The sequence below is a fragment of the Hemiscyllium ocellatum genome, chromosome 31 (genome assembly GCF_020745735.1).
Source record: "Hemiscyllium ocellatum isolate sHemOce1 chromosome 31, sHemOce1.pat.X.cur, whole genome shotgun sequence".
NCBI classification, from domain to species: Eukaryota; Metazoa; Chordata; class Chondrichthyes; order Orectolobiformes; family Hemiscylliidae; genus Hemiscyllium; species Hemiscyllium ocellatum.
In genome coordinates, this window is record NC_083431.1 from 15,302,644 (window position 1) to 15,446,822 (window position 144,179).

The 144,179-nt window shown below is 43.2% G+C and overlaps 1 protein-coding gene across 1 annotated transcript; it reads right to left on the bottom strand.

Annotated features, from left to right (window-relative positions):
* Positions 1-473: 473 nt before the first annotated feature.
* On the bottom strand, positions 474-84,640 carry ccdc92ba (coiled-coil domain containing 92Ba). The gene is made up of 4 exons (XM_060848319.1): positions 84,472-84,640; positions 65,743-65,890; positions 38,587-38,634; positions 474-4,217 (listed from the first exon to the last, which is right to left on the bottom strand). Exons 2-4 carry the CDS (start codon positions 65,870-65,872, stop codon positions 3,487-3,489), a joined length of 909 nt encoding a protein of 302 aa, XP_060704302.1. The 5' UTR covers positions 65,873-65,890; positions 84,472-84,640; the 3' UTR covers positions 474-3,486.
* Between the last annotated feature and the right edge of the window lie 59,539 nt (positions 84,641-144,179).

Here is a 144,179-nt window from a genome sequence, read left to right on the forward strand (position 1 = left end):
GTAAATTGTGAGCATTTAAAATGTACCTCGGTGAAATGTGTTGTATAGGGAACATATTTATTGCACTTTCTGTTCATTTCAACTTGAAATGTTTTGCCTGCAGGCTGTATACCTGACATAGCATGCATTTTGTCAATATTAAGACCGTTACAGTCAAATTAAGTGGAACATGTTGCCTTGGGGTGTGTTGAATTTTCTTGCAAATTATGTAATATTCCAGTTGAAGTATTTTTGCAATGATTTTGCTTCATGACTTTTATGAATAATGTATATGTTTGAACATAATACAGGATTAATGTGATAAATTAAGTGTTTTCTGACTTGTTTAGTTATTTCAATCACTTTAGCGCAGTGAACTGTGCTTTCACCCCTGATTCAGAAAGTTGAGAATTCAGATCCCACCCCAGGAGTCTTAGCCAAAGAGCCTGATACTCCTTTACAGCACTGAAGATAGCTGACAAACCAAGATCCCATTTGCCCTTGGAGGTGAATAAAAAAGACCTGTAGTTTTGTTTTGAAGAAGAGTAGGGAAAGTATCTTTGATGCTCAGGCCAATATTTGTTCCGTACTCCACAATGCGAAAACAGACGATTTGATCATTGTCACTTTGCTGTGGAAGCGTGCAGTGCTCAAAACAGCTGACACATTTCCGACATGACATTGGAGTTTCCTGGAGATATGAATGGTGACATATAGATGCAAATCTTTCTTGAAGTAAATGTGAAATAATATTTTGTCAGGTTATAAGAAAATGTGAATTTGTTTTATTATTTACAATCTTTTTGAGTCATTGACTCGAGTGAGTTCGATTCATTCTAACAGCAGGGCTGTTTTCTCTGCTTCAGTTTGCTACTAAGGGTCCTTTCAAGCTCATATCATCTAATCATTGGTCAGTAACTAGCACCAAATCGTTATTTGTGAAGGGTGAGAATTTTTTGTAAATCATGTCGTCTAGGCCAAAAGCAGTCAATGATTGCTAAACATTGTTTTCCATCTGAAATAATGTGAGGGGGTTACACAGCATGTGCTGAATGCGTGCTTTATATCCAGAATTCTGAATCTCTCATGATTAATTAGAAGCTGCATAGCTTTGAAAGGATAGGATGTATGTTTTTTATTTTTTTTTCCAGTATGCAAGCATTGCTGATTAGGCTAGCAATTAAGACTTAATCTTAACTGCCATTGAGAGAGTAATGGTGAGTTGCTGCAACACACGTATGTGATGCACATATACTGGTAATACTGTTGGGAAGGGACTTCCAGGATTTTATCTCACTCAGAGTGTTGGGCTAGCTAAGTAATTCCAAGCCAACACGGAATGTGACATATGTTATACCTTCACAGGATGTACACACAACTGGCTAAGCCAGCACTTAATGTCCAGAGGGCAGTTAAGAATCAAACACATAACACCCTGTAGTTGTTCAGGGAGAGGTGGGCGCCGCAGGGAGTGGAGTGTATTATTTCCCCCTCCAACTCTATTTTGATTTAATCCCTGCCCTCCCCTTCACTGTTTGATCACACAGCATTGCCCTTTGATATGAAGGGCACTGCTTGTCACTGGCCAGAGGACACAGCTTAAAAATACGGGGTAGACCATTTAGGACAAAGATGAGGAGAAACTTCTTCACCCAGAGAATGGTGGCTGTGTGGAATGCTCTGCCCCAGAGGACAGTGGAGGCCCAGTCTCTGGATTCATTTAAGAAAGAGTTGGATAGAGCTCTCAAGGCTAGTGGAATCAAGGGTTATGGAGATAAGGCAGGAACAGGATACTGATTAAGGATGATCAGCCATGATCATAGTGAATGGTGGTGCAGGCTCGAAGGGCAGAATGGTCTACTCCTGCACCTATTGTCTATTGGCAACTCGGGTGTTTCCTTTCTTCCTGGTGGTGGAAATTTGAATAAAGATTCGTGAACCTTGTGTCTTTCACTGTGTCTCACACCTGCACACACATAACATGGGTGCTGGGGAAAAAAAAATCAAACACGTTGCTGTCGGTTTGGAGTCCCATATAGGCCAGACTCAGTAAAAGCAGCAGATTTCCTTCTCTTGCCAAATTAGTGAACCAGATAGGTTTTTACAACAATCGCTAGTGGTTACAGCTGGCTATTCCAGACCTTTACTAAATTCAAATACCACCTTCAGCCATTGGATTTGAACCCATGCCCCTGGGTTCTGGATAGCAGGTCCAGTGATATTACCATAATTCCCCTTTAGAGAGGAACTTTAAAGTGGTGGCGTTCTCATATGTTAGTTGCCCTTGAGATGATAGAGGGCATTAGTTTGGATTATGCTGTTTGAGGAACCTTGGCTAATTGCTGCCATTGTAGTTCCATGGTAGAGGAAATGAATGGCCAAATGAATTAGCTTTTTGTCCTGGATAGTATTGATCCTTCTGAACATTAATGGAACTACATTCATTCAACTAAGCCAAGAATGTTCCATTATACTCCTGACTTGTGCCTTAAAGATGGTGGAAAGTTTCTGGGAAGTCAGGAGTTAGGTTGCTTGCTGAAGAATGTCCAGTTCCTTACATTCTCTTTACATGGCCAGCCCAGTTTCTGATCCAAGGTAGCCCTCAGGATAAATAACAGAAAAAGTAGAGAAACTCAGCAGGTCAAGCAGTATCTGTGGACAGAGAAGCAGGATTAATGTTATGGGTCTAATGTCACTCTTCTGCAGGACCTTCAGATTTGCATCTGTAGCATTTTGCTTTTATTTGAGTTTTTGGTTTCCAGGATGTTGTTCGTCATGGATTCAGCTGTGGTAATACTAAAGCATGTCAAGGGGAGATAATTAGCACTCTCTGCTGGTAAAGTGTAGGCCCCTTATCCCTCTAAGACTTTATCGATAGTCAATCAACACTAGGTGAGTTCATACAGGACTCAGTTAAGTCATGAAGATAGTGTGTGTGTGCTGTTTTCTGGAGCTGGAGACTGTCTCTAAGTTCCACATGATTACTTTATTGCCTTGTATTTATGTTTTAAAAAGTAAGCCAATGTTTGGAATAGGGTAACCTGCAGTGTGTGTGGTATACAGGGTCTGTGCCTCGAATTGTTGTACTGAGGAGATTGGGTAAACACAACAGTTTCAAAAAAAAACTATTAAGCAGCTGGATCACCCACTGATTTGTTTGAATAGAGGCTCAGGTTCCTGAGATTAATAAGAAAGCTCTGTATATTACTTGCCTATGCTCATCTTGCCTATTCTTCACCTTAAATAGTCTGTTTCTTCCAAAATGTTATTCGCAGGGGCTGAAGCTCGGCTTGGGGTGTTGTAGATGGGGCTGCAGCCTCAGTGAATGGCAGGAGAGAGGAGCGGCAGGTGATTGGTCACCCCGTTGCTATGTGCGGGGCCTCGCTCGGTGCAAGGCGGCTGCTGCATTTGCCTGCACGGTGACCAATATCGCATGCGAACGCGTTTCGGGGTGTGAAAAGACGCGAGTGATCAAAGCGAGTTCCTTCTAATCGTTAACCCCGTGCTCTACTTCCGAACGCTCTCCCGCGCCTTTTGCAGATCCTCGCCGGCGCTCTCCTCGTCCGTGAGGGGGATCTCTGTCTCGGCGGGAGGTCCCAGAAAGTTCGAGCACTTGGAGCCGCCCTCCGCCACAGTCCTGGGCACGAGCGGCTGCGGCTGCGACTGCGCAGGCGCGAGGCCGCCGCTCTCCAGTCTGCACTCGTGAGTGACGGGCGCCGAGCCGCCTGCCTGGCTCTGCCGCCCGCCGTGATGCCACCTCGCCCGCAGGAAAAGCGCAGGGTCGGGCATGGGGTCGAGCTCGTCCAGTCCTGCCCGGCGCCTCTGCTGGCTCTCGGTGCAGATTCTATCGGTCACTTTCGAGTGGACTTTATGGTGCCGCCTCAGCGAGACTGATGTGTACACCGGAGACGTCGGGATGGCTTTATCGGCGGGCTTGTCCGAAGGCCGACCGCCCTGCCTGGAGTTACTCAGCTTCTGTTTGACGCTGTGCAACTGGAATGCGAGCTGGGCCGCAGTCTCCGACTGCTTCTGCAGTTCACTGTTCAGGAGGGTCATCCTGTGACTCCGTCTCTTGAGCTCCTCGAGGAAGAGCCGCTCCCTCCGCCGCAGGCTGTCCTCCAGCGCCGCTATCAGCGCCTCCTTGTGGCGGAGTTCCTTCCTCAGCGCCGCGTTCTGCAGCTCCTTCTGCCTGATCTCAGCCTCGAGGGGGCCACAGTCCTCCTGGTGCTCACAGTCCTCTGCAAAGGCAACGAGAAACACAGGTCACACCAATGGACCCCGGACAGGCACCGTTCAAGTAAACGTATCTCTCTCTCTCTCTCTCTCCATTGCCTAATGGGAAAAGTTGTTCTGTTTGGAGCCTGACCCCCTGCACTACCACAAATGGTAGCTGAAAATGTGTTGCTGGAAAAGCGCAGCATGTCAGGCAGCATCCAAGGAACAGGAAATTCGACGTTTTGGCATAATCCCTTCTTCTCCTGAAGAAGGGCTTATGCCCGAAACATCGAATTTCCTGTTCCTTGGATGCTGCCTGACCTGCTGCACTCTTCCAGCAACACATTTTCAGCTCTGATCTCCAGCATCTGCAGACCTCACTTCCTACCACAAATGGTGGCATAATAAACCAATAGAAGGACCAACACCTCATCCTTTGGCACCTTACAACAGACTAAGCTCAACCTTGAACTTATGGGTGGCACAGTGGCTAGCACTGCTGCCTCACAGTGGCTACCACTGCTGCCTCACAGTGGCTACCACTGCTGCCTCACAGTGGCTACCACTGCTGCCTCACAGTGGCTACCACTGCTGCCTCACAGTGCCAGTGACCCGCGTTTGATTCCAACCTTGGGTGGCTATCTGTGTGGAGTTTGCACATTTTCCCCGTGTCTGCGTGGGTTTCCTCCGGGTGCTCCGGTTTCCTCCCACAACCCAAAGATGTGCAGGTTAGGTGAATAGGTAATGCTAAAATTGTCCATAGAGTTAGGTGCATTAGTCAGAGGTAAATATGGGGAATGGGTCTGGGTGGGTTACTGTTCAGAGAGTCGGTGTGGACTCGTTGGGCCGAAGGACCTGTTTCCACACTGTAGGGAATCTAATCTAATTATAGAACAATACAGAGCAGTACAGGCCCTTTGGTCCTCAATGTTGCACCAACTTGTGAACCATCTAACTTACACTATTCCGTTATGATCCATACATTTATCTAATTACTATTTAAGTGCCCTTAAAGTTGGTGAGTTCTACTGTTGCAGGCAGGGCATTCCATACCCTTACTATTCTGAGTAAAGAAATTACTTTGATATCTGTCCTCTATCTATCGCCCTGCAATTTAAAGCTAGCCATCACACCTGATGAAAAAGGGTCTCACTGTTCACCGTATCTAATCCTCTGATCATCTTTATGTCTCTATTAAGTCACCTCTCAACTTTCTCTCTAATGAAACAACCTCAAGTCTCTCAGTCTTTCCTCATAAGACTTGCCCTCCATACCTGACACCATCCTGGTAAATCTCTGCATGTCATTCCTATAATGCGGTGACCAGAACTGTAGGCAATACTCCCAAGTGTGGCTGCACCAGAGTTTTGTACAGCTGCAACATGAACTCATGGCTCCGGAACTCAGTCACTCAACAATAAAACCTAACACACCATACGCCTTCTTAACGACCCTATCAACCTGGGTGCCAATCTTCAGGGATCTATGCACATGGAAACCTAGATCTCTGCTCATCCACACTACCAAGAGTCTTACCATTAGTCCAGTATTCTGTATTCCTGTGCATTAAACTCCTTTTACTACTGTTCAGCTCAGTTCTGCAGCTTATCAATGTCCCTCTGTCACCTGCAACATCCTTCAGCACTATCCACAACCCCACCAGCCATTGTGTCATTAGTAAATTTACTAACTCATCCAGGTCGTTTATAAAAATGACAAATAGCAGTGGCTCCAAACCGTCCTTGCGGTACACCACTCGTAGCTGGATTCCAGGATGAACATTTCCCATCAACCACACACTGTCTTCTTTCACCTAGCCAATTTCTGATCCAAAACAGGAAAAATCACCCTCAATCCCACAGCAATAACCTACTTTGTGGAACCTTATCAAACACTTCATTGAAATCCATATGCACCACATCAACCACTTTACCCTCATCCACCTGTTTGGTCACCTTCTCAAATAACATGATAAAGTTTGTGGGTACAAACCTACCCTTCACAAAACTGTGTGACTATCCCTAATCAAATTATTCCTTTCTAGATGATAATAAATCCTATCATGTCTTATAATCCTTTCCAACACTTTATCTACAACCGAAGGAAGGTTTCCTCTTTTTGAACAAGGGGACAACATTTGCTATACTCCAGTCTTCTGGCACTATTTATGTAGACAATGATGACATAAAGATCCAAGCTAAAGGTTCTGCAATCTCCTCCCTAGCTTAACAAAGAATCCTAGGATAAAGCCCATCTGCCCCAGAGGACTTATCTATTTTCACACTTTCCAGAATTGCTAACATCTCCTCCTTATTAATCTCAATCCCACCTAGCCTAATAAATTGTATCTCAGTATTCTCAACAATGTTGTCATTTTCCATTGTGAATACTTTTGAAAAATATTCATTTAGTGCTTCTATCTCCTCAGACTCCACTCACAACTTACCACTACTATCCTTGACTGATCCTAATCTTACTCTAATCATTCTTTTATTCCTGACATCCCTATAGAAAGTGCACGGTGGCACAGTGGCTAGCACTGCTGCCTCACAGCGCCAGAGATCCGGGTTCAATTCCCGCCTCAGGCGACTGACTGTGTGGAGTTTGCACGTTCTCCCAGTGTCTGCGTGGGTTTCCTCCGGGTGCTTCGGTTTCCTCCCACAGTCCAAAGATGTGTGGGTCAAGTGAATTGTCCATGCTAAATTGCCCCTAGTGTTAGGTAGGGGGTAAATGTAGGGGTATGGGTGGGTTGCGCTTCGGCAGGTCAGTGTGGACTTGTTGGGCCACAGTAATCTAATCTAAAAAGCTTTAGGATTTTCCTTGATTCTACCTGACAAAGACTTTTCATATCCCCTCCGGCTCTTCTTAGCTCTCTCTTTAGGTCTTTCCTGTCTAGCTTGTACCTCTCAAGCACCCTGAGCCTTCACGTTTCATCTTTACATAAGCCGCCTTCTTACTCCTGACAAGAGATTTAACTTTTTTAGTAAACCATGGCTCCCTCGCTGGACTACTTCCTCTCTGCCTGATAGGTACATACTCATCAAGGACACGCAGTAGCTGTTCCGTGAACGAGAACATTTCAATTGTTAGCCCAACCCCTGTAGTTGCCTTCCTCATCCTAAATCTTACTTAATCATAATTGCCGTTCCCCCAGCTACAACTCTTGCTGTACATATATACCTATCCCTTTCCATCGCTAAAGTAGATGTAACTGAATTGTGATCACTATCACCAAAGTGCTCATCCACCTCCAAATCTAACACTTGATCTGGTTCATTACCTAGTACCAAATCCAATGTTGCCTCTACTCTTGTTGGTCTACTTATATATTGTGTGAGGAAATCCTCCTGCACACACTGGACAAAAACTGACCCATCTGAAGTACTTAACTGAGTTCAACAATTTTACACTGTAACTCTGCTCGCATTTTAAGTTTTTTTTGTTACTTTAGTTTCTTTTCTCTCTTTCTCTTATTGTTTGGTTTCAAGCAATTACTGTTCATGATTGTGCCATTCACTGCTCCTCTGGACACATCTAGTTGTTTCTTTTTAGTCCTGAGTAAGAGTCGCAAGCGACTCAAAACAGTAACTCTCACGCAACAGATCTGCTGAGTTTCTCCAGAACTTTGTTTACCTTACTTCAAGTCACCAGAATCCAGTATTTTGCTTTTAACTTTTTTTTTTAACTATACAGTTTAAAACTAAAAATTCTCCCCTTTAAGACAGAGATGAGGTAATTTTTTTTTGTCTCAGTGGGTTGAGTGTCTTTCGAACTCATTTCCCCAGAAAATAGTGGAAGGCAGTTCATTGGAGAATTCATGAGGTCGCGGTAGGTGCACTCCCGAACACCAAGAGAGTCAATATTATTGACAGTAGGCAGAAAGTGGAGTTAAGGCCACAGTCAGATCAGCCATGTTCTTATTTAATAATAGCACAGGCTGAAAGGACCAAATGGCCTACTCCTAGACCTAATTTGTACTTTTGAACATATGTTTACTGCACGCTTTAGCCCCACACCTCCGGATTCTTTTTGCCATTTCATCTCTCCCACTTTCTACTCCATCACAGACTTTCCAATTGTGGGGAGCCTGTGGAATTCTCCGTCACAGGATGTGGTTGAGACCAAAACATTGACTGTTTTCAAGAAGGAGTTAGATGTTGTTCTGAGGGCTAAAGAGATCAAAGGGAACAGGGAGAAAGTGAGAACAGGGTACGGAGTGATCATTATGAATGGCAGAGCAGGCTCAAAGAGCTGAATGGCCTCCACCTACTATTTTCTCTGTTTTTGTGTTATTTTTCTCATCCCACCCATTTTAAAAAATTCACAGGATGTGAAAATGGAGGTTTTTTTGGAGTTTGATGTATAGACCAAATGGTTTACTTTGTTATTTAATTTTTGCTCTGCTGAAGTTATTATATCATTAACAAATTGCTAAATCTTCTGTTTAAGATACAAAACAGCGTTGAGAATTGATTATTTGCAAAGTCTGAGTTTGATTATTTAAAAGTCTGGTTCCAGTGGTTCCTAATAAATTTTGAGGACCTTTAGGGGTTTTAATTTTACTGTCACAAACAAAAACAGGAATTGCTGGAAAAGCTCAGTTCTGTGGAAGGGTCACCGGACCGGAGACGTTTACTTCGATTTCTCTTCACAGGTGCGACCAGACCTGCTCAGACCTTGCAGCAATTTTTGGTTTTGTTTCTGAATTACAGCATCTGCAGTTCTTTTGGATGTTATTTCATTTTAATGTGTTGTGAATACAGAGCTAGAGAGACTGGTTTGGTTCAGCTGTCTGTCTCCATGTCATAACAATGTCTTTGAACCACAAATAAACAAGAACATCCAATTCATTGCATCAGTATATTCTTTTGAAAACATTTTCTCTGCTAGTTCTCCTATACTAAAGTGATATTATCAAACTTTGGGCTGGGAACTGGATTGAGGTTGTTCAAACTTGTTGTTGGCTGTGGCAAAGTATTGGTCACCTCAATCACCATTGGCATTACATGTTAGACAGCACTATCATTGACACTCTCTTTGCCGGTCACTCTGGGCTACATTTAGAGTCAGAGACTCAGTTTTTATAGCATGGAAAGAAACTCTTTGGCCCATCATGTTCATGTCAGCCATCAAGCATCTATACATTTTTTCCCATTTTCCAGCACTTGTCTTTTGCTTTGAATGCTACGGTGTTTCAACTGTTCATCATAAATCTTCTTTGAGGTTCCCACCTCTACCATCTTTTCAGGCAGTGTTTTCCAGATACCCACAACCCTCTAATTTAAAAAAAGTCACAAGATAATCAGAGGGTTAGATAGGGTGGACAGGGAGAGCCTTTTTCCAAGTATGAGGACGGCAAACACGAGGGGACAACTTTAAAGTGAGGGGAAATAGGTATAAGACAGATGTCAGAGGTCGTTTCTTTACACAGAGAGTAGTAAGGGTATGGACTGCTTTGCCTGCAACGGTAGTAGATTCGCCAAGTTTAAGTGCATTTAAGTCGTCATTGGACGGGCATATGGACATACATGGAATAGTGTAGGTGGGATGGCTTCAGATTAGTATGACAGCGCGGCACAACATCGAGGGCCGAAGGGCCTGTACTGCGCTGTAATGTTCTATGTTCTATCTGTTCCACTTTCTCCTCTCCTTTTTGTTTTACAGTAATATACCCATCACTTTTTCAGTTCCAAGGAAGCATCATATTGGACTCAAAACATTAACTCTTTCTCTCTCCACAGTGTGGCAATACAATGGCTTTAAGAGATTATGATGTCCTTTATTTTTAAAGAGAGGTTTTAAGGCAGAGGTGCTGACCCATCTATCAGAACCACGAATTAAACAGCTGGTGAAGCCTGGGATTTTCTTTTCAAGTTGGAACAATAGAAGTAGCCTGAATAGGTGTGGTCAAGCACCAACAGAACTAGGATTTTTAGTCTTAGCTTTCAGAAATTGTTGTTGGGGTCTCAGTGGGTTTGGAAGCTGCTTCACTCTTTCAGAATTTTCTCGATTTCTTTTTTGTCCAGGACTATTGAGGTTGCATGTGAGACAATCTATTTTCTGAATTTGCCTTTTGCAAGGGTGTGTTTATGTAATGTTGCTATATAGGAACAGTTGATTAGTAACAGTTAGTGTCTCTATTATTCTGTTACATTTTTCAGTACAGTTAAGCTATTACCATTCCTCTTTCTTTTGTTGTATTTTAACTATAGATGATAAATAAAGTGTGTTTTGCTTTAAATCTGGTTGTTTGACCAATTGAATAGCAGCTGAAATGCAACACCTTTCAAATGGGACTAGATTAATTTAGGATATCTGGTCGGCAAAGATGAGTTGGACCGAAAGGTTTGTTTCCGTGCAGTATATCACTATGACTCTATTTGGTTAGAGAAATTAGCCCAATAAAGTAGAGACCATACAAACCAGATCGGGTGAAATTGACAAGCTGTTTATTACAAGCCATATTGCTGTAAGGGAAATTGACTAGGCTGTCACAGAACTAGGTAAAAACAAGGACTGTAGATGCTGGAAACCAGAGTCTAGATTAGAGTGGTGCTGAAAAAGCACAGCAGGTCAGGTAGCATCCGAGGAGCAGGAAAATCGATGTTTTGGGCAAAAGCCCTTCATCAGGAATAGAGGTAGTGTGCCTGCAGAGTGGAGAGATAAATGGGAGGGGGTGGGGAGAAAGTAGCACAGAGTACAATAGGTGAATGGGGGTGGGGATGGAGGTGATAGGTCAGAGAGGAGGGTGGAGTAGATAGGTGGAAAGGAAGATAGGTAGAACTGTACAAGTAGATCAAGGGTTTTCTTCCTCAAGCTAAGGATGAAGTCAGGTTTTATAGGAATCTTGTACAATAAGGTTAATTAAAATGGGGAAAGATACAATGTACTTGGAAATTGAATAATCCAATTACAACGATGATAATTGAAAAACAGTTGTCAGAAGAATGTCCCGATTGTCGATACATTACAACATCCTGACAGTATCAATGGGAGCAGGAGATTCCAGCTCTTTGCAGGTAGGTGAGAATGTCTCTCCATTGTTCCTGTCCTGGGAGCAAGGTCCTTGGTAGTGCCTCTCCATCTGACCTGTTCTTTGTGGGGCTTTGGTATTGCTGGGTTATGAGACAGTCCTTGGGGCTTTGGGACAGCTGTGTTGACCGGGTATAGTTAGTGTGTTTTGGGAAGTGTATTCCCTTGTCTGCGAGTGCTGTCAAGTTTCACTTGTCAGCCTGTTTGCTCACTGCTGAGGCATTCCGGGCGTTTCTGGTATAGTTTGGCCAAGTTTGCTTTCCGATGTTCTGTGTGGGCCTGCTATGGGTAGGCAGGGTGGCAGATCTTTTCCCACACTATTAAAATAAGAAAAGGTTAGGGTCTAGACTATTCTCTGAATATTTTGAGGGGGTTTGGTCTAATCCGTAACAACAGACGCTACCAGGCCTGCTGAGTTTCTCCAGCACTTCCTGTTATTACTTCAGATCTTCAGCATTTGCAGTATTGTGCTTTTAGTCTCATCTGCATTTTGTTTACTGTTAGATTATTTTAGGATTTGTGGGATTTGAAAATGTTTTTGTCAATGTGACAAACGATATATGAGGGAGAAACTGAAAATCTAATGCACAGCTCAAAAATGGCTGGCCAAAGGCAAGACTGGAAATGGTCACATAATAGCTGAGGGTTTCTGGGTAGGGATAGGTAAAGGCTGAGGTAGGGGCAGGGACCATCATCATGGAGCCGAGTGTTGCTCTTGGCCCAGACACCCAACTGAGTAGCGTGGCCCCAATACTAGCGTCTTGGTTATACAGTTGATAGAACGCCTGTCCTGGGACATGAGTTCTAGGCTGAGATATGGACTAGTGTGGGACAAAAACCATCAATAATGTTTCTAATTTGCATTCTGAACAAGTACACGAACGATTGCTTCATGGTCTTTTGATCGGATTAACACAAACTTCCTAACACTTGACAGGACGATACAGAAAAGATGGTTCCCCTGCCTGTAGAACCTAGAACATTGGCTCACAGTCTCAACAGAATGGACTGAGGTGAGAAAAAATATTTTTCCTAAAAGATTGTGAATCTTTTGACTTTTTCACCCCCAAATGTACTCGGTAACTATGATATCAAGACACAGTTCAATAGCATTTCAGGAACTACAAGATTTGGGGGAAGTGCAAGGAGGTACAATTGAGGGAAAAGGTCATATTGAACAGATTTAAAAAGTTCAAATGGTCTACTCCATCTCTTCTTTATCATATTATGATGTTCTTGTATATTAAGCATAAAACAAGGATTCTATGTCATTATCTGGAAACACATTCCAAATTAGCAAAATCATAAGATATAGAAGCAGAAGTAGGCCATTTGGCTCTTCGACTCTGCTCTTCTGTTGATCCTCATTTACTGCTTTTTCCCCTATTACCCAGGATTCCCTTAATAATTAAAAATCTGTCTACCTCAGCCTTGAATATACTTAACAATCCAGCCCTTGCAGTTCTTTGCAGTAATAAATTCCATGGATTCACTCCCCTCTAAGAGAAGAAATTCCTCCTCCTCTCTGTCATAAATGGACAACTGATTAGATTAGACTTACAGTGTGGAAACAGGCCCTTCGGCCCAACAAGTCCACACCGACCCGCCGAAGCGAAACCCACCCATACCCCTACATTTACCCCTTACCTAACACTACGGGCAATTTAGCATGGCCAATTCACCTGACCCGCACATCTTTGGACTGTGGGAGGAAACCGGAGCACCCGGAGGAAACCCACGCAGACACGGGGAGAATGTGCAAACTCCACACAGTCAGTCGCCTGAGTCGGGAATTGAACCCGGGTCTCTGGCGCTGTGAGGCAGCAGTGCTAACCACTGTGCCACCGTGCCACTGCTTACAGGTCAATCTGCTATAGCGAGATAGTTGTGTTCCTCTGCAACCTGGCACATTAGAATAACGCACTATGGAAAACAGCCATAGCAGATTGCTAATAGAAAACTGTTATGCCTGTTCAGTAGAAGGTTCACATATCCAAACAACGTCGACAATTCGTCAATCGTATTATAGCCGATTCACACCGATGAAACGTGCGTTATAGCAGAATGACCTATACTCTGAAATTATTCCTTCTGGTCGTAGACTTTACCACAAGGGGAAACAACCTCTCTGCATTTATTGTGCAAAGCCCCATAAGAATCATTTCATTGGGGTTGCGCCTCATTCTTCCACGCTCTAATTCTAAACAAATTCAGCCCACTCTTCATCTCCTCAGGAAAATCCCTCCATACATGGGATTAACCTATTAAACCTATTCTGGAAGGTTGCAGGGGACCAGAACTGTTCATACTTTTCTGATAGTGTGGTCCCACCCCTCAATGCCAGCAGTCCATTTGCTTTCCCTATTCCCTACTCAACTGCTAGCTTTCTCTGATTTATGCACAAGGACTCCTAAACCCCTCTGTTCCATAGCTTCCTATAGTCTTTTTCCATTTCTACAATATTCACCTCCTCTATACTTTCTTTCAAAGTGCGTAACATCACAATTTCTCACATTATGTCCCCTCTTGCACTTGTTTGGCCCCTGCTATATTCCTCTGAAGACTGTGTACCATCCTCACCACTTGAATCAAAGATAAGAGAAGCCTGGACTTGGCTGGTTATCATTCATCTCTTTGGCTGTCAGGTTTGCAACTAATCTTACAGGCCAATACCCCATGCAGCCAACTTATATAAATCAAATCAACAAAATACTTCAATCCTCAGTCCTTTATTCTAAAATCTAGATTTATTTAACATTGTCACTTGTGATAGGTGTATAGTATCATCATATTCTGGCGCCATTTAGATTACAGAATAAATTATATGACTGGTAAAATGCTGAATAAATTAAATTTAAATTGACACTACTGAAATTGAAACATGTGAACTGACACTCAGAGGCAGATGGAAATGGCCATGCTGTAAGTAAGAGGGAGATGAGTGGCATGTAGTGTTGGGGGTCATGTTACACAGGAAAATTCCTAGATTATATTGCAACACTGACCATACTTTAACAAGTACTCTCTCCGTGACATTACCATTGAAGAATCCCATACTATTAATGACCTGTGGCATATCACTTGATCAAAAACTGAACTGAGCAGCCATAAAAATACTGTGGCTATAATTCAAAGTTTGTGCGAAGATTTGTAGCTCGGGTGCTCGTTGTTGTGGTTCTGTTCGCCGAGCTGGAAGTTTTTGTTGCAAACGTTTCGTCCCCTGGCTAGGCGATGTCATCAGTGCTTTGGAGCCTCCTGCGAAGCGCTTCTTTGATGTTTCTTCCGGTATTTATAGTGGTCTGTCCTTGCCGCTTCCGGTTGTCAGTTTCAGCTGTCCACTGTAGCGGTTGGTATATTGGGTCCAGGTCGATGTGTTTGTTGATGGAGTTTGTGGATGAATACCATGCCTCTAGGAATTCCCTGGCTGTTCTCTGTCTGGCTTGCCCTATGATAGTAGTGTTGTCCCAGTCGAATTCATGTTGCTTGTTGTCTGCGTGTGTGGCTACTAGGGATAGCTGGTCTACATTAGTTTTGCTCATTGCAAAATACCACGCAAGGACTGCACAAAACACTATATAGGACAAACAGGAAGACAGTTAACAATCCGCATACATGAACATCAACTAGCCACGAAACGACACGACCAGCTATCCCTAGTAGCCACACTATAAATACCGGAAGAAACATCAAAGAAGCGCTTCGCAGGAGGCTCCAAAGCACTGATGATGTCACCTAGCCAGGGGACGAAACGTTTGCAACAAAAACTTCCAGCTCGGCGAACAGAACCACAACACTGTGGCTATAAATATGGTAAGAGGCCAGTCATCTCCTGTTGCCTCAAAATCTGCTTACCCTCTAGAATATGCAAATCAGGAGTGTTTTGGAATCTCCCCACTTGCCTGGATTAGGGTGGCTCCAATAACATTCAAGGAGCTTGATACCATCCAGGATGAAGCAGTCTGCTTGATTAGTATCCCATACACCACCTTCAACATTCACTGCCTTTACCACCAATGCACCATGCCAGAAGTCTGTACCATCTACAAAATGCACTGTAGCATCTCATCATGGTTCCTCTGACAGCATATTCCAAATCCACAACATCTACCATCTAGAATCAGAAGGACAGCACATACATAGGAACATCAGTACCTGCAAGTTCCCCTCCAAGCCACTCCCCATCCTGATTTGAAAATATAATTGCTGTTCCTTCAGCGTCACTCAGTCAAAATCCTGGATTTGTCATCCTAACAGCATCGTTTGTATCCCTACACCACAAGGTCTGTAATGGTTCATACACTATACAGGGCAATTAGGGATGGGCAATAAATGCTGGCCTAGCCAGTGATACCCACATCCCGTGAGTGAATGCAGAAAGCTTAATTGATTGGCAAGGGCTTTGACAGGAGGTCAACAAAGTTGCAGATTTTTATTTGTTTAAAAAAAGCGATTGTCATAGTAACACACAGCCAGGAGCGCAATGCTTCAGAACTGTGAATTGGTGAATATCTTTTTAAAGACCTTCACCAAATAAGGAGGAGTTCACTTTTAATCTGCTTCGATGCCATAATGTCACACGCTCTGATGTTATGGAAATGAATGAAAGCTGTTAGTAATGACAGAGGAGGAACAGGGCACACTGTAACTACAGTTTCCTGCCTCGAATGTAATGAACTACAATGCCTTATGAATTAAGGTTCTGCTGGCTCTACCCAAATATGCTTTTCTGAACTCGCATTAATCTACAAGCAATTAGTGAACTAACAGAAGTTAAAGTGAATTAATTGATCTCAGGAATCTAATTTCAGTTTCTAATTCCCCTTTTGAAGTGTCATGCTTATTAATGAGGAAACATAGGGATTAATGACTGCTGGTAACAAAGAGCTCAACCACCATGGTTCCTTAATGTCTGACTTTCCTAGTGATGCTAGTGGCTGGTAAACTTAAATGGTTAACGTGTGGTGCTAATAATGCCAAGGTCACGGTTTCAATCCCCATATCGGTTAATGCTGCTGACCTCTTCCTCAGATTTCAACTCTGAGGGCTGCTGTGACACAGTGGTAGTGTCCCTACTTCTGAGCCTGGAGACCCAGGTTCAAATCCCAGTACTCCAAAGTTGAAGTTCCTTGAAGTTTTATACCTTGACTATGTAAAGATGGCATATTTTCAATTTCTGTATTTTTCATTGTGAACTGAAACGGGGAAAAGATGACTTTAAAAACCAAGGCTTGTGGAAGCGATTGCTATGTTTTGTAAAAGCAACATACTGGCACACACTGTTAGTCAAGATGCACTGGCTCCAGGGGATGCTTACAAAGTAAGATTCTGGTAGCAACAAGTAGCTGATTGACAACAGGTCACTATTTGTAGACCAATGATAAAGGCCTCTGCCTGCCAACAACCATATGATTGGCTCCTAGTAGCTGAACAGCTTGTGGGTAGGAACAATATAGCCAGTAGTCTTTGAATTATTGGAAAAGAAGGTGATGTCCTTTTCTCTGCAATTAAGAAACACAAAGTCTGAAGAAAGCCAGTTTATTTTCCCTGACCAGGTGCAGTAAGCTGTAGCTTTTAATCAATAAATCAGAGACTTTATAATTTATGATTCTGCAAACAAATGAAAAACAATTGGAGAGAGACTGACGAACAGAAGTCCTGACCAGCACAAGGATGATCTAATTGAACAGCCTTTCCAGTTTTTCCCTTCACCCATAACACCATTTCTTTTTTGTCTGTCTGTATGTGTAGGAGATGTTTACAAGGATTTTGAGTTTTACTAGTAGACTTACATTTGATAGTTCATAGTTTTTCACCAGCAGCCAGAACCTATTTATTTGTAATAATTTGTAAGATTTGTTAAGTACCGAAACATATTCTTCTTTTCTGTTAACTTTGTGGTGAAAAGACAGGTAAGGTGGGGAATTTTGTACATGATTATAAAATGATTAAAATGTGTTGTGATAACTTGGAGAACAGTGGGTCTCGATTCCAGCATCCTACACTAGGAGAGGCATGACTAGTTCACTACACAAAAGCTCTTTGGGCACGTATTCGTTTTTTTCTACAAATGCATCTGAGTCAACAAAGTCCTCCAGTGACCCACTTTGTTTATGCTCCTGACCTTTGCCTTCGCTGCAGTTATGAACGGAGCACACTTACTAACAAGGTCAGACAGAAAACTCTCAAATCTGTATAGATGGGAAGTGAAGGTAAGAAAATAGCACACCGTGATCAGAGAACTCTCCATGCCAGGGCTTCCCAAGTTGACATGGCAGAGTTGGTGGCCTAGCTCAGTGATCCTTCAGTCCAGCATAGCCTCAGCGCGGACTTCCAGCTTTGAGATGATTCCGAAGTGGTCTGGAGTCAAGGCCCGATGCAGTCTAGAGGCCAGGTGCCAGCTTGGACTGGGTTGGAAGGTCTGTTATTCCGAACATTTTGTTTCTCTATTTTTCTAATTTATTCCTATGTTCCTTAATCCTGAACATTTTATTTCTTTTATTTTTCTAATTTTCTTCTTCCCTAAGAATTTATACTTAAGAATCTACATCTGGGTCTTATATCTAAGATAGCACTGTAAGTGAGGACTTGTAAACTTTTCATTGTCCTCGTTTGAGTACATGTGACCGTAAAGCTCATTCTAAGATAAACTGGGGGGTCAGGAACCCCAGGAGCTGCCATTTTCGGGTAGTGAGCTCAGAGTCAGCAATAGCAGCTATGGGCCTCTGACAGAGATGCACACCTTTACAGCCCTCACTGAAGACTCATAACAATTTTCAAGCCTCTAACTGGGCTCACAGTGGGAAATTGTTTGGGAATTACTGCTCTATAGTAATGATACTGTGCTAGTCCCTCACCCAGAAACTCTGCAACTAAAAAAAACTTCACGCATTGCCTCTCTTATGTTAATGATTCTTTCTCCCTTACTCAGAAGCTGTGATTATGGGACAGTGTTTTTTATTCATTTATAGGACCTGGGCATCACTGGCTAGGCCAGTATTTATTGCTCATCTGTGGGTCGAGACTCACATGTAGGCCACACCAGGTAAGGATGGCAGTTTCATTCCCTAAAGGGCACAATCTCTGTCCTTGATGACTTAAACAAAAACACACTGTGGAAGTGAATAGCCAATTGTACTTCTTTGGCTGCACTGAGATAAACCATAAGATACATGAGCAAAATTAGGCCATAGAGCCCATCAAATTTGCTCCATCATCCAATCATGGTTAATATGTATCTCAACCCCATTCTCCCACCTTCGCCCCATAACCCTTGATCCTGTTACTAATCAAAAACCTATCTCTGTCTTAAATACACTCATTGACATGACCTCTACAGCCATCTGTGGCAATGAGTTCCAAAGAATGTCCATCATCAAGAGTGGCTCAGCAGCAGCACCACTGATCAAGCCGGTTGGGTCCTAAAGGTGTAGCTGCCAGACTGGGTCTGTGGCAGGTGGTGAAGGAAGCAAGAGAAAAAAAACTTGAGCTCACCCTTACCAATCTGCTGGCTGCAGATGCTTTGGTAAGAATGACCACCACACAGTTCTCATGGAGACAAAGTCCAACCTCCACATTAAGAATACCCTCCATTGTGGCATTGTCACTGTGCTAATTGGGACAGACTTTGAAAGGATGTAGCAAGTCATAATGAGGTGCTGTGGGCCATCAGCAGCAGCTGAATTGTACTCCAACACAATCTATAACCTCATGGCCTGACATATCCCCATCTCAATCGCTACCATCAAGCCAGGCTATCAATCCTGGTTCTTTGTAGAGTACAGGAGGGTATGCCAGATGCAGACCCAGGCATAACTGAAAAAGAGGTGTCAACCTGGTGAAGCTACCAAACCAGGACTACTTGCATTCCAAACAGCAACTGATAGACAAAGCTAAATGATTCCCACAACCTACAGATAAGATCTAAACTCTGCAGTCCTGCCTGACTGGTGGTGGATAATTAAACAACTCAATAGAGGAGTCATTTCCACAAATATCCCCATCCTCAATGATGGAAGAGCCCAGCATGTTGGTGCAAAAGATAAGGCTGAATCATTTGCAACAATCTTCAGCCAGAAGAGCTGAGTGGATGATCCATCTCAGCCTCCTCCAGTTGACCCCAGCATCATAGATACCAGTCTTCAGCCAATTCAATTCACTCCACATGATATCAAGAGATGTATGGAGGTACTGGCCACTGCAATGGCTATTAATCATGACAGTATTCCAGTATTAGTAATCAAGACTTGTGCTCCAGAACTTGCCAAGTGGTTCCACTACAATTACAACACTGGCATCTACCAACAATGTGGAAAATTGCCCAGGTATGTCCTATACACAGAAAGCAAGACAACTCCAACCCTGCCAACTACCATCCTATCAGTCTGCTCTCAATCATCAGTAAAGTAATGGAAGGTGTCATCAACAGTGCTATCAGGCAGCACCTGCTCAGTAATAACCTGCATAGTGATGCCCAGTTTGGGATCCATCAAAGCCACTCAGCTCCTGACCTCATTATGACTTTGGTCCAAACATGGACAAAGGTGAGAGGTGAGGTAAGAGTGACAGCCCTGGACATCAAGGCTGCATTTGACCAAGTGTGGCATCAAGGGGCCCCAGCAATACTGGAAGCAATGGGTATCAGGCGGCAAATTCTCCCTGGTTGGAGTCATAACTGGCACACATGAAGATGGTCATGGTTGTTGGAGGTCAGTCATCTCAGCTCCAGGACATCTCAGCAGGAGTTTCTCGGGCTAGTGTCTGAGGTCCATCAGAAGGTCAGAAATGGGAATCTATGATTGTACAGTGTTCTGCATCATTTGTGACTCCCCAGAGAGCAAAGTAGACCATGTTCAAATGCGACAAGATCTGGATAACATCCCGGTTTGGGCTAACAAGGGGCAAGTAATATTTGCACTTGAAAAATGTCAGCATTTGCCCCCAACTATCAATATCCTGGGGGTTATCATTGACCAGAAACTCAACTGGACTCACCACATAAACACAGTGGCTACAAGAGCAAGTCAGAGGTTAAGAATACTGCAGCGAGTAACTCACCTCCTGCCTCCCCAAAGCCTGTCCACCATCTACAAGGCACACTTCAGGAGTGTGATGGAATACTCCCCACCTGCCTGGATGGGTGGAGCTCCAACACCACTTAAGAAGCTTGACAACATCCAGGTCAAAGCAGCCCGCTTGATTGGTATCATATCCACAAGCATCCACACCCTCCATCACCATCGCTAAGTAGCAGCAGTGTATTCTATCTACAGGATGCACTGCAGGAATTCAAAGCTCCTCAGGTAGCAACTTCTGACTTGGAAATACATTGCAGTTCCTTCACTGTCACTGGGTCAAAATCCTGAATTTCTCTCTGTAACATACTGTGGATCAACTTCTAGCACGTAGACTACAGCGATTCAAGATGGCAGCTCACCACCACAACCTCAAGGGCAACTAGGGATAGGCAATAAATACTGGCCAGCCTGCAATACCACATCCCATGAGTGAATAAAAAGATCCCAGGCCAGACGTGTTGCGATAAAAACCTGAAAGCTGAGTACATCAAAACTCAAATATCTAACAGCTTCAGAAAGAAGCCATCTGCATTTCAGTTTAAAAGTTGAAGTCACAGGTAGATATGATGCTTTTACCATAGTCTAGTGTCTATGAGTGATGTTTTGATGTCTTACCAACATTATTTAGGATACTGTACAAAAACCTTTACCGTTTCAATTTAGAGTGTATTCTGGGAGTAATGGAATTATACTTTTTTCACGTTTAAAAATCTTTCAGTTAGTATTTTCAGTAGACAGTTTGGAGTGTTCTATTTTATTTACCCTTCTTATGTAATAAACTTCTGTTTTATTGTTAAAGCAAAACCTATAGCATTGTGTGCTTATGTTTCAGTGAGGGACTACTTTACTAAAACGAAAACAAATAAAAATACGATCCTGATACAAATAAAAATTCCTGACCTGGAGTCTGACGTGGATAATAACTGCGATCCCAACAGCTGTTTAACTTAAAGTCCAACTGGCAGACTGTTGGAACATGGAAAAGGAAACGTCTTGCATTTATATTGCACCTTTCCAAATTTTATGATGTCTCACAAACTGCTAAACATCTATGATGTACTTCCAATGCAGAGTTAGAAAAACACAGCAGCCAATTTGACCACAAGAAGCCATCTCAAACAGTCATTTAACAATGACCCAATACAATGTTGACTGGGAGGTAAATATTGGCCAAGGCACAGCAGACAATTCCTTTTTGCGATAGTGCCATAGGATCTTTTACATCCACCTGAGAAGGCAAGTGGCATCACGGTTTAATGCCTCACCTAAATGATAACAGGTTTCTGACAGTGCAGCACTCCCTCTGTACTGCATTGGAACATCAGTCTAGATCTTCAAGTTCAAGTCTCTGGAGCTGGAATGGAACCGAATTCCGTAACATTCAAACTTTCATTGGGAGGTCAGAGGTCATTCCCTAATTCTCACTGGACGTCGCTTACTGAACAGCCATGAATTCACTCCACCCCCCCCTCCCACACACATATCACTTCCACATATCACTTCCACATGACCAGTTGAGAAACAAGTATTGTTGCCCCATTTAGAGATTTTAAATGAGGCAAAAGTCTGGTAGTGCGCTGTGGCTGCTTACAATGCCCCATCCTGTACTGACCCATTTAATGTCACTATTAACCACTTCTAGTTCTAAAAGAAATCAGTACAACACTTTGAATAATTAAACCACAGTGTGCACCATCGATCATAGTCAGCAGATCGGTCAGTTCACAATATAAACATCGAAGGTGTAATGCTGCTGAATTGCATATTTCAGGGCTTTGATTTTAAATTCTCCAACCTAGACTTAACCTGTTTTGCAGATGGTGGGCTGGGGGGGGGGGGGGGGCTCAAATGAGCAACCAAATCATCACCTATTCCTAGCTCTTCACATTTTAAGTCATCTTCATGTCAAAGCTGGGTGGGGTGACATTCAAACATTACTACAACATGCCTTAAACCTCATGACAGGTCAGAGCGAGGGCTAAGTGATTGCTGACCTACAGAGACCATGAGCTGGGGCTTGTCCATCATGGAAGATAAGTGCTGAAGGGTCAGCTCGATTTTAACACTCTATGTAGGCTAGGAGGAGGACCATAATCTCCCAGGGCGCACAAAGGCATCTTTGACAGTCCGTACAGTCCCCCAAGCTCACACACTGATGCTGATCTGCCTCCCCTTCATTTCAATTGGATGGTTCAGACCCACCCGCAGGTGCCTGGCTCTGACATTCCAGCTCTACCTCTCTCACCCAACCGTGCACCCGGCTAATAGCTGAGTAGGAATCTGCCCCAAAGGAGTGGGACTCTCTGCAGCAAGGTGTGTGTCTGGGAAGCCCAGAGTGGGACTCTAGCAGTGGTATGTTGTGACAGTGGAGAAGAAGAAGTTGAAATCTCTTTAAGTGATCTTTTAAAATTTTATTCTGTGAATGACGCTTATGTACAAGCGACAGTACACACTTTTCACTGTATTTTATATTGAATGGACATGACAATAAGAAGGATATTCATTACTCAAAAGAGAGGTTTTTACCGCTGACGACCATCCTCACTCCCATCTCCTAGTACCTTCTCCTTTCAACTTCCTTCCACAATGTCAGAGACTTTTCGTCCATTACCTTGAGTAGTAATCTCTTACTGACTGTTGAAGAGCTATACCTGGTGCTATCAGGGTCTCATTGCTAACAAGTGACGGGAACGCTGAACTTCCAGATCTCGCTCATTCCACAGAAATTTGACAGAATCTTGTATAGCCACCCAATTACAATGATTAATCATATTGCTTTGACCAGTGAGGTGTGTGTTGCCACAAGCCATAGTTCAGAAATGGACCCATGAATTGATGGATATTTTGGTGCAATTTTTGAGGTCGTGGAGATATTTTGTGAGTCTGTACATAAGGGATTAAAGACGTGACGTAGAGTGTAAGATAGGATGGATAATACACAATGTGTGGAACAAGAGAACATATGTTATGGGCCAGATGACTTTTTCTCATTCTGTGCCTAACATAAGCAATAAAAGGTTCTTTAGTAATCACTTTATTTGTGGGATGTGTACATTTTCATGAGTTGTTTAATTGAATGTAAGATTTGTTTGTGAAAGAAAGACCAGACATTAAGATTAAATGAATAATCAATGGTTCAGCTCCCCCAGGAATAAGCAAGCAACTAATATAATGGAAACAGGTGAGCTGGTGTCAGGATGGTAAGTGAATCCAGTTAATGAGCAATTAATGAGGTTAGCAACATGGAGACTCATTCCAAGAACTTCAGTACACAGAATAAAATCAAAACCAAAAGGGATGAAGGAGGTTGACATTGTAGAGGTTTAGAAAATCATGAGGGGCACAGATTTAGTAGATAGCTAACAGCTTTTCCCCATGGTAAGGGAGTCTAAAACTAGAGGGCATAAATTAAAGATGAGAGGGGAGAGATACAGAAGTGTCCAGAGGGGCAATGTTTTCCACACAGAGGGTGAGGAGTCTCTGGAATGGGCTGCCAGAGGTAGTGGTGGAAACGAGCACAATTTTGTTACTTAAGAAACATTTGGACACGGATGGGATAGGTAGAGGGGGATATGGAACAAACGCAGACAAATGGGACTAGATTACTTGCAAAAACTGGGCAGTATGGACAAGTTGGGCTGAAGGGCTCATTTCCACACTGTAAACCTCGATGACTATGACTCTTAAGAAACTTAGCAGCCGACATACGCACCATCACAAAAGGTGAATGCTGTATACTCATTGAATGCACCTTGTCACCTTCCTTTGTTTTCTGCCTTTTGCCAAATCTCATCTGAAGATTTTCCTTTGTTTGTTGTCAGAGAAACTGCGCAGTACATCAGACAATTGCCATGGTAATATCCATCAGCAAACTCATGGGTGTAAGCTCCCCATCACAGATCTGATAAGAGTGCAAATCACACACATCATTGAGGGGGTTTTGTGGAAGGATGGGGGCTCATATTCAAATTACAGGGAACTCACCTCAACGAAGTTTTTGAGAGAGTTTTAGCAGCACCATACACAAGCCTACTAGCAGCATGTCTGCCTGTAGTCCTATATAAAATCCTCCATGCAACAAGGAAGCAATAATGTGGGACAGGGAAATGGAGCACTAAATGGATTAAAACAGAGTTTGCTTGTGCTTTTTGTTTCCATTTTCTGTCCTTCAGCATCACTCCCCACCACTTCCCAAACATGGAGAATCTGTTAAGTGATGACACAATGGTAGATTAAATTTATTGCTGATAAGCGTAAAATATAGCATTTAAAAAGACAAAAAAAAATTTGTCACAGATCTAGATTTCCCAGAGTTCTGAAGAAAAACATCACTAGACCCGAAACATTAACTCTGATTTCTCTCCACAGGTGCTGCCAAACCTGCTGTATTTGCCCAGTAGTTTCTGTTTTTGGATTTCCCATAGATGTCTTCTTGAGCTTACTGGTTTCAATCATTTCTATAACTGATCTGAGCATCCAACTTTTTTCCCAATCAATTGCCCTACATCTATTTGCTTGATACTGCAGTCCTGAGACATACAATCCTAGCAATCTAACTTGGATTCATGCCTCTTGCACACATCTCTAGCCCCACAAGTCAAGAAATGAGGATTGATACAAATCATTAGATTGATTGATTTCACAGTGGAGTGAACTTGCTGAACAGCAGATGATTGGACTCTCTGCATTAACCTTTCAATTTACTGGCACAGAAGACAAGCTACTGTAAGTCAGTGGGTTGTTGTAAACCAAATGGCTTCTGATTATCTTATACCACTTAAAGCCTTCCTGTCTCCGCAAAAGCTTCTAATTTTGTTTAAATATTTCCAATGCAATGTGTCTTTTAGTCTTTTTTAATCATCTAACCAAGTTACAAATTGTTCAGTCTCCTCAGAAATAATGTTGCATATTATCCATTTTAGGGATCTAGTGCACATTGCTCATTTTTAGGGACCTTGTGAGTAGACATTAGATTACTTACAGTGTGGAAACAGGCCCTTCGGCCCAACAAGTCCACACCGAGCCATTTCCCTACATTTGCCCCTTCACCGAACACTACGGGCAATTTAGCGTGGGCAATTCACATTTTTGGACTATGGGAGGAAACTGGAGCACCTGGAGGAAACCCACGCAGACACAGGAGAATGTGCAAACTCCACACCGTCAGTCACCTGAGGCGGGAATTGAATCCGGGTCTCTGGCGCTGTGAGGCAACAGTGCTAACCACTGTGCCACCCAGCCACATGTTGGCTTGAATCGCTTATGTGGAAAGACAATCAATAAATCTTAAAATGTGAAATTAAGTAGTCTATGAATAATGTCAAGATAGTTAAAAATGATGTTGAAAGAGGTGTGGCTCAATGGAAATGTAACAACTCTGACAATGCATCACTTCCTCAGTACAGCATTGATAGGAGCTTGTTCCCTTTATCTTTCTTTAAAACTTTCCAATGCTAAATCTTTCTCAGTACTGCAATTCTGGTCAATATTTTATTACCTAAAATTAGCTGGGGTGGTGGGTGGGTTAATGATGGGGTTTGGGAGAATGTAGGAGAAGATGATATGCTCTAGTGACAATGATGGCTGCGTAGGCAAGTCGATTGTGAGAAAGCCCTGATGTTTCACCTGAGTTGATGGGTGGAAGTGCGACTGGATGACAGTAAAATACTTGATGATAGTTGAATTTTGATTTTCATTTCCTATCCGAGCAAAGGTGCAGCAACGACTAAATGCGACAGGTTCTACAATATATAAATAATCATTAGATAATGGAAACCCATCTTTTGTTAGGTATGGGGAGATCAGAGAATAGTACAGCACAGCAGGTGGTCCTTCAGCACATTCAGTCACCAATGGCTCTTTTGAAGTCCAGAAATGAAATATCTAGATACATGAAAACATGATTTTGATCTCTTTCAACTGCAACACAGTTTGATTCTTCACATTCCTAAGCGGTGACCAAGTGATTTATGTGCAGTTAAAAGCCAGGATATTGAATGCCAAAAAAGCTGCCATGAAGATGAAAAGAACAGCCATGGCTGTGAAACTGGACTTAAAGCAAGTTGAGGGTTTTGGTTTCTCATCATTGCCCCATTTGCCTCTGGATTCAATCTAAAGAGAGTTTTTCAACATGTTGGTTCAGAGAGTATGAATTGTGAAACATCACTTCCACTGACTGACAAACAAGAGCTCATGGATTCAGGATCACTGGTAGAATAACAATAGAGGAAAATATCAAAATCTTTCAACATAAGCCTAATCAAGCCTGCAATGGTTTATCTCAAGAGTCTATTGATGCAGGGACTACAATATACATTAAAAAGGAAATGGTAATATGTAGGAGGAGGCCATTCAGTCCACTGGGCTTGTGCTACTAACAGTTCTTCAACTGGAGTTGATCTCTAATTCTCTGCAGTTCCTTTTAACCTTCTACACTGCATTAAGGCTTTTGAATCTTAGGCACATCCGTATGTTTATACATTGATCTGGGAGAAGGATGCCACCATAGTTAAAGTGTGCATTGTTGGGAAGAGAATGTAGTGAGGAGGAATTGGATGATGCAATGTTTGGCTTTTGAAAACCCATGGACTGTATTACGAGGCAGCTCCAATTGCAAATTTAAAGTAGTTTAGTTATCTCTTTCCTGATGTCGCCACGCACAAATTTGTGAAGTAGATAAACACCAAATGTGACATGCCAATTTAGAATAAGGTATTATCTTAGCAATAAATGACAGAAATCTAGCCAGTGTATTAAATGAGACCAGATTTTTTTCAACATTATGATGTTGGCTAAGTCAAAGACACTCATCATTGTTACATGGAATAAAATATCAAATGCAATGGTTGATTATCCTATTAGAAATGCAAAATAATCTGTGTAGTTTAACTTTGAAGATTTGCATTTTTTACTATGTTCAGAGAAAAGGCCAACCAAACTGCCAGGGAAATTGTTGTCAGACAGCATGATTAAAATCCAAGTGTATGAGAGCTTCTCCTAAATCCACCCTTCAGATCTTTGCTAAAGTGTGAAAGTGATCCCCTGCACTGGGACTCTACAGACAGCTCAAATGATAGCAATTCAGCACATCAATCCCAAGGTCAGTGAGACCTCCTGGAACAGCCAGTAGCCAGCCAATTGGCCTGACTTTCAAGGACTTTGGGAGGGAGGGGCAAGGGGGGTGGGGTGGGGGGGGGGGGGGGGAGAGAGAGAGAGAGAGAGAGACAGACAGACAGAGAGAGAGAGGGCTAGAGGGGATGGGGAGGAGGAAGGAGGAGAGAGAGAGAGAGCGTGAAGTGGGGGGAGGGGGGAGGAGTTGCGGGCATGGACTTTTTAATCTATGAATTGCACTGAAAAGAAATGGAAAGTCTGGAAGACAAAAAGCTTGTTACAAAAAGTGTTAGTGCAGTTCTTCACACAGTTCTACATGTTGAATGTAATGGAACCCAGTATATCAGGGTCTTGTTAAGTAATGATAACTCCCATGTTAACTCTGCTGAAGTACATAATGCCAGACTCTAATTCTGGAGGTTAGCTGTTCTGTACTGTGCCCTCCACCTCTCAAGTATTCATTCGGGATGTTGGAATTTAATCTCTTAAAGGGACTGTTCCGGTTTTGCATAGGTATTGTTTGTGTGGCTCTTTGGTCTCTGAATCTGTAAGTTCGAGCCTTGACAAATCTCGATTCGGACTCTGTAGAAATGGCCAGGAGATGGGATGGCTACTTTGAGCTTCTGCAAATCCACATTCCCCACCAAGAACACCCAACAAAATCCAAGGCCTAGGGAACCCAACTTCCAAATTCTGTGCCACCGCCAAGACCTCAGGTATTCACTCCCAGTTGTATGTTATTTTTCTTACATGACCCCATGCAAGTGAATTCACGTTGATCTCTGAATCAGACCATATACACCAGCAGCTGGATAGAGACCACCTCCATACAACTCCCATGTGACCTCTCAGTCCCTTGTGAACCAGATCGGTGCATTGGATTTACAGCTGGGAGCTAGGAAGGAAAGCCAACATGTAATTCAGAAACACAACAGGTCTGGCAACATTGCAACATTGTGGACGGAGAAACAGAGTTAACTTTCCAAATCGGGTTTGAATTCTGTTCTGAAGAGTCATATTGGATTTGAAACGTTAACTCTTTCTCTCTCCATAGATACTGCCAGACCCACTGAGTTTCTCTAGTATTCTGAGTTTATTTCAGATTTCCAGTCTATTACATTTATTTCTGTAACTCAACAAACTGTTTAGCCAAAAGACCATGCCCCCTGAAGATCTTCTCTGCACTGCCCTGTAGCATCAGATTAGATTATGTACTTTTTAAAATCCTAGTATTGGACTTAATCCCATAACTATTAGGGGATACGTGAGTGGTGGTACCTGACAGAATTTATGCTCAAATCATTGAAGATAACAGAGCAGGTGAAGAAAATGGTAAATAAGGCATACGGGATCCTGGGTTTCATAAACAGAGTATACAGAAACAAGGATATTAAGATAAATGTATATGAAACAGTGGTTCAATCTCAACTGGAGGTTAGTGTCTGATCTTTTATACCATAATTTAGGAAGAATGTAAAAGCTTTGGAGAGGGTGTAGAACAGATTTACAGGGATGGATCCAGCAATGAGGGACTTCAAATGGGTGGATAGACTGGAGAAGCCAGAAACATTCTTCATGAAGAGAAGATGAGGTGGTTTGATAGGGGTGTTCAAAATCATGACGCGGCTTTGAATTCAGCCTTTCCCACTGCATCAACTCTGTGGCCCACTCTGCCTCCCACAGTCGTCTCTTCCTCCTACAATGTATAGACTTTAAAATCCAAGCTTACATCACCTACGTATGATATTTGACTTATTTTAGGTTGAACTGTTTTCAACCTTGATGAAATCTGTCAATTTGGTCCTAAAATTTGTTTTAGTTTCTGGAGCGTGCACCTCCACCCCAAATCTACTGGTTAAACGAAGAGATCCAAAATATATAAATTAACATGCCTATAAATGAATTCCAGGCTCACTGCACATTTCATAACACCCTACTCACTGTCACTGTATGCCATTACAGGAAGTAATTTTGATGCTAGTATCATCCTTCACCTGGCATTCAGAAGGATACGTGGTACTATTCTCAGATTCGGGTGAGAATTTTTCGGTGTTTCTTAGAAGTGTGTGTCAGCCACAGCTCTGACGGTAGCAATCTCACTCTGAGTCACAAGATTCTGAATTCAACTCCCAATCTAGGCTAACATTGCAGTGCAGTACTGAGGGAGCTGGGATCTTTTAGTAATGTGTTAAACTGAGACCCCATTTGCAGAATACAAATGACTCTACAACACCCATATAATCATACCGTGTGGAAGCAGGCCATTTAGCCCGAGTCTACACCAACCTTCTGAAGAACATCCCATCCAAATCCACATCCCCAACCCTATCACCCTGCATTTCCCATGGCTAACCCAACTAAACTACACATCCCTGACATTATGGGCAATTCAGCATGGCCAATTTACCCAGCCTGCATATTTTTGGACTGTGGGAGGAAACCAGAGCCCCTGGAGGAAACCCACGCAGACACGGGCAGAATGTGCAAACTCCACACAGTGAGTCGCAGACAGGACTCAAACCCAAGTCCCTGGCGGTGAGAGGCTACAGTGCTAACCACTGAGCCACCGTGTCACCCAAGGATCTGCATAAAGAACAGAAACATTATCCACTGTACGGCCAAACGTTACCACTCAGTCAACATCACAAGACCTGGTTACATGATTGTGATCACACACTACTATTACTGGGAGCTTGTTGTGTGCAAATTAGTTGATGAGTTTCCCACATAGCAACACAGTGATAACACCCCAAAAATACTTTGCGAAGTACTAGGAGATGGCCAGTCATTTGGAAAGGTGCTATACAAATACAATCTTTTGTTTCTTTATCCTGTATACAGGGGAGCTCCATCAATCAACTCAATCACATTATTTTAAGCAGGCCTATTTTTAGAAGGTGTAATACACAGTTGATCATTTCGCAATTACAAGGAAGTTGAGGCTTTGGTTACAAAAAAGTACATTTATCTGAAATAAACACAGAATGCTGGAGAAACTCAGCAGGTCTGGCAACATCTGTGGCGGGAGAAACAGAGCTAATATTCCATTTCTGGTCTGACTCTTCTCCAGCAGTGGTTCTTCTTCTGAAGAGACATACCAGCTTCTAAAGATTAACTCTTTCTCTCTCTGCAGATGCTGCCAGACTCCTCCAGTATTCTCCGTGCTTGTTTCAGATTTCCAGCATCTGAGTATGATGCCTTTCTTCAAGGAGATTTATGTGGTTTGTTTTCTTTTCCAGAAGTCACATGACACCAGATTCTAGCCCAAACGTTCACCTGATGTAGCAGCGCTGCTCTTAAAGCTTGTGATATCAGATAAAACTGTTGGACTAGAACCTGGTGTCTTGTGACTTCTGACTTTGCCCACCCCAGTCTAACACCAGCAACTCCACATTATGTTTTCTTTTCCAGGTTGAGTGGCATTCAGTCAGCGGGATATTGGATTTAGAAGCAGCTATTGAGCAAAATCTGTCCCACTCCAGGAGAGAGGAAAACTGGAAAGAGTAAGCTAATACCTAATAAGAGTAGAAAATTGATTTTGAGCTCTTCTTTATTACCAGATTACTGCTATCTGTTTAAAAGTGAGTGTCACTCTGCTACGCCTTTGTTATATTATTGCGGAATTGGGTTGGGTGAGTGACGCTAATCCAAGGAGGCAATTATGGACTTCCCTTGGCTTGGGAGAGTAGAACATGGAGTCAGTCTCAGAATAAGAGGTCGGTCATTTAGGACTGAGACAAGGAGATGTTTCTTCACAAAGTGATGTGCCTCTGTGGAATTGTCTGCAACGATGACTGTGAAAGCTCAGTCAGTGACTATATTGTAGACAGAGATCAATAAATGTTTGGCTCTTTGAGGGAACTAGGGAATATAAGGACTGAGCAGTTCAAGTCAAATGTCAGCCATGATTTTGTTGAACGATGAACTAGGCTCGAAAAACCAACATCCTATCCAGCTCCTAACTCTCATTCTTTATAAATTCTGGAGTTGGGCTTTCATCAAAATCAAACATTACAAAGGGAAAGATTACCTCAGGCTATCTTTGTATCAATTTTAATAACATCATTCACTTAGTAATAATGAAATTAAACTTGATTTCCCTAGAGTGCTCGCAGAAATAAATAAGAAATAAGTGTGATTAAAAATGCTTCTGAATACAACATAAATCTTAAACTCAGCCTTTCCTAGTGCTATGTTTCATAAGTTTTAGATTGCTTTAAGTGCTGGCAAATATGGAATTTTCATGAAACCAGCATATCTCCTGAGGTCATTATGCTGACTATTATACATTTGGTGAAATCTTAGAAGGAGAAAGGAATATCTTCCATAATTATCGACCTGAACATGAATTTTCATATTTTAATACTGGAAATGTTTGCTTAGAGAACAGCACAGAAGACACACACAGATTAATCCAGAGAAAAATGTGTCTTCTTCATCCAGGATATGATTATTTCAGGTATCAGGCATGGTAGACCTCAGACGACAGGACTCTCACCTGTGTACCAGGTTGTGGGATCCAGTTCCATTCCAGAGTACAAAATCTAGATTAATACTCAGACGCAGTACTGGGGAAGTGCTGCACTACCAGAGGTGCCTCATTTTGATAAGAGTTCAAACCAACGTGGTGTCGGCAGCAGCAGATACAGAAAATCACCGGCATGGCCACATCTCTGAACAGACATGGACTGGACTCATATGCACTAGCAACATCCTCTCTCCAGCCTGTCCTTGGGCGTTGCCTGTCCTAGTGAAGTTTCGGAGATTTACCAGGATGCTGCCGGGGATGAAAGGTCTCAGTTTTGATGAAAGATTGGATAGGCTGGGTTTGTTTTCTTTGGAGCACAGGAGGTTGAGGGGAGTGGGATCTGAGTCATTATGCGAGGTACAGTCAAAGAGGATTGAAAGAATCTTTTCCCCAGATATGTCTAAAACCCAAGGGCACCAGTTTAAGACAAAGAGCAAGTGGTTTACAGAAGATCGGAGAAAATACTTTTTCACCCAGATGGTGACAGATATATGAAACGTGCTGCCTGAGACAGTGATGAAGGCAGATACTTTAACATCATTAAAACAGCATCCAAACAAACACTTAACCTTCCCCTGCCACTGCAGGAATTGCAAAACTTGCGCCCACACCACCTCCCTTGCCTCCATCCAAGGCCCTAAAGTTTTACCTGCACATCCACCAATATCATTTATTGTATCTGTTGCTCTCCTCTACATTGAGGAGACTGGACGCCTCCTAGCAGAGCGCTTTAGAGAACATTTCTGGGACACCCGCACCAATCAACCACACAGCCCTGTGGCCCAACATTTCAACTCCCCCTCCCACTCTGCCGAGGACATGGAGGTCCTGGGCCTCCTTCACCGCCACTCCCTCACCACCAGACGCCTGGAGGAAGAACGCCTCATCATCTGCCTCAGAATACTTCACCCCAGGGCATCAATGTGGACTTCAACAGTTTCCTCATTTCCCCTTCTACCACTCACCCCAGTTCCAAATTTCCAGCTCAGCACTGTCCCCTTGACTTGTCCTACCTGCCTATCTTCTTTTCCACCTATCCACTCCACCCCCCCCGACCTATCACCTTCATCCCCTCCCGACTCACCTATTGTACTCTATGCTACTTTCTCCCTACCCCCACCCTTCTCTCACTTATCCCTCCACCCTTCAGGCTCTCTGCCTGCATTCCTGATGAAGGGCTTCTGCCCGAAACATCGATTTTACTGCTCCTTGGATGCTGCCTGAACTGCTGTGCTCTTCCAGCACCACTAATCCACAGCACTTAAAATGCTGGGGAATAGTAGGCTACAGAACAAATGCAAGTAAATGGGATCATTTGGTGTTTGTCAGAACAGACATAGTGGGTTGAAGGGCCTGTTTCTATACTGTGTAACTATGTAAGCACTATTTTGCAATAATGGGAGTTTAGACACCATATCATTTACCTCTGAACCAACACCACAAAAACTGACCATATTGCCACTGTGAATAAAATACATATAAAACTATTAAGTTCCCCATTTTCAATCTTACTGATTAAAGCATTGTTTCCTCTTAGAAGTTGCACTAACTGGTGATGAGGTATTACAATATGGAAATATGAACACACTGCCTGTGCTCATTCTCTCACCCAGGTCATTTTTACCCAATCATCTCACCTCACTTAAGTTTGCTCCCTGTTAAGCAATGCCTTGATTTCACCCCTTCCCATCTTTATATGTAATTCACAAAACCCTCTGGGATAACTGCACTCCATTATTTTTGGCCACTTGAACATCCGCCATTGTGATTGCTCCAACGTTGGTGCCTCTGTCACTAGCTGCCTAGGATCCAACCTCTCCTTTCACCCTTCCATCTCCTATTATTTTCTAAGGGACTCCTTATAGTAAATATCTTTGATCAAGCTTTGGGTCATCTCTCTTAATGCAGCCTTATGTAGCTCACTGAGACATCGGACACTTTAGTATATTAATAATTTGTTCACTTTGAAACCACTAGTTTTCGTGAAAAGCCAAGCTCTCTGAACTCGGCAAATGGCTTATGTAGTCTAATAGGCAGTGAGTGAGTTGCCCTAGAAGATTGCTGGCTCCAGCCCTTTTCTGGTCTGTGAGAACTAATTTCTGCTGAGACAGCCATTCCAAGAATGTAATAGGCAGAGGCTGGATAAGTAAGCTCGGGCTTTTGTCCTTGTGTATTAACCTTTCCTGGACACGATGCAGCTAATTTCTGCTGGGTTTAAAGATCAAGGAGTTGTCCAGCAGGGAAGTGCAGTGGAGATTTGCACTGTAACATTCATGTCATCCACTTGTGTTCCGAGATTGAATCCAATTCCTCAAATGCAACAGCCCCTGTGATGTGCTGCTCTGTTTACTATCTGACAGGCACAATGCTAACCCAACACGGGTATACCTTCCTTAAAACCTCTTGCATCTTTCCTTGGATCCCATGGTATTATATAAAGTTTGATTGTCCTGATGTTCTGGAAAGATGATTTTAAGAGTCATTAAATGTTGTATATCACCTCCAGAGAGACACTTTTGTGTAACAACACCACTTTTTTTTTAAACGCTTAGATTTGTACCAAAGATGTACCATTAAAAGGCTGCCATTGTAAAAACTTTTCACTGTACTCCTGTACTGCAGTACAAGTGAGAATACAGGATACTCAGAGGTGGGCAGTGTGGCACCATTGATAGTGATATTATAGAAGGTCCAAAAGACAAAAAAATAGTGCAGGCTACATTTCTGGCACAGGAAGTGAGTGAGTGTTGGCACACCACAGAAGTGCCAGGGAGAGCTACCAGAAAATCATTTAGCTGCTCTGGCTGATTTCATGCCCATTTCAGAAACTTGGACTGCACATGTCTGCAATAAGCAGTCTCAGCTCAACAGTAGCCCCAGGGAATCACCCTCCATATCTCAGCTGGCATTATTTAAAGGGCCAGGCGTCAAGTTTGTAGATGAGGTGCTTTGGACTTAGTGCTAGAAAGTTAGTGACTGTCTGAGACTTGTCCCTGGAGGTTTTGCAGTGGTCTGCTGCACACATTCAGGGAGGCCACCTCTATACCAGCCATGGGAGGCTGTGGTTATCATATCTCTGGGCTTGCAAGGGAACCTAGATCCTTGCCCAGGAGAACAAGACTCTGTGTACGAGCAGAGGAAACCAGAACGTGAAAGAAAACCCAAATGATCAAAAGGTGTGCACTGTTATCATGCAGTGTTTGCAATGAGGGGGTGGGAAGGCCTGTGAGGAGGGAAATGGGGGTATCCACAAAAGGCCCTTCCCTCCCAACCAAAATGGCTGACTGTTTGATGCTTGTGATGATCCCAGGGAAATACGTCTAATGAATATTTCGCCAGCTACTGGTTTCTGCCTGGATTCATTTCTGGGACCTCAAGGATGTCAGGTGCCAGCTTCAGAGCAGGTGGTTAGCTGTGGATGCCAGTGTGATGTCCTAGCACTCTGACATTGTAGTTGGTCAGGACACATATGGCACTAACCTCAGATGCACAACCATCTGCTCGACTTCTGTATATTCAAGTGGCCCACTGAGCCAAAGCAGTCAACGGAAATTTAGTGTGTAAGGAGAAATCATAGAATCTTTACAGGGTGGAATCAGGCCATTCAGCCCTATTGAGCCAAGAATGCTACTGACCCTCCAAAGACCATCCCACACAAGCTCATCTACCTACGCTATCCCTATAACCCTGGATATCCCAGGGCTACCCCACCTAGCCTGCACATCCTTGGGGCAATTTAGCATGTCCAATCTGCACTTCTTTGGACTATGGGAGGAAACTACAGCACCTGGAGGAAACCCACGCAGACATCGGGAGAATGTGCAAACTCCACACAATTGGTCACCCGAGGATTGAACCAAACCCGGACTCCTGGTGCAGTGAGGCAGTAGTGCTAACTACTGACCCACCATGTTCATTGCCTCATCCTACGTTAATGTATAGTTGATTACAGTAGCAATGCCCTGTTGTGAACAGTATAGATGCGTTTAACTGGATAAGGAGAGAGAAAGTAAAGAATATGTTGGTCAGGTGGAATACTAACAATGGTACAGACCTGCTTAGCCAAATGGCCTGTAAATAAATTGCAATCTGTAGTAACCTTTTATGCAAAACTTGCACTATCGTTGTTTTAAATTTGTTATGAGAACCAAGCGCCAAGTAAAGGCAACATTAGAAAACAAAGCTGACAGAATAAAGAATGGACAGTACTTTTCTTCTCTGGTTACAGTCTGGCTGGCCTAGGTATAAAACTCATGACACGGAGATCAGTTTCTGGGTTGTTCAGAGATCCTTCAAGAGCTGCATTAACCAAGAGTGAAATGCTCTCCCCAGTCCTAGTGTACAAGTCTTGGTATAAGTGGAGGAAATGAGAACGTGAAGTAAAACTCAAATTATCAAAAAGCTGCCTATTGGTAAATATCCACCAAATGTGATAGATGCTGAGTGGAGCAATTTTGCAAAGAAAACTATTGCTTCGTGTTTAGTTGAGGGAAAGGTGGGCATTCAGTAGAAGCTATTTATAATTTCTCCTGGTTTACAGGATGCTGGAAAGAGATTCTCGGTCAGTGCAAAATTCATTGGTGTGAACATTACAGAATTCAGGGGCAAGGCCATTAGCTTTCAGGTTTCACTCAAAAACAGAATTGGACATCTGGAAGACATCTGTTCAAATTCCACCCAATCAAATAGAAGACTTTATTTGTTCAGTCACACCAGAAAGCATCGGCCTTGTTTAAGTCCCCACATACATTATCACAGCAGGTAAAATGGGCAGACTAATTAGATATGTTCCTCAAGGCATGGTACAAATTGTCGAGGTGAAATGAAATTTGACATATTCCATCACCTTAAACCAGGTACTCTGAACACTGCTTATCTGTGCATGTTACCAACTTGCACAAAGAGGGCTTTAATCTCTGATTGGATTTAAAGAGATATGTAACCCCCTTGGCTTTGAGCCAATGGGAGTGAATTAAAACTTACCTTGAAAACAATTGCTGTCCTTGGAGATGGAGCACGCGGTGTCCACCAACACCTTGGAGTTGTTCAGGGAGAGGTGGGTGCCGCAGGGAGTGGAGTGCATCATTTCCCCCTCCAACTCTATTTTGATTTAGTCCCTGCCCTCCCCTTCACTGTTTGACCACACAGCATTGCCCTTTGATGTGAAGGACACTGCTTGTCACAGGCCACCCAGGTGTTTTCCTATCTTCCTGGTGGTGGAAATTGAATAAAGATTTGTGCACTTTGTGTCTCTCACTGTGTCTCACACCTGCACACACAATGGGTGCTGGGGAAAAAATAAGCACTACCGCAATTAGGTGGTAGTGTGGGGGTTAAAAGAAAAAAAAACCAGGAGACCCCCTCCAACTCTATTTTGATTTAAAAAAAAGAACAGAGTGCCTCACACAGCATTGCCCTTTGATGTGAAGGGCACTGCTTTTCACAGGCCACTTGGGAAAATGAAAACAATTGCTGAAAAGATTTCAGAACAGACTGCTAGTTTGATCTGCCAGTCTACCTCTGTAACCACCATTATTTGTTTTACATTTCCAAAATGATCACTACACTACAAAGTACAAATTTGGTCATTTTCTAAAGCTTCACAGTCGTAAGCCAGCTGTGCAAAACTATTTAAACATTAGATCTAAGGCACTGCCTTTTGTCAGAACTGTCCGTGAGTTCATGTTGGTAATGTTTATTTTTGGAGTGACTGATGGCAAATCTGTTGCCAACGTGCATGGCCAACACTAATGACTAAACTAAATGATGTGCCAATTTTCTGTCCGCTCCTGTACTAATTCCCTATTTTCCTCTTTCACCGTCACTGATTTGCAGGCTTAACTCTGCATCATCTGGGCAAATCTGGAGACAGTAAAAAAAATCTTATGGCACTGGACATGTATAACAGAGGGATGCCAGAAAAGGATGACCTGGCAACGTCAATTACACCAGAATATAAGACAAAAAGGGTTTTGATAAGTCAAGTTAAAAGAAACTTTTTTCCAGTGATAGGAGGTTGGTACCAAAAGAACAAAAGACGATTACCAAAACAGCCAAATACAACTTTTCTTTTAATGCAGTGACTTGATGAGGATCTGGAATTCCTTGCTTGAAAGGGTGGTGGAAGCAGGTGCAATCGGAACTTTCAAAAAGCAATGGGATCAATACTCGAAGGGGGAACACACAGTGCTATGAAGACAGAATAGGTAAGTGGAACTAATTGGATATCTGTATCAAACAGCTGGCAATGACACAATAAGTTGAATGACCTCCTGTTCATTCTCTGACATGACACAATAAACATCCACCAAAGGATTAATTGGCCCAAAGGACACTCTTCTTGTCGTTTGAGAGGGCAGTGCACAAACTGCTCAAAATCAGTGATTGGCCTCTTCCCTTGCTACAAAGTTTCTCTTGTTTTAGAGAGTATTAAAGCCTCAGTATTGCTGGAGTCAAAGCTGCAAGATCAGTGCAGATGGCAACTTAATGCTCGGGGTCTCTAGTACTGCCAGAGTAGTTTAGGCAGCTGCTGAGTTTCCTTTACCCCGATGTTTCCAATGTTACTTCTGACCTTATGGTGCTAAGCTCCACAATAAAATACTCCAAAATAATATGCAACATTGTAGGTTGCCATTGCGCATCTCTTACCTGATTGGCCGTTTCTTGATGACTTCAATGTTAGTTCACAGGTCAACTCTGAAAAAGACAGCCAACAGTACGAATCAGTATGGAGAAGTTTCAACTCTTGCAGCCATTATGTGCACAGGGCTGGGAGGAGGAGGTGGGGTTAGAGAACGGGGCGGGGGAAAACAGGAGAGGGATGGGATTGCCACCTGCCTCTTTTGTTAAGTCAGCTGACCGAATGAATATCAAGAGGACAACATAATGAGCAGTATTCACAACTGAGGTTGTCTCTTCTGACAGCTCATATTAAAGGTCTGGACCTGCAATGGGTACGGTTTTCCAAACATTCGTTGTAAACCCCTGACTAAGGGTGGACGCTAGGAAATTGTTCCCGTTAGGCGGGGAGACTAGGACCCGTGGACACAGCCTTAGAATTAGAGGGGGTCAATTCAGAACAGAAATGCGGAGACACTTCTTCAGCCAGAGAGTGGTGAGCCTGTGGAATTCATTGCCGCAGAGTGCAGTGGAGGCTGGGACGCTAAATGTCTTCAAGGCAGAGATTGATAAATTCTTGATGTCACAAGGAATTAAGGGCTACAGGGAGAGTGCTGGTAAGTGGAGTTGAAATGCCCATTAGCCATGATTGAATGGCGGAGTGGACTCGATGGGCTGAATGGCCTTACTTCCACTCCTATGTCTTATGGTCTTATGGACTACTGTATCCCTAAAACCTTGGTGTGTCCTTGCAGAGCGCACACCAAGGTTTTAGGGATACAGTAGTCCATAAGACCATAAGACATAGGAGTGGAAGTAAGGCCATTCGGCCCATCGAGTCCACTCCGCCATTCAATCATGGCTAATGGGCATTTCAAACTTAAACTCTACCAAACAACGTCTGCTTTTCCTTTGTAAAGACATAACTGTGACTTCCTATGCCATTTTGGTTAAGGTTTGGAGGTGCCTATCAGTAATTTCAACAACAATGTGCTTTCATCATCAGCAATAAGGCAATGTTAAGTAATCAGGACAAAGAAAGACTCCATTTGCATTGCTTTCACAGAGACAGAGTAGACAGTGAGCTGTAGAACGAGCTCCATTGGGATCAGTGACTGGAAGTATAGTGAAGGAGACAATGAGTGAGGTCAGATAGACATGATCCCACACGTTCTATGACAGTGGCCCACCCAATCCACTTGGATTGATAAACATGTGAATGATAACGGACAACAAAGGACCTACTAAGCCATCCAGCTAGCCCTGGACCACGTGATTTCTTGTGACTCACTAAACCTTTTGAATTGGTGAAAGTTGGAAGCCTGAGAGAGTGAAGTTCTGTAATCCTCCACCTAGTGCAAAATACAGGCAAGTGGGTCACTTGATACTTAGAATTTCAGTGGTTTTCAAGCAAGCATTCCCCATGGCTTCTGGAAGGAGGTCAGTCCTTATTCTGAGACAATGGATTACTGCATTCGCGGCACATGACCTTCTGGCACAACTTGGCATGTGGCAGAATAGCTGATCTCAGTTGGAAAGCTTCGACTGACTCTAGGTGCTGCTGGGATATTTTGACCTCCTCAATTCACCCCATACTGATGGGTGAGCCCAATGACTGAATGCTCACTATCAAGCCTCAGTCAGGAGAACTGACCATGCACAAGATATATAGGGATGCGACAGCCCTGCACTCAGCAGCTAGCACACACTTCTGAATTATAAGGTGGTAAGTTCAAGTCCCACATCAAAGCTGGAGCACAAAATTCTGAAGGAAGGTACTATCCAATGGGGTAATAGTGATTTATTTCATGAGCATGTGGTCTTTCAGACAAGATAGCAAACCACGATCCTTTCTGACCTTTTGGGTGAATGTAAAACAATCCTGTGGGTGCTATTTCAAAAGGAGTTTATTCCTGCCAAAATTTATTCCTCAGTCATTATCACTGAAGATAGCTTATGTGATTACATTCTTGTTTGTGGGAAAGTGTTGTATGCAACTTGGCTGTCCTTGTTGTGGGATCATGTGCATGTACCTTTTTTTGGGGCATGTGGTGTTATGGAATCATACAGCACAGAAACAGACCCTTTGGTCCAACCAGTCCATGCTGAACATAATCCCAAACTAAACTCGTCCCACCTGCCTGCTCCAGGCCCAAATTCCTCCAAACCTTTCCTATTCATGTGTCTATCCAAATGTCTTTTAAACATTGTCATTGTGCCTGCATTCACCCTGGAAGTTCATTCCACACTTGAACCACCCTCTGTGTAAAATAATTGCTTTTTATGTCTTTAGCTGAAAATGTGTTGCTGGAAAAGCGCAGGAGGTCAGCATCCAAGGAGCAGGAGGGTCGACGTTTCGGGTATGAGCCCTTCTTCAGGAATTCTTCGATCTCATGCCGAAACGCTGCTTGACCTGCTGCGCTTTTCCAGCAACACATTTTCAGCTCTGACCTCCAGCATCTGCAGTCCTCACTTTCTCCTCTCATGTCTTTCCTAAATTTCTCTCCTCTAACCTCAAAAATGTACCCCATAGTCTTGAAATCCCCCAACCCAGGGAAAAGACAACTGCCATTTACTCTATCTGTACTTCTCCTTATTTTATAAGCTTCTGTCAGGTCCCCTCTCAACCTCCTATGCACCAGTGAAAAAGTCCCAGCCTTTCTTTATAACTGAAACCTCCCATACTGGGCGACATTGTGGTATATCTCTTCTGAACTCCCTCCAGCTTAATAATAATATCCTTCCTGTAACTGGGTGACCAGAATGTCCCAACTCCTACACTCAAAAGGTCTGTGCAACAAAGGCAAGCACACCAAATGCCTTTTTAACCACCCTGTCTAAATGTGATGCAAACTTCAAAAAATGAAGTACCTGCACGCAGCTTAAACTACCATCAATCACTCATTGGGTATGACAAGCCTGTACCCAAAGAGCTATCACCCTGGAGTAGGGAGGGGGAAATAAACATCTCCTAATTACCCCATTACACATTCTAAGACTTAGTTATTCACCTTTCACTTAAAAGCTGCTCAAACTTTCTACTGTGTTGGTTCAGAGTAGGGAACGGTCAGATTCCTGATCTCCTGGGATTGCTCCTCATAATGTGGAGTGTATTTAAACAACAGCAAGTGCTGAGGGTTGGTCTTTCCCCACCAAAGTGAGAATGCTGATTGGCATCCTGCAACAGGCTGAGGCAATGTTCCTACAAAGATTGAAGGTGGCACTTTTGAAAATCACATCTTGAACATCAGAATTGCTCTTGGGCTGCATGGGGAATGTCGGAAACACCATGGACTGACAGGGACCGAAACCTGGGGGATTTCCTTGGAGAGACTCAGGAGCTCAGAGCCAGGCTCACTTGGGGGCTGAATGCTGGCATCATGTGATGAAAAGTGGCAGGATGTGGTTTTAGCTGGTGGCCTGTACCGACCCTCTGAAGTGGGCGGTTAATGGAAGCTGGAGGGGCAACAGGAAGCCCACCAGCACTGGGGAAGCAGCAGGCCATCCATTCAGGCGACTAAGAGGGTGGGAACCACAGGATGGCCTGCAGCTGAACTCAGGCAGGCACAGAGGGTCCCTAGGCCTGCCTGGACAGCTGACTCCCAAGTCTGTTGCCAGCAGATCACCTCCAGGCCAGGCCACTGGTCCCAGATGTCTCTGACAATAGGCTTCATAGTGCTATAAGAAGTCTCAAGTGGAAACCTGCCACTTGTAGACAAGTAGCCCTGCTTTACCCCCATCTCCAGAGGCACTGGATGGTGCTAGGAAACTGCCCCCAAGCCAACAAGGTCATGCCCATCTCCCTCTGTATCTGCTTCCACTGGAAGCAAACAATCCCACCCCCAGTCCTTCAGCAAAACAGCTGATATCAATAGTGCCACTGTTGACAGTGGTCCTGTTAGAGGTGGGTACTTATTCTCCAAAAACAGGAATGAATCAACAATTCCTACAGCGTGGGGAAAGGGCATTCAGCCACTGAATCCTTCAAAGAGCATCCCACCCAGACCCCTATCCTATCCCCGTAACCCCCACATTTCCCATAGCTAATCCACCTAGCCTGCATATCCCTTGACACTATGAGCAATTTAGCATGGCCAATCCACCAAACTGCACATCTTTGAAATCATGCAGACACGGGGAGAATGTGCAAACTCCATACAGTCAGTCATTCGAGGCTGGAACTGAACTTGGACTCGGGCACTGTGAAGCAGCAGTGCTAACCACTGAAGAACATTGCATATATTTCCTTTGTCTTATACTGGAGTTGCAATGTTTTTTTCCCCATTGGCTTGCTCAATGGAATGGACCTCCTCTCACTAATACCCATCCTCTACATTCTCCCTTGAGAATTGGAGACAGTGAATCAAATCCAAACGCAGCAGAAAGTCTGCACAGGAGCAATAGCTGGACACAGGAAGGCAGCAAACATCTGCCATACAGCATAAATCTTCATCGCATTATCGGGACACCAATATCATTCCTGTCAGATAGAATTCTGGAACACCTGCTTTGAACTTGTGCATCCAAAATCTTTGTTCCATCTTTGACCCCACCTCAGCACCCCTACAGACTTGAATGATTCCCACTCTTGCCCAATAAGAGATATAGCAACGAAACAACTGGTGGAAGTTTCAGATTTAAGATTGTATCACAATACGCATATCATATTACACCACATTCCTGATGAAGGGCTTATGCGTGAAACATCGATTCTCCTGCTCCTCAGATGGTGCCTGACCTGCTGTGCTTTTCCAGCACATAACTCTTGACTTTGATCTCCAGCATCTGCAGTTCTCACTTTCTATAAACAGGAATAGGGCAATTATAGCACGACCAGTTTACTTAGACAATTTCTATGATAATACACAAGAATTTTTAATTGAAATAAAGTGGTTCAATAAATGCCTTTGGACTGACAACTCAATCACACACCTCTATATCTAGGTTCAAATATCTCCTGCCTGCTACTCCTAGAAAACTGAAGGCTATTCTGATAGGAGTTCTGTGATGTTTGAATAATCACACTTCAACTTTCTAGGAATAAGAACTCCTCTTGTTTATTCTGCAGGCTGACACCACACTAGTTCAGACAGATTCTCTGAAACCCTATGTTAGCCCTAGTCCAGCTGTGAAAAAGGAACCCACTAAACGACTTAAACATGAGTTCCTAGTTCTAACTTCCAACAGTGTAAATACATAATATACAATACAAGCTTCCTCTAATTCCTGATGAGTAATACCGGTGACCATGCTATTCCTTTAACAAGGTTGTCCTATGTTTTTTTCAAAAGTTTTATACGAGGCATAGTTGCCGAGATGTCTGGGTTTATCTATTTGAAAAGGCTTTCAAGTTTTTTTAATAAAAAAATCACTTGTTCAATGAAAGCCAAATGGCTCGTTCTCCCACCTCAGATTTTCTCTGGTTTGGGCTTGGTTTTAGCAAGCAGTCAGTTTTTGAGGCTGCTGGACCAAGAACCAGCTCCATGGAAGAGGGTATTCCATGCTGAGTCCCCCTGCCATCTCTCTCTCTCCTGTATCTGATCTTATCTTTTTTGCCAAGGGGTGTTTATGGCGATTATTGCAGGAATTTGGAACAGCATCATCAAACTGGGATAGCCCATTGGGTGTTTGGATCAGTTAAGTTATTCCATTCTCTTTTGTTTGTATTTCATTCAGTAGTCTGTAAATAAATTCTGTTTTGTTTAAAACTAAGTGGTTGGGCCAGCTGCATCTCTCCTGGAATACCCCCTTACACCTGCTTAAAACAACTAGAAAAGTTAGAGTCTGGGCTACTTTCTGAGAATGTTTTGAGGGGGTCTAGCCTGGTCCATAACATACCACAGTATATTAATGGGTTGACTCAAAATGTGTTTATGATGTTGAGTATTTGAATAGAGTGTTAAAGTCATTCATCTTGTTCCTGCAAACGTAGTCTCCTCTGACTTTGTAGCTGTGTTCATTATCTTGGTATATTCCAATGCTGGAGTTCTAGTTTTGGAGAACAAGAAGGAGTGTTTCAATAGCACCTCAATACCGTATCTTGAATTTTAATGTTGTATTTATAATGATTGTCAAATAATTTAAAAATAGTAATGCAGATTAATCAGGCCATAAAGAAATGTAAACAGAGCAAGGAGTTCATTTCTAGAGAAACACAACTGAAAAGTGAAGATATGTTAAATTGGAATGGAACCTTGGTCCAATACTGACCACAGTTCTGGTCTCTATATTATGAAAAAGAATATGAGGCACTGAAGATGCAAAAAAAAAAGACTTACAGGGATGATGCCAGAATTGAGAAATTATAATTATCAAGAAAAATTGAAGTAGTGGAGACAGTTTCCTTTGGAAGAGAGAAGGTCAAGGGGTGACCTATTAACTGGTTCAATAAGGCTAACAGACAGAATACTGCCACATTTTGAAGCCTTCAAAACTAGGTGGTATAAATATAGCTGTGTCACAAACAAAATGAATTCAGAAGAATCATCTTTGTCCAGAGGGCACTTGCAAAGTGGAACATACGACTTCAAGAGGTAATTGAAATACATTAAAAAAGTTGAAATGGTCTTTCCAGATCATAGGGCTGCTTTCTTATGAGAGAAAGATGACTGGTGGTAGATTAACCTGAGGGTCAACGTGCCTCAGGCACGGCACAAGGTTGAAGAGGAGAGTACTTTGGCTGGGGCAGGAATATCAAGGATGCTTTGAAAGAGAAACTAGAACACATACCTTTCTAATCTTATCGAAAGCTTGCTGACAGTGAGAGATGGGGCTCATGTGGAAGATTAATAAACAGATAATTGGACCTGTACCTGCACTGCAATTGTGCAGTGCCTCATCATGTTCTCACAGAGTTACGCTTTATATCTGTTATGTAAACAAAAATCAATCTCACATCTCTATCTTGTGTGGTGAATTGCTAATTAATTGAATATTGGGGGTGTAATTGAAGGAAGACACTGGAGAACTCCCTACTCAATATGTTATTGGCTGATATGTAATGGTGGAATCCAAAGCTTTGCATAAATTTCATACTATTTGGCACCTTCTGCTGCCACCTCCACCTTCACTCTCTCCTCCCACCCAGAATTCCTTGGTGCAATAAAGAAAGAAAAGGCAGACGCTTTGATATCACCTGTTTCATGACTGCGAGTTGTCACAAAACACTCCACAGCCAATGAAGTAAATGTGAAGGGTAGTCACTGTTGTAATGTAGAAAACACAGCAGCGAATTTGCACACAGTAAGGTCCCTCTAACAGCACTGCGGCTGTGATCAGATAATCTGTTTTCTCGGTGATGTTGATTGAGGAATAAGAATTGGCCAGGCGATTCTCTTTTTATTTACTCATGGGATGTGGGCAGCTTTAGCCAGGCTAGCAGTTATTGCCCATCCCTAATTGCCAGAGGGCAGTTAAGAGTCAACCACATTGCTGTGGGTCTGGAGTCATATTGTAGGCCAGCCCAGGTAAGGATGGCAGATTTCCTTCCCTAAAAGGGCATTAGTGAACCAGATTGGTTTTTCTAACAATCGACAATGGATTTGCGGTCATTACTAGACTCTTAATTCCAGTCTTTTATTAAATTCAAATTGCCCCATCTGCCATGGTGGCATTTGAACCCAGATCTCCAGGACATTTGCTGAGTTTCTAGATTAATATTTGAGCGATAATACCACTAAAGGATAACTCCCCTACTCTTCTTTGCAACAACACCATGACGTCTTTTGCATCCTGACAATTAAGGAGATGGGGATTTATCTGACATTCTATCTGAACGACAGCATCTCTGACAGTGCTGCACTCCCTCAGTACTACACTGGCTAGTTCGTCTTGATTTTTGTGCTTGCAATGGGAATTAAAAGCAGATTGTAATGATTCTGACTCTGGAGAGGCACAGCTGACACCCACAATAAAATCCAAACCATCATACAAATGAGAACCAATATTAACATGGGAAAACAGTTGGTCATATTTCACAAATTTGCAGAAAAGATATTTATCATTCCTTGGATATTTCCCCAGAGGCTGACAAAAAGCTTTTATGAATCATGTACTGTTCCTAATTCTCTATGAGCTGAGCCACTTACAAGGTTCCCTTACACAACCCAACACTTCCCTTAAGTGTGCAGTTTTAAAATTTATTATGCAAGCTCTATTGATTCAAGAAAAAAAAACAAAAATAAATCCTGTGGGTCCAATGAAACAGCAGTTAAAGTTTCTGAGCACAGAATTGAATGTGGATTTAGTTCTATATTACCATTTAGCCTTGAGTCATTCCATAGAATCCCTGCATTGGTGAAGTGAACTCCCACATAGTTTTTGTTGCAAAAGCCTGTACACAGCTCACATTCATCCTTGAACCAACAAACACTTCTTTTAACTTCACTACTGAAGCAGAATTCTATTTTCCTTCTTTTGTCTTGTAGGGGTCTCACCACACATTATATGTATGTACCAGCAACATCCCAGAAGTTGAAGGCATGTGGTATTAGTAGGAATGTATCTGCAGAAGGAGATAGCTAGGGGATTGACAAAACTGGAGTAATCAATAGACCTTCCTTTAATTGGTGGAAATGTATACATATATGTCCTCGTGATCTGCCTTTGAACCACTTTGTTGGGCCTATTTTTAGACTTCTGACAGAACGACTATGAAATGAAACTCGGACTGTGGCAAAGTGCAAATCCTTGAATTTCCCCCTCTTTCCCTCCCTGGATAAGGACACAGGCCAGCAGCAAGTTGCCACCAGCAAGTCAACTTTGTGTATACACATATTTGGAACCCTTAACAAAACTCAAGTTAAATGTTTACCTCTCTACAGCCCCAGGTTTGTCAAATCCTGTCATTGACAGAACAACACAGTATTAGTTCTGACTGATGTATCAGCTAGTGAGGAGACTTCAGTTTGTTATCGGTGCCAATGAGGTCAACTCTATTACTAAGCTGAAAGCCCAGGCTGATCAGTAGACAACGCAGTGGCAATCAGATGATAGACAGCTAGCTTTTGCACTTTATGGCACAAACTATGACCGAAAACTGTGGGAGGCCAGTAAAACTGATAGAAGGGAAAAAAATGGTTTAACTTTTGAGTTGTGGTAATGTGGTGTTTGGTTCAGGAGGAAGCAGTAATTTTCAAAAAGGAATTGGATCTCTACTTAAAAAGGCAAAAGGTTCAGAGCTTTGGGGAGAGTGTGGGTGAAAGTGGACCATTTGGATTAGCTTTTATAATGCCAGTACGAATAAGATGGTCGAATAACCTCCTGGTATACTGGATGGTTCTATTGTACCAACAGGTCATTTTCACTGGGTTGAGGGAATGGGATGGTCGACGTAGGTTTGGGAACCATCAGGTAGACAGCGGAGGGAAAGGTCAGAGAAGCAGTAGGTAAATGGCAGAAGGGGAATTGAGCTAAATTACTTACTCTCTTGGATAGATTGGATGGACCAACCCTGGGTCTCTGCACAGGATTCCAGACTTTCCTGACTCTAATCCCTATGTGCTGCGCTTTGGAGCATCAACACAAAGGGAGCAGGTTACTTGCCTAATATTTTACACAGAGCCAGAGTTGAGGCACTGGGGCGAGTGAAGGAAAGGAAAATTTGAGAGTCAGGAGAAATAAATGCACACACATCGAAAATCATGCTGCATATTGAGTTGAGACAACATGTAGATTGTGGGGATTTTAGAGAAGATTTGTAGCTCAGGTTGTGGATCAGTTACCCGATAAGCACGGTCCACTGATTCCTGCACAACAGACCTAAACAGGAAGACACGACATGCCCAGAGACTCTAGTCACCCTACCATACGTCAAACACATTTCAGCAGAGATGACCACCACGCTAATCCGACTCCTCAGCATCATGGTAGCCCCACAAACCTACTACCACACAAAAACAACTACTGATGAATTTAAAGGACCTCATACCCACAGTCAGCAGAACGAATGTAGTATACAAAATACCCTGTGAGGACTGCAACAAACATTATATTGGACAAACAGGCAGGAAACTAGCCACTAGGATGCATGAGCACCTACTAACCACAAAAAAAAATGACCAACTATCACTAGTATCCATACACACTGACAAGGAGGGACACCAGTTTGACAATACATCCATCCTGGGACAGGCTAAACTAAGACACGTACAGGAATTCCCAGAGGCCTGGTACTCAAACTGGAACTCCATGAACAATCATATAGATTTGGACCCCATTTACCAACCTCTCAGAAACAGAACCGAAAATGGTACCACCCACCACAACAGACCAAGGCACATAAATGGCAAGCGGGACAGACATCAACACTTCACCGGAGGCTCACTGAAGTGACCTAGCATGGTGTCAAAACATCTGAAAATAAAAACCCACCAGCTCAGCGAGCAAATTGACAACCTGTGGGGGGATTTAATTTCAATTTTTCTGTGCAGTGAGATACATCATTGGCACTGCAACTGAAAATAAAGAGGCTCACAACAGAGAATTTTTTTTTAAAAATGTGCACACATTAGCCTCTGTTGCACAGATATCAGCTAGAGAACAAAAGGATGCTGCAAGCGTTGTGTTCCGATAAATCAGGAACGGTTGCTCATCAAGTATTTAGGTTGATACCAAAACCGCCTCTTCCCCAATTTACTGTAGGGTTTGAAAAGATCATTGAAGATCTTCCAAAAAGGATAAGGGGTCTCCAGCCATTTGTCATTCCTGGCAGATTGTTATGAATGATTTTGATGATGGAGGGTTGTTGCGGGGCATTAAGGAGAGTGTTGCATGGTGTACATAGATGGTTTGGACTGGTTGCACCACACAGTCTGGGTGGAGTCTTATGCTCCCAAACAATGTAATTCCAGCCGACAGACCAACGGTGATCACAGAAGCTGCCTGATAAGCAGAACACCTAGAGGCTGGGTCACCTATTGGAGTTGCAAGACAGAACTCAGACCAGTTTTGTGCCACTATAAACCCCACATCACCAACTGAAGATCAGACACAAATAAAAAGCAGAGGAAGATCTGTATTTAAATAGTACATATCGCAACCTTAGGATGTCCCAAAGCACATAAAAATGTACTTGAATGACATTAAGGTTGGTGGCATATTGGTAATGTCTCTAGCCCAGGGATCAGTACTGCATGTTCTGGATACGTGGATTCAAATCCTTCCATGGCAGAGGGAACAAAGAGCCAGTTTAATGTGACAATCTAACCACTACCGGATTGCCGTTTATAAAAAAAAATCCCATCTTGTTCACAGATGTCCTCGAGGGAAGGAAATTTGTTGTCTTTAACTGGTCTGGTCTACATGCGACTCAAGACCCACAGTAAAATGGCTGACAATTAACTGCCCTGTGACCAAGGAAGGATGAACAATAAATGTTGACCTGACCAGTGACACCCACATTCTGTAAACAAATAAACAAAAATTATAGTGTAGGAAATGTGGCATGCTAATTTTAACAGAGCAACTTCCCACAAAAGCAATGTGATTAGATATTCCGACATCAATTCGAGGATAAATATTGGCCAGGAATTATGCCCACTTGCAAGATCAGACCAATCTTGACTTAATCTCTTATTCAAGTAATGGCACTTCTGATAATGCAGTGCTCCTTCAGCATTGCACTGGAGTATCAAGTCTACAATTGTTCTTGTATCCGGTCTGTGGAGTGGAACTTGAACCTTTGGATTCAAAGTGTTACCAACTGACACTGAACAAAAATTGAACACAGTTCAGGTGATGTGATATTATATTTGAAATACTGTGGATTCAGAGAGTTCAACCAAGTTAGTTACTGAAGTGAACTGAAACAAAAGTTGTCCTGAAGTGATACAAATGCCAATATATTCAGAGCAGTTTTGAGGGGACCCCATGGCAAATGAAGGAAAACCTAAATCGGTCAGTTCTGCCCCATATGATCATTCTTCAGTGAATTTGTTTTAGTAGAGTATGTCTGCTTGTCTGATAATGACCAGATTGGACTGGTTTGTGGTCTCCTAACAGTCTGCAACTACTCAAATGATTCAACTCACAAGTGACCACTAAACATGAGATTGCAGAAAGCTGCACGCAGTTTATCAGAACTAAAGGACACTCCAAATAAATATCTTGCAATTAAATAAATCTCTCTGCCTTACTAACTTCGGTTTGCTCTGCCATTTTTTTTCGAGAAATTATTTTGGATTTCTCAGAGAAATGAGCTCAATTTCTAGTCAGAGATGCTTCATTGAGACACTTAATTTGTTTTCAACAGGAATCCAATGAGTCACTATCCTCAAAGTGTCCTATTTGCAGTTTGTTTATTTGATCAGCTTTATAACCCTCCTCCACATCCAGCAATGTATCTCTGTGAGTACATCTATAACATACTGACAGGAACTCCTCAACATTTTTACCATAAGATCGCTGTCTTATCCCAAAATAGTAACAACTTATTGTTTGAATTCTCTTTGTTGAGTTAAAAAAAAAAGAGAAGTTCCACAGACACTGACAATTCCTTCCACATTTGACAGAAATTTACTTGTACCTCTACCAATGTCATTTACTGTATCCATTGCAGCTGATGTGGTCTCCTTTACATTCGCGAGAGAGGACGCCTTCTTGCAGATTGTTTCAGAGAACATCTCTGGGACACCCGCATCAACCAACCTCACTGCCCCGTGGTTGAACACTTTAACTCCCCCTCCCACGCCATCAAGGACATGCAGATCCTGGGTCTCCTCCATCACCAAATCGTTACCACCCAACACCTGGAGAAAGTACGACTCATATTCCGCCTTGGGACCCTGCAACCACAATGGATCAATGTGGATTTCAACAGCTTCCTCATTCCTCCGCCGCCTCCCCCCCACCCCTCACAAGCCTCACTCATGATGAAGAGCTCATGCCTGAAACGTTGATTCTGCTGCTCTTCGGATGCTGCCTGACCTGCTGAGCTTTTCCAACACCACTCTCTCGACTCTGACAACTACCTGATTGGTCTAACCTTGATCATCAGTGAAATGAAGGGAAGTGTCAATTACTCATCAATAACCCGCTCAGGGGTGCTCAGTTTGGGTTCCACCAGGGCCACTCTGCTCCTAAGCTCATCATAGCTGAATTCAAGAAGTGAGGTGATTGACTGTTCTTGAGGTCAAGGCTACATTTGACTGGGTGTGGCATCAAGGCACCCGAGCAAGATTGCAGTCAATGAGAATCAGGGAGAAAACTCTCTGCTGGTTGTTGTCATACCCAGCATGTAAGGAATTGTAACTGGATATCTTTTCAGGGATTGCTCAGGGTAGTTTCCTTCGCCCAATCATCTTCAACTACTTCATTTGTTCTCCATCAGGTCAAAAATGAGATGTTGACTGGTGGCTGCATAAAGTTCAGTGTCATTTACAACTCCTCAGATACTGAAGCAGTCCATGTTTAAATGCAGCAAGACCTGAACAATATCTGGGCTTGATTCAAAAAGTACCAGGAAACACACCTGTCACACAAGAGCCAGGACATAACCATCTCCAACATGAGAGGATCAAATCATTGCCTCTTGGCATTAACATTATCGAATTCTCCCAACACCACCCTCCTGGGGGGTGACCATTGATCAGAAAGTAAACTGAACCCGCCATATCAATACTGTGGCTACAAGAGCTGATTGGAGGCTAAGGAATTCTGTAACTTAACAGAGGCTTCCCCAAAGCCTTTCCACCATCTCCAAGGTATAGGCCAGGAGTGTGATGGAATACTCCCCACTTGTCTGGATGACTGCAGCTCTAACAACCCTCAAGGATCTTGATGCCAACTAGGACAAAGCAGGCCAATTGATTGGCACTCCAACTGCCTTTATATATTCACTCTCTCCACCTTTGATGCACAGTGGCACCAGTTGTATGCCAACTACAAGATACCCTGCCGTAACGCAAACCTTTTCTGAGAGCACCGTCCAACCCATGACCTCTACCATGATCACCAGGAAGGACAAGAACAACAGATACATGGGAACACCAGTATAACCTGCAAGTTTTCCTTCAAGCCACTCACCATCCTGACTTGAAAGTATATCATTTGGTTCTTTCACTGTTGCTGGGTCACAATTCTGGAATCCCTTCCTATCGGCACAGTGGTGTATTTACACCCCATGGAATGAATCTCCTCAAGGGCACACAGGAGATTGCAAATATGCTCACATCACGTGAACGGATCAAAGATAATAAATGTCAAGACACAGAAGAACAAAACATCGGAAGGATGACCCAAAGAGTTTTAAAGTGGGTCTTATTTAAGCAAGAGGGGTGAGATGAACGATCGTCTAAATTTTGGGTGCAATAAAGATGATGCACAAAAGGACAAAAGCATAGCAACGCACCATGTAGATGCTGCAGAGGGTTACTGAGTAAAGGAGGGGTGATATCATGAAGAGATTTAAACTTGATGAGAATTTTAAGTTTAAGGCTTTGCATGGACAGAAAGGTCATAGTAAGCTGGGGTAATGTCAGCTCGGGTCCAGGAGGAAGAATTTTAGACAGGCTGATGTTAATGGCTGAGAGACTGACCAGGCACCACTGGAATGTACAAGTCAGAAGTGAAACATGCATGTGCGGGGATTCCATAGCGGATTGGTGGAGCCCCACAATGGAGCGGAAATGGAAGTGGCTTGCCTCTGTGATGAAGGCAATATGGCTTCCTTCCTCTTCAATGACAATTGATCCATTGGAGTGGTGGCTGGGTGAGTGAACCAGAAAGGAGGTTGGTGAGGTAGGCACCCTGTGGGCACACTGGGCAAGACAGCTGATAGGTGACAATTATAGGACAGCTTGGGTTGGGATTAGGAGGCCAGGTGGTAGCTTCAATGGGCACACTGGAGCATCCCAAGAGGGAACTGAAAGTCCCGGTTTCAGAATATCAGCCGTGGTTGCAGGCCACTGTCGGGACTGAAGGAAGAACCGGAAAGATGGTTGCTAGGAAGAGGAGCAGTGGAGAAGAGAAAAGAAAAGATCAGGAGAGCAAAACATAAAATGACTATTGTCTGAAAATAGCAACCAAATTGAGTATAAAAATACTTAAGCCCATAAAACTACTGATATATCAATCTCCTCCCACTCCACCCCTATCTGGAGGTTGGGGGGAGTGAGCATTAGAGACAAATACATGACTTCAATCATGAAACCTGTTTTTCACAAAGAAGAGACCATTATATTCCAGTCTTTCCACAACAACACCTTTATCAAACATATTTAAGAATAGAAACTCCCAAATACAGTAATCATAGATCTAAACTAAAATATAATTAGAAATATAAGAAAATTACATGTGCTTCAACTGATTGGCGCTTAGAGACTATTGTTTAATATTCAGGCAATAAGGATAAAAATTGAAGCAAAAGTGACCAGGGGTAAATGCTTAAATGGCCCTTTGGAAAAACAAAGGGAGAGTCACTAATCCTTAATAAACACGAACAACTTATTGAAAGCAGAGATCCCATTCTGCCCCGATACATTGATATGTTCTGTCTCCATCTCCTTTGTTTATAAACAGAGATCTTTTGGCCAATCATTAGTGACAAAAACAGAGATTTAACCTTTAGCTATTTGGATGCCAAGCTCTGGACGTCCCTTTCCTCTACCTCATTACCACACAAAGTATCTCGTTAAAACCATCCCTTTAACTAAGCTTTTGGTCACCTGAATAATATCTCCCTTTGTTTTTTTTTATAAATATAATGCTCCCATGAAATGCCTTGGAACAATCCAATATGTTCAAGGTGCTATACAAATGTTGTTGTTTAATGCATGCAATCCAGTACCTCCTTGTGGTCCTCAGTATTTCACTGAAGATAGCAGTTTATGTGGAGTGCCGGCACAAGGTATTACAGCTCTGATTCAGCATTACCACATTCTCCTTGGCTACATTCCTGCACTGTACAGTACGGATTGAATTTCAACCAATAGTTTACTGGCAGCTGACCTAATGCTTTAAGTTCCTCTCAAACCTCATTGTACCTTGAGAATTCAGTGACTTTGAAAATCTGGTGTGCTGGAGAGAGAGACAGAGAGAGAAAGAAAGATAGAGACAGAGATGGAGACAGAGACCAGCGGGTTCTGTCATTCCTACAGCAGCTACACTGGGGAACCATTACTCACGGAGACAGCAGCGGGTTACAAAAAGCTCTTTTGCTTCCAGGGCATGAGGCAATCGTCCTCAGCCGCTTGGTGAAAGTCATGTGTGTTGTGGTACATTATCTGATCACCTCTTAGGTTTCTAGTCTAGACTAATGGGGGTGAAGAGTGATATTGTCTGTCTCCATTTCCAATTGCTGAGATTCAGTTCCATGATGGATCATACCATACATTCCCAGCAATTTCCAGTCTCCTTCAGACTCTGAAATAATTGGGGCAACATAGACAGTTGAAAAGTGGACAGCCTAGACGGAGACCCTTTCAGAGTGCACACTAGGAAACAAGAATTTGCTTGGGAAAATGTGTTTGCACCCCCCCCCACCCCAGCGTCACATTTCCTCCTCAAGCCTCAGTGAATAGTCACACATAGCTGTTAGAGAACCACAAGAGGTTGTTCAGCCCATCACGTCAGTACTGGCTTTCTAAACGAGCAATGCATCTCATGACACTCCGTCTCCACCTCCTCCAACCCCATGACCATAAAGGAAGAACGTGCAGGGTTAATATACCAAATCCCTCTTAGGTGCCTCAGTGGAACCTGCCTCCACCACACTGTCAGCAACACATTCCAGATCTTAACCACTCGTTGTATGACAAGGCTTCTCCTCATGTCTTCATTGTGTGACAATACTATGGCTTTTAGAGGAATATTTTGTTATGGATTATTTTTATGAGGAAAGGGTGAGAGAGAGAGAGAGAAAGAGAGAGAGATCGAACAGTCTACTAGAGCTATAAGAGTTGACAGTTTGTTAGTCTTGGTTTCCTTTTAAGTTGGAATAATAGAAGCAGCCTGAATGGGTGGGTCAGACTCCCATAGAACTAGGATTTTTAGTTTTAGTTTCCAGTAGCAGCAGTTGCTACGGTCTTCAAGCAGGGGTTTGGAAGCTGCAGTACATCTTTCCCTGCTACACGCTCTTGCAGAGTTTTCTTGTGATTTTTTTTCCCCCTCCTGGACTGGAGAATTGCCTGTGAAACAACCTAGTTTACTAAATTTGCCTTTGTCAAGGGTGTTTATAGCATGTTACTATAATTGTAACAATTACGCTTAGTAGTTAAATAATCTACTATTCTGTTAAGTTTTCCGAGAGAGTTAGGTTTTTCCAGTTTCTTCTTTCTTTTGTTGTATTTGAACTAGTGTGTGAGAATAAAGCATGTTTTGCTTCAAATCTGGTAGTTTGACCAATCCAATTGCATCCAGAATACATTGCCTGGCACTTGCCTTTAAAATAAGAGAAAGTTTAGCTTTAGGCTATCTTCTTAGTACATCGAGAGGAAATCTGGTCTGATCCATAACTAGCAAAAGAAACAATTCTTATCTTAATTCTTTCCCTCTTTTGATCATTCTATCAGTGGAAACAGTTCCTCTTGACCTATTCAATCCAGGCCCCTTCTCAACTTTTCATTCTTCAAGCACAACAGTTCCAACATCTACCCATCCACATAGCTGAGTTAAATGCATTAGTGAAAGTATTAAAGGACTAGACAAACGTTACCAAGCATGAGAGATCATGTACAAAATACAAGGCTTACTTGAAGACCGGAGGGACATGCATTTATGTAGAAACTCAGCAGGTCAGGCAGCATCTGTAGGAAGAAAGGAGAGTTAACATTTCAAGTCAGTGACCCTGTTCTGATAAAGAGTCACTGAACTTGAAACTGTTTTCTTCCCACAGATGATGCCAGAACTGCTGAGTTTCTTCAGCATTTTTTTTATTTCAGATCGTCGGCATCCACAGTTCTTTGTTTTATTCAATGCACTTATGCAGCACTTTCACAACTTAAGTATTTATAATATGGCAGTATCTGTGAAAAGCAGTCATTGTTTTAATGTGGGAGACACAGCTTGTAATTTGTGCACAGCAAGCTCTCACTAAATGCTGACAGCACCGACAACTCCATTTTGAAAATTATTATGGGATGTTGTACAGCTAATTAGCAAGGAAGGTATTGCTTCCTTGACATCACTAAACTAGTAAATGCAGAACCTCAGGCTCTTCTGGGGACATGGGTTTGGATCACATTTGAATTTCAAAAATAGCTGGCCTACTGGTGTCTATATAACCACTGTGGATTGTTGTAAAATCCCATATGGTTCACTAATGTTCTTACGTGAAGGAAATCTGCCAACTTTACCTAGGTCTGGCTTAATGGTGACTACAGACCCACAGCAATGCGAGTGGCTTTTAACTGTCTTCTAGGCAATCAGAAATGGACAATGAATGCCTGCCTTGAGAATGTGTTGCTGGAAAAGCACAGCAGCTCAGGCAGCATCCGAGGAGCAGGTGAATTGACGTTTCGAGCCAAAACTCTTCATCAGGAATGGCTTTTGCCATCCTGAAGAAGGGCTTTTGCTGGAAACGTTGATTCTCCTGCTCTTCGGATGCTTCCTGACCTACTGTGCGCTCTGTAGCGCAACACTCTACTCCGGCATCTGCAGTCCTCACTTTTGCCTAATAAATGCTGGCTTAGCCAGCAACACCCAGTTCCTATGAATGAATGAATGACAAAAAAAAAGGAAGATAGGGCCTTGATTTCACACCTCATCCATAAGACAGTATTATACCCTGACATTACTGCACTGAAGTTCCAGGAGTGGGTTCTGACTCGGAGGTGAGATTGCAACAATGGAGCTTAAGTGAAGGGTCTGATTTTGAAATTGTATTGAACCTCCTCACCTGATCTAATGGCCAGCAATGAGGTTTGGGGCTTTGGTTTTGAAAGAAACACATAATGCTACTATGCCCTTCACACCTGACAAGATAACACGACTCTTATTCATTAACACTGTGCCTCAACTGGACATTCTCACCTCTAAAAGGGTATGTGGGCATCTTTGGATTAGCAACTGCAACCCTATTAACAACTATTTTTGGACCTTTGAGCCATAGTATGGGCATCTGAACTGGGTGAGTCTCAAGAAGGTCTATCCAGTATTGTTCATCAAGTGATGTTACTCAGGAGGATTTACAGTCTACCTGATGAGCACTGTTCAACTGATAATGGCAAAGGGTTCAGCAAATAGTTCAATGTGTTGACCTTTCCTGTGTTAACATTATGGTAATAATGTCTCAGGTTGCATTAGGAACAAGAGTGGAAGAACAATTAGATGCTGACTGACTGAGGATGGAATGTTGAGCCTGTGCAACCCTTCAGCTAGATCACAGTTGAACTATGCCCTACCGCTCCATATTCTCAGATTCCTGTAACCAACAAAAGCTAATCGATCTCAGTCTTGAAATTGTCCAATTGTCCTCAGACATTTAGAATCATGGTCAGAATTCCAGATTTCCTCTGTACACAGAGTGTGGAAAAATGGTCTGTGATTCTTCTCCTGAATTTTGAGATTACATCACCTTGTTCTTCATTTCCCTCCCCTTGCATTAGTAGAAATTTTAAAAGATATTTACACTGCCGAATCCTCTGAACAATTTTGGTATCCTGTGTTTGCCAGATGCAGAAATACATTAAATAGATCATGTATCTTTTCGTATTCTTTTGCAAATACACGTTTTTGACCACTAACTATTCCATTGGTATATTAAATCGGGTTACAGTGTACTTTTAGGTTGGATGATTAGGTTTTGACTATGTATAACGGATGGCTAAAGCTACTTAAGCAACAGGAATAAGTCAAAATAGCATTTTAAAAAAAAATGAACAGTGGCTATTCTCACCTAATTTCAGACTTTAATCCTTAACTCAAAGTTGAAGCCTCCTTTACAGGTAAAACACGCATTGGTATGGCATGTTTCACAGCCTAAGGATCTTCCAAGAGCTTTGTAGCTGATCCTAATCTGATAAAACATTTGGTGACAGAAGCTCAGAGTCGTAGAGTCATACAGCACAGAAACAGACCCTTCTGTCCAACAAGTCCATGCAGAACATAATCCCAAACTAAATTAGTCCCACCTGCTTACTCCAGGCCCTTATCACCTCCAAACTTTTCCTGTTCATGTACTTTTCTAAGTGTCTTTTAGATGTTGTAACAGTATCCACCATTTCCTCAGGTCATTCATTCCACATGCGAACCACGCTCTATGTAAAAGATTTGGTCCTCATGTCCTTTGGAAATCTCTCTCCCCTCATCTTGAAAATGTGCCCCATTCTATGAAAGCCCCCACCCTAAGGAAAAGACAAATACCACTTACCTTATCAATACCCCTCATGATTTTATACACCTCTATAAGGTCACCTCTCAACTTTCTATGCTCCAGTGAAAAAAATTTCCAGTCTATCCAACCTTTCTTTATAACTCAAAATTTCCACACCCAACAACACCCTGGTAAATCTCATCTCATCTGCAATGAGTTATTTGTCCAGCTGATATTGAACCTGTGCACAGCATTTGGTCAGGACAGCCATCTTTATGGCCTACAGGGTTTAACCAGTGAAACAAATAGCTCATTTGTCTAACAGTTTAAATGACATACATTTTCTTCCCCAAGCAACACCTTCGATTAAAGGTACAAGATATCTTGAAGGGTTGACAAAGTTTAAAAAAAAAGCTATTTGTAGTCATTTAACAATGCAACATTCACGTTGACTGAAGAGACCAGGGTGAAGTAACCAAGAGAAGATCTCAGAAGTCCAGTGAGCTGTGGGAAAAAAAGACTGACACATGTTGGATAAGTGTATTGTGCCAGGCCTCAACCAGAGAAATGGTAAGTATTAATATTAATTGTGCATAAAGCTTCTGCCTGTTTGCATTCTAAGTCAGTGATACTCCTCTTTGCCAATAATGTTATTCCTTGACAAGAATTTTCTTACCCTAGCTGGCATTTCCAAATGCCTGCAGAGGGAGAAAGTGAGAACTACAGATACTGGAGATCAGAGTCGAGTGTGGGGTGCTGAAAAAGCACAGCAGGTCAGGCAGCATCCGAGAAGCAGGACCATTCTCCTGTTCCTTGGATGCTGCCTGACCTGTTGTGCTTTTCCAGCACCACAAATCCCTGCACCGCACCAGGTATACATCTTACAAACAGGTTATTCTAATATCGTAGGTATTTTTAAAGAAAAAAAGCATGTTATGAGAATGTCTCCACTTTAAAATATATATGTTGGTCATTAGGTTTTAAAAAACCTATTCAAGATGGAAGCCACAGCTGGCTAAGACTGTTGCACTAGATTATTTCAAAACCTATTGAAATGTGTTACCTCAGTCTTAAGTTAGAAAATGAAAACATTTGTAATTTACCCTGGACAACACTCTGGGCTTCTGGCATGCAAACAGCTCACCCTGTTCCCAACAAATACCAAAGTAGGAGCCATTCAAATTGAACAGATAAAGGATCCGGAAAGCTGATTACCTCAGCTAAAACGTGACAGATGAGTTTAGCTTCAGAACATGGGCTAATCAGCCTTCACAGTTAGAAAAGTGAGTCCACGGTCTGGAGCAGGCATTTCTGTTAGTGAAATTGCATGAAAATGGATCGTCCACCTAACTGGTGCATTGAGTCTCCGAAAGGCCACTGTGAGAACCACTGAGGACAAGGGAAAGGCTGAATACTGCTATATTGAAGGAAGGTCACACAGTACAAAACTGTCAAAACCACAGAATTGGTGGAGAACAAAGCAGCCTCCTTTCCCTCCCAAAGTCTGTTGACTGGCTTGAGTCCACTTGAGTCCAACTATTCACTGACAGAAGTCATCACATATGCTGGATCCAACATCAATTGTTAACTTCTTGACTACAGCAATAAGGAACTAAGCAATGGTCTCTACCAGAGACCTTTTGGGGCTTCCTTCTCAAACATTCTATTTAACATAGCAGTCCTTGTTTTCATCTTTAGTCCACTGTTAGTTTACTGTTCGTTGGATTAGCAATTGCATCCCTATCATCAACTTTTTTTGGACCTTTCAGCCATAGTGTGGGAGTCTGTTGTTTAGTTCTTTAGTTAATAACTTTATTAGGAACATTCAGCAGCAGCTTGCAATAAACCAATCTTTAACCCGTTCGATAAAAAGCTTGACTTCTGATCCATTTTCATTTGAATCATATAAATTTTTTTTAAAAAGGCAAGCAAGTGAGTGTTTTATTTTGGTGAATTAATACTAAAGAACAGTGGATGCTGAAGATCTGAAACTCAGCAGATCTGAAAGCATCTGTGGGAAGAAAGCGAAATATGAATTCAGTTCAAGGACTACAACGTGGATACATCTGGTGGCCTTGACACACATAAGGGCACCTGGGATTTAGGTAGAGGCACCTGGTTTGCAGCTTTACTCTGTCAGAGGCATGAGATTGTACATCCACTGCCTACTCCCTAGCAGACAGTGATGGACAGCAGTTTACAACATACACTTTTATAGGTACGTGCACATCACAACACAAATACACTGAACAGGATACCTTCAAATATTTCATGTGCAGCTGGAATAGGTGTCTCCACACAGACACTGCTGGATCATGCTTTATAATTTCCTAGTCTGCCTTATGCATTGGCATTTGGCTCCCCTTATGCCATCACCATTCACTTCCTTTCCATCTACAAGCAACTGATCCATGTCTCAGCCTCAATTATCCACAGTATCAGAGATGGACCAGACATAAACTGCCTGATCCATCCTTGCTGTTTGTAGTCAGGATCAGTTTTTCCTGAGGTCAATCCATTTCAAGTCTAGCAAAAGTCTGGAGTCATAGAGTCATACAGCACAGAAACAGACCCTTCGGTCTAACCAGTCCATGCTGACCATAATCCCAAACTAAACTAGTGCCACGTACCTGCACTTGGCCCATATCCCTCCAAACATTTCTTATTGATGTACTTCTCTTTTAATTGCTGTAACTATACCTGCATCCACCACTTCCTCTGGAAGTTTATTCCATGCACAAAGCACACGCTGTGCAAAAAAAAATTGCCCCTTATGTTTGTTTATAAATCTTTCTTTTCTCACCTTAAAAATGTGTTGAAATTCCCCACTGTACGGAAAAGACACCTACCATTCACCTTACCTATACCCCTCATTATTTTAGGAGAAAGTGAGGACTGTAGATGCTGGAGATGAGAGCTGAAAATGTGGTGCTGAAAAAGCGCAGCAGGTCACAAGGAGAAGGAGAATCGACGTTTTGGGCATGAGCCCTTCTTCAGCCCTCATTATTTTATAAATCTCTATAAAGGTCACCCCTTAATTGCTCCAGTGAAAAATGTTCCAGGATATTCAGCCTCTCTCTCTAACTCATTCCTGGCAACTCCCTGGTAAATCTCTTCTGAACCCTCTCCAGCTTAATAATATTCTTCCTATAGCAGAGAGATCAAAACTGCACACAGTACTCCAGAAGAGGCCTCACCAACATTCTGTACTACCTCAGCATAATGTCCCAATTCCTATACTCAAAGGTCAGGGCATGAAGGCAAGCATGTTAAACACCTTCTTAACTATCCTATGTACCTGTATTACAAATTTCAAAGAATTATACATCTGAATATCCATGTCTTTCTGTCCTACAACACTACCATTAATTGTCTAAGTCTTGCCTTTGCTTGTTAATTAAGATGATTATACACACATCTCTCTCTCTCTCTCCCCAAACAAAGCAGATTTGCTTTCAGCCTTTACCAGTGACCCACTACAAAGAGGCTGTGCGATCAATGCAGTTGACTAATTGCTGCCCAATCAGACAGACAGTCTCCTTGTCCCCTGCTCTCGAATGATCAGTTTCAACCAGGATGAAGTGTCAGCGTGCTGGATGAGATCATTATAGAAACAAAACTTTCTGTGCAGCTATAAATGCGCTCATTGCAAGGCTAGATTGCAGTGACAGTTTTTAAGTGAGACAGTGTTCACTAGGTGACATTCAGAGCCTGTGCAATATTGTTCACTTCGAGATGAGGGAACCAGAGGCAGCAATGTTTACACAATCAGACTGAAATTAGATTAGATTCCCTACCGTGCAGAAACAGGCCCTTCGGCCCAACAAGTCCACACAGGCCCTCCAAAGAGTAACCCACCCAGACCCAGTTCCTTCTGTCTCATGCACCTAGGACTATGGGCAATATAACATGGCCAGTTTACCTAATCTGCACATCTTTGGACTGTGGGAGGAAACCGGAGCACCCGGAGGAAACCCACGCAGACACGGGGAAAATGTGCAAACTCCACACAGACAGTCGCCCGAGGGTAGAACCAAGCCTGAGACCCTGGTGCTGTGAGGCAGCAGTGCTAACCACTGAGCCACCGTGCCTTTTGCTCACTTTTATTTTGGATCACACACAGCGCAATATTAAATCTGCTCAAGAATGGAACAGAAATGCCAGTAACTGGAAATCAAAATGATAAATGTTGGAAATGTGCACTGAGTCAGTGTTTAGAGAGATACTGTTTGGTGTTTTAAATGAGGACCCTATAGTAAAAGTACATATGACCCTAAAGTCACTGCTTCTATCAATTAAAAATTAAACCTTAATTATATTTTTTAGAATTTGGACAGTTCATGTCAAATGTCCTGCAGGCAAGGAAGTCTGCTGTACATACCTGGTCTGGCCTACATGTGACGCCAGACCCACAGTAATCTGATTGACTCTTAACTGCTCTTTGCACTGGTCCAGCAAGCTGCTCAATTCGAGGGCAATAAGAGATGGATGACAAATGCTGGTCCAGTCAATGACAGCCACATCTTATGACAGAATAATGAAAAAACATATCTGGTCAGGCAGATGGGAATGACTGTAAATGACGAAGGCCATTCAGCCCGTCTGAGTACATGCACCTAATCCAGTCTGGCACAGGTTTACCAGAATGATGCTTCAAGTCCAAGAGTTAAATTACAAGAGATTATGCAAACTTCTAATGTAAGATCGCAGACCTGAAATATTAATTCTATTTAACACACGATAGATACTGCCAGATCTGCTGAGACTAATTTAAATTATTTTCCTTTTTTATTTAAACAAAGTAGGGTTTATAGAACCTGGAATTTAGATAACCAACTCAAAGCACTTATTACATCAACTGCTGTTTCCACTCGCTGAGGACATTCTCTTTAGGTTAAGCTCGGATTTCATTTTACACAAAAGGAGCAACAGAAGTTAAAAATAATTTATCTAAATAGTAATCAATGCTGATTTAATCATTAGTTTTAAATCAGAGACTGATCCATTTTTATTAAAGTGAGGTATTGAGGGATTTGGGGAAAGGCTAATGTATGTAGTAAGGTCCGAGCTCAGTTAGGACCTCATCAAATGGTGATTCACAGACACATGGCAGCTTCCTGTCCCTCTGTTCCATCCAGTATAGTCCTAACAATATCCCCCTCTTATCTCCATTGTAGCATCCAGTTGGTTCATTAGACAACTCTTGGGTCTCTGCAGTTGTTGTTTCATAAGTAGATGAGTCGAGCGTGTGAGAAACATTTGTTATCCAGACTCAGTACAAAACTTGCCTTTTACAGGTTCCTCTTGACCAACTTCAGTAAATTAAAAATCAGTCCCTTATATTTCTTTAGAAACCTCCAAACCCTCCCTGAGGTCAGCTCCTGTTCAGGCTGATAATGCCAATTGTTTCCAGACAGCTTCACATCATCTGAGCAAGATTTCACTTTAATGATTCAACAACCATTTTGGCATTTACATGTGCCCCATTCCCCCTTAAATCAAACCAGTGGCACAGTCAGCAACAGATTAAGGGGAGGCCATTATATTATATTATCACTACACTATTATATTATATTATAATCCAGAGACCCAGGTAATGTTCTGTGGGTTTTAGTTCATCCTGCCATGGATTGGAGTTCAATAACTATCTGGAATTAGCAATGTAATGATGACCATCAAATCATTATTTACTATCAAGACAAAAACCCATCTGGTTCACTAATGTCCTTTAGCAAAGGAAACTGCAACCCTTACCTGGTCTGGTTTACATGTGATTCCAGACCCACAGCAATGTGCCCTCTGAGCAGGTAAAGATAGGTAATAAACACTGACCTGAACAGTGCTGTCCACGTCGAGTGAGTGAATAAAAATAAAATTAAAAATGAACTGAGGTTAGAAACTAGAAAGAGGAGTGCAGTTCTCAGCAAACTTGGTGTATTAGAATACTTTGGGATTAAAGGATCAGGCAATTTTACTGTGAAAGCTGTGTGCAGATGACTGTCTATTATAGTACAGTGGGCTAGTTTAATGACAGATCCTGTGAGGAAATGGGAAAACACAAATAATGGGTCCTCCTTCAATTACAGCAAACAGCTCCCACTTGTACTCAACAGATAACATGAGCCTTGCCTAAATGGTACAGCAGGGAGAGTACATAAGTGCATAGTATTGTAACTCATCTTTATCTGAATCAAAAGAAAAGTCTAGATTCTTTACTCTGCAGCTTCTAAATCTCAACACTCTCCTAAACAAGGGCAACAGGCAGACAGGAATCCAGCACCTGCTAATTCCCCTTCACACCACACACCATCCTATCACCAATCCTTCCATCTTGTTGGATCAAAACCCTAGAACTCCTTCTCCATAAGCACAATGGGTGTATCTACACCACCCAAACTATAGCAACTCTGCAAGGTGACTCAACACTGCCAGCTGAACGACAATGTGGAATAGGCAATAAATACAGGCTGTGACAGCAATGCCAACATCTTAAGAACAAAGAGAAGGGATTTAGAGATCTAGATATAGTAGACATTTAAAGCTGTAGAACGAAACACATCCCAACTAGCTACATGCTACATGGACATTCCTAAAAGTTAAGCCTGCAGTCTGGAAGTCAGAAACAAAAACAGAATTTGCTGGAAAAGCTCAGCAGTCTGGATGCAGGCAATTATTTCCTAGTTTCCGTGCTCCCTCCCACCTCCCACCCCGACAACTGGACTCTGCTCTGAACTATTCACAAGCAACGTCATGGGAGATCATTTTAAAAGGAGAGATGACTAACTGGAGCAACTCTTTCCTCGTCATGGCCAAGAGCAGAGAAACCAACTGTACAATCTTGCACCTTTACCAAACATAAAAGGCACGGTTGCCCTCGCCACCTGCCCACCAACCCCACTGCCCCTCCTTTCGGGTTGAAAGTGACGACAAAGACTCACCGGTGCAGCGTTTCTGCAGTTGCAGGATCTCCATGTGTAGCCCATGCAGTAGGTCCATGTGTTCCCCCTTTAAAAAGGCGATGTTTCGTTGAACGCTCTGCAGCTGCCGCTCCAGTGATGAGATCTCCATGGTGACCGGGTAAACAGTCTGAGCCGGGAGGAAAGGACAGGTTAATGATCAGGAGGGATGATGATGTGAAGCACAGTCAACGTGTTCAGAGACCTTTACAGATACGGCAATAAATCCTCCCCTTTGCATAACTGAATGAGCCACCATTTCCAACCCACTGAGCCCCTGTGCAGTGCCCTCACTGTTCCTCTGCAAAAAACAGCATTTCACAAGGAAACCATTTTTTTTCACTTGCAAAGGACGCTGCAAATTTAATGATGCTTGATTTATTATACATTACTATTCTGCACGTGTCTGTTTACAAAATGCCACTTGGAAAAGCACTCTGGTTGTACACTTATGAATTATGGATTTTGGCATTTCTAAAATGGGATGCAGACAACACTAGCAAGGTCAGCATTTGCTGCCCACCTCTATTTGCCTCAACTGAGCAGATTCCAAGCCCACATCCAAGTGCCAGGATGTTGATGGGAGTTCGGAGTCGTGTTGTAATGTTAAAAAACTAAATGGGAATATCTCTCTGAACATTAATGTAAAGAGTTAAACTGCACTGAGTGAACATTCTGGAAGTGGGTGGGAACAACAGTCATGCAAGAATGCGAATGACTCCCACTCCAATTCAACAGTCATTTGCTACTACTCCCCCTACTATTATCATTCAATGTCTTCCATTCAGAAATGCTTTCTAGCCATCCACTGAAGCTCGGACACATCACAACAACATTGACTTGGGGAATCACTGAGTCAGGAAATCATCTGCATAACGATTCCCCAGGATCAGGGCATTAGCATTGGCATTATCTCAGAGGATGATAATTGTACCTGCCATTGTACCTGGGCTAACGTGATTGTGAATAACTGGGGGTTGTCTTGAGTGGTATGTGACGGTGTGGGAGTGGCCAAGCATCTGTAAGCATGGTCAATTGACCTCTATAAAGAGGATGTGTTTTCTTTGTTCAGTGACTCACTTTGACGCAACCTCGCATGCCTGCAAGGGGGGTAAAAGGGGGTCATCTAGCTTGTACAAGCTTTCATAAACTTTAACTGTTCATGTATGGAATGAGCTGCCAGAGGATGTGGTGGAGGCTGGTACAATTGCAACATTTAAGAGGCATTTGGATGGGTTTATGAATAGGAAGGGTTTGGAGAGATGTGGGCCAGGTGCTGGCAGGTGGGACTAGATTGGGTTGGGATATCTGGTCGGCATGGACAGGTTGGACCGAAGGGTCTGTTTCCATGCAGTACATCTCTAGGACTCTAAGTTGGTGTGTGCAAATTGTATCTCGTGTGTGAAACCTCGGGAAAAGAACGTAACAGTTTGGCCAGGTTGGTAAGAGAGAGCGATTTCCAGACCATGAAACAAATAAAGGTTTGCAACAAATCAACAGTTTCATGGTCCTCTCACTCCATCACTGAGACTAGCTTTCATTTTCTTTTGTATCTGGAAGAGTTATTGCACACAACCAAATGGTTTTCCCACTACCAAACCACCGTGACCTTTTTTTTTGTTTTTAAACTATTAACCACCACCAGTAGAACTAGCTTTCAAGTACAGACTTATTTATTAATTGATTAATAATTAATTCATAGCACTTAAATCCTACCAGTTACCAAGTGGGATTTGAACCCACATCCCCAAAAACATTAGTCAAGGCCTCTGGGTTACTGGTCCAGTGGTAGTACCAGAGCCTCTCCCACATCTCTGACCAAACACATGGTCAAGGACTTTAAGGCCCAGTCAGGGTCGGGAACTGAGGCAGACAGACAGGGAATCACACACCACTAGGTGTTGTATTGCCTCCACCTGATCTGAGGATATCTTGCCCCAAGGAGGGCTATCCTTGTGTTAACTCTGAGTAACCGACTGAGATAAGTAAAGGCCCAGAGAAGGAGGCGGCGAAGTGGGTTTCCCCAGTCAGGCTCCAGGCTACCATCGAGATTCTCCAGGGGCAGAATCGAGGGCTTTCAGCTTCTCCATGTTGCCTGAGAGCTGGAGGATAGCCTGGGTGCCTACAAAGATCAGTTTATATGTCCAGTCTCACTTCCCCTGATGTGGCATCCTGATACTGCTTTTGGAAGCAGTCTGATTGGACTGCCTCACACCATTGCTGATTGGCTAATCAGCCTGACCTCTGGCCATTCATTGGTCATGCTGAGGAAAATTACACACAAGTCAAAAACTTAAGTCACCCTCCATTGAACTCGATGGCAGGATCCTGAAACCCACATGCAAAATCCTGTGTGCGCACTCTGAATTATAGTGTTCTGTAAATTCAAGAAGGGTAGCACTCCTTTATAAATGTTCTAGAGGGTCATTGGATCTGAAATATTAACTCTGCTTTCTCGTCTCAGATACTGCTAGACTGATGAGTTTCTCCAGCAATTTCTATTTTTGTTTCTGATTTCCAACATCTACAGTTCTTTGGTTTTATTTTTAATGTTCCTTTATCAATGATGCCTTTTTAATGTGAACCACAAAATATAACTGGCCTCACAAAAGCAACAATAAGCAGGAATAAGAAACATTTGCGGCAACTGTAAAATTATTATTTATGACAAACATAATTTATCTCCTCCTTATTCAGGCCCCACACAATGAAGAAAGATTTGGCACATTTGATCCTGTAAGCTCTGCCGATTGCTTTCTGCTTGCCTCCTTGGTTTGGTCGGTCCTATTAGGAATCTCCTCAGGTCTGATCCATCCAGTTCCAAACATCACCATCCAAAAGACTCCCTCCGATACTAATTAACCTGCTGTGTCTTTGCCATTTGTCTTATCCGAATAGGAGCAGGCCATTCAGCCCCACTCATCTTCTACCAGCTGATTAGATCCTGGCCAATCTCTACTTTGAACCCATCTGCTTCACTCAATCCCACATCTCTTCACATTGTTCCCCAGCAAAAACCTATCCATTTCAGTTTTGAAATTTTCAATTGATCCCCAGCTGATTATTTAAAGGTGGTTTTCTTTTGGGAGCGAGGAAGGGGAGGGGGACAATTCCCATTTCTAATCCCCTCTGTGTGAAGATATCCATCTTGACTTTATCCTGGCTTTAATTTAAGGTAATGGCCCCACAGTCTGTCTTTCTTTCTGCACCATCAACTCCTTTGACAATCTCAGACACCTCAATAAATCACTATTAAACTCCTATTCTCTTGGGTGTACAAGTCTAGTCCATGAAACCTGTCGTCATAATTTAAGTTGTCACATTAATTGGCTACCAAGCCCCAAATCAAAATCTCAATGAATACAAGATGGAATCTCCACTCAAAAGCCATTAACAAGTCCTTATTTCATGCTGCCCAAGTATTAACCCTATCACACTTCAAACAGAAATCCCACCTTCATTGTATTTTCAAAGCTGCAGCCATCGATACATTGACCAATATTTTGGTTACAACTGTAATGCCATGAAATTCTTCCAACCACCTTCCTCCCGTATTCTACTTTTATTTTCAATTAGTGTACCCAGTCTTCAAGGTGTCTGAGCTCCCATATCGTCACAGAAATGGAACTCAAAATGTTCTCCTCTCCTTGTCTCTCTCTGTGTCAGGCTCCCAGATGTTTTCATGAACATCCAATCCCACTGCAAAGTGAACCTCAATGACCTACCTTGACAAGTGTGGCAGGTTATTCATTGCAGGGAAAGTAGACAGCAGGTTGTAGTACAAGGAGTTACCTGTGTATTAATGTCAAAGTTGAGACAGTATATATCTCTTCTCTGTGATGATTTTGCTTTTGTCTTGCAACCATGTGACAACGTGAAGCCTGAGTAAGCACCTTTACCAATAAAGTTGGGGAGACAACCGCATACCATCACTAGACGATTAAGCCAAAAGCTTGGCTGATATTCTGAGGACCTCTGTTCGAGTCCCACTGTGGCATTTGAATTCAATAAAAATCTGGAATTAAAGAGACTAATGATGACCATAAATCTATTGGTGAGAAAAACCTGTCTGGTTCATCAATGTCTTTTGGGGAAGGAAATCTGCCATCCTTACCTGGTCTGGCCTACATATGACTCCAAATCCACAGCAATGTGGTTAACTGCTAAGTGCTCTCTGGACAATAAATGTTGGCTTAACCAGAGATGCCAGCATCCCGTGAGTAAATACAAGTTAACGTTTTCCTTACTTCAGCTAACTCTGTAAATATTCAGTATCAGCACAACAAGACCAAGTATGTTCAGAAGACTTCTCCTAATTGACCAACTCTTTGGAAGAGCTGACATAGGCACAGCAGCTCAATGGGCTCTTCCTGTGCTGCATGATTCTCCGACGGCATCTCCAAGAGGCTATACAAATGCAAATTGCTGCAGAGCAACAACTCGAAAACACCCTCCAAATGAGAAAATGCTGGAAATGCTCATCAACTTTTTCCACGTATGAGTCAGATATTACGAGGCGGCATAGCTTTAAATTAAGGGGTGGTAGGTATAGGACGGATGTTAGGGGTAGATTCTTTACTCAGCGAGTCGTGAGTTCATGGAATGCCCTGCCAGTAACAGTGGTGGACTCTCCCCTTTTATGGGCAGTTAAACGAGCATTGGATAGGCATATGGAGGAAAGTGGGCTACTGTAGGTTAGGTGGGCTTGGATCGGCGCAACATCGAGGGCCGAAGGGCCTGTACTGCGCTGTATTTTTCTATGTTCTATGTTCTAACTCTGGTGACAACGATGGAGAAAGGTGAAACAGAGTTCAGGATTCAAGGTAATGACCATGAATCCGGCCGAAAACATTAACTCTGTTTCTGACTCCAAAGCTGTTGCCAAACCTGCTGAATATTTCCAGCAGATTTTGATTTTTATTCAAGGGGCTATTCTTGACTTCAGCCGATCAATCTTATTCCTGATGAAGGGCTTTTGCCCGAAACGTCGATTTCGCTGCACTTTGGATGCTGCCTGAACTGCTGTGCTCTTCCAGCACCACTAATCCAGAATCTGGTTTCCAGCATCTGCAGTCATTGATCAGGTAGGTAAAAACAATCTGGGACACAATTGCCAGGAGGCAATGATGATAATTAGGAGAAACTGTTTCAGCAAAGGAGTAGGGGAGGGGAATCACCAAAGATAAATTGTAGCCTTTCTAGATATCATTCCCAGTGGAGATCATTGAACCTGGTGTATTGTTAGGTCAACATGGGTCATGTCTCCATTTGCATTTATCAACCCAGATAGGAAGGTGTATAACAGTTTGATATTAACAGTGTAAATTTCTGCCCTCACTGATACTGCACGTTATGGAGTAAAATGTCTTTAAAATCATAGAATCAATACATATGGAAGCGGCCAATTCAACCCATTGAGTCCACACTGACCATCTGAAAAACATCCCACCCAGACCAACATTATCCCTATCACCCTGCAATTCCCTCGGCTAACCTGCCTAGTCTGAACATCCCTGAACACGATGAGCAATTTAGCATGGTCAATCTACGTCTTTGGACTTTAATTTTCAAACAAACAGTTGACCCAATCATTAAAGTGAAACATGGTACTATTATTTCAAAATAGGTTCACCGGCGTATAATCCTCTATTGAGTGGATTGTATGCTGTACATCAATGTTATGAATCAGTGCTGCTAATAATGTTATTTATCAATGAGTGATATGTGGATTTCTTTCTATTTCCCAACTAACCTTGTTAGAAAAAAGCTTTCTCGATTCAAGTAATATCCCTGGTGGAATATCTTACTTGGTGTACTGGACAGAAAAATGCAGTTACAATTGATTACTTTGAATAAGAATTGAAAAAATCAAGAATGAAACTGTGATGCCAGTAACAAGCATTTCAGAGAGTACAAACGGACAGAGTTCAGAAGTTGATCATGAGAGGCCTTAGCCCCCAGAACCACAAATACTGAGGCTGAGGGCATTGCTGTATTATCAGCCAAATATCTGACTGACAGGTTATGAATAACAGGCAGTCAACACTTAGAGGCAATGCTATACAATCAAGTGAGCCAAGGGTGGAAGTGCCACCACCAGCAATCCAGAAAGAAACAATCAAGCAATTCTGGTCAAGTTTTCAGATAGAAGTTGGCAAACTGAGAGTTGAGTCAAGGATGCTTTGGTACAGTTCCTGCTGAGACGGCTTGCAGAGCTGTGCAAGAAACAGTCCGTCAGCTCCCATCAGTGTTTTACAATTCAGGAAGGAAGAAAATCAAGAACAGGCTGTACAATAGCAGCATTTATGAGGCATCTGGACGGGTATATGAATAGGAAGGGCTTAGAGGGATATGGTCCAGAGTGTGGTGCTGGAAAAGCACAGCGGGTCAGGCAGCATCCGAGGAGCAGGAGCATCAACATTTCAGGCAAAAGCCTTTTCCAGCACCACACTCTCGACTCTATTCTCCAGCATCTGCAGTCCTCACTTTCACTTAAAGGGATATGGGCTAAGTGCTGGCAAATGAGACTAGATTAGGTTAGGATATCTGGTCGGCATGGACGAGTTGGACCGAAGGGTCCGTTTCCCTGCTGTACATCTCTATGACGACTTCTTTAAAAAAGAAACGTCGCTGACCACAGGCTCTGCCAAGCAGGAGCACGTGCTGCACTCTTTAGATCCACTCAAAATTCTTCGTCTCCTTTTTCCCTGCCTCCTTCAATTCCCTGATTTCCTTTGCTGGTGTGCTCACCTTGAATATTGGTTTCACACCCACACGTGGCCCTTCACGGTGAATCTTTTTTATTACAACACAAAGCCTAACAAAATCCTTTCTCAGAGGAGAAAAAAAAACCCTTCGATAGTTGGTAATGGATGTGGTGGCCCTCCAGTTTTGGAGTATACAAGATGAGACAGACCAATATCTGGTTTGTTACGTTTTTTTTCCCCTTCAGGGAAATTAACCAAGGGACGTTAATTAGGGCTGGTGTCCCTGGTGCATTCTTGTCCTCTCATCAACTGAAAGATCCTGAGACCAACAGCAGTGTTTCCATGGGAACAGCAACAAAGGAATATTCTATTCAATGCCTTGGGCCTGCAAACGCATCAAGGCTGGTCTGCGCCTCATTTCTATTTCCCTGTCTTGATTCACTTCAGAAATTGAACCAGCAGCCTCTATGGACCACTTAAATATCACTTATCCCAAATCATGTGACATGATTGCCCTTTCACCTCCACACTGACATATACTGCTATGGAACAGTGCAAATGATAACTTCTGAGAAAAATAAGTGATTCCCATAGATTATACTATTGCACAGTTCTGAACTGATAACAGGAATTGTCTGATGTAAGAAACACTGACATCATTTTGTTCTATTTTCCTGATGGTCCTGATGTGAATTGTTTTTGGCTCCATTATAGTTCCTAGAATTTGCAGTTTTCTCTTTGAACCTTCTATACGGCTATTTCTTTCACAATATTTGTTGTTCTGATACTGAAACATTCCTTCATTCTTGGAGTCTCGTCCAGAAACAGGCAATGCTCGCTAAACAGGCAACGAATCCTGGGAGGTAAAAACAATGACTGCAGATGCTGGAAACCAGATTCTGGACCAGTGGTGCTGGAAGAGCACAGCAGTTCAGGCAGCATCCAACGTCGATTTCACTGCTCGTTTCGGGCAAAAGCCCTTCATCAGGAATAAAGGCACTGAGCCTAAAATGTGGAGAGATAAGCTAAAGGAAGGTGGGGGTGGGGAGAAAGTAGCATAGAGTACAATGGGTGAGTGGGGGAGGGGATGAAGGTGATAGGTCAGGGAGGAGAGGGTGGAGTGGATAGGTGGAAAAGGAGCTAGGCAGGTCGGACAAGTCCGGACAAGTCATGGGGACAGTGCTGAGCTGAAAGTTTGGAACTAGGGTGAGGTGGGGGAAGGGGAAATGAGGAAACTGTTGAAGTCCACATTGATGCCCTGGGGTTGAAGTGTTCCGAGACAGAAGATGAGGCGTTCTTCCTCCAGGCCTCCGGTGGTGAGGGAACGGCAGTGAAGGAGGCCCAGGACCTCCATGTCCTCGGCAGAGTGGGAAGGGGAGTTGAAATGTTGGGCCACGGGGCAGTGTGGTTGATTGGTGCAGGTGTCCCAGAGATGTTCCCTAAAGCGCTCTGCCAGTAGGCGCCCAGTCTCCCCAGTGTAGAGGAGACCGCATCGGGAGCAACGGATACAATAAATGATATTGGTGGATGTGCAGGTAAAACTTTGATGGATGTGGAAGGCTCCTTTAGGGCCTTGGATAGAGGTGAAGGAGGTGTGGGCACAGGTTTTACAGTTCCTGTGGTGGCAGGGGAAAGTGCCAGGATGGGAGGGTGGGTTGTAGGGGGCGTGGACCTGACCAGGTAGTCATGGAGGGAACGGTCTTTGCGGAAGGCAGAAAGGGATGGGGAGGGAAATATATCCCTGGTGGTGGGGTCCGCTTGGAGTGGCGGATGATTTGGTTTATGCGAAGGTTTGTAGGGTGGAAGGTGAGCACCAGGGGCGTTCTGTCCTTGTTACGGTTGGAGGGGTAGGGTCTGAGGGCGGAGGTGCGGGATGTGGACGAGATGCGTTGGAGGGCATCTTTAACCACGTGGGAAGGGAAATTGCGGTCTCTAAAGGAGGCCATCGAGTGTGTTTTGTGGTGGAATTTTTTTAGACTTAGACTTACAGTGTGGAAACAGGCCCTTCGGCCCAACAAGTCCACACCGACCCGCCGAAGCGCAACCCACCCATACCCCTACATTTACCCCTTACCTAACACTACGGGCAATTTAGCTTGGCCAATTCACCTGACCCGCACATCTTTGGACTGTGGGAGGAAACCGGAGCACCCGGAGGAAACCCACGCAGACACGGGGAGAACGTGCAAACTCCACACAGTCAGTCGCCTGAGTCGGGAATTGAACCCGGGTCTACAGGCGCTGTGAGGCAGCAGTGCTAACCACTGTGCCACCGTGCCGCCCTTTGGTCCTCCTGGGAGCAAATACAGCAGAGACGGAGGAATTGGGAATACGGGATGGCATTTTTGCAAGAGGTAGGGTGGGAAGAGGTGTAATCCAGGTAGCTGTGAGAGTCGGTGGGTTTGTAAAAAATGTCAGTGTCAAATCGGTCGTCATTAATGGAGATGGAGAGGTCCAGGAAGGGGAGGGAGGTGTCAGAGATGGTCCAGGTAAATTTAAGGTCAGGGTGGAATGTGTTGGTGAAGTTGGTGAATTGCTCAACCTCCTCGCGGGAGCACGAGGGGGCACCAATGTAGTCATCAATCTAGCGGAGGAAGAGGTGGGAAGTGGTGCTGGTGTAATTACGGAAGATCAACTGTTCTACGTAGCAAACAAAGAGACTGGCATAGCTGGGGCCCATACGTGTGCCCATGGCTACCCCTTTGGTCTGGAGGAAGTGGGAGGATTCGAAGGAGAAATTGTTAAGGGTGAGGACCAGTTCAGCCAAACGAATGAGTGTGTCAGTGGAAGGGTACTGTTGGGGACGTCAGGAGAGGAAAAAATGGAGGCTTGGAGGCCCTGGTCATGGCAGATGGAGGTGTAGAGGGATTGGATATCCATGGTGAAGACGAGGCGTTGGGGGCTGGGGAAACGGAAGTCTTGGAGGAGGTGAAGGGCTTGGGTGGTGTCTCGAACGTATGTGGGGAGTTCCTGGAATGGGGGGGGATAGGACAGTGTCGAGGTAGGTAGAGATGAGTTCATGAATCCTGGGATGTCAGTGGTATTCATTACATGGAGAAAGTTTACAATCAAAATTTAAAGCTTTTCTTCGGCTGTAAGGAAGGTGGGATCAAAGGCCTCCATCGATAAGAAATATGAAATAAATAGCCAGGGCCAAATGTTGGAAAGTGGGATTAGAATAGTTAGGTGCTTGTTTTTGACTGGCAATGACACAGTGGGTGAAAGGTCCTTTTTTGTGCTGTAGATCTCCATGACTCTGGACTATGACCCCATTACAAATAACAATTAAAAATAATGACTGCAGAACTTTTAACAGTCAGTTGCAAATAATGCTTACATTCTGCACAGAAACGGAGAACTCAAATATTGCTGAAAAGGGGTAACATTACCAAATGTTTTCATGTTGCATTCATCAATGCAAAATTTCAAGTGATCTCAACACTTTTATATCGTGGGAGAAAAGGGTGCTTTTTTTACTCTTGTAAAATAAATTGCTGCAATCATTTGAAACTGGACATTCTTGCATCTGGGCATTCTGTCCAGATGAATGTAAAGTGTAAAGAAGTTCTGTTTTCAACGATTATACCAAGTTTCCAGTTGGATATCAGCATTACATTTGAAGTTGATAATGAATCATGAAAGAAGTCAGACTGCTGGTTATATCACAAGTAATGTCAGTTAATCTACTAGCAACAAGCTCGGACAGAGGTTATACGATCCAAGTACCAATATTCAACAATGCTGGTTATACCAGTTAGGAGTTTCAACATTACCCGTGATCCAAATGATAGTGAAATAATCTTGAGGGGTTGCAAAAAATCAAAAATCACAGCCAACAAATTCTGAACCACACAAAGTTACCAAAACGCACAGAATGTGAAAAGGGGCTAGGGAACAAATCAAAGTAAATGTGTCACTGGTTTGCTAAGGACAAGAAATCAGAATGTGCCACTCCCACTACGATTACAGCTAAATATAGCAATTTTATAATGTGATATGGCTCAAAATCCCAGCACTGGTATCACTGCCACCCTCTTGAAGCTATTGCAGGAAGAATCATTACTGTTGACATTAGTCGGTCGTCCATTCCACACCACGCCCCAAAATCCCCAACTAGGTTTGGCTGATCCTAAGCTGAATATAACAACCAGTCTGGTTTAGAAATGATATTTAACATCCAAAACTGATCATAATGGAAGCTGAACAAAGCACAACGAGATCCGATGCAAGTTGCTCCTGCTGCAGTGACTCCCGAGATGTCCTGCGTCATTGCCTTAGCTTAAGCTCCTCCTCTTGATCATTTGCCAGCCACCAGAGGCTGCAACCTGTACAGGTGTCAGCTGTTAAAACATCACTGCTGCTGGCGTCTGAGTTTAACAGAGAGCCATTGATATAAATCACTCAGATCACTGACTCTGTGACCACCACTTCTGCTTCAAGTTCCAACGTCCAAAGTCATCCGATAGTGGAACTTGGAATTCACTCTCCCGTGTGTGACTTGTGAAGGCTGAGACTATTGGAGATTTGAAGACAGAGACGGAGAGTCGTTTGGTCAGAGAGGTGGAGCTTAGTTGGCTCATTAGAGTTGAGAAACAGGTCTTTTTTTCACAATTCTAACACGGGTTCTGAGCATCACGAGTAAGGCCAGCAGTTATTCACTAAAACAGAACAAGGAACTGCAGATGCTGGAGATCCGAAACAGAAACAGCAATTGCTGGAGAAACTCTGTAGGACTAGCGGCACTTGTGGGAAGAAAGCAGAGTTAATGGTAAGAGTTATCAAGGGACTCAAAACATTAAGTCTGCTTTCTTCCCAATGACATTGCCAGACCTGCTGAGTTTCTCCAGCAACTTCTGTTTTTGTTCCAGCATTTATTCACATCACTAATTAGCCATGGTGATGATGATCCACTTGAACGGTATATTCCAACTCATTAATACTTTTTATTTAAATATCTACAATATACAACAACAAACTGCATTTTTATAGCTCACTTAATCTAGTGAAATATCCTAAGGCTGGTTATAGATTATCAAACAAAATGCAACACTAAGCTTTATAAGATGACATTAGGTCAAATCTGTAGAATCTCTACATTTAGCCCAACAAGTCCACACCAACTCTCTGACCCACCTAGACCCCCCTATCCCCATAGCTAATCCACCTAACCTACACATCCCTGGATACTATGGGCAATTTAGCATGACCAATCCACCTCACCTGCACATCTTTGGACTATGGGAGGAAATTTACATAGACATGAGGAGAATGTGCAAACTCCACAAGATAATTACCCAAGGCTGGAACTGAACCCAGGTCCCTAGTGTTGTGAGGGAGCAATGCTAACCACTGAGCCACTGTGCTACTCCAAGATGAACAAAGGCTTAGACAAAGAGGTAGGCTTTAAGAAGATTCTGAATGGAAGTTAGATAGATGAAGAAATAATTTAGGAAGGAACTGAGGAAATTAGGGCCTGGTCACTTTATGGTTCAACAGAGGTTGAGCAACTAAACTCAGGGAAATACAAGAGGCCAGAATTGGAGACATGCAGAGATCTTAAAGTCTTGCAGGTTGGTCGGGTTTATGCCCGAAACGTCGATTCTCCTGCTCCTTTGATGCTGCCTGACCTGCTGTGTTTTTCCAGCAACACATTAAGCTCTGATCTCCAGCATCTGCAATCCTCACTTTTTTCCAGGCTGGTAGGGTTACAGAGATAATAAGGAGATCACCACGAGGATATTATAAGCAAGTTTAAGAACTTTAACGCGGAAACAATGCCAGATCTGGAGTCAATATAGACTGGAAACCACAGGGTTCAGAGTGTGGTGCTAGAAAAGCACAGCAGGTCAGGCAGCATCTGAGGAGCAGCAGAATCAATGTTTTGGGCATAAGCCCTTCATCAGGGCTTTCGCCCGAAATATTGATTCTCCTGTTCCTCGGATGCTGCCTGACCTGCCATACTCTTCCGGCACAACACATTTGACTCTGCTCTCCAGCATTTGCAGTCCTATCTTTCTCCTGGAAAGCATAGGGTTGTCAAGGGAATGGGACTTGGCACAATTTAGGATTCGAGCAACAGCATTAGGGATACGTTCAGTTTGTGTAAGATGGGAGGTGGGATGTCAAACAATAAATGGTTGGAATAATTAAGTCTAGAGGTGACAAAGGCATGGGTGAGATTTCAGGTGAGATTATTTCAAGCTGAAATATCAGGATACTCCAGTCACTTTGTACACTTACCTCAAGAGCAACTAAGCTACAAGGAGTAAGATCCCAGATTCAATCCATGGCGTCTGCTTAATTGTTTAGTCTGATCCAAAGCCGCAAGTAATATAATTGACACATTGGTGCCCTTGTGTTTGGGAGGAGAACTTCCCATTGTCCTGCTGTATTGGGCGGATGAACAATAGAATTTAGAATTAGAAGACATGATCAGGTAAAGCACGATGCACACCTCCCAGAGACAAATAACCTTGCGTAGGTTCACACATGAATAACGTCCATTTGGTGAGATACTGGAGATGGACCAAGGATTTAAGAACCGGAATCTAACAAGGGATCAATGCATTACAGCAACCAGGGCAGATGGGGTGGTTAGGGCAGGAAGTTGGTTCAGGGGGTAACCATTTCTCGCTGATGTATCAAGACGTGATAAAGATCCACACAGCATAACTGACCCTGCAAAATCTACCTCAGTAACATCTAGGAATTGGTGTCAAAGGATATTATCTCTGTAGCAGCAGCAAAAGCCTTTTTTGCAATTCACCATCAAACTGATCTGCAATGCAAATATGGTGATTAGGAAGATATGGGATTTAATTATACAGGGAGATAGAAGCCAATTAACTAGGACTAGATTGAAATGCCATCAGGAGGAGCGAGTACAAGTGGGACGTTTCTTTCCAATCCAAGGTGACAACATGACCCTTGTGAACTTCCGAGTCAGTGGAAATGTGTGCGCCAGCACGTGACGGGCCACATTACAACTGAGGGTGCAAGCGAAACACTTGCGCATATGAAAATATGACATTTCTTTTTAAAAATTCACATCGGACAGCTATCACAAAATGGCTTAAAGGTTCAAATTATTAGCGAGGAATATTTAGCAACATCGATATTTAAATGTCATCTGAAACAATTCCAAACTGAAAAAGTTAACATTCAATACTATCACCCAACTAATGAAACCAACAGGGATCAAATTCAGCGAAGATTTGATAATTTAGCTTCCCTCATTCGAATGTAAGCATTTAAAACTTATTCTTTTTAAATAGACACTGCTCAAAATGGTTAACTGGCCTCACAAATAGCATCACTCTGTCTAACTATATCTAGATATATTCCTAGCATGCCCCACTATTGACAGCTCTGGAGGATTACGATGTGAAATGGTGCGAATCTTGAACAGTTTCAGACTCCTTTTATTATTTTATCTTCTCCAAACATCGCGGAAGTAGTCGGGAGCACAATTCTGTGCTAGAACAGCTAGTTCAGAATGAATAATATATTGGTCATTAATGGTTACCCTGTTCAAGGGTAAAGTGGCCATAGTCTTAGCAGAGCATTAGGCTGCACTCTCACGAGACAGAGAGAGAGAGACACACACACAGAGAAAGAGAGAAGAAAGAGAGGGAGAGACACAGAGAGACACACACACACACACAGGGAGAGAGAAACACAGAGAGAGAGAGAGAGAGACAGACAGACACACACACAGAATTAGTGGTGATTTAACCTGAAGGTCACCATACCTCAGATGAGGAGAATCCTTCATGATAACCTCAGCCTGTGCGGGAATTGAATCCATCCTGTCGATCATGTATTCTGTCCCGGATTTCACTTTTAGCTAGTCAGTTAGAATTAGTGTGCCCCTAAAGTGACTCCATTTTGATTCATAGGGAAAGTAGAAAATAAGACTGGGAGTAGGCTACTCATCCCCTTGTTTCTGCAATCAAATTGTAACTGATACACATCTTAACTCCAAATTGCTCAATAAATCTTACCTATCAAAACATGAACAAATTTCAGTCTAGATAACTCCAATTGTTCTGGCATCTACAATTTGCCGGGAAGAGAATTCCAGATTTCTGCTTCCTTAATTATGTGCAAGTGATTCCTGAATGGTCCTCTTGAATAGCCACATTCACATTTCAAGATGCTCGTTGTCGATCCCCTCTCAGGGGATCTTTCCAGTGAACCCACCCCATTAAATCTGTTTAAATTATACAATAATCCCATCATGTCCTTAATCAAGGGGGATACAGAGAAAATTTATGCATCTTGCCCTCAAAATTTAACTCTCTAAGTCGCAGTATCATGCTGGTAAATGTCTGCTGGACCTGGCGATATCCAAAGCACAAGAGAGGTGCTCTAAACAGGAGAAATTTTTAACGTTGGGAAAACCAAAGAATGACATTTGGTCAGCGTTTATGACTGAGGTGCTATAGAGTTGCCAGGACCTCTCAAATACAGACAGAGCTGTACAACGTGGATCAGACTCTTTGGTCTAACTTGTTTATGACGACCAGATATCTTAAATTAATCTATTCCAATTTGCCAGCATTTGGACCATATTCCTCCTATTCATGTACTCACCCAGATATCTTTTAAATTGTACCAGCTTCCACCACTTCCTCTGGCAGCTCAGCCCACACACACACACACACACACACACACACGTTAAGTTACCCATTTGACACTTTTTAAATCTTTCCCCTCTGACTTTATACCTTTGTCCTCTAGTTTTGGACTCCCGCACCCTGGGAAAAAGACCTTAGCTATTCACCCTATCCATGCCCCTCATGATTTTGTAAACCTCCATAGTCACCCTCAGCCTCTGCCACTCCAGGGAGAAAGCCCCAGCCTATTCAGCCTCTCCCAGTAGCTCAAACCCTCCAATCACAACAATATCCTTGTAAATCGTTCAAATTTAACAACATCTTTCTTATAGCAGGGAGACCAGACTGTGTATCATTAGACCTAAAATAATAAAGGTGCTTTATTCATTTCACTGTTTTGTTTGACAGGCTACAATACTCCAACCCTTTCCAAGTAAGCATCTATTGTACACACATTCCAAGGTGGATTTTCCCCTTTCCATTCCTTTCCCCAGTTAGCTTTAAACCTCACTTTCTCCTAACCATGTCTATCACTCACTTGTGTTTTTGTGATATTGGAAAGCTTTGATTTAAAAATCAATTTCACTCCTTACTTGAGCTGCGAGCAGAAAATCATTTCTTGAAATGGATATCGTGAGCAGTTTTGTCATCTCTTCTGAAAGAGTCTAGCTGAAACCAACACAAGCACTTTCCAGGGGACACTCAGACTTGTGTCACTCAGACTGGGAGGTTACGGTCAGGCTCCTTGTACATTGTCTAGCTGCAAGAGTTCTAGGAGGATGAAAGGGCACCACAACAGTGGTTAGCACTGCTGCCTCACAGCACAAGGGACCCAGGTTTGATCCCACCCTCGGGCGACTGAATGGAGTTTGCACATTTTCCCTGTGTCTGCCTGGGTTTCCTCCCACAGTCCAAAGATGTGCAGATTAGGTGGATTAGCCATGCTAAGTTGCTTATAGCATCCAGGGATGTGCAGGCTAAGTGGGCTTGCCATGGGAAATGCAGGGTGATCAAGTAGGGCAAGTGTGTCTGGGTGGGATGCTCTTTGGAAGGTCAGTGTGGACTTAATGGGCCAAATGGTTCACTTTCACACTATAGGGATTCTATGATATTGAGGTTAGCCTTGGTCCCTCAGCATTACCCATTCCCTACACTAAGTTAAATAGCTGTAGATTCACCATTCTGTTGTCAATGACTGGACAAGGGATGAATCCATGCTGATAATGAGTATGTGATTAAAGATGCCCTTGCATTAAGTAAGACCTTGGAAAACTGGAGTTCAGTGCTCATGTTACAGCCAAGGCCCCTGCAATTTGTAGCATTGTACATGACCAAAAGGAATGCTGAGTGTTCACACAGTTCCAGTGACAGTGGGGGTGAGGCTGCTACACCAACTGATGTCATCCCATCTGTTGGCCTGCTCTCTGTTCAGTCCCAGTGACCTCATGCAAACTGGACATGTATTCGAAACAAAAACCACTCTGCCTGATCTGCATCCTCATAAGGTTTAACTTCATCCCCAAAAGCTTGGATTTAGAACTTCCACAGGAACCTACCCCAGAATGATCCTTATTAGCAATGCTTTTTTAATTGGTGGATATGACATAAATCCAGGGCTGTAATTTCCTGCAGGGTAATATTAAATGTCAGCAGACTCCTTGACCAACACATGTCCATAACTATCTCATTTGTGCAACAGATTCTACGACAAGCACAATAACTAATAAGATAGAGTACCTACTGTGTGGGAGCAGGCCATTCGACCCATCAAGTCCACACTGACTCTCCAAAGAGCATCCCACCCACTAATTCTAGCCCTGTAGCCATACATTTCTCATGTTTAACCCCCTTCCTGGACACTTCAAATAATTCAGAATTGCCAATCCACCTCAGCCAGACATCTTTGGACTGCAGGAGGAAACACAGTGAGAACGTGCAAATTCCACACAGTCATCTGAGGGTGTATTCAAACCCAGGCCCTTGTTGCTGTGAGGCAGCAGTGCTAGCCACTGAGCCACCCACATTGAATAAATCACCATGAGCACTCAGATCCAATGACTGCAACATACCCCAATAGAAACTGACTGCCCTCACCATTGTTAACTATCACAACTTTGTGGACTACTATAGTAATTGCCAAAAACACGAATGGGCCAGGCGATCATCTGAGGGTGAGCTTTATTAAAGTTAAATTTCTATTTATTTTAATATAAACAACAATAATATGGCTTTCCATTAAAAAAATTTGAAACTTTAGCACAGAATACTACGCACTAACACTTTAATATTGGAAAATGGGCACAACTGGGAAGAAGGGGAGAACGCATCGTGTGAGAGAGAGATGAGGGCACAATTATGTTTCAGTAAGAGGCTGTTACAGCTGTACAAAAACGGCAAAGGCTCTCAGTGCAGGAGAAAGAATGAACATTTTCACACAGAAATACTTGATAACCCGCTTGCGTTAGCCTGAAGATTCTGCGGAAGTCCAACACAGTGAGAGAGGCCACACTAATACTCCAGAGCAGTCCTGTCAGAGTGTTATTGAGTCATTGAGATGTATATTTCGGCATCAGGTCCATTTGGTCACTTTGGTATTGACACCGAATTGATAAAGATGAATAGTACCCCAGACCACAAAGATGATTATTATAATTCACTTAGCCAAATTGTATTGTCAGGTGCCACACACCATACATGCTCTCCAAAATTATGTTAGTGTGTGGCAGGACTCTGGTGGAGAGACTTACTAAGGTACAACCTACTCTACCTGTCAGGAACATAACCACAGACCTACCTGCCCTCAGGATCTCAGTAGAGCAGGGGAGTTCTGACCATTACTCATCCCTCACCACCATCACTGTCCGTGGGATCTTGCTATACGCTGATTGCCTGCCGCGCAACCCCCCGACTGCCTGGCTGAATAAAGGTGGTGGGGACGTCCCGAAGTCGTGAGAGGTGCTATACAAATGCACGGTCTTTAACGCCACCTTCAGCCTCCGGGTGAGGGAATTCAACGCTGAGCGGTGAACCTGGTGTGCTTACACCGTTTCCACAGCCTGAAATCCTCCTCTCCTCACACAGGAGAGTTCAATCCGGCCCCTGAAGGTGAGCTAGCTCGGATAAAGGTTGGTGGCCGGGGGAAGGAGGAGGAAGAGAGACGGGGTCATTGTAAACAAAGCCGAACTAGACAAGCGCAGCACAAACCACAGCGTTGAGTTAACTCCGAATGCACTCGCAACATTCTGCGAATGATTTCATTTTAAAAGTAGCAGCTGCTGTCCGAACCCAACCTACAGACAAACACAAACACACACAGAAAATGGAATAGTTGCAGCGACCAATAACTGACCCGCTGGGTTTTGTAATCTCACTGAAACTAGACTCACCGGAGAAGCCGCCTCTCCAGACCCTGAACAAAGGCACAAATCTCCCTTCCCCACCCCCGGCAAGGGCAGGCCCTCACAGACACACCGAGCTGGATTTACAAGTGTATGAACATCGCAGCTGGAAATTCCGCACCAGCTCCTGGAAACGCCGGGGAAGGAGGAGGACAGGGCGGAGCGCTCCCCAGCAGCTGATCCACCGCCGTAAACACCGCGCAACGTGACCGGAAGATCAGCCCTGGTTGTTCTCCCCTCCCTCGGGAAGCAGGGTCTTCTTCAGCTCTGGCTCGTCCTTTGCCTGGTGGAGTGATTTCTTTTCATGTTTTTTCTTACTATTGCAGCCAGCAACTGTAAGGGGGAGATGCCCATGACCTGAAGCATCTACAAGGTCATGAGTAGCGGCCACAAAGGAACGCCACTTCCCAGTTCTCCTATCAGCCATCAGAGCTCCCTAATAGTCGTTGGGTTTAGTGCTTTCACCAAATAGACTGCTCCTGTATGGGGTTAGGTTAAAAAATCACACAACACCAAGTTATAGTCCAGCTATAGTTGTAGAAGTGTTGGACTATAACCTGCTTTTTAACGTTGTCCTCCTCAGTCGAAAACCTGCACCTCCTTGCCCTATATAGGATGTGAAGGTTGCTGACAAGGTCACCATTTATTTTGCTTATCCCAAATTGCCCTGGTAAGCCCCCTTCTGTGAGGGAGACCCATAGCTTCATAGGGATGAACAGCACGGAAATAGAACCTTCAGTCCAACTTGTCCATACCAACCAGAAATCCAAATCTAATCTAGTCCCACCTGCCAGCACTTGGCTCATATCCCTCTAAACCAGATGCCTTTTAAATGCTGTAATTGTACCAGATTCCACCACTTCCTCTGGCAACTCATTCACACTCGTGCCACCCTCTGCGTGAAAAGGTTCCCCCTTAGGTCCCTTTTAAATTTCCCCCCCTCACCTATGCCCTTTAGTTCTGGACTCCCCCATCCCAGGGAAAACACCTTGTCTATTTAGAGTGGTGTTGGAAAAGCACAGCAGGTCAGGCAGCATCTGAGGAGCAGGGAAATCAACGTTTCGGGCAAAAGACCTTCATCAGGGGCTGACCAGGTAGTCACAGGGAATGATCTTTGTGGAAAGGGTGGGAAGGGAAATATATCTCTGGTGGTGGGGTCTGTTTGGAGGTGGCGGAAATGTAGGCGAATGTCAGGTCCACCCCCCCCCCCAATAATCCACCATCCATTCCTGGTACCCTCCCCTGCTGCCGCAGGAATTGCAAAACCTGCGCCCACACCTCCTCCCTCACCTCCATTCAAGGCCCCAAAGGAGCCTTCCACATCCAAAGTTTTCCCTGCACTTCCACCAATATCATTCATTGTATCCGTTGCTCCCAATGCGGTCTCCTCTACATTGGGGAGACTGGGCGCCTCCTAGCAGAGCGCTTTAGGGAACATCTCTGGGACACCTGCACCAATCAACCACACCGCCCTGTGGCCCAACATTTCAACTCCCCCTCCCACTCTGCCGAGGACATGGGGGTCCTGGGCCTCCTTCACCGCCACTCCCTCACCACCGGATGCCTGGAGGAAGAACGCCTCATCTTCCTCCTTGGAACATTTCAACCCCAGGGCATCAATGTGGACTTAAACAGTTTCTTCATTTCCCCTTCCCCCATCTTACCCCAGTTCCAAACTTCCAGCTCAGCACTGTCCCCTTGACCTGTCCTACCTGCCAATCTCCCTTCTTACCTATTAGCTCCATCCCCACCCCCATTCACCTATTATACTCTTTGCTACCTTCTCCCCACACCCACCCTCCTCTCATTTATCTCTCCACCCTGCAGACACTCTGCCTCTATTCCTGAAGGGCTTTTGTCCGAAACATTGATTTTCCTGCTCCTCGGGTGCTGCCTGACCTGCTGTGCTTTTCCAGCACCACTCTGATCTAAACTTTGGTTTCCAGTATCTGCAGTCCTCACTAGGGACTGAAATTAAGTTTGTGTTTCATTTCTATTCACTTCCCCAACTACTATTTCAGATCCTTCAATATGTTTTGCATTTTTAACTTTTATTCCCCTATTGGTTAAGTAAGATGCCAACATCATGATAGTAAGAATCTGTGAGACGTTCTTGCACTGTCCAAGGAGCAACTCTTGCTTCCAAATCCATTCCAAATTGCATTCGCTCCTGAAACTGCCATTACCTAATGGTACCAAGTGCCCATACTGCATGTGTGAACCTTGATGAAGGGCTCTGGCCCGAAACGTCGAATTTCCTGTTCCTTGGATGCTGCCTGACCTGCTGTGCTTTAACCAGCAACACATTTTCAGCAGAGAATTCTGACAGCCAACCAATAGCAGGCATCATCAACACCCTACCCCAGACCACTCAGTATTGCCGTACACCATGCATTTAGTCACTGAGACATTGGAAGATCCCTGCATTCATTACATACCAAGCATAGCTGGCTCCCTCACCTCAGTGAACCACGTGCCAAAAGAATATTGAACGTCTGAAACTAAATCAAATACGTACGTCAATTAGCAACATTGATGTCTTCCTCTATAGGCCAGTCCTTAATTGCTGTTGGCCTAGATGAACCATATTCAGATGTATTTCATGTAAGATTTCTATTTAGATTGATACCTTCAACATCAATTAGGTTTTTTTTCTCATCACTTTTGTGTTTATCTGCCAATGATTGGAGTTTTAGCTTGTTTTTAACAACTCCATCTGGATATAGAAAGGCTGAAGAATGAGCAGGCAACCTTCAAAACAAGGAGGAAAGGCAGCAATATTTGCTCAATGTGCTTGAAGGGAATATTCTCAAATGGCACAGGAGCTTAGAAAATAGGAGTATGAGTAGGCCGTTCAGCACTTCGTTCCTGCTCAGCCATTCAAAGCGAACCTGGATAATTGTTGAACTCGTATTCTGTTCCCACTTTCTTCCCAACATCCTTTGATCCTTTTAAGCTTCTCCAAAGTACTGTTGAATTGGAACAAGAGCAAAGCAAATAAGTAATAAAAAGTGTCTTCTCACAGTATGAGGTCATTGTAAACTAAACCACATCCGCACGTTTCACTTGTGGTATTGGAAGAGTAGAAGACCTTCCCCTGAAATGTTCCAATAGTGAATTCCTAACTGCAGCCAGAGCCCACTGAGAATAGGGAAGGACCATTTTCTGGGGGACTTGGGGAGCCTCATAGTCTGCACGGCTGTAAACACACAGTCAGTGGTGACAGTTACAGGGAGATTATTCCTCTCAGGTACTGCAGAAAGAGAGGCACATTGAGTGGTGATGGTAAAGTGGGGAGCAGGGGAAATGAACATTAAACCTAATTAAACAGGAGCTCAGAAATATTTAAGAATATACAAAAAAGTTTTTGTTTACTTTGCATCCAACACACTTCAGGTATTGAATTTAAAACTGCCACAAGGGAACATATGTTTGTAAAGGGAGGAAGTTACATTTTCATACTGGCTGCCCATCATTTAGTTCTCGCCCAAGAGAAGTCAGTGACTTACCAGTAATTGCCAAGCTCAGACAGCTGCATTAACCGTGAGCTTCTCGTGAAATCTGTGGTTGAGGGTCCGGAGTTTATATACATTGCTTTTCCAAAAACATGAACCCTGCAGGTAACAGGGCAGAAGGGAAATGGGACTCAATATTTGTGGGGGGCGGGGGAAATCACTCACAACACCAGAGACCCGGGTTCAATTCCAGTCACGGGTGACTGTGTGGAGTTTGCACATTCTCCCTGTGTTTGCGTGTTTTTTTTTCTCTCTCGGGAGGCTCCAAGTTTCCTCCGACCGCCCAAAGACGCGCAGCTTTGGTAGACTGGCCTTGCTAACTTGCCCATAGTGTCCACGGTTGGGTGGGTTGGCGATGGGAAATGCAGGGCTCCAGGGATAGGGCAGGGTAGTGAGTCTGGGTGGGATGCTCTGCAGAGATTCGGTGTGGACTTGTTGGGCCGAATGGCCTGCTTCTGTACTGGATGGTTTCTACGATTCTATACTGTCCCTCAGGTTATCTGTGATTAACGCCACAGATGAATAGCGGCAATTCCCGTCTGTCACCTCAAAGCTGGCCACAGGTTGCTGTGTTGGTGTAAAAATTGGAAGCTACAATATTCTGCTTCCGAAACTAATATGTACCAGTCTGGGCGTGGAAGAAATTCACAGGGACAGGACCCTTACCTCTTGAATACATCAGCATTTTTGCTTATTTTACTTTTTGTATGTCACCATCTTTCCTTTTGTTCCCATGTTGGATTGTCATTCCACAGAATAATAATAGTACAATAATAACCTTGACCTTTGCAACTGACTGGAAATGAACAGAACAGCATTACAGCTTATGGCGCTATTTAATTCAATGCACTTCATAACCACAGGAAAGTACCGCCCCATTTACTCTTGAACTGCACTTGGAGCTAGTATGCAGAGACTAAACTAACTTTTTCTCTTGCAATGTGCAAACAGGATTAACTATTAATACAGCATTCTCCTATTTAAATGAAGTTCTGATCTACCTTGAGAACGAGATGAGGGTTTTTTTTAAACTGAAGCTTCGCCACTCAAATGCGATACAAGCTTTACATGTGTTTCCACTCTCTCTCTCTCTCATGCCCGAGCTGCTCATTCCTGTGAGTTATAATCGTGAGGAAAATCGTGATAGTCAGAGTCAAGAGTGTGGTGCTGGAAAAGCACAGCAGGTCAGGCAGCATCCGAGGAGCAGGCGAATCGACGTTTCAGGCAAAAGCCCTTCAGGGGGAATTCCTGATGAAAGGTCGATTCTCTTGCTCCTAGGATGCTGCCTGACTTGCTGTGTTTTTCCAGCACCACACTCTCGACTCTGATCTCCAGCATCTGCAGTCCTCACTTTCACCTAAATCATGATAATCCTAAACTCTCGATTTTGCAGTGAAACAAGATCTATTTTTGACTAATCTCTAATCTTTACACGTGCCCACCTCCCAACAAGGTGACTGGAGGTGACAATTCTGTCTTTGGACTCCTTCTTAATCAAACAATTATTTCCTATTGAAAACAGAAAAATGCCTGAGGGTTTCAGCACCTTGGATAGGGCACCCTTCCTCCAAACGGGATTGAACTCATGGCGCCCTCTGGTGGGAAATATTTTCACTACTGTGTGGCTTCTTTGTTTTCCTCCAGGACCAGATCATTCTCAAGGTGAGCTTTCCAGATTATGACCTGATCGAGCTTAAGCGTTACAGCCATCCTCTTGTTCTTTAAAAATTGATATTTGATTCTAAATTTGAATATAGTCTCGGGCTTGGCAGGAGTTTAGAGATGAATTAAATATGAAGTACAAAGTGATAATTCAGGATGAAGGAAAATGATTGTGGGCTGAAGATGGTTATAGATACAATGCACGATGTAAATAATATATAAACTGAAGAACATCATGCAATTGATTGCCGGTGGGGGCTGTTCCACCTTTAGCAAGCAACTCATCCTTAATCTCTCCATAATTTTCAAGAATTTGCTGCACGTGTACAGTAACCTTTCATTATTCACCACAGGAAATTAGGCCTAGCAATTAACAATGTAATTACTCTATTAGCATGTAGTCATTGTCAATACAGGATAATCAACTATCTTCACCAGGAAGATAATTGTTATATCCTTCAGATTGTGAATTATAGACTGGTCGAGTCATACACATGGAAACAGACCTTCAGTCCATCTCATTTGTGCTGATCAGACATTCCGTTCTGATCTAGTCCCATTTTCTAGCACATGACCCATATCCCTTTCAACCCTTTGTATTCACATACCCCTCCAGATGACTTTTAAATGTTGTAATTGTACCCACCTCCACCATTTTACCTGGCAACACGTTCCATACCTGCATCACTTTGCATGAAAAACTTATCTCTTAGATCCTTTTCAAATCTTTCCCCTCTCTCCTTAAACCAATGCCCTCCAGTCTTGGATTCCCCCACCTATTGGCTATTCACCCTATTCATACCCATCATGATTTTACGAAGGTCACAACTCACCCTCCAACTCTCCAGCAAAAATAACCCCAGCCTATTCAGCCTCTCCCTATAACTCAATGCCTCTTGTCCTAGAAACATCCTTCTAAATCTTTTCTGCATCCTCTCAAGTTTAACAACATCTTTCTGACCAAGAGTGACCAAAATTATATGCAGTATTCCAAAAGTGACCTCACCAGGGTCATGCACAGCTGCAACATGATGTCCCCAACTCCTATACTCAAATGTTCTGACCAATGAAGGCAAGCATGCCAAATACCTTCTTCACCACCCTGTCTACCTGCGACTCCACGTTCAAGGAATTATGAACCTGCTACAACTAGGTCTCCCCTAATATTCCCCAAGGCACTTAATTGTAGAAGTCCCACCTTGGTTGCCTGACCAAAATGCAATACCTCATGTTTATCTAAATTAAACTACGTCTGCCATTTCTTGGCCCATTGGACAATCTGATCAAAGTCCCATTGTACTCTGAGATACCCTTCACTATGCACTACACCAACTATTTACAAACTTACTAACCATACTTCCTTTAGTCACATCCAAATTATTTATATAAATGACAAAAAGCAGTGGGCTCAGCTTTGAATTTTGTGGCATACCATTGGTCATAGGCCTTCAGTCCAAAAAGCAATGCTCTACCACCACAGTCTTCTACCTTCAAGTGAATTTTGTACCTAATTGGCTGACTCCCCCTGGATCCCACGTGATCTAACCTTGCTAACCTGTCTACCATGCGGAACCTTGTCAAATGCTTTGCTGAAGTCCATATGGACAACACCCATCACTCTGGCTTCATCAATCTTCTTTATCATCTCTTCAAAAAACTTAACCAAGTTAATGATATATGATCTTCCACTCACAAAGCCATGCAGACTCTCCCTAATCAGTCCTTGTCTTTCCAAATGCATGTAAATCCTGTCTCTCAGAATCCCCTCCAACAACCCGCCCATCGATGCTGTATGGCTTTTCCATACAGCCTTTCTTAAACAGTAACACCACATTAGTCAACTTTGAGTCATCTGGCACCTCACCCATGGCTATCGATGTTACAAATATCGCAGCAAGAGGCCCAGTAATCTCTTTCCCAGCATCCCACAAAGTTCTGGGAAATACCTGATCAGGTCCCAGGGATTTTATACGTTTTATGACCTCCAGTACCTCTTCTTCTGTAGTATGAAATCTTCTCAAGGCATCACCATTTATTTCCCCAAGTTCCATAGCTTCCATGTACTTCTCTACTATAAGTACTAAAGTGAAATACTTGTTTATTTACTTATACTTATCTCACTCATCTCCTGTGGTTCCACACATAGATAGCCACTTTGATCTTTAAGAGGCCCTTAATCTCTCCCTAGTTCCTCTTTTATCCTTAATGTACTTATAGATTCTCTTTGGATTCTCCTTAACTCTATGTGCCAGACCTGACTCATGTCTCCTTCGTGCCCTCCTGATCTCCTGCTTAAGTATATCCTCCTGCCCTTATAGTCCTCTTGGGATTCACTCGATCCCTGCTGTCTATACCTGATATATGCCTCCTTTTTCTTGACCATGCCTCAATTTCTCAAGTCATCTAGCATTCCCTAAACCTCTCAGCCTTGCCCTTCACATTAATAGGAAATTACTGCTTCTGAACTCTTGTTATCTCATGTTCAAAGATCTGCCACTTCCCAAACATCCTGTGAATAGCTGCCTCCAATCAGCTTTTGAAAGTTCCAGTCTAATACCATCAAAATTGGCTTTACTCCAACTTAGAACTTTAACTTTTTGATCAGTTCTATACTTTTCCATAACTCTTTTAAAACACTTGCCCCAACGTGCTTCCCCAATGTTACCTTTGTCATTTATTCTGCCTTATTTTCCTACAGAAGGTCAAGTATTGCTTCGTCTCTAGTAGGCACATCCATTACTGAATAAGAACATTTTCTTGTATGCACTTAACAAATTCCTCCTCATCCAAGCCCTTAACACTATGACAGTTTCAGTCAATGTTTGGAAAGTTAAACTCCCTTAACCATTACAACCTTATTATTCTTACAGATATCTCATATCTTCTAACATATTTGTTTCTCAATTGCCAACTGACTAATGGGAGGTCTATAATATAATCCCAACAAGATGATCTTCCCTTTCTTATTTCTCAGTTCCACCCATATATCTTCACTGGTTGATTTCTCAGGAATATCCTCTTGAAGTACAGCCATGGTGTTATCCTTAACCAAAAATGCCACTCCCTCTCCCCTCTTGTCTCCCTTTCTATCCTTCCCATCGCATCTATACCCCAAACGCATGAAGCTGCCAGTGCTGTCCATCCCAGAGTCGGGTTTCTGTAATAGCTATGATATCTCAGTCCCATATTCCCAGTTAAGTTCATCTGCCTTACCTGTCAGGCCTCTTGCACTGAAGTAAATGCAATTTAATTTATCAGTCTTACCCCGTTCTCTACCAAACTTTTGTCTCCCTTGTCTATTTGACTTGCTCTCCTTACCTACTGCACCAGCCTTAGCCACTTCTATTCCTCTCATTTCTCACAGTTGCTTTGGTTCCCATTCCCTCCCTGCCTTACTAGTTTAAAACTTCCCGTGTATCTGTAGCAAATCTCCCCATCAGGAAATTGCACCCCTTGCAATTCAGATGGAATTGTCCCTTTTATACAGGTCATTTCTACCCCTGGTAGAAATGATCCAAAAATGTGAATCCTTGCCTTTTATACCAGCTCTTCAGCCATGCAGTTATCTGATTTTTTTAAAAATTCAAATGTTTAATTTTATCTTGCCCATCATGTTCCTCTTTTTTTCTCCCTGACTTACTCAAGTCTTTTTGCTTCACTTTTATTTCTCTTTCCGTCCCTGAATTGATATTGAATTCAGCCACTAATTCTTGCTCTTTTTCAATCCTTCCCTTGTTTCTCAAGTCTTCAAGTTCATTCCTGGATGTTGACCTTATCTACGCCTCAAAAGCTTTTAAATTGGTTATAAAGTGCAGCACACAGCCAATGGGTGTGAAATATAAATGCAAAGTTTTCTTGTGAACAATTAAGAGATATAGTACAGTATTGGTCCTGTCATTGACCTAAGTCATAAAATGCCTTGTTGCCTACTTTGCACCTTATCAGTTCACATTTTTAGCTACTTTGTATTTTTTTTAACAAATCTACATGTGCACAGGTAAGTTTCCCTAATGGATCATTTCACGGGACTCTCCACTCCAGTAAAATCTTTCCCAACTGATGGATAAAAGAATTGCTAACAAATGAACCGTGGCTTATCATCGGCACTCCCTCCCTACTGCATAAGCAGGAGGGTTCCTTGGCTCCTGCACGAACTATCATTCAGTCCCTCCTGAGTCAGTGCCAAATTATAATTCAGTGTCAATTTGCATAGGATTACTAGCAGATTTGTGCCAGAAGCTTGTATGAAGTTAAAGCTGGGTTCAGACAAAGACATTTCATGGAGGTCTCTTGCAGATATCGGGCATGAGAGACGTTTGTCTCATTGTGGACTGGAATCAAACCCAGCTTTCAGAAGCAAAGGAACTGTTCAAGTCTGATCTACTATCCAGTTCCCAGTGGCCTTTATATTAAATTTATCATTAGTAAGATATTGATAACCTTTGCCTTTTCTCTCATAATTTGTATCCTCCTTCTTTGTACAGCTTTCGTTTACTTGGGTTGAGACCTCCATTCACTCTCTATCTTATTCTGGTATGTGGAGATCTGACTGAACGGGATAAAGCTGACGATGTTAGTTTCATTTGAATTATGAGACTGATTCATACCATGAAAGGACTACATTAGGAGGAAAGACTGAGAAATCTTGGCCTTGAACGGGGATATAGAAATCTGTAAAATAGCAAATGGTGCAGAAAATGAGCTCCTTAACCTGCATAACACAGTGATTTCCTGCATCACTCAGGATGTCATCCCAAAAACTTGATCTTTACTAGTGGGACTGTCTGGAGTAGGTTTTGTGTCCTGCTTACTTAGAAATGGGAATGTTAGCATTAAGCCAAAAACTCAGGTATTAGAGGTGGCAGTCTCAAATATTTTGAGGAATAGTTGATTGGAGCACTGGAGGAAATGACAGGATGAGCCAAATGCTCCTCCATATCCATAACAATGCAGTGGCATTGATTCAAACAGCAGTTAGGAATAATGGAGGTGAGTGTTCTCTTACACACTTACATACATCGCTACTTGCCACTGGCAGCCTGCCTGGGACTGCCCCAAGACAAAGATGTATCGGCTGCATTTTATTGTTTCAGTCATCTAATGCACCATCAATCAGTTTCCTCTCCTCCATAGAACTTGCAAATGCGCCGCCTTTTACATAACCAGGCAGTTTGTAGGCAGATCCAAAAAAAGAATCAGCTCCTGAGCTCATGGTGAGCAGTGAATAGTTGTGGAGAGTTTGCCTGTCAGGTTCCTTTAGTAAAGCTATTTGTTCTGAACTGAGATTGATTTTCTCAAAAGCCAAACGTGATAAAATGAGAGCAGAGCAGTAGAGAATGGTTTCTTTTTTTTTATTATTTTGCATACCAGTGCCTCATGTTTTGAAAGCTGCTACAGTGTAAGAAGCATTGGTATCCATGACTGTGGATTCTTTCTGATCTAGAATGTAACTAACACTTTGCAACTTCTGTGTGGAGTTTGCACATTCTCCCCGGGTCTGCGTGGGTTTCCTCCGGTTTCCTCCCACAATTCAAAGATGTGCAGGTTAGGTGAATTGGCCGTGTGTGTTGCCCGTAGTGTTAGGTACATTAGTCAGAGGGAAATGGGTCTGGGTGGGTTACTCTTCGGAGGGTCGGTTTGGACTGGTTGGGCTGAAGGGCCTGTTTCCACACTGTAGGGAATCTAATCTAATCTAACTTCTGTCATTGTTGCTGGTCACTGTGTTACAAACGGTGTACAGAGAGGGGGAGAGCTGTAAGCCAAGCCAAACCCTCTTGCTTTGATATCCCAATGCCCTCAGAAAACAATGAATGCTGAACAATGATTCATTGAATGTATTCCAGGCTGAGTTTGGCAGATTTTAGATCCATAAGGGAATCAAGGGTTAGGGAGGAGCAGGCAGGAAAGGTGAGTTGAGGCTCCAATTGGATCAGTCATCATCACGTTGCAAGTTGGGTGGCAACGGAGTAGGTAGTGTCTGTGCTCTGAACACGGGGCACATCCACTCCATCCATTTTTCTTTCTTTTCTCCTTTTTGCTTCTGCTTGTCTCATTTTTCTTCTTTTTTTAAAAAAAGAAATCTACTTTGTATGTTTTACTGACTGGGGAGAGCTCGGTTGTGGAGGTGAACAGCGTCGGGGTCAGAGCGTGGCACAGGGGAGGGGGGAGAGTGGGACCCTGGCACTCTGCAGCTGGTGAGCCGGGCGGAACTCTGCTGGTGGGTGGTGAGAGACCAGCGCATGGTGTGGTGTGGTGGCAGGGGGAGATCATGTTCAGTGTGGGAGTAAGGGGGAGACAGATTGAGCCCAGCATGGGTGGGGTTGGGGTTGAAATCAAACCCAATGTAGGGGGAGAGAGCTGGAGCCCTCTTGGGGACAGCTCAGCATGGAGCATCTGCAGGCCCACGGCTAAAGAAGAGCTGTAATGGTGAGCTTTTAACTGAACTCTATTTTTCTACTTTGTACCTAAGAGTGTCTACCCAGGCACCCAAATGATGCTGGAGAATGGTGACTTTATACACCTTTCACTGTACTCCTGTAACCCTGTACTTGAGTACACGTGAGAATAATTCTAATATTCTACAGTGGAGCAGGCTTGAAGGGCAATTGTCTACTGCTGCTTGTAATTCTTACATTCTTGTGTTACCCCTGTGTTATTCTGCTGAGTTATTAACAATAGACACTTAATAGAATTTTACCTCTTCGTTCTTCAATTGGGAAGTTGAAATATCACCATTTACTTATTTCTAATTTTTGACCTTTAGAATTAGATTCCCTACAGTGTGGAAACAGGCCATTCGGCCCAACAAATCCATACCAACTCTCCGAGGAGAAACCCATCCCCCTCTGATTAATGCACCTAACACTAGGGGCTATTTAGCATGGCCAATTCACCTAACCTGAACATCTTTTGGATTGTGGGAGGAAACCGGAGCACCTAGAGGAACCCAATAACAGACACGGGGGAGAACGTGCAAACTCCACACAGACGGTCGCCTGAGGCTGGAATTGAACCCGGGTCCCTAGCATTGTGAGACAGCAGTGCTAACCACTGAGCCACTGTGCTTTCTCCCTGCCTTTCTTGGTAGCTTATTGGTTTCCCCAGAAACCCCAACTTGTCTAGTTACTTTAACTCAATTTGAACTGTAAATGTTGTTTCTGAATTCTCAAAAATCAAAACAAAATTCTCTATCTGAGTGTTGCCTTCTGGTGTTGTGAGTTACAAGCCTGGAAAATTACCTGTCACATTGGCAACAGGCAGCCAATATTCCCATAAATCTTTCCCCAGCCATTATTTCAGCACAACTACAATTAGGGTTCTCTTCAACCAGTTCACCAGATCCATTTAGGTAGCAGTCAGAGAAATGCTCTGTAAGGGCCTTAAATATTCCGTGTCAATATTGACAATGTTCTTGATGCCTGAGGTGAATTGTTCCACACTTGCACATCAAGGAACACACAAATTGAAAGTTTGTTTTTTTTTTCTACTCAAGATTTTGACCTTTTCTTCAAAATGATCAAATTAAATTCCATGAGGAATTTCTTGGAAAGGTATTTTAAAAATGAAATCTGGAGACATCAAATGCCCTAAAATTGCAGGAGAATTTGTCAGCACATTGAGTATTGTATATATGTATAATTGTTTTGTCCCTTGTAGTGCAGTTGTAGTGTCCCTACCTCTGAGCCAGAAGGCCCAGGTTTAAATCCCACCTGGGCGAAAGTGAGGACTGCAGATGTTGGAGATCAGAGTCAAGATTAGAGTAGTGCTGGAAAAGCACAGCAGGTCAGGTAGCATCCGAGGAGCAGGAAAATCGACATTTCGGGCAAAAGCCCATCATTCTTGATGAAACATTGATTTTCCTGCTCCTTGGATGCTGCCTGCCCTGCTGTGCTTTTCCAGCACCACTCTAATCTTGACTTAAATTCCACCTGCTCTTGGAGTATTTCTCAGCAACTTTGATCAGATTGATTTCAAACCTTTATGTGTTGCACTTTGATCTAGCCTATGATTCAGTCTCAATGTGACAATGTATTTGAATCACTTTTTGTATTTGCCTGTGTGTCCTCTCATTGCTGTGAGGCTGGTATTTAAGCGTGGCGTGTGGGGACCACCACCAGTTGTCTCTGTCAAATGAGAAAGGAGCCCTGTGGTCCTCTCAGACTGTAGCGACTTTATCTTTTATTTATTTCTCAACCCTGGATACTCTTGAGAAGATGGTGGTGGAGTTGCTGTGTTGAATAAACTGAGGAACTAGCTATGCCGAGCTCCTCGTTGAGTTGAGAGCCAATGATGTTGCTTTAGAAATGAAGATCAGGACATGATGACACGTTACTTCCACTAAAGCACATTAATGAACAATTTGGGTTTTTTTTACAATAATCATTTACTTTTACAGCCTTTACATTTCCAGATTATAAACCTTAAGTTTTGAAAAATGGCACAGTAGAATTTAAGATTATGCAGTTAATTAATCTTGCCTTCTGAATGACTAGACTATCTCACTCACACGTTAACATATCAGTGTAATGTAAACATTGGAAGATGCTGTGAAGACTGTTATAATGAGATAAGCTTCATGTCATGATTGTCATTTCTCACTTTTTCCTTTCTCTTCGTGCCCTCTGTTTCTTCTATTCTCGGAGGTCCAAAGTTGTTGTTGCACCAACTAAGGAAGACGGACATCATTCGCATTTTATTATTGCAGACACCAACAAGATGACATCACTTCGAATAAAATTATTGAATTGAACGTTCCCCGGGGTATGCTTTCCTAATTTCTTTATCTTACTTGAACTCGGGTTCCATTCCCAACATGCCTATTGTTAATGCCATTCAGAGAGCAGCCTGCAGGCCGTTTGTGAAAACCAAGTGAACTGTTCCAGTGTGAAAAGCAGCCATTAATGTATTGGAACCTTTATACTCTTTCTATCTCTGTCCATATAAATTCTTCACCGATAGCAATGTCCCTTAAGTTCGCCTTTCTGTTCCACTTCGATCCATATCTTTTCAGAATATGTTACATCTGCAATTTTAGCTCCCAGTCCTCATTTTTCAGTGACCGTGTCATAGTAAACTCTATTATGTCTGTGCCCCTCCAAACATGATCGCCTCCAGCGCCCTTGTTTTATTATTAACACTGCATGCAGCGCTGTACAGATATTTTAACTTGTTTTACTAGGATTTCTTCTCACGTTTTATTTAATCATTATTTCAGACTTTGGTTATAAAACTCCATTTATTCTCTTGCCATCAATCTTCTCACTCACTTTGTACTTTTCTAAGTTCTGCTGCCCTATTTTATTTATCCTGTAATGCATGTGAGTCTACCACTATTAAAGGCAGTCTGCCCATCATACAAGGGAACTGCATCTGTTCCCATGAGGATTCACTCTGACTGATTCATACCTATCTGATGATTTCATATTATAGACTGGACAAGGCTTCGGCCTATCAAAGCTCATCCCTTTAGTTCATAAACTCTCCTATCAGCCCATCTAATTATGAAAGAGCTGGACTAACTTCTTGGAAGAGTATTCCCATCAAAGAACCATGTCATCTACCAGATGCCAATCAGTCAGTGAGCAGGAGAATGTAGGAAAAGGATTTAAGGTAGAGTATGAATAATTTGAGACATGACGTGATAAATGTAACAGCCTTTTGAAGGATATTGATAGTTCTACGCACGCACAATTTCATTTTTAAATATAGCAGCAAAGAAGGAAAGATGAACATAAACTGTGGCTGTTGTGAACTTTTAATAATCACACGCGTTTGGGTTGCTCTGGGACTGTATTGGATATTCACATTTTGCACAAGCAAGGTGTCCTCAGCCTTAATCACATTCTGTGGCAACCTCCTTGAAAGGCTAAGATCGTGGGCACCACGGGATATTTAGTTACTTCGTTTTCAGATCCTGCATATGTTCCATACAAGGCCGAAAATGTGGATTATTGCAGGGACTGATATGACGTCTTCACGTGATAGTATACACACGGTCAGAGCAGGGCTGTGTACACACGGTCACGGCAGGGCTGTGTATACATGGCTGGAGCAGGGTTGTGTACACATGGCTGGAGCAGGGCTGTGTACACATGGCCGGAGCAGGGCTGTGTACACATGGCCGGAGCAGGGCTGTGTACACATGGTCGGAGCAGGGCAGTGTACACATGGTCAGAGCAGGGCTGTGTACACATGGCTGGAGCAGGGTTGTGTACACATGGCTGGAGCAGGGCTGTGTACACATGGTCAGAGCAGGGCTGTGTACACGTGGCCACAGCAGGGCTGTGTACACACGGTCGGAGAAGGGCTGTGTACACATGGCTGGAGCAGGACTGTGTACATATGGTCAGATCAGGGCTGTGCACACATGGTGTGAGCAGGGTTGTGCACACATGGTGTGAGCAGAGCTGTGTGCACATGGTCAGAGCAGGGCTGTGTACACATGGTCAAAGCAGAGATGTGTACACATGGTCAGAGCAGGGCTGTGTACACATGGTCAGATCAGGGCTGTGTGTACCTGATCAGAGCAGGGCTGTGTACCCATGGTCAGAACTGGGCAGTATACACATGGTCTGAGCATGGCAGTGTCCACACGGTGTGAGCATGGTGGTATGAATGCTAGCTGGCTATACTGCTCAGTCTCTTCACTGGTTAAAACTTTAAGCATGTTTGGTTGAAGAGTAGAGTTTTCATGTAGGCTGTGGGGGTGTGGCAAATCCAAGGAGATTGTTTGTAACACCCAGTTATTCAGCTGAATCTTCACAGATGATCTCATCGGTTAACCGTATTTGGTTGTCCGTATTTGGGGCTGAGAGAGAGGTTGTGCAGTTGAGGTTGGTAGCCCAAGACCTGCTGAGCTTGTGGGATAGTCTTCTTTCTGCAATAAGTGGGTTAACCCTTTGCTAATTCCTGCCCAAAAGAATACTAAGCTTAAGGCTAAGGCTTCACACAGTGACGTTGATGAAAACCACAGCCATTCTTTTCTCTGCAGGAGAGAATTCAACTTTGAATTCAGGAGTAAGCTGGGAGAATAGTTGTTATTTGAAGTGCTCTCGATACTGTGTGCTGCTATTGCAGGGCTGTGTAGTTTGCAGACAGACATGGTGAGTTCCTGACCCGCCACTCATAGTGAGGAGCAGTCGTCACAGGAAAGACCTCATATAAATTGTGTCTGCGCGGTACTGGCCCCTGCCCTTCCAGCCTTTCATTCTATTCAGATTGTGACACTCCCAGTAGGTGCAATTCTCTCACCCTTTGTTCATGATCAAAGTGAAATGAGGAGACATTTCTTCACCCAAAGAGCGGTGAGTCTGTGGAATACATTACCACAGGAAGTAGTTGATGCCAAAACATTGAATGTATTCAAGAGGCAGCTAGATACAGCACTTGGGGGGAATGGGGTCAAAGGTTATTTGGAGAAAGCAGGAGTAGGCTACTGAGTTGGATAATCAGCCATGATCATGATGAATGACAGAGCAGGCTTGAAGGGCCGAATGGCCTCCTCCTGCTCCTCTCTTCTGTATTTCTGTGTGTCTATGTGTACGGCAACTTCTTCATCATCTCCTGCCATCACCTCCACCCATCAATTCCAATTTTCTCCCAACACTTTCTAGCACATAGCCAGGAAATGAATGAAAGGTTGTCATCTGCCCTCCCTTCCCACCACTCTCTTTCCTTCCAAGGAGCAGGATTGGGGATTCATTAGGTGCAGAAATTCTTTTCTTTTTGACTATAGGATGCATTTTTTAAAAAAAATTCTTGCCTCTCCCCAGTTGCTCTGGAAAGTTAAACCCCCAGCTGTTACAATTCTTCCAGTGAAGGGTGTGGTGTCTGGTGGTAGATCAAAGTCCTAGAATGCCCCAGCCTGACAATGATAGAATGCGGATATTACGGGGAAGTAATATGGACAGGGTGAATAGCTATGGTCTTTTTGTCAGGGTAGGGGAGTCCAAAACTAGATGGCTGAGGTTTAGGGTGAGAGGGGCAAGGAATCTAAAGGGCAACCTTTTCACACAGAGGGTGGCGCTTGTATGTAATGAGCTGCCAGAGGAAGTGGTAGAATAACAACATGTAAAAAGCATCTGGATGGGTACATGAATAGGAAGGGGTTAGGGGGATATGAGCCAAATACTGGCAAATGGGACTTGATTAATTTAGGATGTCTGGTCAGCTGTTGGACCGAAGAGTCTGTTTCTGTGCTGTACATCTCAGTGACTAAGTAACTTCGAATTAAGATTCAACGATATTGCTGCTCTTGTCCTCATGGCTATAGAGGTAGCAAGGCCAAGGTGTGACAGTCAGTATCAGCTCTGATAATGAACCCTCATGATTCCTGACTATGAGTGTGGGAAAAGATCTGCCACCCTGCCTACCCACAGCACGACCATGCAAAACACAGAAAATCAAGCTGTCCAAACCACACAAGGAACACCCAGAATGCCTCAGCATTGACCAAACAGGCCGACAAGGGAAACCAGGCATGACCAAAGTCACTCACAGACCAGGGAATACACTTCCCAAGTCAAGCTGACAATAAGCTTCCTGGACCCAATAAACACAACTGTCCCAAAGCCCTAAGGGCAGTCTCATGTGCCAGTGATACCAAAGCCACACAAAGAACAGGTCAGACAGAGAAGCACCAGAATACCTCGCTTACAGGACATCAACAATGGAAACACCTCACTGCCAAGAAAAGGGACATTCTCACCTACTCTCGGTGAAAGCTGGAATCTCCTGATCCCATTAAGAACTGTTGGATGCTGCTGGACACTTCATTGGATCGACATTCAGGACATTCTTCTGATTACTGCTTTGCGATGATCACCGTGGTAACTTGATTACTTGGCTCCTGCTCCTTGGATGCTGCCTGACCTGCTGTGCTTTTCCACTCTAATCTAGGCTCTGGTTCCAGCATCTGCAGTCCTTGTTTTTACCTATTTGATTATCAAGACCACTGTATTTTCAATTCACACCATTGTACTGTATTCCTATACAAACTGGCTTGATTCTCAGTTTGGGGAAGAGAGTTTCAGCTCCCTGGACAGACTGCCTGTGCTGTTTCAATTTGGTCAATTTCTCTTCCAGGATATCACTGTGTTAATAAATGGTTTGTTAATTTCACTTTGATCTGTGTTTTGTGATCTCTGCTTAATTGGGCTAATTTCTCCAACAATGAATCAAAAGGTTATCGGTTCAAGCCCTCCTTCAGATGCTTGAGCTCATCATTTAGTTAGACGTACTGTCAAATTGGTCTGTCTACATTTTTTCGTTGTAATGTACAGAGAGATTACACCAGCTATAGGCTACATTGGTGGGGAATGTTGTCTTTTGAACGAATTGTAAAACCAGGGCCTGATCTGATGTTCTCCAGCAGTGTCAAAGATTTCACAGCACCATTTGCAAAACATAGAACATAGAAAAATACAGCGTAGTACAGGCCCTTCAGCCCTCTATGTTGCGCCGATCCAAGCCCACCTAACCTACACTCACCCACTTTCCTCCATATGCCTATCCAATGCCTGCTTAAATGCCCATAAAGAGGGAGAGTCCACCACTGTTACTGGCAGGGCATTCCATGAACTCACGACTCGCTGAGTAAAGAATCTACCCCTAACATCAGTCCTATACCTACCACCCCTTAATTTAAAGCTATGCCCCCTCGTAATAGCTGATTCCATACGTGGAAAAAGGTTCTCATGGTCAACCCTATCTAAACTCCTAATCATCTTGTACACCTCTATCAAGTCACCCCTCAACCTTCTTTTCTCCAATGAAAACAGCCCCAAATGCCTCAGCCTTTCCTCATACGATCTTCCTACCATACCAGGCAACATCCTGGTAAACCTCCACTGCACCCGTTCCAGTGCCTCCACATCCTTCCTATTGTATGGTGACCAAAACTGCACACAATACTCCAGATGTGGCCGCACCAGAGTCTTACACAACTGCAACATGACCTCAGGACTCCGGAACTCAATTCCTCTACCAATAAAAGCCAGTACACCATATGCCTTCTTCACAGCCCTATTTACCTGGGTGGCAACTTTCAGAGATCTGTGTACATGGACACCAAGATCCCTCTGCTCATCCACACTACCAAGTATCCGACCATTAGCCCAGTAATCCATCTTCTTGGTACTCTTACCAAAGTGAATCACTTCACACTTAGCGACATTGAACTCCATTTGCCACCTTTCTGACCAGCTCTGCAGCTTATCTATATCCCGCTGTAACCTGCCACATCCTTCCTCACTGTCAACAACTCCACCGACTTTCGTATCATCCGCAAACTTGCTCACCCAACCTTCTAGCCCCTCCTCCAGGTCATTTATAAAAATGACAAACAGCAATGGTCCCAAAACAGATCCTTGCGGAACACCACTGCTAACTGCACTCCAAGATGAACCTTTACCATCAACTACTACCCTCTGTCTTCTTCCAGCCAGCCAATTCCTAATCCAAACCTCCAACTCCCCCTCAATGCCATACCTCCATATTTTTTGCAGTAGACTACCATGGGGAACCTTATCAAATGCCTTACTAAAATCCATATACACCACATCTACCACTTTACCCTCGTCCACCTCCTTAGTCACCTTCTCAAAGAATTCAATAAGGTTTGTGAGGCATGACCGGCCCTTCACAAAACCATGCTGACTATCCTTGATCACATTATTCCTATCCAGATGTTCATAAATCCTATCCCTTACAATTCTCTCTAAGACTTTGCCCACAACAGAGGTAAGACTCACCGGCCTATAGTTACTAGGGTTATCCCTACTCCCCTTCTTGAACAAGGGAACCACATTTGCTATCCTCCAGTCTTCTGGCACTATTCCTGTAGACAACGAGGACATAAAAATCAAGGCTAATGGCTCTGCAATCTCCTCCCTTGCTTCCCAGAGAATCCTAGGATAAATGCCATCAGGCCCAGGGGACTTATCTACATTCACCCTTTCCAGAATTTCCAACACTTCTTCCCTACATATCTCAAAGCCATCCATTCTAATTAATTGTGACTCAATATTCACATCGGCAACAATGTCCTGTTCCTGAGTGAATACTGACGAAAAGTATTCATTCAGTGTCTCCCCAATTTCTTCAGCCTCCACACGCAACTTCCCACTACTATCCTTGACGGGACCTATTCCTACCCGAGTCATCCTTTTATTCCTGACATACCTATAGAAAGCCTTTGGGTTTTCCCTAATCCTATCAACCAAGGACTTTTCATGTGCCCTCCTTGCTGCTCTTAGCTCTCTCTTTAGATCCTTCCTGGCTACCTTATAACTCTCAATCGCCCCAATTGAACCTTCACGCCTCATCTTTACAAAGGCCACCCTCTTCCCTTTAACAAGGGATTCCAATTCCTTATTAAACCACGACTCCCTCACACGACTCTTTCCTCCCTGCCTGACAGGTACATACTTATCAAGGACACTCAGTAGTTGCTCCTTGAACAAGCTCCACATATCGATTGCACCCTTCCCTTGAAGCCTACTTTTCCAAGCCACGCATCCTAAGTCATGCCTCACCGCATCATAATTTCCCTGCCCCCAGCTATAACTCTTGCCCTGCAGTGCACACTTATCCCTCTCCATCACGAGAGTAAAAGTCACCGAATTGTGGTCACTGTCCCCAAAGTGCTGACCTACCTCCAATTCTAACACCTGGCCTGGTTCGTTACCCAGAACCAAATCCAGTATGGCCTCACCTCTTGTTGGCCTGTCTACATATTGTGTCAGGAAACCCTCCTGCACACATTGGACAAACACCGACCCATCTAACGTACTCGAGCTATAGCTTTCCCAGTCAATATCTGGAAAGTTAAAGTCCCCCATAACAACTACCCTATTACTTTCACTCTTCTCCTGAATCATCCTTGCAATCCTTTCTTCTACGTCTCTAGGACTATTAGGAGGCCTGTAGAAAACTCCTAACAGGGTGACCTCACCTTTCCTATTTCTAAGCTCAGCCCAAACTACTGAGCGAGTCTTCATCCATCGTCCTTTCCACTGCTGTAATACTATCTTTGACAAGCAATGCCACACCTCCCCCTCTTTTACCCCCACCTCTGACCCTACTAAAACATTTAAACCCTGGAACCTGCAACAACCAATCTTGTCCCTGTTCTGCCCATGTCTCCGTAATAGCCACAACATCGAACTCCCAAGTACCAACCCACGCTGCAGGTTCCCCTACTTTATTTTGTATACTTCTCGCATTGAAGTATACACACTTCAAGCCACCTTCCTGTTTACAGGCACCCTCCTTCGAGATTGATGCCTGGTTCCTAACCTCCCTACACTCCAGGTCCTGCACCCTAAAACTACAGTCTAGGTTCCCATGCCCCTGCAGAGTTAGTTTAAACCCCCGAAAGAGCACTAGCAAACCTCCCTCCAAGGATACTGGTGCCCCTCAGGTTCAGGTGTAGACCATCCTGTTTATAGAGGTCCCACCTTCCCCAGAAAGAATCCTAGTTATCCAGAAACTGGAATCCCTCCCTCCTGCATCATCTCTTTAGCCACGTATTTAACTGCTCTCTCTCCCTATTCCTCGACTCTCTATCACATGGCACGGGTAACAAACCAGAGACAACAACTCTGTTTGTTCTAACTCTGAGCTTCCAACCTAGCTCCCTGAAAGCCTGCCTAACATCCTCATCCCTCTTCCTACCTATGTCGTTGGTGCCAACGTGGACCATGACTTCGGGCTGCTCCCCCTCCCCCTTAAGAACCCGGAAAACCAGGTGCGAGCTCTGGAGCAGAGAGTCCGGGCCTTTGAAATCTACATGGATGACCTGGATAATAGAAATTGGAGAAAGAATATCCGTCTTCTGGGCCTCCCTGAACAAGAAGAGAAGGGACAGTTAGCAGTATTTCTGGAGCGATGGTTGCCCCAGCTTTTAAACCTGGGGGCTGAAACTGACCGGGTAAGGGTGGAGTGGGCCTACCGGGTCGCAGTACGCGGATCTGGCCCAAACCAGCGCCCACGCCCGGTCCTGTTCCGGCTGCAGAGTTATAGGGAGAGGCAGATACTCCTGGATGCCTCCAGAAATCTTGGAAAGGATCCTAAAGCCATGATCCATGAAGGATCCAAGATTATGTTATTTCAGGACTTCTCCCTGGCTTTGGCACGAAGGAGGAAGGCGTTTGATGAGGTGAAGAAATGTCTAAGGAACTTAAATATTCAATACACCTTACGCTACCCAGCGACGTTATGCTTTAACCACGAAGGATCCGAGTATAATTTTAGATCACCAGAAGAGGCTAAGGAACTTTTAGACTCGTTTAAATAAATCGTAAGAGACAATTTATGTTGGCTTGCCTCTTCCACACTCCGTGGGGAGAAGTGGATACTTTACTCTACTTTACTTTTGCTTCTGGGAGCAGGGTTGTCTTCCCTTGCTATTTTATGTTATTATACTTAACTGTAATTTGTTGGAGTTGTAATTTTATAGTTATGTGTGTTTGTACGTGGCATTGATGCTATCAGATATACTCAGGTATGGGTGGGGAGGGGTGGGGGTGGGGCGCTCACTGTTAACTCTAGCTCGGTATTATATCTAAATCCTATTAAGGAGCGCCCGGGTCAAGGGTGGGACACTGTTTGGGAGAGGATATGGTGGACCTTTAGAAAGGAAGTAAGGCCCCCTGAGAACAAGGGGGAGGATCTCCATTCAAACATGTTTTTTTTTGTTCTTATTGTTTGGAAATAGTTTCCTTTTTATTATACTGTTATGAGTGTATTAGAGAACATTTTCTCTTGTTTGAAGGATGTAAGTGACTCAACTATACACTCTGGATAATTGTGGATTAGATTAGTAGTTAACTGAGTTTCATTGTTTTTCTTTCTTCTTTAGTATCATTCCTTTGAATTTTAATGATTATATATTTAAGATCTATTTTTATATTAATGTTTGTGCTTGAAAGTTCTGTTTATTTTTGTAAATCTGTCAAAATATTAAATTTCTAATAAAAATATCTTTAAAAAAAAAAGAACCCGGAAAACACGATCAGCGACATCACGTACCCTTGCACCTGGGAGGCAACATACCAAACGTGAGTCTCTCTCGCCCCCACAAAACCGCTTATCTGTGCCCCGAACTATCGAGTCTCCAATAACTATTGCTCTGCTCTTCTCCACCCTTCCCTTCTGAGCAACGGGGACAGGCTCCATGCCAGAGGCCTGAACCCCATTGCTTACCCCTGGTAAGTCGTCCCCCCCACAAGTATGCAAAACGGTATACTTGTTCTTGAAGGGAACGGCCGCACTGTCCCTGCACTGGCTGCTTCCTCCCAGTCCCCCTCACCGTCACCCATCTGCCTGCAATCTTTGGAGTTACTACTTCCCTAAAGCTCCGATCTATGACCCCATCTGCCTCCCGAATGATCCTAAGTTCATCCAACTCCAGCTCCAGTTCCCTAACACAGTCTTGCAGAAGCTGTAGATGGGTGCACTTCCTGCAAGTGTAATCAGCAGGGATGACCATGGCATCCCTCACCTCATACATGTTGCAAGAGGAAATTTCTTCTGGTGTCTCAGGCAACATTTATAGTGCGCACTACAGTAAGGAAGACAGCCATATTTAAACTAACTTTATTTACTCTTTCCCTACAGAGGGTGTACTATAATGAAATGTCCAGATCATGCAATAAACTACAATTTATTCCTTAAACAACGCAATTTAAAAAGCCACTTGGTTGATCTGGAATTTTGCTGCACACAAATTGTTTTTCTCTTGTGCACCAGAGTTACAAAATAACAAAGGTATTTCATTGGCTTTTTACAAGGGTTGGAGGGTTTGAGTTACTGAGATAGGCTGAATCGGTTAGGGCTGTTTTCCCTGGAGCATCAGAGGCTGAGGGGTGACTTTATAGACGTTTATAAAATCATGAAGGACATGGATAGGATAAATAAACAAGATCTTTTCCCTGGGGTGGGGGAGTCCAGAACTGGAGGTGCATGGGTTTAGGGTGAGAGGGGGAAAATTTAAAAGAGACCTAAGGGACAACTTTTTCACGCTGAGGGTGGTGTGTGTATGAAATGAGCTGCCAGAAGAAGTGGCGGAGGCTGGTACAATTATAACATTTGAAAGGCACCTGGATGAGTATATTAATAGGAAGGGTTTAGAGGGATATGGACCAAATGCTGGCAAATGGGACTATAATAGGTTAGGATATCTGGTTGCCATGGACAGGTTGAACTGAAGGGTCTGTTTCCATGCTGTATATTTCTATGACTCTGTAACTCTATGGCGGTTTTGACATTCCGAAGCCATGAAAACACTGTCTGAATTGAAGTTATATCTTTACTAACACATGGAGGATGTAGGGTCAGAAGGTGACATTTGGAACCTGTCCTGAGCAGTGCACCAAGTACATTGCAAATAGAGCTCACACAATAAATGTACAACTTTTATTTGTTGCAGGATATTGAGCCAAACAAATGCACGTACTTTAAATAAAGTGCTCTTGGAGTTAGTTGCCTGAAAGCAACTTAACAAAAAAATGCTCAGGCTCTCTCTGTCGCCCAAAAGCATTTTTGACCAAATGGTTATTTCTAAGAATTTAATGTATTCAAACAGTCAGATCAATATTCAGTGGAATAGTTGATCGTTTGGATGATCCGTGATCTCTTTCCGATGGGCTCCAGGCTGTAGATAAAGTGCTTCCAGCAGGAGGTTGCACCAATCCTGCAGTCAGCAAGATCTGTCTAAGAGTGAGGGAAAGGTGGCTACATGATACTAATCCAATCAAAGCGAGAATACCATGTCTTCCTGTAACAGGTGCTATTTTTTGAGCTCCGTTGTTTCCTGTGTTATTCCACTAGTTCAGAAAGAAAGAGAGAATCTTAACTACTGTTTAGCATTTTTAAACAAAAAGGATTCTACATCGAATTATTGAGCTATAGAGTCATACAGTATGAAAACAGACCATTTGGTCCAACTCATCCAAGCTAATTGAATATCCCAATCTGACATTTGGCCCATATCCCTCCAAACTCTTCCTATTCATGTCCCCATCCAAATGCCTTTTAAATGTTGTCATTGTACCATTTTCTCTGGCAGCCCATTCCATATACGCACCACCCTCTGCATGAAAAATTTACTCCTCAGGTTCTTTTTAAATCTTTCCCCTCTCACCTCAAACTATGCCCTCTCTTTGGACTCCCCCATTCTAAGAAAAAGACTTTGGCCATTCAGTCTATCTATGCCCCTCATGCTCTTATAAATCTTTATCAGGTCACACCTCAGTGTCCAACACTCCAGTAAAAAAAAGCCCCAGTCTATTCAACCTCTCCCTATAATTCAAACCCTCCAGACACAATAATATCCTTGTAAATGTGCACTGAAAATGTGTTGCTGGAAAAGCGCAGCAGGTCAGGCAGCATCCAAGGAGCAGGACAATCGACATTTTGGGCATGAGCCCTTCTTCAGGAATCTTGGATGCTGCCTGACCTGCTGCCCTTTTCCAGCAACACATTTTCAGCTCTGATCTCCAACATCTGCAGTCGTCATTTTCTCCTCAAATACTTTCTGCACCCTATTAAGTTTAACAACAGCCTTCCTATAACTAGAATTGCCCACAGAATTCCAAAAGTGGCCTCACAACTGTCCTGTACAACCACAACATGACGTCTCAACACCCAAACTCAATGTTCTGACCAATGAAGGCAAGCGTACCAAACATCTTCACCACCCTATCTACCTGCGACTCTACTTTTAAGGAATTATTCACCTGCACCCCAAGGTCTCTGTTTGACAATGCTCCCCAGGGCCCTACCAATAATTATGTAAGTCCTGACCTGGTTTGCCTGACTAAAATGCAACACCTCACATTTATCTAAATCAAACTCCATCTGTCTCTCCTCAACCCATTGTCCCATCTGATCAAGGTCCTATTGTACTCTGAGATAATCTTCACTTGTCCACTACACCACCAATTTTGGTGCCAACTACAAACTTATGAAACATTGCTCTTACATTCACATCCAAATCAATTATATAAATGATGAAAAGCAGCGGACCCAGCACTGATCCTTGTGGCACATCACTGGTCACAGGCCTCCGGTCTGAAAAACACCCATCCACAACCACCTCTGTCTCCTACTCTTAAGCCAATTTTATATCCAATTGGCTAGCTCCCACAGACCCCATCTGATCTAAACTTACTAATCAGTCTACCATGCTTATCAAACGCTTGGCTAAAGTCTGTATGGACAACATCTGCCCGCATCAATTAGTCCTTGCCTTTCCAAATTCATGTACATCCTGTCTATCAGAATCCCTTCCAACAACATAACCACCACTGATGTCAGGCTCACCGGTCTATAGATCTCTGAAGTTTCCTTACAGCCTTTCTTATATAATGGCACAATGTTAGCCATCCTCTACCTTCCGGCACCTCACCCTTGACTATTGGTGATAGAAATATCTCAGCAAGGTGCTCAACAATCTCTTGCCTAACTTCCCACAAAGTTCTGGGAAATACCTGATCAGATTCCAGAGGTTTGTCTACCTTTGTGTATTTTAAGACCCCCAGCACCTCCTCTTCTATCAATTTATTTCATCAAGTATCCTAGCTTCCATGTCCTTCTCTTCTGTAATAGCTGACACAAAACATAAATTTAGTATCACACCAGTCTCCCTTTGTTCCGCACAGAGGCCATGTTGATCTTTAAGGGGCCCTATTTTCTCCCTAGTTACAGTTTTTACCCTTAATGAGTTTATAGAATCTCTATATGACTCTATTTGCCAAAGCTATCTCATTTCCCTTTTTGCCCTCCGGATTTCCCTCTTAAACATACACCTACTGCTCTGACACTGTTCTAGGGATTCAGTTGATCCCAGCTCTCCGTAAATCCTAGCTGTCTACCTTACATGTGCCTCCTTTTTCTTGACCAGAGTCTAGGTTTCTCTAGTCATCCAGCATCCCCTTCACCACTAGCCTTGCCCTTCACACTAACAGGAACATACTGTCTCCGAACACTCATCTCATTCTTAAATGACTCCCACTTCCCAACCGTTGCTTTACCTGTGAATAGCCTCCCCTAGTTAACTTTTGAAAATTCCTGACTAATACCGTCAAAGTTGGGCCTTACTCCAATTTAAAACTTTAATTTTAGAACTTTTGATCAGTTCTATCCTTTTCCATAACTGTTTTAAGACTAATAGAATAATGATCACTTGCCTCAAAGTGCTCCCTCACTGACACCTCTATAATTTGCCCTGCCTTATTTCCCAACAGAATATCAAGTATTGTTGTTCTTTAATAGATACATCCACGTAATGAATAAGAAAGGTTTCTTGTACACACTTGTTATGACATGGGGTAAAATCTACTGCTTAATTTAAAACCAGCAACACAGAAAAGATTTATCCCATGCTGTAATCTGTAAAAATTCGAGTGGCCAAGAACTATGTAAAGTAAAAATTAACAACTTTATTTCTTAAAATATAACAGAGAATAATTAACTAACCACTATTTACAATTTCTTTCTTTAACCAATCAGTTAATTTTCCTTCTACAATACTAGTCCAATAAAATTCCCAATTAAGATTTACAAAACAACACTTCTTATCTCAAAACCAGGCAGCTGTAGGTTCTTCTCTTTGAATCTTCCTGTGTCTTCTTTATTAGGAATTTCTGCATTATAGGTTACTGATCAAAAAGGTACTTTGAAGAGAGTTTTTTTTCCTGCAGTCTGTTACATGCTAGGACTTGGCAGTTCTCCTCTCAACTGTTCAATTTCCCCCTGGTCTTATACCTTAGAGCATCGGATTGTGTCATTGGCTTTTAAGATTGTCAATATACTCAATTCAAACTTAACTGGAAATTGTCTCCGAGCAACAAACGAATCGAGTTGTTTCCTCCAGTGTTATATTGTTGCCTTATTGAGAACACTTGGTGCTGTGTCTGGTAATTCTGCTGCTTTTAACTCTCCTAAAGGTACACCCACATCATCATAACACACTTAACAAATTCCTCCCCATCCAAGCTCTTAACACCATGACAGTCCCAATCTAGTTAAAATCTCCTAATATTATAACCCTATTTTTCTTATAGATATCTGATATCTCCTTACAAATTTGCTTCTAAATTTCCTGCTCACTATTTGGGGGCCTGTAATAAAATTCTAGCAAGGTGATCATCCCTTTCTTATTTTTAAGATTCATCCATATAACTTCACTGGATCTGATTTATGTTTTTAAAGCAATAATGTCAATGCTCATTAAGAATATTAAGGTCTGAACAGCCCAATTGTTAACATTTCAGTTCTCAAGACTCAGTTGCAGCTTAGCTATTCTAACACATAAGGTAGCTAAAGTCCCAGGATTATTCAGAATAAATACGCTCCAGTAACTTGGGCTCATTTCAATCATATATGGTGCTTATCTCATTAGCTCTGTGCAAATCTTTATTGATTACAGAGGCAGAGTTCAAGATGAGTGCACGATGCTGGACGCATGGTTTGATAATCACAAATTTGAGAAATCGGATTAGATTCCAGAATAGACTGAAGCGGTTGAATGACTGTTGACTTAAATGGGAGAGTAGAGTTATAAAAAGAATGAGTAGCAGCTTCATGATGGGCATATTAGGTTAAAATGTTTCCCAAAGGCATTGCAATCAGTTTTTGGTTTGTGAAGTACATTGAAAAGAGTATTATAGAACAACAGTGGCTCTAAGATGGCTGAGCAATGTTTAAGACTTTTCTTCCTATTTTAGCATGGGAGATGTGTACAAATTACGTACTGTAAACTCAAATGAGCTGAGATGATAGCAGTCTATGTTGGAGTCATCACTGAAATCTAACATAAGAGCTGTCCAAGTGCTGAAAAGGGCAGAGAAAATTGAACAGTGGAAACTGTACATTAACCCTGCTGGAAATGAAACCACCATGCAATACTTGAGAGGGGAATCACAGGATGTGGTCCAGTCTTGAGTTCAAATGATAGATTACGATGCTCTGTGTACCCCCAATGAGATTAGTACCTTTTAGACCATTACCAGCAGTCCATTGTTTTCAATGCGATCATATGGACAACAACCTTGATTGTTTAAGTGCTTTCAAACGCACTGCTGCATATTGATTATATTTATAATGTATCTTAATCTGAGTTTATAAATAACCCAGCAGACATGAAACTCTATCATATTTAGACCATCAATTATTGAGTCTGTTTTCTGACTTAATCATATTGCCCCAGCATACATTTCACCATCATAATGGATAGGAAGACATGGTTGTGAATTACAGGCAGATTTATGTGATTGGAACCTGTGTAATGCCTCAGGGATGGTGTCTCTTGTTACAAACCAACCTTTGTTAATCTTCTCACATGGCTGCTGATGATGTAGAGTGAGTGGTTCAGACTGGTCTAGCTTAGTATGAATCCAGTGCACTGCTGCATCTATATCTTCAGCTGGGCTACCTTGTTCTTCAAGAGTTAACTCCCAACCAATGTGGCTTTCACACTCCCAGTTGGAGGCTGTATTCACCTTTGGTGCCAGAAAGACATTGGGCCCATTTGGTGCCCAATGCATTCAAAGTGGATGGGAATCAAGGGAAACGCATGTTTAAATTTCCAGTATCCATGGTATCACAACCTATAATTAACACAACTCAAGTCATTACCCCTGTAGGCAGGCAGGTCCACCTGCAAAGTTCCAAACTTTCTTCACCTCGCTGGTGTCGGTGTCGTCTTCTGTTGTCCAAAATCTGGAATTCCATCCTGATACCAACTGACTTCTGAAAATCTATTTCCTTGGTCAGCAGTCTTGATTTTGTTCTCTTCTACCTCAGTGACAATGTTTATCTGATTTAACCCCTGTGAAGTTCTTGGTGATTGCTTTTTTGTTCATATACACATTGTTTTTTTAAAATTCATTCATGAGATGAGGGCACCTCTGGCTAGGCCGACATTTATTGTCCATTCCCGGGAAATGTTAAGTCAACCACATTGCTGTGGGTCTGGAGTCATATGTAGGCCAGACCAGGTAAGGATGGCAGTTTCCTTCCCTGAAGGACATAAGTGAACCAGATGGATTTTCCAACAATCGAAAATGGATTCATGGTCATCATTAGACTCTTAATTTCAGACTTTTGTTGAATTCGAATTCTACCATATACCATGGTAGGTTTCAAACCTAAGTCATCAGAACATTACCTGGGTTTCTGGATTAACAGTCCAGCAGTAATACCGCAAGGCCATTACCTCCCCCTTGATACTCAATGTTACTGACAAGGCCACCATTTATTTCAAGCCCTCAGTTTCCCTTGGTCTGGTGTTGGTGAGCTGTCTTCTTGAGCTGATGTAATTCATTTGGTATAGGTACAATTACAATGCTGTTTGGGAGGGAATTCCAGGATTTGACTCAGCCATACAGAAGGAACAGGGATGCATTACTGAGGCAGGATGTTATGTGGACTAGAGGGGAACACATGGAAGTGTTCCCTGTATCTGCTGCCCATGTCATTCTAAGTGGAAGAGGTGGTGGGTTTGGATGGTGCTATCGTGGTGAGCTTTGTCGAATTTCTGCAATGCATCTGGTAGATGATACACACTATGCTGCTGTGCATCAGTGCTGAGGAAATGAATGTTGAAGGTAATGGTTCAAACAGATACAAACAGATTGTATCAAACTTGCTGAGTATTGTTGGAGCTACATTCATCCATGACTTGTGCTACATCCATCCTGACTTCTGCCATGTAGATGGTGGACAGGCCTTGGGGAGTGGGTGAATACCGCGTGGCAGAATTCCCAGTCTCTGACCATTTCATATGTTATGGACCAGACCAGACCCCATTAAACCATTTCAAGGAAGTAACCCAGATCCTAATTTTGCTGGTTGTTTTAAGCAGGTGTAACATGGATATTCCAGGAGAGATACAGCTTATCAAACCACTTAGTTTTAGAATGGAAATAGAACATAGAACATTACAGCGCAGTACAGGCCCTTCGGCCCTTGATGTTGTGCCAACCTGCAAAATTAATCTGCTTCCCAACTAACCTACACCATTCCATTATTATCCATATATATGTCCAATGCCCATATAAATGCCCTTAAGGTCCGCGAGACTACTACTGTTGCAGGCAGGCCATTCCATGCTCCTAATACTTGCTGAGTAAAGAAAGTACCCCAATATCTGTCCTAAATCTATCACCCCTCAATTTAAAGCCACATTCCCTCATGTTAGCCTTCACTATCCGAGGGAAAAGGCCATCACTGGCCACCCTATCTAACCCTCTGATTATCTTCTACGTCTCAATTAAGTCACCTCTTGACTTTCTTCTCTCCAAGGTGAACAGCCTCAGTTCCCTCAGCCTTTCCTTGTAACACCTTCCTTCCATACCAGGCAACATCCCAGTAAATCTCCACTGCACCCTTTCCAAAACTTCCACATCCTTTGTATAATGCGGTGACCAGAACTGCACGCAATACTCCAGGTGTAGCCTTACCAGTGTCTTGTACAGCTGAAGCATGACCTTGTGGCTCTGAAACTCAATCCCCCTACCAATAAATACCAACATACAATATGCCTTCTTAACAACCCTATCAATCTGGGTGGCAACTTTCAGGGATTTATCCACCTAGACACCACAATCTCTCTGTTCATCCACACTGCCAAGAATTTACTATTAGGTCAGTGCTCTGTATTCCTGGTTACTTCTTCTGAAGTGAACTACCTCACACTTTTCCACATTAAACTCCATTTGCCACTTCTCAGTCCAAGTCTGCATCATATCTATGTCCCCCTGTAACCCACAATATCCTTCGGCACTATCCATGACTCTGGCTATCTTAATGTCATCTGCAAATTTACTAACCCATCCTTCTATGCCCACCTCCAGATCATTTATAAAAATGAAAAACAGCAGTGGCCCCAAACAGATTCTTGCAGCACACCACTGGTAACTGAGCTCCAGGATGAATATTTCCCATCAACCGCCACCTTCTGTCCTCTTTCAGGTAGCCAAATTTTGATCCAAACCGTGAAGTCATCTTCAATCCCAAAACTCCATATTTTCTGCAATAACTTACTGTGTGGAACCTTATCAAACACCTTACTGAAGTCCATGTACACTACATCAACCACCTTACATTCATCCACCTGTTTTGTCACCTTCTCAAAGAACTCACTAAAGTTAGTGAGGCATGAACTACCCTTCACAAAACCATGTTGACTATCCCTAATCAAATTATTCCTTTCCAGATGATTATAAATCTTATCTCTTATAACCTTTTCCAACACCTTATCCACAACCGAAGTAAGGCTCATTGGCCTATAATTACCTGGGTTGTCCCAACTCCCCTTCTTAAACAAGGGAACAACATTTGCTATCCTCCAGTCTTCTGGTACCATTCCTTTTGACAATGATGACATAAAGATTGAAGCCAAAGGCTCTGTAATCTCCGCCCTGGCTTCCCAGAAAATCCAAGGGTGAATCTCATCCGGCCCCAGAGTCTTATCTATTCTCAGATCTTCCAAAATTGCTAATACCTCCTCTTTGTCAATCTCAATCCCATCTAATCTTGTAGCCCCTATCTCCGTATTCTCACTAACATTGCCTTTTTCCAATGTGAAAACTGATGAAAAGTATCCATTAAGCACTTTCCCTACGTCCTCAGATTCCACAGACAATTTTTCACAACTAAGTGGAAAGTTCCACTTCCACAGAGCAAGTTTTAAACAAAACAGAATTTATTTACAAGGTCACTGAATGAAACACAAATAAAAGAGAATGGAATACCAAATAACTTAACTATCCGAGAACCCAACAAATTATCCCAACCTAATGATACTGTTCCAAATTCCTGCAACAATCCCCATAAACACCCCTTGGCAACAAAAAGGAAAAATCAAACACAGGGTCTTGCAGGAGAGAGAAAGAGAGAGATGGCGGCATGGAACACCTTCTTTCAGGTAGCCGTTTCTTGGAGCAGTAACCTCAAACTGAACTGACTGCTTTCAGTGAACAGCCAGATTGCCAAACCCCCAAATGAAACCAGAGAAAAGCTGAGCTGGGAGAATGGGCTGCTCCCCTTTCCTTGTACAAGTTTTTGTTTTGAAACTTGAAAGCATTCTCAACTAAATCAACTGCAGACATTTTGGAGTCTGTGTCTTTATAACCTCTTGAAAAAAAACAGCAAGGACACCCTAACCTTGTTAACGGAGCAGCATCATCACACTCACAGTCACATCTTTACATGGCTGGTCCAGTGTCTGAGAGTGGAGTATTCAGTCACAGTAATGCCGTTGAATGTCAAGGGACAGGGGTTAGATTCCTTCTTGCTGGAGATGGGCATTGCCTATCATTTCTCTCACATGAATGGTCTTTGCCACTTTTTAGCTCAAACCTGGGCACTGTCCAGATCTTGCTGTGTTTGGACATGGATTACATCAGAATCTGTGGAATTGTGAATGGTCCTGAACATTGAGCAATCATTGGTGTACCTCCTCTTTGCTGCCCTTATGATGGAGGAAAGGTCACTGATGTTGTGCACAGACAAGGGCAGGCTACCACCCCCTGAGCAAAGCACAGCTGCCCCACACCAAAGAGGAGCACAACACCCCACCCCTCCAACTCCACCCCACTCCCGTTAATAGGCCCTGATGTCACCTACTGTCTGAGTGTTGTCCTATAGCTGAGATGATTGACCTCCAGCAATCACAACCATTTTCCTTTGTGTTCGGTAATATCCCGAACAGGAGAGACATTTTTCTCTGATTCCCCTTAACTTCAGTTTCATTAGGGCTCCTTGATGCATGTTCAAAATCTGCCTTGATATCAAAATTAGTCACCCTCATTTCCAATCTCGCATTCAGCTCTTGAGTCCATGTGTGAACCGAGGCAGGTCAAGAGCGGAGTGACCCTGGAGGAACACAGAGTGAGCATCTGTGAGAGGGTATTGCTGAGCAGATGTCATTTGATGGCATTGTCAACAAGACCTTCCATCACTTGAGTGATTATGCAGAGTTGACTGATGGGCGGTAATCAGCCAGGTTGGATTCATCTAACTTTTTGCGAACAGGACATAACTAGGCAATTTTCCACATCACTAGGTAGCTGTACTTAGTGGGTGGTTTTTGGGGGGGTGGTTTGCTGTGTTGGCAGGGGTGGGGGGGATGCTGGGATGGTAAGTGGCTAGTTCTGGAGCATAAATCTTGTTGGAATATTGCCAGGGCACATTGCCTCTAGTATCATCAGCCATTTCTTCATATCACATAGAGTGAATCGAAGTTTGCTATATGTGATGCTGGGGACCTCAGGAAGACGCTTAGCAACAGCTCTGGCTGAAGAAGTGCTTCAGGCTTGTCTTTTGCCCTTAACTTCCTCATCATTGAGGGTGGGATGTTTGAGGAGCCTGACGCTCCAGTACGTTGGTCAATTGTTCACCACCATTCATGACCGGACATGACAGGATTGCTGAACCTAAATCTTAACTAGTATTGTTACATGCTGACAGCTCATAAAGGTTTATCTGTAGCTCCAGTGCATTTATTTGTAATAAATTGTCATTCTTGTTAAGAACAGAAACCTTGTCAATCACATCTAAAAGACAGAAAAATCGGCAAACCTTTATGTTTTTTACAAACATTGTGATGACACCAGGAACAGCATTGCTCGGTTTCCAGTGCACTACCTCATGGATGCAATAACGATGTCTCTCACTGTTGGACTACATTAGAGGAGCTAGCTCAGCACAGCCCTGGTACACAATCTCCAACATTCTGGTTTGATGTAGCTTTATCCAAAATCACAGCAGGTGATGGGGAGCCAACCCCTCTGCCACTGCCAGTGTGGAAGGTAATGGATCCTGACTGCAAAGTTCCATACGTTGAATTACAGCATCAGCCACATTCCTGCAGGGAAATAATGTGGCGAAGTCTGGGCGCTTCTTTGTCAGAGCAAAGGGAGGGAGAAGAGAGATTAAAGGGAGAGACCTCTTGTTGGGTTGCTTTCCTATAAACAGCCTCATTGCAAGAGACTGCAAGCAGGGCAAGACTCCAGCATGGGAATAGGGACTGTCAGCAAAGGGGAGGGGAGAAGGAATATGTTAAAAGAAACAAGTAATTAAAATATTCAATAATGAGTGAGAACTGATTCTGTTTAAATGTACATCAAATCTTGTCACACTGGAAGATTTGTCAATTCCTGATGAAGGGCTTATGCCTGAAACGTCAGAAGCTTCTCAGATACTGCCTGATTGGTTGTGTTTTTCCAGCGACACACTCTTCGACTCTGGAAGATTTGTTAATTCAACCACCCCCAAAACCTTAAATCTCACTTTCTTTTAGAGGAATTTACAAGCTAGGTTTGTTTTGAAGAGCTTTATATTTTGATTGGCTGCATTTTCAATATATCTCACTCAATTTGCACCTGTGCTTTGCAGTTCACTCACACTGATTTACTGATTATTGACTACGGTCTGAGAGCCATTAAAATCATATGTGGATGACAGAGTTAATTTTGAATGCAAGCTGTAGTAAACCTTCACATTATAATTTAGAGAAACTGATATTGCTTGCTAAAGCACGTTGTGTGCTGTTTCTCTGAAAGAAATTGTTACGGTGCAATAAATTTCCAATGCAACTGTTTGCTCAGCAGACCAATGCAGTCCCCTGGGCTTTTGAGGGCAAATATGATATTGCTCAGCAAAGTTTAGACAGTATATGGAGATATATATGAAAAACTCATCTGGTTCATGTCCTTTAGGGGAGGAAACCACCATCTAGATCTGGCCTGCATATGACTCCAGACCTTTTATGGATGGGGCAACAAATACTGGTCTAGTCGGTGGTACCCTCATGATGTGAATGAAGGAATAAAGATGGTCCCCTATGTTTGAGCCAGGAGACCTGGGTTCAAGTCCAAGCTGCTCCAGAGTTGTAACAATATTCCTGAACGGGTTGGTGCAAACATTTCTGTTCACTTGTGTTTTGGGGTTTGAGATAATCTCACGCTCCATCAAAATCAGTGAAATGCATAGCCTGCTAAAGCACGGGACAACTCAGTGGCCAAATTGCCACAGAATGTCTTCATTAAATTTGTGAGGCTGCGGTGAATATCAATGTTCAAACTTAATGCAAAATAAAACATGAGCTTAAAATTTGTCAACAATTGATAAAATGTTCAATAAGCAATCTATATGTTTTACTAAGATGGCCGTTCCTGTTCCTAGATATCTCTTCATGGATCTGCATCTTCTATTGAAGAACCTTTTCTTTCTCATGGGCATTTAACCAACTGCACTGGAGTGTAATTGCAATGGAGAATAAGCTCTTTGGTCACCAGTATTTTTCTTGATATGAAAGCTGTTCTTTTCAGCATTTGGACTAATTTCTGAAAAGGATTACAAATGGTGACAGGCTGATGCTGTTAAAAAAAAGTTGCTATTTTGTTTGCTGGAGTTCAAATCAGTTAGAAAGGGGTTGACGAGGTTTTGAATTTGAAATTACTTAGCATAAGAAAAAAAGTGAAGGGAACATTTGACTTCATGTGAAGTCAACATTGACAAAAAGTGAAACAAATGCAGAGAGAATCTCAGCATTCTGTATTGATTTCAGGTTTCCAATATCCAGAGTGTTTTGCCTTTACTTGAGTGACAAAACGAACTTCGGTGATAAGCAATGTTTGTATTTTGAGTGGTTTATCTAAATTTGGTTGCGGGATAACATGAAATTATCTGAAATAATTTCATGGCCAGATAATCCTTCCTTTATTCCTTTATTTCCATGCCATACACACCATTTTGTCCAGAAGATAAGTTTCTAGTGTTTCAGTTAATGGTATTTTCTGCCTGTCAGGTAGAGGTATTTTGGCTGATCTGCATCCTTCCTCCCTTCTTGACATCAATGGCTAGACACCCAACATCACCCCACCATGTGGTGTACATAGAGATCTAGGTGTTCAGGAACATTGTACCCTGAAGGTGGCAATGTAGGTCAATTGAGTGGTCAAGAAGGCATATGGCTTGCTTTCCTTCATCAGATGGGGCATTGAGTACAAGAGTTGGCAAGTCATGTTATACTGTTGTATAAGAATTTGGTTCAGCCACATTTGGAATACTGTGTACAGTTCTGGTCGCCACATTACCAAAAGGATATTGCCTTGTATGGAGGGTGCAACCTATGAGGAGAGGTTGAGTAGATTAGGATTATTTTCATTAGAAAGATGGAGATGGAGGGGGGACCTGATTGAGGTCTACAAAATTATGAGAGGTTTAGACAGGGTGGATAGCAAGAAGCTTTTTCCCAGAGTGGGGAACTCAATTACTAGGGGGTCATGCGTTCAAAGTGAGAGGGGCAAAGTTTAAGGGAGCTATGCATAGAAAGTTCTTTATGCAGAGGGGTGGGTACCTGGAACCCGTTGCCAGCAGAGGTGGTAGAGGCAGAGGCAATAATGTCAATTAAGATGTAGCTAGATAGATACATAAATGGGCGGGGAGCAAAGGGATACAGATCCTTAGAAAATAGGGAACAGGTTTAGATAGAGGATCTGGATCAGTACAGGCTTGGAGGGCCGAAGGGCCTGTTCCTGTGCTATAACCTTCTTTGTTCTTTTGTTCTTTGTTCTCATGGGATCTCATCAGAGAGGAAATTACAGGTTTGGAAATCGGTGTGTGAGGACTTTGCCGCAAAAGTGCCCTGAGTCACTTTGCGAAAATAAATCCTTGCAAACAGCAAATAAAATGTCCATTTTAACCACTTCAGATTTATAAAAGAAAATGACATACTTACAAAGGCCTCATCTATAACTTCCTTATCGCAATAGTTTATTGAAGAGTCACTGTATAAGTAGTGCCTCTTATAGCATCCAGCTTTAAATGTTTTACTTCCTAGTGGGCAAATAAGAAAGTAATTGCCAGAAACAAAGAAAATAACTTAATAATAATTAAGTTACAAGCACACATTAATTGTGGTATGGTGTCGATCACAGTACAAGCCATGAGTATTAACAGAAGTAAGCAAAAGTTAGAATTTTTGTCACAATTTAGTTAAGCAGCAGCTTTGAAATAAATCATGCTCTGCATTTCGCAAAATGCAGCTGTTGCTCTGCTCCATTAAGCTAGAGCTTGGACTCTGCTGCTGTAACATCAGTCTCAGTATTCTTAAGCAGCCAAAACAACCATCTCTTTCTTCTCTTGATACAAATTCGCAACAGAAGAAATAATTTCTCCACTCTGTGCTTAACTTTATGTTACACTGGCTTTGATATAATCTAGAACACGAACACAAAGGAAGTGAGGTCTCATGGAAGGAGGGTCAGGCTGGATCACTTGTCTTTTAAAAAGACAAATCTAAGGGGTTACCAAGTGAATGGCATTGAGAAAGTGTTTCCAACTGAGGGAAAAGCAAAGATAGAGAATAAGGATATGACAACAAGAAACCTAATGGGGAATAAAGAAAAAAGGTCCCTATGCAGGGATTGGTGAGATTGTGGACTGCTCTATCATTAGTTGAGGTGGACGGCAGGGATTTATTTAAGGGAAAGCTAAATAAGTGTCTGAGTGAAAAGGGAAAGGTGCATTAAACTGACAGAGATAAAAAGAGAGTCCATAGTTGTCAGCGTTTGTTCCAATTTGAGACTTGAATATGACACTATTTTCAATTTTCCACCAAGTCTCAAACACAATCTGACATGTACAACAATAGAGCTGGTAATGTCTTCCACCAAGAAACTGGTATATTTGCTCTGGAATAGGCACATCGTCTGTGTTGAAATATGGGCTTCTTCATGAAACATCAAGCAAAGTGAACTTGGATTGCAAACTACCTAACTCAGGCAAACGTTTCCAGAGATTTACTTACAGCATAACTGAGATATCTTTGTGAAGTTGGATCTGTAATATTTAGCACAGTTACCAGACAGTAATGCCTAGAGCAAATATAATACAACTTTGGCAGTGGATCTGCCAACAACTGGCCAGTATTTTCAGCTTTGGCCTGCATCAGGTCCAAGATCTCTGGTACTTCATCCACCTTTGTAATCCTGGGATTGATGATCTGTTTCTCTTTGTTAGCAGTTCTTCAGCTTGTACATAATCCAGTAAAGCAAGAACATTCCTCAACAGGCTGCTGATAGGCACAGCTTGGGAGGCCCATTTTAAGAAGTGTACCTTGACCCTGACTGATTAATCGAGACAACAAAGTGCATTGCGATAGGATGTTCATCTTTTGGTAAATCAGTGTATTTCAGTATACACTGTACAGCATCATGCATCACTCAGTAAGCTTAAAATAGAAATGTAATGAATGCAGAGAATATTGCACCAAAGGAGCCTCTGTTCCTGGCAAGAAGTGCAAATTAATTTTCTTCATAAGGAAGCAGTAAAGGATGGCTGTTGGAAAACTGTACCCTTTCTGTTGGTTATTTATTTTGCATTTTAAAGCTATGAAATGACATGGTCAATATCAATTCCATAATCCAAGATATTCATTCATATGGGTGTGGGGAGTGGGACTGTCATCAATCGAACAGCTTCATTGCTATCGCAGTGATTCATTTTTTGCATGTTGCTTATCACATCATGCCATTAACATTTCGAGTGGAATTAAAGACAGGAAGAATAAGAGGCAGAATGACAAGTCTATGAAAATGAGAACCATTGGAGTAAATAGAAAAAAAGAGTGGATTTCTAAGAAGAATTATTTGTGACTGCACTGGCAGTTCACTTTGACTTTCACCTGATTAAACACAATACAGACCCATGAGACGAGTCTGGCTCACACTGGTCCTCAGTCAGAAAGATAACTCCATCATTTAGTATCAACAAAGCAGAGGTTAGATTTCAGGGTGAATCTGGTCTGTGCTTTGATACAGTTGATATTGGATATGAAGGAGGGATGGTGGCTTCAACAGATCCAAAAAATGGATTTGGAGCCTTTTGGCATCAGCAGATTATTCTATTTGGGAAGAAAAATGGAGATCGGCCCTGCTCAATTCAACATGCCTTCAGTGCCAACTGCTGACTTGGAAATGATGGTGATGAGGAAGTCTGTAGCTCAGATCATTCTGACTGAAGGAGAAAGCCTTCGGATGGCTAATTGGGATATAATGAAGAAATTTCACCTAAAAAAACAAGCACATAAAAATTGTACCTCAGCCTTTCTTGTGTGGATATTTTTGATTGACAGAGCTTCCTTCAAACTCTAAGTCAACTGATTTCTGCTTGTTATCTTAGACTTACCTCACCCATTTTATATAATGTATTTGCTGCCCTATCTTGTTTTCCTTTAACTATGGAGCGTAATAACTTCTCCAGCCTGTTACTGACAGCCAGCCCTCCCACCCTGCCCCCTGTAAAAACGCCATCCCATATTCCCAATTCCTTCGTCTCCGCCGCATCTGCTCCCAGGAGGACCAATTCCAACACCGCACAGCCCAGATGGCCTCCTTCTTCAAGGACCGCCGATTCCCCCCAGACGTGATCGACGATGCCCTCCACCGCATCTCCTCCACTTCCCGCTCCTCCGCCCTTGAGCCCCGCTCCTCCAACCGCCACCAAGACAGAACCCCACTGGTTCTCACCTACCACCCCACCAACCTGCACATACAACGTATCATCCGCCGCCATTTCCGCCACCTCCAAACGGACCCCACCACCAAGGATATATTTCCCTCCCCTCCCCTATCAGCATTCCGCAAGGACCACTCCCTTCGTGACTCCCTTGTCAGATCCACACCCCCCACCAACCCAACCTCCACCCCCGGCACCTTCCCCTGCAACCGCAGGAAATGTAAAACTTGCACCCACACCTCCACACTCACTTCCCTCCAAGGCCCCAAGGGATCCTTCCATATCCGCCACAAGTTCACCTGTACCTCCACACACATCATCTATTGCATCCGCTGCACCCGATGTGGCCTCCTCTATATTGGTGAGACAGGCCGCTTACTTGCGGAACGCTTCAGAGAACACCTCTGGGCCGCCCGAACCAACCAACCCAATCACCCCGTGGCTCAACACTTTAACTCCCCCTCCCACTCCACCGAGGACATGCAAGTCCTTGGACTCCTCCACCGGCAGAACACAACTACACGACGGCTGGAGGAGGAGCGCCTCATCTTCCGCCTGGGAACCCTCCAACCACAAGGTATGAATTCAGATTTCTCCAGCTTCCTCATTTCCCCTCCCCCCACCTTGTCTCAGTCGGTTCCCTCAACTCAGCACCGCCCTCCTAACCTGCAATCCTCTTCCTGACCTCTCCGCCCCCACCCCACTCCGGCCTATCACCCTCACCTTGACCTCCTTCCACCTATCCCACCTCCATCGCCCCTCCCCCAGTCCCTCCTCCCTACCTTTTATCTCAGCCTGCTTGGCTCTCTCTCTCTTATTCCTGATGAAGGGTTTATGCTCGAAACGTCGAATTCTCTATTCCTGAGATGCTGCCTGGCCTGCTGTGCTTTGACCAGCAACACATTTGCAGCCAGCAGAAACTAACCAAGAATCTGAACTCACTTTCATAGAGTCATAGAGCTGTGCAGCTTGGAGACAGACCCTTCGGTCCAACTCGTCCATGCCGACCAGGTATCTGAAATTAATCTAGTCCCATTTGCCAGCATTTTGCCCATATTCCTCTAAACCCTTCCTATTCATATACTCATCCAGATGCCTTTTAAATGCTGTAATTGTACCAGCCTCCACCATTTCCTCTGGCAGCTCATTCCATGCACGCACCACCCTCTGTGTGAAAAGGTTGCTCCTTAGATTCCTCTTAAACCTTTCCCCTCTCACCTTAAACCCATGCCCTCTAATTTTGGACTCCCCCACCCTGGGGAAAAGACCTTGGCTAATCACTCTATCCATGCCCCTCCTGATTTTATAAAATTGTATAAGGTCACCCCTCAGTCTCCGATGCTCCAGGAAAAACAGCCCCAGCCTATTCAGCCTCTCCCTGTAGCTCAAACCCTCCAACCCTGGCAACATCCTTATAAATATTTCCTAAGCCCTTTCATGTTTCACAATATTCTTCCTACAGCAGGGAGAGCAGGATGGAATGCTGTATTCCAAAACTGGCCTAAGCAGTGTCTTGCGCCACCACAACATGACCTCCCAACTCCTATACTCAATGTACTGACTAAAATGATCTGGCAATTAAATAATGACTCTCATGTCCTCAGAATATTTTGAACAATGTTTAGAACTGATGAAATAACTTTGAAATATAGCCACTGTAGGAGAAAGCCAATAGCTATGGAATCTTTTATGTCCATCTGAGGGGACAGAGAGAGCCTTGGATTAATGTCTCATCCAAAACACAGCACTTCTGACAATGTAGCACTCCCAATAATGTAGCACTTCCACTCTACTACACTGGATTGTCAGCCTAGATTTAGTTTCCAAGCATCTGGAAGCATCTGGTCGATACTAAACTGTTTCTTGCTGCTCCTGGTAACATGATCAAAGTCAGCAATTTGGACCACAGGAAATGGGTCAACCGTTCCACAGAATGATGAATCATACTAACCAATATCCATGTATGTGTTTACCAAGGGGTGAAAGATTGATTGGGGTAAGCAGGAGTGTAGGGTTGCTGTTAAAACTTGACCAGTCATGATCTTATTGAATGGCAGAACAGGCTGGAAAAGCTGAGTGGTCTACTCTTGTTCTTTGTGCTTCTTGTTAACTATCGGTAAGTGTTTACCACAGCATCTTTCTCCAGTAGATGCTCAGGGCACAGGGCAATCCCCTTCTTGAACTTGCACCACAGCATTTAGTGATACAGCCTCCTCACCTAGGGGACAATGGTGGCATTGTGGTAATGTCACTGGACTGGTCATCCAGACACCCAGATGAACAGTCCAGGGAAATATGTTCTGATTCCCTCTATGGTTGCCCGTAGAATTTAAAGTTCAAATAAACAAAAATCATAAATTGAAAGACAGTCTTAGTAATGGTCATAAACCTGCTCTGCAATGATGCCTGTTGCTCAGCAAGGCCGAATGAAAGAAACCAAAACTCTACTTCTGCAACTTGGGTTAAAGGGAGGAAGAAAGGGGATACTTTCTTTAGGTATCTACTCTGCTCACCAACAACACCCTGCCACCACCCTCCCCCACCACCACTGAAGTCATACCCCTCCTTTTGTCTCCCTCTAAAATCTAAATCTCCCCTTCCTACCATTTGTTCCACAATGTCCACGATCCCTACCCAACCAAAAACCCCAGAATTGCCTAGATCCAGTGGGCATGTTGTCTCCGTCTCCAAACTCCCTTGTAATCTCCTTAACGGCCACTACCGTCCTCTGGTGCTGTCGCAACAATGCAGTTGCCAGCCAATCAGATTGGTCGCAGCTCTCGCGGGTGAGACAGACTTTCACTGAGTGACAGAGGCCACTCACTTGCCTTGATAAGGCCAAGCCCATTGCAGTACTGCTTCAGGGCAGCCTCTTCCTAAGATTGGCAAGTTTAAGACTAATTTTATGTTGGTGGAAGGGGAGTGGAGCATGACATGTCACTGGCAATTTCATTCCACGGAGTGTGCTATCCATCCACGCAATTGTTTTCCAAGTGACAAAGAGTGTTACCCACTGCCAAACGTTTGGGCAATTATAGTATGGGCCCTGAAACCTACTCAACTCACACTCTGAGGGCACTATGATTATCTGTGCTGAATGGATTCATCAGTCTAGTACGAGGAAGGGACATGCCCTATAACTGTCATTCAAAAATGCCTCTCATGAGGAAATGTCTGTATTCTCAACTGGTCAGGTTAGCCAATAGGGAAGACCTGAACTTTTGCAATAACCAAAACTCTCCAAAAAACTGAACTTCGAACAGGCACCGCTGACTGAAATGCTATTCTTAAGCAGAAATCAAAATTGGTAATCAAGGCTACAGAGTTGTATTTGATTGGCTTCAGCTCCCTTCCGAATGGAGAGATGGCCCCTCATTATCACCTCAGATTCTGAGCATATTTTTTGTGAAGGATAGAAGTCGGCTTGTACCACTTTCACTGGATGATGCTCTCCCTTGCAGCATTGAAAAGCTGAAATTATGTCAGTGACACAGAAAAGCCTTCGAAACAGTGTCACTGCCTCCATTAGTCTCTGAACTCAGCCGGCAGTGTTTGATTAGTGTCGGTTCCTTTCTCTCATTGCCTGCCGGAGAGGTACAAAGTTACATTGGTACAATCCAGTCGGTTTCCTGTTCTGACCTTCCAACTAGGACCAGAGGAGAAACTGACAGCATCAATGTGCAGCTAGCTAAGCTGATGGAGATTTCCCATGTGCTGCAGGCTGGGGAGTTTAGATCAAGCTGTTTAGACCCACTGCTGTGCAGTTGTAGGCAAACCTAGCCCGAGAATAAGAAAACTACTCTCAATAATGGCAAGCAAGAACCAATTAGGTGAGACAAAATGGGAACTTGTCAAATGGTGAGTGAGGTTTTCAGTTTTTAGTCATTTAATTTCTGTCTTTTGGCATCTGCATTGAGTTAAGTGAAGAGTGATTAAAAACCTGCCAGTGCTGTTAAGTTATGTTTCTGCAGTGATTGTTCCAGCCACCACTCCGTATGGTTTTAAATATCACAACAGCCCTGCGTTTAATAGTGGATAAGGTTTTCCTCCTGATGCTTGAAGTGATAGAAAAATGAAAGTAATATGAATCATGTCAGTTGTCCATTATTTCAACATGCTTAAGAAATCACTAGACAGACTTTTAACCATTTGAGGGCTGTAATACCTCATCCACAATGAAGTGAAAACCCAAACATTGATTCTTTTAAATCAGGGCCAGAAATTATTAAGGTGTATTCTGTAATTCTGTGTGGTTTTATGATGCTGGTGACTGTTCACAATGAAATTAGTAGATTTGTGACTGGAAGGGAAAGATGGTTTTATTTTCTAAGCTCCATGGTTGTTCGGGTACTCAGATTGGACCCACATTTGGTTAACAGGTTTCCAGTTTTCCCTTCCCTTTTATAAATCCACATATACATAAAGTTCTGGAGCAGCTCAGCACAGCATAAGGTAGGGTGAGAATTGGGGCAGAGACGGTGTTAAATCACATAAACTAGATCAATGTTCTTCATGTTTCCTAATATGTTAATTTGGTTGCAAACATTAGGGACGTTTCCCTGACTGCGTTGTTTTTGTCATTTCCTCATTCTGGTGGGTTGAAACTTGTATCTGTATTGTTGTGTGCTAGGTGGATTGGCCGTGCTAAATTGCCATAGTGAAACCAGAGACGTGCAGGCCAGGTGAATTAGCCATGGAAAATGCAGGGTTACAGGGATGGGATGAGTCTGAATGGGTTGCTCTTCAGAGGGTCAGTGTGGACTGGATGGGCCAAATGGCCGGCTTCCACTCTGTAAAGGTTCTCCGAGTTTGGATGGCAGTCTCTTGATGACACAAAGATAGGCAGGAAAGTAAGCACAGGAGACACAAGGAGGCTGCGACAAATATATTGACAGGTAAAGTGAGTCAGCAAAGATGTGGCATTGGAATATCATGTGGGAAAATGTGAAACCGTCCATTTTTGGAAGGAAGTATAAAAAAGGAGCATATTATCTAAACTATGGGGATTGCACATTTCAGAGCTGTACAGGGATCCGGGTGTCCTCATGCACAGGTTAGTGGACAGCTAGTAGAATGTTATCATTTATTTTGAGGGTAATTAAACTTAAAATTGGGAGGTTATGCTTCAGTTATATATACTTCAGGACAATGGTGAAGCCACATTTGGAATACTGTGCATATATTATTTAAGAAAAGATGTAAATGCCATGAAAGTGGTTCATTGAAGGCTAACTGGGCTAATATTTGGACTGAGCAGGCTGTCTCATGGGGAAAGCTTGGACAGGTTAGTCTTGTATCCATTACAGTTAGAGGAGAAGGAGGTGTCTTGATTGCAATGTGTAAAAATCCTGAGGGATTTTTGACAGGGTAAATGTGGACAGGATGTGTCCTCTTAAGGGAGAATCTAGAAATAGGGTTCATGGTCTAAAAATCTGGAGCTGCTCATTTAAAACAGATGAGATTACTTTTTGTTTTCCTCAGTGGGTTGTAATTTATGGAACTCGTTTCCTGAAAAGATGGTAGAAAGAGAGGGGTTGGAAGGGTAAGCGTGAATATGAATTTGTGGTGAAAATGTGTTGCTGGAAAAGCGCAGCAGGTCAGGCAGCATCCAAGGAACAGGAAATTGATGTTTCGGGCATAAGCCCTTCATCAGGAATCCTATGAATTTGTGTTGACAGTCAGATCAACCATGAACTTACTGAATGGAAAAGCAGGTTCCAGGGTCTGTATGGCCTCTTCCTGCTTCTGATTCTATCCAGAGTCTAAATTGTCAAACTATACAAGAGCAAAATGCTCATAAACCATAATCATGACCATAACATTACACTATATTTATAACATACATTTGTATTTAAGTATAGTTGAATTCATACAAAGATTACATTAAATATTGACTGAAATGTCAATGTACTGTTATTATTAGTACAGTGCTTCCAAAAGACCAGTGTTGTACAGCACAGTGCCCTTTGTGGATTTAGTACAATGGGCTGGCTATGTTTCATGCTTTATTGCTGCCTGCTATTGTTAATAACCTGATAGATAAGAAGACAGTATTTCATATGCCTGCAATGACTTTCCAAATGGATTAAGCTGATTTGTAGTTTTAACTTGTAAGAGCTGATTCCACATAGAATCCTCAATACAGACTCCACTCTGTAAGTGTCAGATCAGTTAGTAACACAGTTGCCCCTCTATTCTAAGTTGTGGGTTCAAGTCCCCACATCAGGACTGAATCAAAAGTTCAAGGCTGACCCCTCAGTGCAGTAGTGAGGGAGTACTGCATTGTCAGACGTGCTGCATTCAGGTGATAAGCTGAGGTCCAACCTAAGTGAAAGTGTGGACTGAAGATGCTAGAGATCAGAGTACAGTAGGTCGGGCAGCATCCGAGGAGCAGGAAAATCGACATTTTGGGCAAAAGCCCTTCATCAGGAATACTTGCCCTATCAGGTGAAAGTGGGCGGGCACTATTTTGAAGGGCAGAAGAGTTATCCTTGATGTTCTCGTCAAAATCCACCCATCAATCATCATCCCAATAACAGATTATTTGGTCATTATCACATGACTGTATGTAGAAGCTTGCTATATGTAATGGACTGTTTTGTATCCTACAGGTTATTCTGCTATAACATGGATTTCGGTAATGTGAATTCACTAAAACGCGGTTGACGAATTGAGAGACAATGTTTCTATAGCGCAAACTTTTATAGCATGTATTGGTTATAATGTGATTCCGGCCCTCTTAGTTTAAATGGTGCTACTGTTATGTAATTTTCTTATAACACAGGAATGCGCAAGAATGAAACTACCGTGTCATAGCAGAATTGATTGTACAGTGCAATGGTAGCTACACTTCACAGCATAGTTAGACACTTCTTCTTAGTATTGCAGGGTGTTTACACGTATATTAGAGGCTGTTGAATACTTGTGGAATAAAGCGCTCCACTCCTTTCATCTTTGTAATACTCTTTCTTTACATTTATAGATGACAGCTTAACAAATGCATCTCAAGTGAATATCTAAGATCACTTTCTCTTCACATACTACTTCTAGTTTGTTCTCCACTGCTGGTTTCCTGGTGCCAGAATTACATCATCGGCTACATCATCACCATCACCATAGTGAGCGGCATGGTGGCACAGTGGTTAGCACTGTTGCCTTACAGCGCCAGAGACCCGGGTTCAATTCCCACCTCAGGCGACTGTGTGGAGTTTGCACGTTCTCCCCGTGTCTGCATGGGTTTCCTCCAGGTGCTCTGGTTTCCTCCCACAGGCGAAAAAATGTGCGGGGTTAGGTGAATTAGCCATGCTAAATTGCCTGTAGTGTTAGATGAAGGGGTTGTGGGTCAGTGTGGATTTGTTGGGCTGAAGGGCCTGTTTCCACACTGTAAGTAATCTAATCATTTGCACATCCATTATACAATATCTCCCCCCAAGGTTCTCTCTTATTTGGTTGACATAATTCCAGCAAATTGTTTTTTCGTTATTTACATTATCAATATTATTGTGAACATTATTGTTATCATCTTACTTCCCCTGCGCCCACCCCACCCCTCCCCCATCATCACCACCTCAAATTCTGGATCGTACCATCATTGGACTCTCCCATCTGGGTTGCTTGATTTCCACATGAGTGATAATCTCTACCATTCCTCAAAATATGGCACGTTGTTTTCAATATTCAACGTAGTATGGATATCTCCATCCCACATCCGTGGATAATAGTACTCAGTCGCAATTCTTGGCTGAGGTAAGATTAATGCCTTCCTGTTTCTCCTGAATATTTCTTCAAACATTCTGACAAAATATGATTTCAGTTGATCTGTTTCTTTAATGACTGCTGCCTCTTTCTGACCTGGTTTTAAAGTTGGCAGTGTTTTTACAACACATCTTTTTTTTTCATTTCTTTCTCCTTTTAAGTAGTCACGGGAGGTTAGGTCTGACTTGAGATCATACTTTAACACTGGTACATCTGTCTTCACTTCCTTCCCATTAGTAATTCTGCTGGTGACTATCCATTAGTTAATTGCATAGCTCCATAACTGAGTCGAGCTAATACTCAGTCAGTATTCTTTTGATATTAGTGACATTACTAACTTGATTTCCCTCTCTACCTTTCCATTCAATTTTGTTGAAAACCTATCTGGTCGATACCTGCCTCTGAAGTGAATTTTCTGAATTTCTTGTTCACAAATTGAGATCCATTTCCAAAATGATTTTCTCTGAGAAGTTCAGGTGTTGCAAAACTCATTTTGGTTTTCTAATCACTGACTTTATTGCCATTGCAGGAAGTCTTGAGGCTGCAACCCATCTTCAATGGCAGTCCATCACGACAAACTACATCTTCCCTTTGAAGTCAAATAGCTCTGCTACTAGTCTTTCTTGTAGCCTTTCTGGAAATTTTGAGGACATTATTATCTCTGCTGGCACTTGACTGTTGATACCGTACAGCCCAGATGGCCTCCTCCTTCAAGGACTGCAGATTCCCCCCAGACGTGATCGACGATGCCCTCCACCGCATCTCCTCCACTTCCCGCTTCTCCGCCCTTGAGCCCCGTCCCTCCAATCGCCACCAAGACAGAACCCCACTGGTTCTCACCTACCACCCCACCAACCTCCATATTCATCGTATCATCCGCCGTCATTTGCGCCACCTCCAAACAGACCCCACCACCAGGGATATATTTCCCTCCCCTCCCCTATCAGCGTTCCGAAAAGACCACTCCCTCCGTGACTCCCTCATCAGGTCCACACCCCCCACCAACCCAACCTCCACTCCCGGCAACTTCCCCTGCAACCACATGAAATGCAAAACTTGCGCCCACACCTCCTCCCTTGCTTCTCTCCAAGGCCCCAAGGGATCCTTCCATATCCATCACAAATTCACCTGCACCTCCACACACATCATCTATTGCATCCTCTGCACCCGATGTGGCCTCCTCTATATTGGGGAGACAGGCCGCCTACTTGCGGAACGTTTCAGAGAACACCTCTGGGACACCCGGACCAACCAACCCAACCACCCCATGGCTCCACACTTTAACTCCCCCTCCCACTCCACCAAGGACATGCAGGTCCATGGATTCCTCCATCGCCAGACCATAACAACACGACGGATGGAGGAAGAGCGCCTCATCTTCCGCCTGGGAACCCTCCAACCACAAGGGATGAACACAGATTTCTCCAGTTTCCTCATTTCCCCTCCCCCCACCTTGTCTCAGTCAAATCCCTCGAACTCAGCACCGCCCTCCTAACCTGCAATCTTCTTCCTGACTTCTCCGCCCCCACCCCACTCCAGCCTATCACCCTCACCGTGACCTCCTTCCACCTATCACATCTCCATCGCCCCTCCCCCAAGTCCCTCCTCCCTACCTTTTATCTTAGCCTGCTTAGCACACTCTCCTCATTCCTGAAGAAGGGCTTATGCCCGAAACGTCGAATCTCCTGCTCCTTGGATGCTGCCTGGCCTGCTGCGCTTTTCCAGCAACACATTTTCAGCTCTGATCTCCAGCATCTGCAGACCTCACTTTCTCCTTGACTGTTGATAGCACATTGCAAGATAACATGCCTTATTTCTTTCTAAAAGCTTGGCCACTATATTATTCCTCAATGCCCCATATGGAATCTTTGCAATCCATCATCTCAGAGTAACTTCATCGTCATTTGCACATTCCACTATACTACAGTATCTACCCTGCTTCCTGACAGATCCACAACCATTCCTCTGTGCTGCTCAGGAATCACACTATATCCTGTGTATCCTAATCTTAAGCATTGTTCTGATTGTCATTGCTCAATATGATAGTTTGGGATTGGGGAACTTGTTACTGATTGGCACTGAATGCAATTTATTGCCAGGAAATATGACACAGTGTATCTATTCAGCACTAAAATATGTAGAACGATTTTCACAATACTGATTGCCATATGAACAAAGGAAGTATCCCTATTTACTGTAATTGATGTATCAGGATTTTATAGATATAGATGGATAGATAACAGGGTGCATTGTCTTCTACCTTCAGTTATGTTCCTACCACAAAACTTGCCTGTTCTTAGCTTTTATTTGAATGTGCCAGACAGAGTTATGAATTATGAGAGTGGAAGTTGCACTGGAAAAGTTTCTTGCAGTTGGTAACCTTTGAGAGGAGATGGAAAGGAGCTTGTGCATGTGTCAGTGAAATTTTAAAGCTGCTCACCTGAGGTATAGCTCATTTAAAGTCAAAGGAAACTCTAGTTTACAATATTGGGAATGTATGACAGAGAAAGAATAGTCAAAATTAAGAATGATACAGAGAGTGCATGCAATATCCACACCTTTCAAAAAATATAACATTGATATTGCATCTATAAAGACTTCCATGATAGATTTCTCTGTCTCTAATTACTAAGTCAATTTTTCAGCTTGAATGTATCATTGTCCCTGGATAGTGTCAAGTTTCTTGAGTGTTTCTTGAGCTGCACTTATCCAGACAAGTCTGGACATGTGCCGCAGTATGGAATCCCTAGCCTCTGATCTGTTCTTGCACCACAGTTTAAACATGGCTGGTCCAGTACCATTCCTTGTCAGTGATAAGCCCCATGATATTAATAGTAGGGCACTCAGCAATGATTGACCAAGAGGGATCTGTCCTGTTTGTTGTGGATAAAACATTTCTGAGCAATTTTCCACATTACTAGGTAGATGCCCGTGCTGTAGCCATATAGAAGAGTCTGGCTAGGGATAGTTCTTCAGTACTACACTCGGAGAAACATCAGAGAAATTCCTGTGCTTCAACCAACTCTGCATAAGAACATAAGGAGTAGGAGCAGGATTAGGCCACCTGGCCTTTCTAGACTGCTCCGCCATTCAATATAATCATGGCTGATTTTTCCATGGCCTCAGCTCCACTTACCCGACCTCTCACCCTAATCCTTAATCCCTTTACTGTTCAAAAAATTATCTATCTTAGGTTTAAAATCATTTACTAAGGCAGCCTCAATTACTTCACTGGGCAGGGAATTCCATAGATTCACAACCCTTGGCTGAAGAAGTTCCTTCTCAATTCAATCCTAAATCTGATCCCTCAAATTTTGAGGGTATGCCCTCTTGTCCTACTTTCACCCACCAGTGGAAACATCCTCTCTACTTCTATCCTATCTATTCCCTTCATATTTTATATGGTTCTACAACATGCCCCACTAATTCTTCTAAATTCCAATGAATATGATCCCAGTCTATTCAGTTTCTCCTCATAAGCCAACTCCCTCAATTCTGGAATCCTGATGAAGGGCTTATGCTCGAAACGTCGAATTCTCTATTCCTGAGATGCTGCCTGGCCTGCTGTGCTTTGACCAGCAACACATTTGCAGCTGTGATCTCCAGCATCTGCAGACCTCATTTTTTACCCAATTCTGGAATCAACCTAGTGAACCTCCTCTGCATCTAAATCCCCACTTTTCCACATTGCCCCAATTTTTGTTATTTCGGAGGTATATAGAAAGTAATGAATGTGTGTTTAAAAAGGGGACTGAAATATTTCTGTTGGATTGTGTTGACTTTTGTGTTGCTGTCAACCCTCATTTTACCTAAAGACCGCACTGGTGTGTGAGAAATTCACCAGTAAACATGCTCAGTGCTATATAAAGTTCAAAGCTGCTAAACTCCGAGTCATTGAGTCATAGAGATGTACAGCACAGAAACAGATCCTTTGGTCCAACTCGTCCATGCTGACCAGATATCCTAACCTAATCTAGTCTCATTTGCCAGCACTTGGCCCAAATCCCTCTAAACCCTTCCTATCCATATACCCATCCAAGTGACTTTTAAATGTTTTAATTGTACCTTCCTCTTCATATACACATCCAGATGCCTTTTAAATGTTGTAATTGTACTAGCCTCTACCACTTCCTCTGGCAGCTCATTCCATACACGCACCACCCTCTGTGTGAAAAAGTTATCCCTTAGGTCCCTTTTATATCTTTCCCCTCTCACCTAATCATTGGGGAGTCAGAATCAGGGGTGACAGTTTAATGATACAGGCTAGGCCATTTAGGACTGAAGTGAGGAGAAATGGCTTCACCCAGAAGGTCATGAGCCTGTGGAATTTTCTGCCACAGAAAATGGTTGAGAGTAAAACGTTGAAGCTTTTCAAGAAGGAGTGAGGTCTAGTTCTTGGGGATTAAAGGATTGGGGAAGAAAGCAGGAGCAAGGCAATGAATTGGACAACCATATTGAATGGCTGAGCAGGCTTGAAGGGCCGAATGGCCAACTTCTTCTCCTACTTCCTATGTTTCTACGTGTCTAAAACCCTCGCGGTTCTCTTTCAGCAGTGGACAAGCCATTTGTGCTGTTTACAAGTACTGTTTGCCAGCATGAAAAACCTGACTTTGCATTATTAAGCATAAATCCTTGAAGTGGAAGATTGGTTTGTTCACTGGTGTCAACATAGTAGTCGCATTTATACATCAGCATGCCTTATGCAGTTTTTACACCAAAATGCTGTTTTTGCTTTTGACTCTGTAAAGGAACTAAGCCATGAGCCTGATATGAAAGAATATCCTTCTCTTTTAGCTCCCAATATTTCTCCACTAAACCAGCTCACTGTTCCCCTTTAATGTCATGTTGCAGTGTTCTCTGCTGTGCATATGGAACTGAGTGAAGAAACTGCAGTTCTGCCAAAAGCAGTCAGGTTAGTGGAGATAATTTATCACCTCAGCTGGAAAAAGGAGCAGCAAGCAAAATGAAAGCTGCAAACAAATCTGCAGAATGTACTATTTTGCTGGAGTCATCTGTTTGCTTACTGGACACACTGGCAGAGGAAGCACAGAGAATAGCGAGTGGGCGAACTTAACGGGGTGAGAGACCAGAAACTTGGGTTGTCAATGTCGACAAAAATTTTAGCAGAAGTTTCCCTCTCAGGTGGTGGGTTTTCACCAGCACATGACGAGACGTTTAGAGACATGTATTAACCCTAACCCTATCGCCATAATCTTGCCAGATCATAATGCTTGCCTATCAGTGAGATAGTTTAACCTGGGGCTTACCATGCCTTGGACAAGAGGAGAGGTTGCAAAGGAGAGTCCTTCATGATAACCTCAGCCAGTGATGGAAATTGAACCCACATTGTTGGCGTCACTCTGCACTGATAATGTACCAGACCTGAAAATGTGTTGCTGGAAAAGCGTAGCAGATCAGGCAGCATCCAAGGAACAGGACATTCGATGTTTCGGGCATAAGCCCTTCTTCAGGCATAAGCCATTCCTGTCGAATCTCCTGTTCCTTGGATGCTGCCTGACCTGCTGCGCTTTTCCAGCAACACATTTTCAGCTCTGATCTCCAGCATCTACAGTCCTCACTTTCTCCACTGATAATGTACCATCCAGCCAACTGAGCTAACTGTATTAGCGTCCTATTTAACTTATCCTTTATTTGCCTTTCTTTAATACCCAGGAGTGCTATCATATACAGTTGACCACCTTTCCACCACCAAATTCACCGTGATTTGTTTTGTTTCATTTTAAACTCCTAACCAACACCAGTTATCACCCACATAGCCAATTACTTATTTATAAACGAGGCCCATTAGCATCTGATTTGAAACACAACTTGCTGGATTTAGAATAGCCTTCCCAATTAATTTCTGTCTAATCGGAAAATGCATACTTCAGATAACTCACCACATGAGGTGGATGTGGACACAGAATCGCTGCAATGTTTAACAAGAGGATGGTCAGAGTGAGGGGAGGGCCGATCAGGGATAGTGGAGGGAACTTTTGCCTGGAGTTGGAGGAGGTAGGGGAGACCCTTAATGAATACTTTGCTTCAGTATTCACTACTAAGAGGGACCTTGACGTTTCTGAGGACAGCATGAAACAGACTGATAGGCTGAAATATTTGAAAAACATAAGGATAGATAAATCCCCTGGGCCGGATGGGATATACCCTAGGTTACTACAGGAAGTGAGAGAGGAGATTGCTGCACATTTGGCAATGATCTTTGTATCCTCACTGCCCACTGGAATAGTACCAGATGATTGGAGAGTGGCAAATGTTATCACTTTGTTCAAGAAAGGGAATAGGGATAATCCTGGGAATTACAGACCAGTCAAGTATTGGAGAGGATTCTGAGAGACAGGATTTATGATTACCTGGAAACCACAGTTTGATTGGAGATAGTTAGCATGGCTTTGTGAGGGGCAGGTCATGCCTTACAAACCTTATTGAATTCTTAGAGCATGTGACAGAACACTTTGAAGGTAGAGCAGTGAATGTGGTGTATATGGATTTTGGCAAGATATTTGATAAGGTTCTCCGTGGTAGGCTCATTCAGAAAGTAAGAAGGTATGGGATACAGGGAAACCTGTCTGTCTGGATATAGAATTGGCTGGCCCATAGGAGACAGAGGTGCTGATAGATGGAAAATATTCAGTCTGGAGCTTGGTGACCAATTATGTTCTGCAGGGATCGGTTCTGCGACCTCTGCTCTTTGTGATTTTTATAAATGACTTAGATGAGGAAATGGAAGGGTGAGTTAGTAAGTTTGCCAACAACACGAAGACAGGTGGAGTTGTAGATAGTGTGAAGGGCTGTTGTAGGTTGCATGGACATTGACAGGATGCAGAGCTGGGCTAAGAAGTGGCAGATGGAGTTCAACCTGGAAAAGTATGAAGTCATTCACTTTGGAAGGTCAAATCTGAATGCAGATTACAGGGTTAAAGGTATGATTCTTAGCAGTGTGGAGGAACAGAGGGAGCTTGGGGTCCATGTTCATAGATCCGTCAAAGTTGCCACCCAAATTGTTAGGGTTGCTAAGAAGGCATATGGTGTGTTGGCTTTCCTTGGCAGGGAGATTGAGTTTAAGAGCTGTGAGGTTATGCTGCAGCTCTATAGAGCCCTGTTTAGACCATACTTGGAATATTGTGTTCTGTTCTGGTAGCCTCGTTCTAGGAACAATATGGAAGCTTTAGACAGCCTGCAGAAGAGATTTACTAGGATGCTGCCTGGAGTGAAGAGCATGTCTTATGAAGAAATGTTAAGGGAGCTAGAGCTTTTCTCATTGGAGTGAAGAAGGATGAGAGGTGACTTGATAGAGATGTACAAGATATTGAGAGGCATAGATAGAGTGGATAGCCAGAGACTTTTTCCCAGGGCAGAAATGGCTATCACAAGGGGCATAATTTTAAGGTGATTGGAGGAAAGTTTAGGGGAGATGTTAGTGGTCAGTTCTTTATACAGGGAGTGGGGGTGCATGGAATGGACTGCCAGTAGCAGTAGTAGAGTCAGACATACGAGGGACATTTAGGTGATTCTTGGATAGGCTCATGGAAGTTAGTACCATGAAGGTATGTAGGTTAGTCTGAACTTAAATTGGGATAAAAGCATGTCACAACATTGAGGGTCTAAGGGCCTGTACTATTCTATAACATGGAAACAGACCATTTGGCTCATCGAGTCCACACTGACCCTCTGAAGAGTATCTCACTCAGACCTATCCCTGTAACCCTGCATTTCCCATGGCTAACTCCCCCTAGCCTGCACATCCTTGGACACTATGAGCAATTTAGCATGGCCAATTCACCTAATTTGCACATCTTTGGACTGTGGGAGGAAACCAGAGCACCCTGAGAAAATCCATGTAGACATAGGGAGAATGTGCAATCTCCACACAGACAATCACCCGAGGCTGGAATTGAACATAGATCCCTGGTGCTGTGAGGCAGCAGTGCTAACCACTGAGCCACCGTGCCACCCCAAAGCCACTTGCACCTCTACTTGGAATTTGGAGAAAATAGCCACTGCTTCATCCTTACAGTGATGCAGCTTTGTGTGACATTTCCATTCCGCTGTGAGCTGTGCAGGTATATTCACTAGCCCAAGTGGTAGGAAGCAGCGGCTGTGACCCAGAGCAACCTTAAAACCTTGCTGGCTAACTGCAAACAGAGGATTCTGGACATAGGATAGGTGGTTATGCAAATGGTGGATACCCAGTGCGCAAAGAGTAGAGAGCTGCAAAAGTGAGAAAGGGGAGGGAAAGCTGGCTGAGCAAGGGTGTGCTCAGGTCAATCCTAAGGGAAGGTGAGGCCCCCTGTAATCCTGGAGTTATGCTGCAGTCAGTCTGAGGGTGGTCTTAGCTTTGTCTAGAGCACTCTCCATGCTGTGGTTGACTCATGTCTGGGGATCTTTCTATTGGTGTTGTGTAGTGGAGAGAGGGTCACAATCATAGGGAGCAGTTAGGTGTAGTAAGGTGGGGCTTGGGCAGGTTGAGGAACATACACCATTGTAGCGATAGAATCGAGGACATCAGTTTGCACGTGACCTCAGTCTGGGGAGGGCTGAGCTTTAGCAAAGGCAATGGGACCTGTATAATGAAGGGGATTGGCATAATCACAACTGACCTTGGAGGAACCTGTTTGGGAGAGGTCATAGCACAGAAACAGATAAGTGGATATTTTAAGCATGACCTTACAGTAAGTGTGCAGTAGTGAGTAAAGTGGGTTCTTTCTTGATTATACGTTTTATTGAGGTATGTGTCTTGATTAAACTTAAAATACAAGCCATATGTATTAATTTAACCTGGAGCAATGTTTTGTAGAGGAATAAGACAGTGCTATTTTCTGGGTCTGCAGATTGGAAGAAGCAAAAATGGCCCCTAGTAGAGTGATGTGCTCTTCTTGTTGGATGTTGGAGTTTAGGGAGAGTTTACAGATTACTGAGGATTATAGCTGTAATAAATGCTGTTGGTTGCGAATCCTAGCAGATCGAATGGATCGGTTGGAAAGACAGTTAGAGGCAATGAGCAAGGGGATGTGATGGATGTCAGTTATAGGACGGGGGAAAAGTCACAGATACAGTCACGTAGATGGGTTTACTCCAGGAAAGGTAAGAGAGGTAGATAGGTAGTGCAGGAGTCTTCTGTGGCTATCCCCATTTCAAACAAGTATGCTGTTTTGACAAATGCATGGGGTGATGGATTCTCAGTGGAACGTAGCATAAACAGCCAGGTTTCTGGTATTGAGACTGGCTCTAATGCAATGAGCAGTACGTCGGGTTCCAAGAGACCAATTGTGTTAGAGGATTCTCTAGTCAGGGGCACAGACAAACGTTTCTGTAGCCAGCAGCGAAAAATAAGAATAGTCTGGTGCTGGGACCAAAATGTCTCAGAGAGGGTGCAGAGTGTTCTCATGGGGGAGAGGGGCCAGCAGGAGGTCATTGTACACATTGGCACCAATGACATAGGAAGTGAAAAGGTTGAGATTCTGAAGGGAGATTACAGAGAGTTAGGCAGGAATTTAAAAAGGAGGTCCTTGAGAGTAGTAATATCTGGACTACTCCTGGTGCTACGAGCTAGTGAGGCCAGGAATAGGAGGATAGAGCAGGTGAATGCATGGCTGAGGATCTGAAGTACAGGAGAAGGAATCACATTTTTGGATCTCTTTTGGGGTAGAAGTGACCTGTACAAGAAGGACGGATAACACCTAAATTGGAAGGGGACTAATATGTTGGCAGGGAGATTTGCTAGAGGCGCTCAGGAGGATTTAAACAAGTAAGGTGGAGGAGGGTGTGGGACGGGACCCAGGGAGATAGTGAGGGAAGAGAGCAATCTGAGACTGATACAATTGAGAACAACGGCGAGTCAAATAGTCGGAGCAGACAGGGACAAAGCAGAGAACAAGGTAGGACTGATATATTAAACTGCATTTATTTCAATGCAAAAAGCCTAAAAGGGAAGGCAGATGAACTCAGGGCATGGGACTGGAATATCATATAATTACAGAAACATGGCTCAAGGATGGACCGGTCTGGCAGCTTAATGTTCCAGGATACAAATGCTACAGGAAGGACAGAGAGGGAGGCAAGAGAGGAGGGAGAGCGGCATTATAGCTTTACTGAGGGAGGATACTCCCGGAAATACATCTCAGGAAGTTATTTGTGTGGAACTGAGAAATAGGAAAGGGATGATCACTTCATTGGAATTGTATTATAGACCTCCTAATAGTCAGAGGGAAATTGAGAAACAAACTTGTAAGGAGATCTTTGTTATCTGAAAGAATAATAGGGTGATTATGGTAGGGGATTTTAACTTTCCAAACATAGACTGGGACTGGCATAGTGTTAAGGGTTTAGACAGAGAGGAATTTGTAAAGTGTGTACAAGAAAATGTCTGATTCAGTATGTGGATGTACCTATTGGATAAAGTGCAAAACTTGACCTATTCTTTGGAAATAAGACAGGGCAGGTGTCAGTGGGGGAGCACTTTGGGGCCAGCAACCATAAGTCTATTAGATTTAGAATAGTGATGAAAAAGGATAGACCAGATCTAACAGTTGAAGTTCTAAATTGGAGAAAGGCCAATTTTGACAGTTTGAGGCAAGAACTTTCAAAAGCTGATTGGGGACAGATGTTCACAGGTAAAAGGATGGCTGAAAAATGGGAAGCCTTTAGAAATTAGATAACTGGAGTCCAGAGAAAGTATATTCCTGTCAGGGTGAAAGGGAAGGCTGGTAAGTATAGGGAATGCTGGATGACTAGAGAAATTGAGGGTTTGGTTAAGAAAAAAAAGGAAGCATATGTCAGGTATAGACAGGATAGATCAAATGAATCCTTAGCATATCCAGGCAGTATGAGTATACTTAAGAGAGAAATCAGGAGGGCAAAAAGGGGTCATGAGATAGCTTTGGCAAAGAGAGTTAAGAAGAACCAAAGGGTTTTTACAAATACATGAAGGAAAAAAGGGTAACTAGGGAGAGAATAGGGCCCCTCAAAGATCAGCAAGGTGGCCTTTGTGTGGAGCCACAGAAAATGGGGGGGATACTAAATGAGTATTTTGCATCAGTATTTACTGTGGAAAAGAATATGGAAGATATAGACTGTAGGGAAATAGATGGTGACATCTTGAAAAATGTTCACATTACAGAGGAGGAAGTGCTGGATGTCTTGAAATGCACAAAAGTGAATAAATCCCCAGGACCTGATCAGGTGTACCCTAGAACTCTGTGGGAAGCTAGGAAAGTG

Excerpts from the sequence above, each read along its gene's own strand:
- ccdc92ba (XM_060848319.1), bottom strand. The coding sequence starts at position 65,872 with ATGGAGATCTCATCACTGGAGCGGCAGCTGCAGAGCGTTCAACGAAAC. Across the intron at positions 38,635-65,742 it reads ACTGCAGAAACGCTGCACCG|AGTTGACCTGTGAACTAACA; the intron begins GTGAGTCTTTGT and ends TGTCTTTTTCAG. Across the intron at positions 4,218-38,586 it reads ATCAAGAAACGGCCAATCAG|AGGACTGTGAGCACCAGGAG; the intron begins GTAAGAGATGCG and ends TTGCCTTTGCAG.